This window comes from Chenopodium quinoa, unplaced genomic scaffold (genome assembly GCF_001683475.1).
Source record: "Chenopodium quinoa cultivar QQ74 unplaced genomic scaffold, ASM168347v1, whole genome shotgun sequence".
Taxonomy (NCBI): domain Eukaryota; kingdom Viridiplantae; phylum Streptophyta; class Magnoliopsida; order Caryophyllales; family Amaranthaceae; genus Chenopodium; species Chenopodium quinoa.
Genome location: NW_018743391.1, coordinates 509,738 through 620,000, shown reverse-complemented (window position 1 = coordinate 620,000; position 110,263 = coordinate 509,738). Strand labels below are relative to the sequence as shown.

Sequence of the window (110,263 nt, the reverse complement as noted above, 5' to 3'; positions counted from 1 at the left end):
TTCGACCAAACAAGGATCAGGGAGGTTCGACCGAACCTACCCTGAGTTCGGCCGAACCTACCCTGAGTCCGACCGAACCTACACAGAGTTCGGTCGGACCTTTTCCCGTTTCAGCTGACTTTTTGCGGAGCTTCCTAAGCAATTTTGTAAAGGGTATAAATAGATTTTTTTACTCATTAAAGAAGAGGGATTTTTCAGTTTAGAATAGTTTTTAGGTTAGTTCTAGGTTTTTAGAGAGAGAAACTCTCAAATTTTGGAGAGAGAAAGTGAGGAGCACAATGGTTTTCATGGATTTTGGATAATCAAAGGAGGAATTTGATGATTTGAAGATCTCCATTTTATATCAATGAGCATTTCTTACTCTCTTCTCTCTTTATGCTTTATTAATTGCTTTGTTAATCATGTTTGAGTAGATTTCCTTCTACTAGGTGTTGAGTGAAGCTTTGTTATGGTTAATTGAGTTATTTGAGATAAATTTGATGATAATTGTGTGATTAAATTGATTGAATTGATGTTGGCATGTTGTTTGTTTTAGATTGGATTGATCTCCCATGATAGCACACTTAATTGCATGTTAGTTCTAGTTTGACAAGGGATTGTGAATTAGAATTGATATATTTGATTGCATTTTGGGTAATTTTCTTCTATGCACCTAGTCAATGAGGGATCTAGGCTAGGAATTTGAGAGATTGCTCTTGATGGTGATTAATTCCCATTTTTAATTCTTTCTTTGCATGATTGATTATCAAATGGATTCTCATAGCTTATTAATTGTTCTAAGTGGATCTTTTCCCCTAGTAGACTTTATCATACCTTGTTCTTTATATGTGTTTTAGTGTAGTTGTAGTGTCCACTATCCATAAACCGATTTCGGCGTAGCTTAAGCATTAGATCGAGAACAATCCAACATTACCGTTCCTTGTGGTTCGACTCCGAACTTACCACTAGACTTGTTTAGGGGTTAGTTTTAGGATTTATAAATTTATTTGATTGAGTGTGGAATGTGCGACCGTTCTAACGCCCGTCAAAATGGCGCCGTTGCCGGGGAACGGTGTCAATGCTTGATTGTTTTTTATTGCTTGAGTCTAGGTCTTTGTGTATACTTTTCTTTTTATTTTATTTTTTTTTTTTAATTTTTGCTTGTTTTTGTAAAAAAAAAATGGCAAGTAACTCGTTTCCTCAATATGACGATGAGCCTTTTTGTGAATATTTCAATAGACTTGAGGGATATTTGGATTTTTATTGTTGTAGTCTTTGGGAGGCTTGTGAGATTTGTTATTTTGGTTTGAATGAGCAAACTAGGGATGAAGTTGAATGCATGCATAATGGTGAATTTAGAGCATTATCAATTGATGATGCTTGGGATTTTTATGTTTGGTTTGCTTGGGATGTCTATAATAAGGGTAATCATGATTCTATTATTGATATGCAATGTGTTGATACTTATAATATTAGCATGAATTCCCATGATTTGTTACATGATCCATTAAGTGAACCTAAAACACATGATTTCAACTCTATTTCCTCTTTTGTTCATGATGATGAGGTACATGCTCAAGTTGATGCTAATGGTGTGTTTCAATATTCTTCATTATTTACCATGCCTTCTTGTGATGTGCTTCGTTCCCTTAATGATGAATCTCATGTGTTTGATTGTGCCCCCACTCCCCAATGTGATGTATATGCTCATGATCTTAATGTTGATTTTTCCAATCTTGGTTGTACTTCTTCTTCTCTTGTTGAGCCTCAACCTTCAATACCTTTTGAATCCCTTATTGCTACTTTTGAATCTCAAATTAGGTGCATTGAGCTTGATAATGAGCTTGGGCCTAGTAAGGAAATGATTCTTAATTCTATGAGAGGTCAATTAGAGATAATGAAAAAGAATGAGGAGCGTCTTGAGGAGGGAAGGAGAAGAAAAGAAGAGTTAGAAAGCCAATTGTCACCCTTGATGCTTGTTTGTGAAAAATCCCAATTTAATGTGTGTGTTGAGGATGATGATGATGATTTTGAGCAACCAAGAGAGTGTGAGGATCCCATTGGTGAGCATATGAGTGATGGTGAAGGAGTTGAGAATGAAGAGAGTGTTGATTTTGAAAATCCTAACCCTTTTTCCCATCTTGATGAGTCTCAAGTGCATGATTGTGATCCTTTTATCCATGAGTATTTGGATTCATTTAAGGTTATGTCTAATGTGTTTATTGAGTGTCAAATGAAAACCCATAGCCTTTTGAGTGAGTTCATTAAGAATGCTTCATGGGAGAGAGACGATTTTGAAATGAATTTGCATCCATTCATGCATGGCTTTGAGATTTTAGGCTTTAAGGAAGTTAAGGGAGTTGTTGTTCATGATTGTAGTGAAGGGGATTATGTAGTTCCTCTTGGAAGTTGGATGTTTGAGGGAGATCATGATCATGAGTGTTCTTCTTTTGAGGATTCTATGATTGATTTTCATGCTCAAATTGGTGATTTGAGGAATGGTGGTGAAGAAGAGACCATTTGTAAGACCATTGCTCCTATCCCCTTCTCTCATGTCCCTTTTTCAAGGAATTTCAACCATATCCCCTACACTCCTATATCCCTTCCTTCCTTTGTTAATGAGCCTATTGGGGACCCCCTTGCCTATGAAGATTTTTATGTCCCTCATTCGTCTTCAATTGAGGAAAAGGGTGATTTTGCCACCCAAAAAGATTTTTGTGAAGAGAGTTTGCCTTTCTATTCTTCTTCTTATTTTCTTGAATTTTCTTTTGATTCTTCTTCTTCTTGGAAACTCCCTCTTCACCTTCTTTTGCGTGCACTAATCTTGGTGCATGCCCTTCTTATATCATTTGCTTACTTGTTATCTTATGAGATGTGTAGTAGTGCATTTGACAAGCTCTTGCGATCGTTGCAATATTATTTACTAGAGCGGTCAAGCTTGGACCTTAAGCAAGCCTTTCTCGGGAAGTAACCCGTGTTTTATTGCTTTCATTTTCTTTTCTTTTTAGAATAGATTTTCTCTCATGGAAATGTTTGTGTGCCTTTTTCTAGGTACATAACTTGATATACTTTGGTGCATTGATTTGGATCAAGAATCAAGGAAGTTTGGCACCACAATTGCTATCATATGGAAAACAAGATTCAATTCTTGAGAAGAGTGGCTTTGAAAATTTTAATTGGGTCATTTGCGGGTATATACACCCACCTAAAATCCGGTATTATCCTTCCTTGCTCTTCCTCTAATGATTTGTGACTTGTTGGACATATGTTGGTTGGTTGGATGACTTTCTTTCTTTTCTCCTCCCATGGATTATTTGGTTTAAAGTTTGAGCATGTTGCCTCATTCAAGCTTGGGGGAGGGTATTCTATCATGTTTGGTGGAATTTTGATTCATATATGCCATGCACATTTGTATATGCATTTCCATTTTCTTTATTTTGAAAATTCCAAAAAGATTTTGTTTCTATCAAGGCAAATTTGCAATGTGTTTTCTTTTGTTCTTGCTTTGGACATAATACTTTTGGACTTGTATTCTTGAATGTCTTTCTTCCTAAATTTTAGAGGTGTGCACGGTTTGAGAATGTGTTAGGTTGACCCTAGGATATGGTATGCTAAGGTAGTTGGCTAAGAACTTTGGGACCATGAAGCTCTAGTTCACTTGCTTGTGGTAAGATGGAGTTGCTCTCTATAGTGGATATGAAATCAAGAGTTAGTTATTGCTATCCCTAGTGATGTATAATTGTTCTAGCCTTCATCATACTTTGTTGAGCGGCATATTTGGATCCTTGGCTATTGCATTCTCATATCTAGAACTTGACTTTTAGCTCCCAAGATCGCGACCGTGCCACTTTAGGGGATGACAAAGGAATTTCTCTTTTTATAGGATAGATTTTCTATTTTTGAGTTTAGTTTATATTTGCCCCTCTTGCTAGCCCTTTTGAGCCATATACCTTCTTTTCTCTAGCCACAATACAAGCCTTGAAGCCTTGGTTTCACTTTAAATCCTACCTTTAGTTTGTGAAGCAATTTTGTTTTAGAGCTTGTTTTATTGTTTATGGTGCAAGTTTAGAATTATAAGTTCATTTGCAAAGCAAGTATGTGTTGTATATAATTTTTTGCATAAAACCAAATACATTTTGAGAAAAAAGCCGTCCAAAGTTAAAAGAGGCAAGGACATTTACAAAAAAAAAAAAAAAAAAAAAAAAAAAAAAAAAAAAAAAAAGGGGGTTTTGTTATTGTTGTTCTCCCTAATTTTGTTATTTTGTGTTAAATAAGCTTGGGGGAAAGTTATTTAATAAGCATACTTGGCACTTTTGTTTTGGAATCGTTTGGATCTTGTGGAAGAAGTTCCACCCGTGCTTCACATAGGTTTACCACCAATTTCAAGAGTTCTCCGCACCTTTACTCTCCTAGCTTATATGTTAATACCTTGAAAGTCCTTTTGATCCTAGAGGGTTAAGTCATTCAATGATGGCGGGAAATAGGAATCAAGCCTATAGAGCGAGTTTGCATAGCCAAGATGTCGGGTAACCTTCTCAATGTTTTTAATTTCTTATTTATTTTCCGGTTTCTTCGTGGAATCATGAGAAGCTAACTTGAAAGTGGATTTGAAACTAGTAGAGAGAACGTGGTTCGATTGGTTGAAACAAAAGGTGGAATGTGTTTCCTTTAGTTCTCTATGCTTAGCATATGTTATGTTTCAATCAACCTTGGACATCTTAGAACATGCATACCTTTATTATTTTAGAAAGATTGACATTCATTAATGTTTGTTCCATCATAAAAGTCCACTCTAGAACGCTTGTAACTTTTCTCTTACTTCGATTTATTTTATTTTATTTATTTATTGCCTTGCCTTGATTTTTGTCAAGAGTTATGGGTTAAACTCTTAGGACACCCTTACGAGAGCTTACTCGTCCTCTAGAGCGATCTATGGGGTTTAAAGTGCTTGATGCATGCGCTAAATGCATTCGTGATTCCTACGAAAGTGAGTTAGTGTATATTCTTTCTCTTCTAGTTTTATTTTAAAAAAAATAAAAAAAAATATACATCGTTTTCCGTTGTGTTTGTTTTGTTTTGCTCGAGGATGAGCAAAAGTTAAGCTTGGGGGTGTTTGATGAGTGACATTTATGTTACCCTTAGGGGTAGTGTATTGGTCTCTTTTCTCCTGTTTTTCTTAGGTTTTCTACCTCTTTTCTCCTCTTATGGCTTCCTTTTCTTTTATGGATGAAAAGTATGCTTATTTGCGCTTGTTTTGATAATCTTTATGCATAATTTTATCATCCCCATGCTCTCGTGATCTTTGCTATCTTTTGCAGGTTCCATGACGGTCCTAAGCACGGTAGGAGGCCCCTTGGACAAGTATGGAGGCATGGACAAAGACAAGAGGAGCAAAAGGGAAGAAGAGGAAGCAAGAAGAGGAAGTTCAAGAGGAGGTGTGACCACACCTCTAAGAGGTTCGGTCGAACCTAGGTGTGGTCAAACTTTTGAAAAGTTCGACCGAACCTCCAAGGCAGTTTCAACCAAGTTTTCAGCATGTTTACAGGAGGGGTCAAACCAGGAAAGTTCGACCAAACAAGGATCAGGGAGGTTCGACCGAACCTACCCTGAGTTCGGCCGAACCTACCCTGAGTCCGACCGAACCTACACAGAGTTCGGTCGGACCTTTTCCCGTTTCAGCTGACTTTTTGCGGAGCTTCCTAAGCAATTTTGTAAAGGGTATAAATAGATTTTTTTACTCATTAAAGAAGAGGGATTTTTCAGTTTAGAATAGTTTTTAGGTTAGTTCTAGGTTTTTAGAGAGAGAAACTCTCAAATTTTGGAGAGAGAAAGTGAGAAGCACAATGGTTTTCATGGATTTTGGATAATCAAAGGAGGAATTTGATGATTTGAAGATCTCCATTTTATATCAATGAGCATTTCTTACTCTCTTCTCTCTTTATGCTTTATTAATTGCTTTGTTAATCATGTTTGAGTAGATTTCCTTCTACTAGGTGTTGAGTGAAGCTTTGTTATGGTTAATTGAGTTATTTGAGATAAATTTGATGATAATTGTGTGATTAAATTGATTGAATTGATGTTGGCATGTTGTTTGTTTTAGATTGGATTGATCTCCCATGATAGCACACTTAATTGCATGTTAGTTCTAGTTTGACAAGGGATTGTGAATTAGAATTGATATATTTGATTGCATTTTGGGTAATTTTCTTCTATGCACCTAGTCAATGAGGGATCTAGGCTAGGAATTTGAGAGATTGCTCTTGATGGTGATTAATTCCCATTTTTAATTCTTTCTTTGCATGATTGATTATCAAATGGATTCTCATAGCTTATTAATTGTTCTAAGTGGATCTTTTCCCCTAGTAGACTTTATCATACCTTGTTCTTTATATGTGTTTTAGTGTAGTTGTAGTGTTCACTATCCATAAACCGATTTCGGCGTAGCTTAAGCATTAGATCGAGAACAATCCAACATTACCGTTCCTTGTGGTTCGACTCCAAACTTACCACTAGACTTGTTTAGGGGTTAGTTTTAGGATTTATAAATTTATTTGATTGAGTGTGGAATGTGCGACCGTTCTAACGCCCGTCAGCTTTTGGCTTGTTGACCCACAAATTATCTAATAAACAGCTAACTACCAACAATTAATTTACCACACTTTTATAAACAGCCAACTTAAACATCCAATTTCAAAAGTCATTATAAACAGTCAAACTTTCTAACTAGGCAAACAAGTCAGGTGAACCAGCCAACCGTCAACCGCCAACAGTCATTTGCCAAACAAGGCCTATATCATCATTTAGTATTTTTTTTTAGAATAAAATTTAAATAGCAATGCAAAAACTAATATTAGAACACTTGGATAATACTACGTAAAATTTTCTCATGATGCAAACTCCTAGTCTAAATTATATTCGACTTTAATCCATAAGTACAACATTTTTTTTTCTAACAACTCTTTAATTGTTTTTTTGTTCATCTTGTACAAGGAAAATGAGCTAGAGTTTTATTTGAAAACGAAGGAAATAATTTTTTTTATTCATTTTTTTTTTGGAGGGGGCACGGTGGTGGTTTGACAAATCTTTTGTTTATTCATTTGATTTATTGATAAAAGTTCACATTTAATTTTCCTCAAATAAAAACTAAATATTCACGGAAATTTGCGTGGGGATGTCCGGGCACGCAATAGCTTCTCTAGTATTAGGTGTATGTGGAATTGTGGATAGATGTTAACCACTTGAAAGTAGAGGTTAGACATAGTTTTTTAAATACGAGTGAATGACATGAAAATGAGTAGTAAGACTATTAGTAACACTTTAATGCGATTTAGTAGACATAATATTTGATCTTTCTACTCCATATTAAGTAATGTGTATTACGTAGACATTATATTGAAAACTAAGTACCATATTATATGTAGAATGAAGTAAAGCATGATATCAAAAGTTGTGGTGTACGAATTCTCCACATAGATTGCTTGTCACATTGTATATATGGATCAAAGAATATAAACTTGCAAAAAATTAAAATATCATTACAATAAATATTTTTTGTGGTTTCTCTTACTTTTTGAAAGGGGCCTTTGCATAATTTCTTGTCAAAAAAGGGCCATTTGTACAGTATTTTTGGTGATTGGTAACACCAAAGCAAGTATTGTTAGAATTTGTTATATACTCCGTGTTAGATTTCGGGAAAACTCCTCGTATTGGAGTGTGTACCACTGATCAATATATATAGAGTTTATAATACTAGGCCTAATTACATTAGGAATCCTAGTACGATAAGGATACAAAATATACAAAGAATTTATCCTAATTTGCGACAAATATTATCATAAATATAATATCTATCACTCCGGATGTACCATACACCCGGGTAATTTACTCATTAATTAATTTTTGCTCATTTAATAAATGAACATAAAAAAAAATTATTCATTTATGAAATGAGCAAAATTTAATAAGTAGATAACCCGGGTGTACAAAATTAACTTCAATTAATTCAATTCTGGATTATGTTAATGTGTTACCCTAAACGGTACTCGGTAACAACCAATACAATGAAGGGTTATAATCAAGTTTTTTTTATTTATTTTGTTTAATTTTAATGGATGAGTTATATCGAGTTATATTACTTTAATAAGTGGTCATTATTATATACTCCATAATTTATCTAACAACATTTCAGTTGTAGGATAATATGCCAACAAATTTCATAGAAAAGGAGTATTTTACACGGTTTTTTTTTTTTTTTTTTGAATAGTATTTTACACAATTTAGGTCCTTTTTAGTTTACTTATTTTTACTTATTTCAAAAAAAATAAGTTCGGATTAAATCATCATTTTATGTGTAATTTTTATCATTAATTTCGTAATAAAAAACTTATTTTTGAGTTGGGTTGAACTATTGAACAATGAATACAATTTACAAACTTGTCTAGTTTTTTTTTTAGAAACCTAATTATCTAGTTTTATTTTGTTAATTACTATTTTTTTAATTAAGTACGTAGTTATTGAGTACTTTTTTTTTTTTTTTTTTGAAATAAGTTATTGAGTACTTTGTTAAAGCATGTCCACCCATTTTAAATGCATCATGCATCCTTCTATTATTCATACTTTATAAATTTCTGTTAATAAAAGAATAAACAATAATTTATGCATGTCTCTTTCTTTTATTTTCTCCCTAAGACAGCCCTGCCTTAAATTGTATCTATATGTAGGTCATGTACATAATTTTTTTCTCTTTTGTATTTTATTGTCAAATATTTTTTTTTCCTCAAATTTTGGCAAAATAAATTATAAATAGAGTATCATCCTACCACTTGTCACCTCTTTTCACAAACTCCCAACAAATTAAAAGGTCAATTAGAGAAGTCATTATCACTTTCCTCGACCCTTTATGTCACAACAATTTTATTGGACAAAAAATATTGGGTTGAGACCCAGACGTTTTTTTCACGTACATGTTAGTATCTTACCACTACAATACAACCAAATTTTTAATTTTTTTTTTAAATAATTATAAGATAAAAATCATATAAAGTATAAACAATACAAAGTATGTTACAATTTTATTTTTTTTTAAATCAGTCACAAACTTACTAGTACTTTGGGTTGAAGACCCTTACCTTTCATTATATTTCAAGAGGAAAACAAATAGTTGGATAAAAGTTGCTCTTTCTGGTCATTATAAAAGTTGCTCTTTAAATGGATATTAGAATGATATTTGTTTTATTTCTAAAACTTATTCATGTTTTGAATTTTTTAAGTGAAACAAATCAAATAATTAATGAAAGGAATTTTTTTTTAAGAAATGAATCAAGTAATTCTCAATGTGTGTTCAAAGTTTATAAGTTTTACGGTGTAATTCCCACTATTGCATATACTACGTATTAGAATTTAATCACGTCACGTGAATGCATTGAAGTACGTACTCAAGTACACATAAATAACAATCATAAAAGACTTTCATGGATGAATGTAGTGCATCAATTTTGTCTTACTTATTTTATTGTATTTATGGACCATTATTCTAACCAAAATCTACAAAAACTAGACTCTTTTTTATTCACCTTATTTTCACTTAACTCATGTTCAAACACTTTTAGAAAAAATATAAATTTGGATAATAAGGGTTACTCACATCCAATTTACATGTGAGATAAGTTCTTACAAACTACGCACGTTCAATACTCTACATATTCATTAATCTCCAGATAATTAAGTTAAAACAAGTTTATTCACCAAACATTCATTACATTCCATTTTATTGAACAAATGATCCCTTAAACTTATTATTCCTTATGATCTTAAATGTTTTTCTCATTTTGACTTTATCAATGCACGCATTACTTTGACTATAAAAATCTTTACTTTCATAATCCTTAAAACTATGTAACAATTGAATATTAATAAATTACTAATCGAGCCAACTAAATAAGACCCAACATGACTATTGTTATTGAAAAAGATATGAGGTTTCCAATCCATTACATTCCATTTTATTGAACAAATGATCCCTTAAAAGATTTGTCGGATTTTTTTATTTGTATTCCTCTATACGGGAGTATTAATAAAACCCCCTTTCTTTATAGCATGCCAAAGTAGTCTTTGCAAGTTTTTAGCGGTCACATTTGGTTCATACATTTGTTGTAACACTTTTTTTTTGTTTTACCTGATTCACCCTTTAGGTTAATCCGGTTTTGGGGATCAGCTTTGAGTGATTAGGTTCCAATCCCCTCCCAATTATTGTTGCGAGGCTTGAGTGCTTGACTATATATTACTAAGTTTGTACTAACTACAAAGTAGATAAGTCGCCAAGTCGGAGATAATAATTTATGAGAAAAATGTTTGTTGTTACGTCCTTTTGACTTGATTCTTAATGAAGTAAATTTTTACTTTAAACTCCCATTAGCAAAAAATATTCGATCTGTAAGTATATATACCAAAAGTTTGATTAAATTATTCGTCTAATGAGGCAACTCAGGGCCTGTTCTGATTGACTGAACTGAACTGTGTTGAGCTGAACTGAACTGAATTGAATTGAATTGAACTAAATGTAGGAGTTTATTGGTACTACGCAGCGGAAATAACATGAATCATATTCATAAAGCACCTAAACCAAGAATCGCATGCTTAACACACAAGACACATAATCATACCTTTGAAGCGTGAATTCCATGTAGCTATTCGGCAGACAAATCAGGGAGAGAATAGAGCCCCAAATGTTGCTCCTCTACTTAGTCCACGAGATTCGAACGAGCCGTCCACCAATACTAGATTGGTCGAGTGATTGAGGAAAACCGCGATCACCACCTTTATGGACAACCGACCACTGCACGAACCACCACCACCACGAGACACCACCGGTGTCGAGGAGGAGGAGAGAGTCGTGTGAGAGAGAGGACTTTAAGAGGGGTTGGGTTTCGTGTTTGCTAATTAGGGTTTTGATTAATAGATCAGTAAACTGCTTACTTACAAACCTAGGCACCTAGTCTATTTATAATCTCATTATAATTAGACTAGGGCACGAAGCCCAAAACTCTCTTATCCACTCCATATGGCCGACCACCTAGAGTGATGAGGCCCATAATGGGCCTCGTCCTCTAATGCTCGATCTAGCCCCTTTGTGTGACCTTATAGAATCCCTCCAATTGGGCTTTAGGCTATTTTACTAGTCCAAAGATCGTTAGTACTATACCTCTATTTATGGCAAAACGACGACCCAAATATACGAACTTAATTATCTCCATAATTTGATCCATTTATATATCTAGTAATTGCACACGACAAAGACATAACTCCTTCACTAAACTGAACTGAACTGAATATTTTATAAGAGAAGGAAATTAGTAGCTGAACTGAACTGAACTTATTAGTGCTGAACTGAACTGAAAATAATCGTATCAGAACAGGCCCTCACTATCTCTTTTTACTCGGCTCAGTTCTTTTATTTGGTTGTCTACTTGTCTTATAGTATTATCTTCATTCATTATTTGGTAAGTTTATACCCTCCACTTGTTTTAATTAATTGTTACCATAGCTCATTTACATTTTTTTTCTTCACTTTACCTGTTTTTTTTTTTTTAAAATATAAATGGCGTCAACAGTATGCAATCCCATAAACGTTATTAATTAGGTCACTATTTTAGTGCTCGTCTGCTACATGGTAGACCTTAGGGTATCAGAGTGAAGCCCGATCCTTCTAGATTTTTTGTAAAATAAGATGTTTGAGAGTAGTACTCAAAAGAGCCCACAGAGGTGCATAACTCAAGATTGCACGCGCGTTATTGTATATATCGAGTTGTGTGAAGCCTTTAGGTTAAAGAAACATGACCATGCACAAAGCAAAGAAACAAAATATGATTAAGTTAACGAAATTTGACTCAGGCATGTAAGCACAACACATGTCAATATAATGACACACGGGTTTGGGCCGTGCATGGACAAATTTTAGCATGATATGGTCATGCTAACCCCAAAACATATGGATCAGGCACTGGCCGGACATGCTCACAATTGTCTTTATGCATAGGAAGCATAGCATTAGCATACTATATCTCAGCTCACAAGCAATACAACTAAAAGATGAGAAGCCACTCAAACTAGCAAGGGAATTACAATGGTTGCCTGGTTGGTGAGGATGTGTGGACCCCGTCTCACCAACTTAGATTTTCAGTCTTGAGTTTCATATGACTTTGGTTAATTTTTAAATATATCCTTCTTTCATTTTCTGTTTGGGTATATGTCATTTTGTAGGCTTATTTAGTTAGGAATTTGGATTTTGGAATACGGGAGTACTTGGTATTTTGGCAGTTGGTGCCCTTGGTAGTTGTTGAGTTATCGATCTAGTCAAGCACGAATAATAGATTTATTAAGCTCATTGGTTTGGAAAAAATATTATGCTATGTTTGGATATAGTGAAATTGAGGGAAAGGAAGAGAAGAGAAATAGAGGGATACATCCTCCCTTGTTTGGATATTTAATGCAATGAGGGAAGGGGAGGGAATTGAAAGGATCCGTTTTTCTTCCACTTTTAATAAATCAAATTTCTCCATTGTTGGAGAGATTTGGAAGGAAAATGAAAGGTCTCCTTCTCCTTCCCCTCCCCTCCCTTTCCCTTCTCTATTTATCCTTCCCCTCCCTTTCCCTCCACTATTGTTATCCAAATATAGCGTTAATTCAAATAGTTAGGTGCCCCAAGTCATGTATCATGAAATTATTACTGTAATAGTGCCGACACCGTCAGTAATTAGCCACATATAAACATTTTTATCGATAATCAAGTCTTGGTTAGCATACCGACTTAACATCCATGTCGGCCTTTTCCTGGCCACGTGGAGAGCTGCTTCAGGCCACATAACTAGGCACCTGCTGCCTATAAGGCCGGTCTGCCACCTATGTTGATAGGTGGCACCAACTTGGTTACCTTCCTATAAATACCCAAGCATATTTTCATCATAAGGTACAATCTCTCTCTCTCTCTCTCTCTCTCTCTCTCTCTCTCTCTCTCTCTCTCTCTCTCTCTCTCTCTCTCTCTCTCTCTCTCTCTCTCTCTCTCTCTCTCTCTCTCTCTCTCTCTCTCTCTCTCTCTCTCTCTCTCTCTCTATATATATATATATATATATATATATATATATATATATATATATATATCTTTCTCTCGCTAGAAATACTTCCTTACCTTCTCATTTATTCTTCTCGTCAAATTATTGCTAACCTACTTTCTTACCTTCTCATTTCTTCTTCTCATTAAATTGCTAACTTTAGCATTAGAGTGATTATTCCCGGATAACCCCCGGATTAGCTAATTTGTGTTAACTATGCAGGAGCTGAATTGGACGGTAAACCTTTACCAACCCCCAAAAATTCACGGAACCGGAGCTCATCCGCACAATTACTCCTTTTTTTTCCTTAAATCAATTGATGTTGAATATAATATGAGGCAAATTATGTTACAATTTTAGCTCTCTAATAAATATGTTAATCACAAACAAAAATAGTATGCCAATAAAAGCAGGAAAATAAAATACTTGACTTATGTCAATGTAGTTGTACACATAGAGGTTACAAGTATGCCAATTCACAATTGTACGTCTATACAACGTTACCCATTGACTTATATCCTCATCTAGATACATTTTACGTAGTATTATTATAACTAGGTGTAAGATGATAAAAAGATGATACATTGTATAATTTGTATGGAGTATATAGTACCCAATAGCTGGTTCCTATAGGCGCTTGTACGGTGTAACGTACAGTCGTTTTGTAGGAAAGAACATAATATATAAAAGTAATGAACATATAGTTATAGTGAAAAGAACAAACTATTAAAATGTAATGAACATATACCTAAAGTAAAAATAACATACTATTAAAATGTAATGAACATATACCTAAAGTAAAAATAACATACTATTAAAATGTAATGAACATATACCTAGAGTGAAAAGAACATATTTGCACCAAAAAATAAATAAAAAGAACATATGTTTATGTTCATTGATCAGTCGGTGTAATGTACTTTATTTGCAACATAATGATCATTGCTTAATGTGAAATGTTTATTAAATTTTGTCTTCAAATTAGGGTGGTTATATATAGATAAAGTTTATTACATAATATTATCATGTTCTTTATTAATATTGCAGATGTTCTTTAGATATGAAAAAAAAATATATATAAAATTAGATGTTCGTTACAAAATAACTATATGTTCTTTACAAAATAATTGTATGCTCTTTACAAAATAATTACATGTTCTTTTTGCATTTTTTGGCTGTACCAAGCAAGGTACAGCTGCCTGCATCTTAAAATTTTCATATAGTAGCTGGTAAGACTTTTAATTTTCAACTAAAAGTCTTGAGTTGAAATCTTAATTAACTCACTTTTTATGTGAGGATGAACATTTGAACTAAAGATTAGTTATGAAGAAGGCACTGACACATGGTTAGATAGCATCCATTGAGATAATTGTCAAACTAATCACTAGCTACACTATCAAGAGCCTTTGTTTGGTTCGATTTTAAATTTTGAATATCATCTCCGAATATATTTACCAATTAAGTTAAATATCATGTATGAAAGGAGATAGGATTAGAAGTAGAATTGATATCCACTCTCAAATAAATCAATTTACAAGTATTATACTACCTCCGGTCCATTTTAGTTGTAACTTTGGGGGTGATTGCGGAGGCCGAGGCAAAAGATCATAAGCATGATTATTAAAAGATAAGGGTATTGATGTGTCTATTTTATATAGTATTTTATCCCCGTCCCTTGGTCATAATTAGTAGTGCTTTTGGCTCTTTAGAGCCACTTTTATTACTAATTGGTGTTTTCTAGTGTTTTCGTAGATTTGGTTGACTTTTGCAGGGATTTATACTTTTGGAGTATTTTCTCGAGATATTTTGGAGCAATCACGAACATGAGAGAAGCACGACCAGATTTTATAGCTCAGGGCCGGTTAGAACCATCGAACCGGTGATTAAGGGCTCGGTATAGGTGATATCGGGGCATTTGGACCGAGTATTCAAGACCGGAAGAGGAAACCCAGATTGACCCGAAGAATTGGAGTCCAATCGTAGTCCAAATAGTGGCCCAAGAGAGCCGCCCGACCAAAAAGGCTGGCGCCCAGAGGCGCGCCCGGCCGGGCGGGAGAAGCTAAGGCTGGCGCCCGGCCGGGCGGGAGAAGCTAAGGCTGGCGCCCGGTGACGCGCCCGGCCGGGCGCGAGATTAGTGCTGACGAGCAAAAAGGCGCGCCCGATCGGGCGGTGCCTCGCCCGATCGAGCGCGTGTATTTATTAGGAGACGATTAGCGTCGTTTTAGTTTGTTTTAATTTAAGATTTGTACGGAGTATAAATACTCCCCCGTAATACGATTTTAGCTCTCCCCTCTCTCTCTCTTCTTATTTCCTTTTACTCTTTCTTTACTCTCTTAATTGTTTTCTTAGATTCTCTCCCTCTTAAACCTTTGTTCTTAATCCATTCTTAATTCTAGATTTGTTTGGTAACTATTTCTCTTCTCTTAATCTTAGTTGTTTATTCTATTTTTTTAATTATGTCTTAGTTTATTGCTTTTATTAATTTAGTTTCTACCATGTGTGAGTAGTTTTATTTCTAGGGTTTATGGGGATCCTTAAATAATATGAAGGGGTAATTTATTGTTGTTAATTATCAATGCTAGATTAATTTCCTATTGATTGATATAATGCTCTGTGACTATATTAGGCCTGATCTTTTATGCATGAGTTTGACAATATTGATTCGAGATTCGACAGATGAGAGTTGATGTTTAGGTCTAGTTTCAATAGGCGGATTAATTTATAAATGGTTAAATCGAGATTCAAGAGATGAGATTTAATACCGGTGGATATTCTATGGTTGTAATACGTAGCGAAATCCCTTTACGATCTGGTTAATTGATGCATTGATGATTGACTATTATTGATTTTTGATATTGCATGATAATTTCTTATTGAATTGTTTTAACGCTTTACAATTATGGCTTGTAAAAGAATAGCAATATTGAATTAATGAATCGAGCAGATGTTAATTTGATATTAAAGGCTATTTTCAATAGGAACTTAGATCTAGTAAATTACGAGAGCCTGTTAGATCTATGTTGATTAATAAATTGCGAGAGCCTGTTAATCATGTTATTTATGCAATGTCAATGATTGATTATTATGTTTTACCCTAGAGTATTATTTATTGGTGAACCTATGCCCTAGATCCTTTTATATATTATTTTCTCCTTATTATTGATCTCCGTAGTTTAGTTTATTAGTCAAATATAAATATTGGTTACTTCATAATCTAGATTATATTAGTTAATTAGGAATAAAAAGACTTGTTTCCCTGTGGAGTTCGACCCTACTTCCCTATCTACTTTAGTTAGAGGACTTAGGTATTTACTTTTGATTTGGGAATACGACTTTACCCTGTCAGGTATATGCTTAAGTTTTAATCCAACCTAATAAAAAACAACTAAATTTAATTAAATTTACCCACCACCCCGGCACCACCTAAACTATATTTACCCAGCACCCACCGGCCACCACCACCTACCCCCGAACCCAGCGCCAACGACCCCCGTATCCACCACACCCAGCACCAACGACCCCCGAATCCACCACACCCAGCACCAATGATTCCCGAATCCACCACACCTACACAGCCAACCCAGCAAACCGAAACCACCAACCCAGCACACCGAATCAACCAACACCAAAACTACCAACCCCAACCCACCGATTTAAAACCCACGAGGCCACCGATCTTAAACCACGACGCCGCGATCCCCGCCTATCTTAAACCGTCAAACTCTGCAAATCGCTGGAAATTGCCACTGAAATGAAGGAAATCGTGTCAACCGTTGACACAATCAGGCTAAAAATTGAAGGAGGAAAGAGAAAAAAAAATGGGGACGCGAGGAAAAAGTGGAAATTTGATGAACAATAGTGATGAGGAGGAAGATGAAAGGGGGAGAAGGTGGCTGGAAATGCCCTAAAGGTGGCTGATTAGATGGAAAGGGGTTGATTTTGGTAAAAATAGTTGACTTAATTAATGTTAGGGTTTAAGCTAATTAGATAAAATTAGTTTTTTAATTGGGGTGTTTTAATAAAAAGAAGGGTAAAATGGTAATTTTACCACTAAAAGTTACTAAAAAAGGAAAGAAATGGAAAAGTTGCAAGTAATGTGGACCGGCCAAAAAAAGAAATAGTTGCAAGTAAATTGGACTGGAGGTAGTATATACTTCCTCTAATCGTTTTTTTTTTAATTGCATTCCTTTGTAAATTGCAAACTCCTAGGTGATTTGATGCAAAAAGAAATGGAAGAGAAATCCCTAAACCTAACTTTACAAATTTACTTTTAGTATTTTATTATTATTTTTTTAAAGGAAAGGTACACATAAGTTAGGAAAGTCTTATCTCAAGACTAAACCTTAACTTATCAGAAGTAATAAAAAATGAAAATTTACTATCTAAAAAGGAATCTATATCTTGATGGGTTTATTATTATTTTTTTAAAGGAAAGGTACACAAATTTACTATCCAACCACAATTTTTATTATTTTTTTTTAAAAAAAATACCACAACTCTTCTCTCTCCTCTTTTCTTAGCTTTTTCTTCAAGCCAAATCACACATTACCAACAACCATATCTCTAGTACACCCATTTTCTCTCTCCTCGTTTCTTAGTTTCTTCTTCAAGCCAAACCACACATCACCAACAACCATATCTCTACTTCACTCATTTTCTCTCTCCTCTTTTGCCAAATTGCTGCAATTAAAGCCCGAAATTGTAGAAATTGGGTGTTAAATTGCTGTGAAAAATTGTGATTAATTATCCTTAAGATCATCAACAACATTTGAAGTAGTGAATCGATGAGAACCAAAGAAATTTGAGCTCGTTTTTTTTTCGTGGAGTCTTAGATCGAACATTCTATGTCAAAAATTGTAGGGTGTTACTGGTTTGGTCAAGGGTTACTTGTAGGGTGTTACTGGTTTGGTCAGGGGTTACTTGTAGAGTGTTACTGATTTGGTCAGGGGTTACATGTAGGGTGATACTAGTTTGGTCAGGGGTTACTTGTAGGGTGTTACTGTTTTTTATCAAGGATTACTTGTAGGGTGTTACTGGTTTTGGTCAAGGGTTACTTGTAGGGTGTTACTGGTTTGGTCAGGGGTTACTTATAGGGTATTACTGGTAGGGGTGAGCAAAAATTTTGGGTACCCGGCATTGGAATTGAAACCGGTAAGGAACCGGCGGGTCCGGAATTGAAATTGGACCCGATGGTTCCAATACCGGGTAATAAATTAAGGAACCGTTCCAATTCCAATTCCAATTCTCAATATTTTGGACCCGGAACCGGTTGGGTACCCAGTTACCCAATAATTATTAAACTAAATGTATTTAAAGAACAAACATATGTTAGAATGTATTCAATTATTAACATTAAAAAATATTATAATGATACTAAACATAAAGAAAATAGCTTTATGTATATATTAAAATAATTATTAAATGCTAAAAATGAAAATGGATCAAAATATTGTATTAAAATTTAACATTTGTGTACACTAGTGGGTACCCGGAACCGGAACCGGTACCCGGTGGTTCCAATACCAATTTCTAAATTTTAGGACCCGGTTGAAGTGGTTCCAATTCCAATTCTGAATTTTAGGACCCGATATCAACCAATTCCAAGTCCGGTTCCTAAAATTTTGACTGGGTACCCAATTTGCTCACCGCTAGTTGCTGGTTTTGGTCAGGGGTTACTTGTAGGGTGTTACTGGTTTTAGTCAGGGGTTACTTGTATGTAGGGTGTTACCGGTTTGGTCAGGGGTTACTTGTAGCCTTGTAGGGTATTACTGGTTTTGGTCAGAGGTTACTTGTAGGATGTTACTGGTTTGGTCAGGGGTTACTTGTAGGGTATCGCTGGTTTTGGTCAAGGGTTACTTGTAGAGTGTTACTGGTTAGGGTGCTACTGGTTTTGGTCAGGGATTACTTGTAAGATGTTACTAGTTTTGGTCAAGGGTTACTTGTAGGGTGTTATTAGTTTGGTATGAGGCCTACAAGAAACCCTTGAATAAGTAACAAGTAACCATTGAATAATAATTCGTACAAATAACCTTTGAAGTAACTCATATAAGTAACCCATGAATAAGTAACTCATATAAATAACCCTTGAATAAGTAACTAGTGCAAGTAACCCTTGAATTAACCCATACAAGTAAACCCCCTGAAAAAAAAATACAAGTAGCCCCTGAAAAAAAAATCAAGTAATTCCTGGAAAAAAATACAAGTAACCCCTGAGAATACAAGTAACCCCTGAATAAGTAATCCATACAAGTAACCCCTGGAAAAAAAATTACACCCCTGGAAAAAAAAATTACAAGTAACCCCTGAAAAAAAATTACAAGTAACCCCTGAAAAAAAATATACAAGTAACCCTGACAAAACCAGTAACCCCATTATGCGTGTAAACATTAACCCCGTTATGTGCGCGTCTGAATCCGTTATTTTTACTGACTTGGCAGCAGGCCACACAGCTCTATAAAAGTAATGACCCATGAAAGCAACATAATTTGGTGCTCAATTGCATCTCTTTAAATGTGCTTGGAGTCCACACAGCAAAAATGACGAAAAAGCTTGTCGACGGTATCCATCATTCTAGGGACATTGAGCTTTACCATGCAAAAATGTGAATTAAGGGGTCGTTTGGTTCGCACAGTGGAATCGGAATGGAATAGAGAAAGGGTATCAAAGAGAATGGAATGAATCCCTTTCCATTCATGTTGTTTGTTTTATAAAAAAATACAGGGGAATCACCTCCACCATAGCACCACCACATCCACCATAGCAACACTCTTTTTCTTCAATTCCCAGCCACCCTACAGTTCAACCATCACCTCGCCGCCCCTCAACCTCCTTCCTTAGACCTCTCCGCCCCTCACCCTCCTTCCTCCGACCTCGTTGCCCCTCACCCTCCGTTCTCTGACCGACCTTCATTTACTGGAAAACTTACCCCCCCACCCACATATAACCCTTAAAAACCTTCCCCCTCCCCTTAAAACTGTCGGCCGCCCCTCCCCCCACCCTCGAAACCCTAGCGGCTAGGGTTTCGAGGGTGGGGGGAGGGCGGCCGACAGTTTTAAGGGGAGGGGGAGGGTTTTTTAGGGTTATTCGAGGGTGGGGGGACGTTTTTTTCGAGGAGGGGAGATGTTTCCGGGGGGAAAGGGTGGGTGGGGGAGGTGCACCGTGTTCCGGCGAAGGGTGTGGGAGGGAAGACGTGGTGGCTGGGTGGTGATTTTGCTGTAGAAGGTTGCTAGCTAGGGTGGATATGGTGGTGGGTATGGTGGCTAGGGAAAGAGAATGGATAAGTCTAGGGGGGTTGGGGAATCACTTTAGAGGAAAAATGGGTAAAGTCAATAATGAAAGAGGGTAAAGGGAATGATTGATAGTAACAAACAAACAACAACAAAGGGAATGGGGCATGTTCATTCCCTTTCCCTTTGATTATTACCCCCAACCAAATGGCCCCTAAGATTAATCAATTATACAAGGAACTTCCTCTGACTTTGAATTAACTGGTCACTTGTACATGAATTAAGCTAGTAAACTCACTGACTTTCTATATTAGACGCCAACTTTACATGAAATGGTAAGAGTCGGTCCAATGCCCACATAATGTCATGATGTCATCATATGTGGAGTCTAATGCCATGTCACCTGTGCGCACTCCTTTATTTACTACTGATACCAACTTTTAGTTCTTTTCCATTATTAGATAGGATAATTCTATATTCCTTTTTAAATATTTGATTCATTTTTCCATGCGCAGAGTTTTAGGCGAAATTGGAAAAAGTAATAAAATAGGGAGGTAGTGGGTAGGTAAAAGAATAAAAAATAAGTATAAAGTATATAATAATTTTAATACCGAATAAAATATAGAATGAAATGAATCTAATTATGATTATATTATAAGTTGTACGAAATATATTAATGGACATTTATGGTTATATTTCTTAAAAAAATTTAACCTAAATATTTACATGAGACAAACAATTAGGGATGGAGGGGAGTAATATGGTGAGATGACATACATACACCCAAATAACTTACATAGGCAATTAATACACGTTAAATATGATTGATTCGGGTCGAGGGAGAGATTCAAAGAGAGTCAACAATGCAAAGAAGAGGAGAATGACACAGTAGTGAAGACAGTGAGATAAATAGAGAAGCTTTAGATAAGAAAGATTGAGCAAATAAAAAAAAAACTAGTCTCTTTCTCTTCTCTCTAAAACCCTAGCCCCCTTGTTGAATTTTGGAGGGGTTTCCATCGATTTTTATCGGTGGAAAGCCCTAATTGTGTACCTTTTATCTTATTTTAGGTTTATAATAACTCCAAGGAATATTTCTCCTTCGAAAAACAGAGTTTTTCTTCTTCTTTAGGAGGATTTGGCTCATTCGAAAGATCGGTTTTTCTCCTCTCTTTTGAGGGAGGATTTGCCTTTTTATTTCATGGATTGCTATAGTGTTTTTTTATGGGTAAAATTTTGTGCGGGATCGAAAAAGAGGTTAATATTTCGATTACAATCTAACGAATCAGTCAAAAATTTTCTACACGGCTATAAATCATATCGATATGAAAGAGGGTATGAAGAATGTACGATTTGCAACAACGATCATTGCTTTGTTGACGAATGTTTTTATTTAATTCAATTGTGATGTATTTTTTATTAGATCTAATTCTCTTTGTAAATGTCGTATGACTTTTATTTTTGAATCAATATTTTTTTTAAAAAAAAAAAGATAAGAAAGATTGAACATCATTGTCATTGTAAAAGAGTAGAAATCTCTCAATATTGTTGTTATAAATAAAACTATCCTTTATAAACACTTATAATTGAATATGAATTTAAAGAGCTTTTTCAATGGAGAACCACTTAAGGTTTGACTCTTAGGCCAGTATCCCCTTAAGCCTGTTTAGAGAGTCAGTTTTATCTTTAATCATGTGACATGTATTTTGAGAGACCATGATTCTTCAGAGAGAGGGAATGATCATTTGGAAAGTCATATACGTAGTCCAAAGTCTAAAGAGGACTTTTTTTTTTCTTTTCTAATAAGAAGTCCCTTGTAACTAATGTAAGGGTTTGTTCTTTTCAACTTAATTTCAGTTCGGTTCACTTTAGTTCAGCTCCAATCAGTTCAGTTCCTAATTTCCTTCTCTCGTAAATTATTCAATTTATTTTAGTTCAGTTCAACTCCAATCACTTTAATTAGTTCAGTTTAGTAAATCAGCCTAGGCCCTAAGTAAGGAGGAAAGTGAGAATTCTACTTGTAAGAGATGAAAATCTTAACCTCTTTCACAAAAATGAAAAGAAGATCTCCAATTACTAAGCCAATCTTGAATATCTAATCTAAATCGAACATGGCTTATAAACTACAAGTTTTATTCAAAGCATTGTATAAAAATCATTAAGGCCCCATTCATTTTATAAACTAAGGGCCTGCTCTCATTAACTGAACTCAGCTGAACTGAACTGAACTGAATTGAACTGAATTGAGCTGAACTGAACTGAACTGAACTGAACTGAAAATTTTATAAGAGAAGAAATTAGGAGCTGAACTGAACTGAACTGAAATGAATATATTATAAGAGAAGGAAATTAGGAGTTGAACTGAACTGAACTGAGCTGAACTGAACTGAACTGAGCTGAAATGAACTGAATTGAACTGAATTGAATTTCAACGTAAGAGAACATGCCCTAAACCAGCCTAATAACTTTTCTTCTCTTTACAAAAAGAGTTGGTCCACCAAAACTGGAGAAGCACAACAAACTAAAATGGTCTAAAGAGAACATTATTTTTTCTTTTCTAATAAGAAGTTCCTTGTAACCAATGTAAGGACCTGTTCTCTTCAACTTAATTTCAGTTCGATTCAGTTCAGTTCCTAAATTTCCTTCTCTCATAAAATATCCAATTCACTTCATCCATTTCAGTTCCAATTAGTCCAGTTCAGTAAATCAGCTTAGGCCCTAGGTAAGGAGGAAAGTGAGAATTCTACTTGTAAGAGATGAAAATCTGAACCTCTTTCACAAAAATGAAAAGAAGATCTCCAATTACTAAGCCAATCTTGAATATCTAATTTAAATCAAACATGACCTATAGAAAACAGGTTTTATCCAAAGTATTGTATAAAAATCATTACGGCCCCGTTCACTTTATCTTAAAAAAAAAGTAAAACTCCGTAATAAGTAAAAATAATTTAAGTTTAGTAAAAATCAGTTGCGTTCAATAAAAATAATTATAGTAACCTAAAAAAATAATAATAATAAATATATAAAATTAATTTCAACAAAAATAATGGTAAGTAAATTAGCCTAATAACTTTTCTTCTCTTTGCAAAAAGAGTCGGTCCACCAAAATTGGAGAAGCACAACAAACTAAAATGGTCTAATGGTAGGAGATTTGTAGTAGGTGAAAATATTTAAAAAATAATTAAAAAAAATCCATTTTTTTAATTTAAAAATACCCAAAAAAAGAAAAAAAAATATAAAATAAAAATATCTAATTAGCTTTCAACCTCAAGCTCACACACTCACCCACTCTCTCTCTCCTCTTCCTATATTAACCCCTCAATCCCCTCTCCTCTTTCTTTGCCATTCTCCCTCCTTTCCCAGATTCAATCTCTTGATCTTCCCACCAACCTCAAACATGAAGGTTATTGACAAGATCAAAGCTTCAGAATCATCCAATCAAACCCTTTTCTCTTTTGAATTCTTTCCCCCTAAAACCGAAGATGGTGTTGAAAATCTCTTCGAAAGAATGGAGAGAATGGTCTCACATTCCCCTTCTTTCTGCGACATTACTTGGGGTGCTGGTGGATCTACTGCTGATCTCACCTTAGAAATCGCTAATCGTATGCAAAACATAGTTTGTGTTGAGACTATGATGCATCTTACTTGCACTAACATGCCTGTTGAGAAGATTGATCATGCTCTTGATACTATTAAGTCTAATGGGTTGCAAAATGTTCTTGCTCTTCGTGGTGATCCGCCTCATGGACAGGATAAGTTTGTTCAGGTCGAAGGCGGGTTCGCCTGCGCCCTTGATCTTGTAAGTTGTATACTGTTATTTGTGCATTTCATTTGAATTTAAGGGTTTTTGTTTTCGGGTTAGATCTGATTGTTTGATTGTGTTGTTGGTTTCAGGTTAATCATATGAGGAAGAAATATGGGGATTACTTTGGGATTACTGTTGCTGGGTACCCTGGTGAGCTGAGATTATTCCATTGTTTAGCTTTATTTTGTATTAATTTGATACAATTTTGGATTGTGAGAATGTGTTTTTCATTATTTTATTTTGTGCTAGTGTTTGGTAAACCATTATTGTTATTATTATTATTATGAATTAGCACATTTGTTTGGATTTTTGCTTTAAATAGCTGATCAAAAGTGATAATTGTGTGTTTTGTTTATATATTCTTTTATAGCATATTCAAGATCTTACTATAGTTCAATGATGTGCTATTATCATAATACCCCTCAAAAAAAATAAAAAATAAAATAAAATGCTATTATCATAAGACAAATATTATAATGTGTTACACCTATTAAATTATAGATTGTGTAGTTAATTTTTATATTAAGGTTTTAATCTGTATTTTATCAAGCAGTCTTATATTCCCTGTTGTAAATATGTGAAAAATATTGAACTATTGTTTAGTAGTGAAATATGATAATATTTCTTGTAGTGTTTAGTAGGATAGTTTAAGATTATAGTAAGAAATTTCACAATTGTCATTGTCCCATTAATTAAAACTGTGGATTGCATAAAATTTAAAGGGTAAAAGTGATTTCATGGTTTTTGTTGTTCTGTTTTGATGTAGCAAATTCTTTGTGATTATATATTTTTTTTTTGGTTTAGAATTTCAATAGTGGTAGTGTTGGTTTTTCTCTTAGTTTAATTTTTTAACTTTGATGTCATTTTTTGAATAATTTAGAGGCACACCCTGATGCTATTAGTGAGAATGGTTTGGCAACTCCAGAAGCATATGCTAGTGATCTGGCTTACTTGAAGAAAAAGGTAATTCTCTCTTTTTTATCCTCAATGATAAGCACTTAAGATTGGCTTACGTTGATAAATGCAATGCATTAATTTCATTGTTAGTGATCTTGTTCTGCAACTATGCTTGTGCTTACACTGGTATTCTGCAAATGGTTTAGGTTGATGCTGGTGCTGATCTTATCGTCACACAGTTGTTTTATGACACTGATATCTTTCTGAAGTTTGTTAATGACTGCCGTCAAATTGGAATCAATTGCCCAATTGTTCCTGGCATTATGCCCATTAATAACTACAGAGGATTTATAAGAATGACCGGTTTCTGTAAAACCAAGGTATAGGATTTTTTTTACTCTCTGTTAGATACATATAATGTAATTTCTATTTGACGTTTTTGATATGATTCAATTTCTATTACTTTTTATTTTGACTGCTACTTCATGCTCTGAACTAATTTGCATGATTTTTGGCTGGAATAACATTGTAGATTCCTCAAGAGATCACTGATGCATTGGAGCCCATCAAGGACAACGACGAAGCAGTGAAAGCCTATGGTATTCATCTTGGAACTGAAATGTGCAAGAAGATTTTGGCTAGTGGAATCAAACAGCTGCATCTGTATACCTTGAATATGGACAAGTCTGCTCTAGGAATATTGCTGGTAGCTTCTCACATCCTACTCCTTGTAAATATGTAATGGATTGTTAACTTGTGATATGTTGATTTATATTTTATATAATACAACTGCTGCAGAACCTTGGATTGATTGAGGAGTCCAAAATTCAAAGGCCATTACCTTGGAAAAGGCCAGCTAATGTTAATCGCACTAAGGAAGATGTCCGGCCCATTTTTTGGTATGTGCAATGCTTAATATTGTGAAATTATCTAGAAAGGGTACCTATTTTTAATGAGAATTAGATTTTCCATCTTTAAATCTATATCTGATGATATTATGATATTGATTTGTTTGGTATTCTTGCTGATTGGATACAGGGCTAACCGTCCAAAAAGCTACATTACCCGTACTAAGGGATGGGATCAATACCCACAAGGGCGATGGGGTGATGCTCGTAATGCTTCTTATGGAGCATTAAGTGATCATCAGGTAGCTTGATAAGCCTTCCTCTGCATTTTGAAATTAGAATACACGAGTATATTTGAATATGTCTCTATTGAGTAAGCTTACATGAGTGGTATAAAATAATCTCATGTTCTAAGCTGGGGGAATACTCCCTCCGCTGACAACTATATCATTTCCTGGTTACTAAAGTACAAAGGAGGACTGTAACTGTAATTTACTTTTCGTAACTATTATAGAAGTCATGTACTATTATTTGTTGAGGATATAGTGTGGAAAAAATTGTAATACGGGCCTTAACCTATCACTAGCCATATAAAATATCCATTCTGCGGGACACGGAATATGTGTAGCCAGACTAGCCACTATTTTCTTTGAAACACCCTTCCATTATATGAAAGTGTCAGGAATGAATACGTATCCTCTTACATTAAGGTCTTCCACCAAGAAGCCTTCACTTCGATTTGCCAGATGGCCAAGCTCATCTGTTGAGATGTAATATTAACATATTTTCTGTTCTATGTTCAGATTGCCTTCTGTTTGTCTATGCTTACTTGAATTGTTTACTAGATCATGTTGAATGTAAGCACTTTTGCCAATCAAATTCATGATCTTGCTGTGTAAGTTCTAGATAATATTCGCAATGTAACTGAATAGAGTTACACTCATAAGAAAAGTTAATTATTGACTGTTGGTTGAATGCTTGATGCTTGCTGTTTTATCACTGCCTGCATAATTCGTCCTTGGAAGTTGTAGTTATTTTCTGATTCCTTAATTATGTGGTGACCAGATTATATCTGCAGTTAATTCTTCATGTTAGTTTTATATTCTTGTATGTGCTTTAGTAACATGTAATAGTTTCTTTGTGATTGCTTCCTCTTGAACTTGTCTTATCATGAAATTGAATATCGGCACCTCCACTTAACTATCATAAAATTTTTGCTGCAGTTGAGACTATGAGATGTCTCTCCAAACATGTCTTTTATGTTTGCTACTTAAATCATTGGCCACATTATGCTTCTCTGATTTCATTGACAGTTTATGAGGCCACGTTCACGTGATAAGAAGCTGCAAGAAGAATGGGCTGTTCCACTCCAAAGCGTTGAAGATATAAATGAGGTTAGACTTCTATGACTGCCGACTTACTGAAAAAATAGGTGGAATGTCGATTAACATTTTTATGGGGCCTGATGTTTTCTTTGTTATTTCAGATATTCAAGAACTTTTGCCTTGGTAAGCTGAAAAGCAATCCTTGGTCTGAAATAGATGGTCTTCAGCCAGAAACTAAGATCATAGATGAACAACTGAGCAACATTAATAAGAAGGGCTTCCTCACTATCAACAGCCAACCTGCAGTTAATGGAGAAAGATCAGACTCCCCCTCTGTTGGTAAGTTTCTAAATACCTGCAGATGTGCCCTTTTAGTGGGAACCCTTCTGTGATTTTATGCTTAGCTCTGTTAAACTCCCCGAAGTAATTTGTCGACTGATGATTTTTTTTACTACCTAGCTGTTTGATCAGTATGAATTTCATCTACAATATTGTTTTGATGGATAGTAAATATTTAAAGAAAATATACTTGCAGCAGTCTATCCGTGTATAGTTTGCTGGTTCATGTCTATTGGTGTTTCATTGTTTCTTAATCTAATTTTGTTTTCTTTGATCTGATCTGGACTTGAGGTCAATATTAGCCTAGTAGTATTGTAGATTTGTAGCCTTGTCATCTGCTTTTCATGTGCTGCCTTCTCCTGGCATGTTGTTGCTGTTATTGAGGAATGTACCAATAGTCTATAATGTCTGTTTCTCGGCTATATAAAGATATTTCCTTGTATTATTTAGACTACTTTCTTGACCGGAACTAAGATTGAGGATCATAGTGCTTGATTGATATGGCAATATTTTTTATAATTTCCAATTGACTGCCATTTACTACCTATTTTTCCATCATACATGAATCTTTGCTTTGTTTGATTTCTTGCATTTAATTTGCTACATTGCTAAGATAAAATGCCTAAAATAAACGATCATTTTCTGTAGGATGGGGTGGACCTGGTGGATATGTATACCAGAAGGCTTACGTGGAATTCTTTTGCTCAAGGGAGAAGTTAAATGCGCTTGTTGAAAAATGCAAAGGCCTCACACATATAACCTACATGTCGGTGAACAAAGGAGGAGATTGGATCTCAAATGTCGGTCAAACTGATGTGAATGCAGTGACATGGGGTGCATTCCCTGCTAAGGAGATTATACAACCAACCGTTGTGGATCCTGCTAGCTTTATGATCTGGAAAGACGAGGCATTTGAAATCTGGTCAAGATCATGGGCTCAATTGTATCCTGAGGGCGACTCATCCAAGAAATTGCTTGAAGAGGTTTGTGCCTTGGGACGTTTCTTCCCCTTGTTAAGTTAGCTTCTATTTCTAAATGACTACACTTTGCTGTAGATATTGCATCACTTTGGTCTAACTATTTGTTACTTATACAGGTGCAAAACAGCTACTACTTGGTCAGCTTGGTCGACAATGATTACGTCACTGGTGATCTGTTTTCTGTTTTCGCTACTCTTTGAGATAAGAGTGTTACTTCTACATTATTTCTCTATTTGCTTAATATTGTATCCAATTGGGCATGAACTTTGTCCATCCCCAGTGTTGCCATTAGATTTAGTTGAGCTTGTAATACCATAATCTTGTGGGATTTTGCGGATCTCCCAAGCCTCCCAATGCAAATTGCATGGTGAGTTTCATCTACTTATTGCGCCTTTTGTACCATTTGATTTGAAATATGTAAGCATTTGCCTCTGGTTCTGCAATATTAATCGTTTACCTGGGTAATCTCGCAAGAAATTGAATAGGCTGATGTCGTGAGCAATATCGATGAAATGTACTGTACAACCTATTGTACTATAAGTTTAAGCATCAACCATTTAATAGCTTTTCAAGGAAGGTTGCATTTAAGAATTCAAGTCAAGATAGCAAATGAGTTTTTTCCAGTTTCCAGTCTTCAATTCTGATTTCATGTTTATGCTTGAATTCCAGTATCGAACTCATAAATATAAAATGTGACCAAACTAATTGATGTATAAGCAGGTATATCTATTAACTGAATCTATCGTCGATTATAAGATTGGTTGAAGGTGCTCATTCAGTCGTTCTCATCAATCGTACAGTGTATTAAGAATGCTGATGAGTAATGTCTTAAACAGATTCCTTCAATGGACTCCTAACCAAATGTGATCTACTTAAGTGAAATGGATGGAGTATTGATAATTATAACCTATTAAATGGATAAAATTGTCCATAAAATAAGCAAAGATCGATATAGGAGTAACATGTAAGCAATATAATCTTACTCGTAAAGCAACTCAAGAATACTTTTTCATTGGGGATTTCTGTGACCACTTGAAAGTTGTCAGATACTTCAGAGCGTTTTTTTTTTTTCTGTACAAAATCATGCTTACGAAGCAAACATGGGCAGCGGCAATATCATGCACCACCTTTTGGCTTATAAATACACAGAATAATCTTGTAGTAAATCTTCATCAAAGAAATGCAAGGATTAAATTTCGCAAACGTATATAAATCTGTACAGTGCACATTACATAAAGAATTAGTGTCCTAAAATGGCACAACTCATTTTGATTTGGAAAGTAATCGCCCAACAGTTACAAGTACTGAATTATGCAAAATTTTGTCATGGTTAATGAACAAAATTGAAAGAATAGGATAAAAACATCAGCCGGGTGTAGCTTTCATTAAGATATATTTGCATCTTTTAGGGATTTGGAAACCACAGGACCTGCAGAAGTCCTCATGTAATGCCCATCAAGCATTGCAATACAAGCAGCATCAGTCTTGAGATGGGGCTGAACTAATTCCCAGATCTTTTTCTTCTGAATCTGAATTTGACCCAAAAAAAAAAAAAAAAAAAAAAAAAAAAAAAAAAAAAAAAAAAGCAAAAAACAAAAACTACTTACTCAAGGAATACAGCAGCATAGTTTAATATTCACCCAAATGGGTTTAATTTACTTCATTACTCTCTACACCTAAAACATTACATAGCCACCTAAGAAAGCCTACTTCAGGTTCCTCACTTCCTCTCTCTTTCAGATCTTAAAAGGGTGTACATGAGTAACAAAATAAAGTTCACTCCCAGGCCACAAATACAAGGTTACCACACAGACAGACTGAAAGCAGCAAAACAACCAACAAGCATACATTTCTTTATGCACATAATATTTTGCACAAACTATCAGCAAGCATACATTTCTTTTCTTTATGCACATAATATTTTGCACATAGTACCAACAAGCATCATTTCTTTACCATACAAACAAAAACACAAATTGAGAGAAGAGACTACGCTTCCCTATATTAAAGATCTACAATGACCCAGTTTGCTGTGTCCGCATTGTCCGGTAAAGATGTCTTTTGGTTAAATTATTATTCATAAGTTCCTCTGCCAGTAGGCCAGTATTCATCAAATTGTAGGATCAACTAAACCGATGGTGGCTGTAGTCCTGTAGCCATCAAGACTTTATTTGACCAAGGATTTCTTATGACAGAGAATGCCTTTCAATGCACTATTTTTTCAGGTAGGAAAAATAAATATTATTAAAATGACATGAAAGGAGTTGTAATCAGAGGACAGGGTGCCCCCTAGGATGAACAAGGTACTATAAGAAAAACAGTTAAGCCATACAAAAAGCCAGCAGAATTAAGGCAAGGACAATATAAAAAATTGCATTTGACACCAATATGGTAATTGTAAGATGGACCACAGCCCTTCTGAATATCTTCTTTGTAATATGAAGATGGCAAGTCATGCAATGCAGTGAAGGGGGTAGAGCCAAGGTAGGATGGAGATAGAACCACTCTAGAGGATTTTTATAGCTATTAAGATTAATACTTTCAATTATAAGCAGGTCCAAAACTTTTTGTACAGCTACATTCACTGCTTACTTGAAACTGAAATATTAGGTAAAACATGAACCGCGGTAGAGTCCCAAATGTAGTCACTACTCACTTCATCTTCAATCCCAGAATTGAAGCACACATACACACACTAGTATTGTATTTCCTTTCTAATTTCTATTTCAAAAGCAACGACTTCAAAAGATACTATTAGTACCAAATTGTCCAGCAATGCTAGGATGTATATAACATACTTCGTATTCCTCTAAAATCTAAATCTCTAACTCAAGCACCTGGCCTAGCTTTTAATATTGCTAGGATAGGTATTAAACTTTTATAAAGGGAGATGATTAGCCGAAAGTTAAGCAGAAACTTCATACCTGATTAGCGGTGGCAGCAGCAGTTTGATTTTCCTTTTCCTCTTCTGAGCCAAACCAGATTCTTTCACCAGGAACTGAATCCTCGGGAGGTACAAGGAGCTCTACATTCTCATGTGACGCATCAGAAGCAGCCATAAGCATACCATTTGACTTGATGCCACGCATGTTTCTTGGTTTTAGATTGGCAAGTACAAGCACCTTTTTGTCCTGCATTTTTGCAAATATCCAACCTTTGATACCAAGGAAGGTTACAAATGCTCAATATACAGTAAAGACCTTAAAACAAGCAGGAAAAGCATGAGAGGCATATCACACTATTCAGAAAACTATAATAGAAAAAAATTAATTAGTCAAGCAGAAAACTTTCCACAACAGTTGAATAATTTCTTTCTTGGTATGCACTAAACAGCATTCAAAAGAAGTAAGCTCCTAATGCTGAATCAAACAAATGCATAGCATAATTAGAAGCCATATAAGCAACGCTGCAAGATCATCCACATCATTCTCAAAATAATGACATCTCTCTCAACATTGAGGCTATCCGCCTTGGATGCGATAAGGGTCTTTGGGGGGGGGGGTTCATATGTATGTAGCCTTGTCCTATGATAACAAAGGCTGAACTCTTCCCCTCTTGATTTGATATACAATGTTAGTCAACTAATGTACAATAGATAACTAAGGCTGAACTCTTCACCTCCTCACCGCTTGGTAACAATGTTAGCCTCCACCAATGAAGAAGGCAATAATTCAACCCAAACCTCTCTCGATTTGTCAGAACTCAGAGGCCTAATAAACTACTCACAGCCGCCCTCCATGAATCAAAAAAATGTAAAGCAAATTTAATTTGGAGGTCATATACAATTATACAATAGCCAATCAACTCTTTTGTTTCCAAAATCTTTTGTTTTTCCTAGTTTGTTAACTGTAATGAATTCCTAGTACGGTGTTTGTCTCGGACAAATCTTTTTAAAAAATTTCCATTCAGATTATGCCCCATGGACCATGAAGTCTTCAAAGTTATGCATCATATAGGGCTACTTAAGAAAGTAAACCTATCACGGTATAACCCTCATAAAGCCAAATAAACAAGAAGATGCAATCTTCAACCCTAAAAACAGATCATAAATCTCATCTCTAATCAACAAAATCATGGAATCAAAGTAGCATTATATACTTTTACTTCCTTAGCCAAGCTTAGGCATAATAGTAGAAGCAAGTGCACCTATCAGTAGCATAGCAGAAAGGTGTTCCATGCCAATTCATTAATATGTCTCATGTTTTCTTGCAATTACTGTAACTTCTCAGGAATGTCAACAACTGAATCTTCAATGCATTGCTAGTACATCCAAGAAATCTAAATTGGCTAGTTGTAAATAGCACCAAGTTTTTCGAAAGAAATGATTATCTTAAACGTATACCCAAGGTATTGGGAAATTGGCTAAGATTTTCAAATAGCAAGAACATGATGGCTTACTCTTAAGGTCTGTTCAACAAATTTTTGTCTAAACTTATACTTGTACATATTTATTTTCTCTGGAATAAGTCAAAACCTGTCGAGCAGAGAATAACACCTTAAGAACAAAGGCGCAAAGTGAGCCCCTTCATTTCCAATTAAACAATCAACAATGCATCAATAACAGCCATAGCTCTACCTTATCTTCTATTTCATCTCTACTAGAACAATCAAAAACACATAATACTACATTACAACTCACTACGTATAATTCCAACAATAATCTTAGATACCGGATTAAATCCCGTCACATCATTAAATCTATATACCACTCTCTAGTCTTTACACCCAAAAACAATCCAACGTAATTACAATTTACAACCAACTAAAAGCAATCAACAAAAACAAAACACAAATAATCCACACTACACCACAAATCAATCCATAACCCCAAAACTACACCACAAATCAATCCTTAACCCCAAAGCACAAGTAAAAAAAGCTCAATTTCATCAATGGCGAAACAAGAAATTATATACCTGAATTTGATCAATGGGAACATACTTAACAAGCCCACTACAAATAGTCCTAGGCTCATCTTCCCCAACATCAACTTCCTCAACATACAATGAATCAGCATCAGGATGCTGCCACGCCTTCACCACCTTCCCAACCCTTATATCCAACAAATTCGCCGCCTCTTTCACGGCCCCCATGTCCGGAACAGGGGGCTCCGATTGAGGGGCAGAACCCGAATCGACAACGGTCGAAGTGAAAGTTGAAGCAAAAGTTGAAGCATCTGATGAAGTACAAAGAAAGCGGAAATGGTGGGGTGGAGTAGAAGGGGATGGAGTGAAGGGGAGGTGAGAGATTGAGGAGAGAGAAGGGAATGTGGAGGTGGGTTTGGTGTTGAGAGAAGGGAGGAGAGAGAATGGGAGGAAGCGAGGAGGGATGAAGGTATGGTGGTTATGGCGGTAGAAGAGAATTGTTCCTCTTGCTTTCAATAGATGGTTTGCATTTGCTGCTGCCATTTTTTTTGTTTGTTTGATTTGGTTGTGTTTTGGTATTCTGGTAGAGTGTGTAATCTTTTCTTTTGTATGTCTATATTTTTATTTTTATCCGATAAAGAAAGGAGTATTAGTAGTTTCAGGGCTTGGTTAACATAAAGCATCCTTGCGGGCGATATAGAAAAAGAAAAGGATTAAAGGAGAAATTTTTTGATGAAAATCTCAAGATCTGTTGTGTTTGGTTCGGAAATGTGTGGAGAATGGCTCAAGGATGAATTGTGCGGGAAAAGATGAAGTTTGCCCAAGCTTAGAGGAGGATGAGGGATCAATGTGCTTGTCCCAAAAGTTTGCCCAAATCTAGGTGGAGTTTGCCCGGAAAATACAAGTTAATATCCTATATTAACAAAACTTGATTATACCAAAGGTAGTTATGTAAATTTAGCAATCACACCCCCTTTCTCTCTCCTCTATTGCGACCGCACAACCAACAATACCACCCGTCGCACCATCGCACAACCATTAGCACCACTAGCCAACCACCGCACGACCACTAGCACCCCCAGTCGACCAACTCTGATATAACTGATCATTAGAACTACAATTCGACCGCCGCAAGCCCCACCCGCACAAGAAAATCCCTTTTCTCTAAGGGGTTAGTATGGGGCCACTTTTCATAATTTGCCATTAGGATGTCTTTTGGCTAGCCGACTGGTTTAGAGACGCAAAGGTGGTTGACCATGGGCATGGCCAATTGGCCATAGGAGGGAAAGAGAGAGAAGGAAATACTGGCCATGGGAGCGGAGGATAGAGAAGGAAATAATGTCCATGGGAGAGGAGGGGAGGGGAGAGGAATTTTGCTGATATAAATAACTTTTGTTAATATAGGATATTAACCGAGTTTTGCTCGTTTGCCCGAATTCGGGAGAGGTCTCCATAAACTTCTGACCTTTGTTTTGTGCGTTCAAATTTGTTAAGTGTTATGGAAGCTTCTTTCTTGTTTGTTTGATTAGCTATATGGTTTGCATTGTATATACTCATGTTAGTAATTGTATTATAGTAAGAAAAAGGAAGATATACATATTATTTTAGGGGAGAGTGTCTATAGCCCAAACAGCTACGGTGTAATTGTGTAATTGTGAGAGAGGGTTTATGAAGTCGGGAGCTTTAATGATGTAATTTAAACTTGTAATTTCCATTAGGAAAATTTGAATTTTAGTACCTCGAATATGGGGGTAATTGAATTTTAGTACCCATCTAAAATTTTATTTTAAATTAGTACCTCCAAAATGACAAAACTATAGGTTTCAATACCTCCGTCTAATTCCGTTAAGTTTTCCATTAGTGGGGCCCATTAACTAATTATTTAATAATTTAATTTATTAAAAAAAGGAAAAAATTTTGTAAAAAAAAAACTAAAAAAATAATAATAATAAAAACAGCCACTGCCACCAGCGCCGGCGCCGGCTTCCGGCTGTTGGGGGGCGAATTCCCCTGGCACCGGCGCCGGCCACCCCTTCCCTTTCCCTCCCTGTTTTCCCCTTCCCTGACACCGGCGCAACCATCACCATCTTCCCTCCCTTCCTCGTTCCTGGTCGCGACACCCCACCCCTCCCTTTCCCTCCCTGTTTTCCCCTTCCCCGAAACCCTAGCGCAACGGTGGCCGTCACCCTAACCCAGCCCCATCGTTGTCTCCCCGACCCGAAGCCGTCGCCGAACTACCCAGATCAGACCCCAACCCAAACCAGCCCAACGAGAAACCCCCATCGTCATCTCCCGACTCCAAACCAGCGTCGAACCACCTAAACTAGCCCAGCAAGAAGCCGACTGCAACAAATCAACCCACCACCGCCCCAGTTTTCCTCTCCCTTACCCAAAACCGTCGTCAAACCAGGGTACAGTTGGGCTCGTTTCGAAGGTCGATCGAGTTGAGGGTGGTAGGACGGCTGGTTTCGTGGTTCGAGGAAGGTCGGCCGGCTGACTTCGTGGGTCGAGGGTGGTCAATTGGGATGGGTGACGGCGGTGGGGGTTGGCGGCGCCGGTGGTGGCTGGTTAAGATTTTAGGGATTTTTCATTTTTTTAATTTTTTTAATTTTTTTTTAAGTTTTTTTTTATAAAATGTTTTTTCTTTTTTTTTAATAAATTAAATTATTAAATAATTAGAAATGGGCCCCACTAACGAAAAACTTAACGGAACATGGACGGAGGTACTGAAATCTACAGTTTTGTGTTTTTGGAGGTACTAATTTAAAATAAAATTTTAGATGGGTACTAAAATTCAATTACCCCCATATTCGAGGTACTAAAATTCAAATTTTCCTTTCCATTATTTACCAATTGTTACTATGTAGCGAATTGGTGGGTTTTTCTCTCGATTCTCGAGTTTTCCACGGTAAATCTATCCTCGTTTTCTTAAAGCTTGGTTGATATTTAATTGTCTTCATAAATTTATTCCTTATCACACGGCTTGATTTGCTTTACAAAGACAGTGACGAAGCAAAAGGCAGTCAAACTTGTTCAAATCCACTATAGTATAAGTTTTGAGATTGATCTCCCAAGGCAAAACTAGTTAACAACTTTTAGCACCATGAGGTTAATTCCCTCAACAATCAAATCTCTTGCAATCCCTTATCGAAATGTCATTGTTTCATCTCTTTTCCTTTTGTATTTCTATAAGAACTAGATTGCACTCGTACTGATGTTCATGAAATTAGAGCGATTAAACTCCCTCAGCTCACATTTAATGAAACACTACCAGGAATGGCAGGAACAGGGTAGGCATTGAACTTGAACCGAGCATGCTCCCACGTGAGCAACTTCGCTGCATACTAATGTATCTGAAAAGCTAGTGTCATATTCTGAACTAGAGAAAGATCAGGCCAGGTTCATGATTTATCCTTACTTATCAAACAAGGCAAGAGATCACAGCAATTATCTGGAAGATTAAGATACTAAAGATATCACATAATAATAATAGTCTGCAGATTTCCTTCAGTGTAAAAGTTAAAGGGGGCAAAGCAAAGAGTGAAGCCCGAGGAAAACGAATGCAACTCTGGAGGAAAAGGAGAGGATTTTATGCACGTACTAGAAGAGCCAAGTACTCCTTAAAATGAGCTCCTTTTGCCATTTCCTATCAAATAAATATCAACTCTCAAAGTCCAAAGTCATCCAATTTGCAATACAAGCTGATGGAAAGGTACTCAAAGGTACCCAAAAAACCAGAGGTGGTATACATTTCCACCAGTAAACTATAACATTAAAACGCTTCTTTGGAAACATGTATCAACAAGGAACAAAACAGCTGGGGAGTATGAAAGTCACTAAAAAAAAAAGTAAATTCTGAAAGATTAGTATACAGCCAGCATCCAGCTCCAATTAGTTTTGTGATGTTAATAATCATCACCTCTTGATACAACTTCTTTGCAAGTAGGACGAAGTAAGATTGTATGTTCGAATTGAGACACATAACTTCCCTTCACGTCACACAGAGGGGGGTACGGCTGCAAAAATGTAGGTTCTCATATAAGGTTTTCAACAAGATAGAACAGTACACAAGTATAATGCAATTAAACGAGGAAAATAATATTTGATTAAAAATAACCACAAAAGATACAAGGAGATTTACGCTTTGTTTGGATAGCAAAGAAGGAAAAAAAGAAGGGGAGGGAAAATGGAGGAAGGGAAGGGAAAAGAAAGGAAGGGGGAGGTGAGCTCCATTTCCCCTCCAAATCTCTCCAATTTTGGAGAGATTATGCTTATTAAAGAGAGAGTAAAAATGGACCCCTCCCTCTCCTTCCCCTTCCTTCCCCCAATCCTTTACCCAAACAAGAGAATTTGTCCCCCTCCATTTCTCTTCTTTTCTTTTCCTTCCATTTCTTCTTATCCAAACAAAGTGTTAGAGTAGGAAACAGCTAAAGTAGTTCTCTTCAATGAAGGAAAATCAACATGGTTGTGGAAGATAAGACCAAAGTGATGGATGGAATTGATATAAACTCATTTCTGTTTGTTTTATTCAATATATTGGTTTAGGTTCATAAATTTACTCAACCAAACCCACAATTGAAATTAGATTGGCTAGGTAAGCTTCTATCAAAACCAATATATATGCATGATAAGGCCATACGATTTAAGGGAAAGAAGTTGAAACTTATTCTAATTCTCAAATTTGAATTACTGGGTCTTGTATGAATTACTCAACAAAACAAAGTTAAATTAAAGCAAACATGAACAGATTTGATCAAAATTATTTCTCGTGCTAGTTTTACATGTAACTTGAGGCTTCCAAAAACTCCAAAGTAAACAGTATAAGTGTACAACACATACAGACTGCCAAACATGATGAGCAATATTTTTCAAAAACAAATTGATGGTGTAAGCAATTTGTTACCTGAACAATGCCAACATCGCACAAATTCTTTAGTCCCATCAAGTATTTAGTCTCCCCAAGGCGGTCCAAATATCGCCTGCAGAAAGCTAGTGTAGAGAAGTTTTTATCAATTGTCGCCAATAGCTGCTTTGCTCTAGGTAGCCGCAATGGGACATGCCCAATATCAAAGTTCTTCATGTAGTGGCTGCACTCCAGATCTTCTCGGACATACCCTTTACCTGTATGCAGCAGATTAGAAGCCATTATGCAACTACCACTAATTATCTAGAATGTAGCCCAATTCCACCTCACAAGCTTATACCAAGTTCTCAAAAGCAAATGAATTCTGTAGGTATGAGAATGCTACCTGTCGATCCAAATGTTTCAATAGCATAAAATTCACCCTCCTCCATCTTTGTCTGCTCACCACCCTTCACAATAGGGACAGACTTTCCAGCATGGATCTGATACTGGCCAATGCTATGTCCATTTAGGTTTCGAATACTTTTAACTGCAAGTTAAGACATAACTTTCAAAACTAATGAAAAAAACACAATGTGGAAGGCCCCACAAGGCCACAACTATATATACTTCTCAGATTATTTCATAGAACATCAGAAAATCAAATGGTCACACATTACAAATGACACAAAAATACAATGCAAAGTACTGTCACAATGTGTGAGCTAATCTAAGACCAGTTGAACTGACAATGGCTGAGCCATGAGACTCTGGAGTCAACAACTACAGCAAAGAGTTTATCAACTTCTTAAGAAACAAAGCAGCTAGGGAGAAGTAGAAACTAATCCCTCAGATTTTTAATAAATGACACACTAGCTTCCGGTCGGAGTGTTAGGAGATTTATATAGGGTGTATAGTTAGAGTGAATTGTTGGAGAATTAAATATTAGAATGTGAGAGGAGAGAAATAATAAAGTATGTAATACTGGGGAATCGGAAACCAAGAGAGAGATATAATTAGAAGTAGCAGAATGTTCCCAATGGGAAGTATGTCCCTTGAAAAACAGAGATTTAATAAAAGTGTTTTCACTTAAACAAAATGAAGGGAGCATCTTTTAAGATCCATTGTTGGTCACAGGCTCAAAGCTGTGAGCTGTGAGCTGGCCCATTTAATATAAAATAAAAAATAATTCAAACCCTATATTGGCCTAAACAGAATGACAACTTAAAGAAAAACCCACCTACAATGGGAGGTAGCCAACTAGCCATTAATAAAAGCATAAGGAAAAAATACGCAGCAAGAGCAATAAAAGCCAAAGATTCACTTCAAACATGTACACCTCAATACTTCATCTCACCTTGATAAACTTTGCCATTAATTTCGACCTCATATGACTCCATTACTTCTTGGATAGCAGCCCCAATATCACAAAGACGTACATCAATTCCAGCTTCCTAGTATATAGCACAAAAAATAGTTTGAAATTCCTTTTCATTCTCAAAATGCGCACAAATATTAACTTTCTGTAAATATCTAATACATACTTCCTTCGTTTTATTAGTTGTTCCGTTTTAACTGTTGACAATATTCATCCACTTCACTTTGACCATCATTTGCTAATTATACATAATGAAAAACAAAGTTATATTTGATTTCTTTAGGTTCTTCTTGATATATATATTCAAATATATACTCCCTTCGTCCCTTTTTAGTTGACATGGTTTGACTGACACAAAGTTTCAGGCATATAAGGTGACTTAAGTCCCTCTATCTCTCACACATTAGTTTTAGGCATAATTAGTTTTTACACTTTTATTTTTCAAGAGACCCTAGTATTACTTTAATACCCGTCTTTCCACTACCAAAAAGGCAAAATTAATTATGAATTGTTTTTAAACTTTAATGTTAGATTCCATATGTATTTATTTATTTATTTTATGTGATTGATTCCATATGGGACTATCAAATGGAAACGGAGGGAGTAATGCAGTAAGTGGGTTAGGGGGATCATTACTTTTGCTGGTGGGAGGCAGGGAGGGGAAGTTAATTTAAATTGTTTTCATGGAAGTTGGGAAAAAAGTGGGACCCTTAAAGTGTGAGAGAAATTATATAGAATTGATGGACCATTCTTTTTTAGGAAAAGAAAAATAAACTAAATAGGGATGGCTATACAAGGAAATGTACCAACCATTTGGGACATAGGGAGTAAATTTTACAAATTTTACGATTAAACAAATAAAGATACTAAGGATCAAATTTGTTCAGTGTCAAATGTGCAAAGACAAAATGAAATAACTAAATAAAAATAGAAGTACATAATATAAGATGTAGCATGTACCTTAATCCCTGTATTGGTTGCTTCACGTGTAGCCTCTAATAGTGGATCATACATGGGATTAAATGCTACGGTGAAAGCACAATCAACAATGTATCCTGTGTTACAAAAGTGAAAGGAGACGTCTTTATCATCCAACAAATATAACAGTCACCTGTGTTTCCACATTGACAATATCATATAACTAATATATAAAGCTAAACTTTTAGCCAGCGAGACAGTGACACTTGACGTTCTAACTTTTCGCCAAGTGTCGCGCCATGTTGGATAGATTTAGATAGACTTTATAGGATAAAAAAAATTAGTTAGAATATTATTTTCAATTAAATTTGGATAGAGTTTTAGGATAAAATTGTTAATTTAGATTTTATTTTCGATAAAAGACCAATATTTCAGATGTACAAATTGAATTATAACCTTATTCAAAAAATATTTAAGATTATAATTCTCAAAAATAATTATATAATTTTATTTTTAATATCATAATATTTTTTGGAGCGAAAGAAATAGTTCAAAACATAAAACATCCAATTCTAATCAATTGCATTATACTAAAGGCGAAACTTAGAGAACACTTGGCAAAATATTATAAAAAGTTTTCCCTCCAAAACCACTTACTAAAAAAATAAATTACTGTAATTAAATTATGACTTTTAGTTTGTATAAAATTTAAAATAAATGTCCTAACAAAACAAATTGCCCATCATAACTATTATATGTTTAATTAATTTCTAAAACAATATTTCATACTTTTTACTACTAAGTCTATTTATAATATTTATATCCATTATTTTAGGTAAAATTTATTGTCATTAGAATTATTTAACAACCGTGCATTGCACGGGGTTTAATCTAGTATATGTACTAATCGGTTAAAATAATATACTTCACAATCTAATAAAATTTTATTAATATAGACCTATATCGGACCGGGTCACAAAGGTTACGGCCAAAAAATGTTCAACCCTTACCCAAAGTTTTGGGTTCGGGTCAACCCAAATTCCTAAAAGGCTTTGAACAATGTTTTTATGCTAATTTTTATTTTTTTTATGTCATTTCATGCCTATTAGATAACAAATCGTCACAAAAGCATATCAATCGCTAACTTATTTTGTATCAATATATTTTAAAATTTGACAAATAGATTTAAAATGTATCTTAAATATTACAGAGTAATAAACAACCCGGGCATCGTACGGAGCACAAAACTAGTATGAAATTAAAGATATCCAAGTAGAAATAGGATATTGAATAAGTATTACCATCGATATGAGTTCCAAAATCTAATTTCATCACATCATTCTCCCCTAGCACAGTTTTGTCTCCAGAATTTGGTGTCCAATGGGCAGCAACCCTAATGAGCAACATAATATATCATTATTTCTATAAATAACAATAAATGCTGACAACTGAAACTATGTTGCCTAAAATATTACCAATTCAAGGAGCAACCAGTAGGAAAGGCAATGCCAGCATGCAGTCCATTTTCAGATATTAATCTACGAACTGTATCTTCCAAAGTTTCACAAATGTCTGTCATCAACATCCCTGGCTTCACAATGCTTCTGATATATTTTCGAACCTAAACATATAAGAATCCATTATAATTCTATAGAATACTCAGCACTTAAAGCCAAAATAATAAACCATATATTTTAGTCCTTGATGTAGGCTGAGAAACCTGGCGATGAACTTCAGCCGCTTGGCGAACTGAATTATAAATGGGCTTTTGAAGACGCTCCAACTCTCTCTTCTCTTCTGATGTTACCCTCCATAAGTTGCTACAACATAAATAAGTTACTTATTTGATATCAACCATGAGGCTGAAAGCAAGTACAATGGAAATTACAGCATAATAGAGAAACACACTTGTATAATAGAATTCGTAGCAATAACATAGATAAATAAACAAATTACAGAACAAGGGTAAAAATTTACAGGCAACTCCAAAAGACGGCTAAACCATACCACCATCCTATTTCATTAAAGAAACTAATATCATCCTCGTGCTTCCCACGAAATTTCTACCCAGAGTGTCACAATGACGGCTTAGACATAGATAACCTTAGGCTGCAATAATATAGAAACCTTTCCATTACACTCTTAATTGGAAAATTATAGATTGACACTTGGACTGAACATGGCATGGCCCCCTCCCTTCCAAGCAAACAAAGAAAAAAGCAAAATGGAAGTTCTTTTCACACTGTGTTAAACAATAAGTATCCTAGTCAAATCTTTGAAACTAGCACCTAATGAAAGCCTAAACAAGTGTTTGATACACTACAACAAGCAAGCTGTGCCAATAAAAAAAACTACCAAGAAGATGAAGTTCAAAGATTTCTTCTAACACTAGGCTTGCCTTTTTTTTTTTTTTTTTTTGGGTGTTTAGAGAGCCACAAGGACGGGTGATGAGAAACGATCCCAGTATCACCTGGAATCGGGAGGGGAGCTCTAACCACTTGAGTTCCCCTCACTCTCACACTAGGCTTGCTATGATAGTTCACTTTACTTGGTTACTTTCACTTCTAGTAAGTGGGTTCCAACAAGCCTATTTAGACTATAATGTCATTTTTTCCATAATCCTTCCTTTCCATCCCATAAATTTAACTCCTCATCGAGTTACAAAAGAAGAAATAAAGACTTTTCCTTATGTTGGAATGGTAGAATTTATCTAGACTGCTAGTCATATTAAAGCTGAACAAAACATTATCTTATTGCTTCTCCAAGCTTTCTCAAAAGTCCAACCATCCACAATACTCCAAATAGCATCTCAACAACAGTGCATTTGGATTTCTCTAAGCCAATCTAAAGCACTGAAAGTCTAAAAGCAAAATTTGGTTCAAATTCTCAGTGAAAATTCTGCCTTTAATATGTCTGTGTCACTAATAGTATCTCTTAGCCATACAAAACCATTTCCAGAATATAACTTGCACCATCAAGGCATCAAAAACTTAATATCATCCTTAAGACTTGGCTGATATCAATATCATGCTTAGGTCTTAGCACCCTTTAAACTATGAGGAGCCAAACTATTACAAGTTAATTATGATAAAAATTACAAAATTTAAGCTAAACATATGAAGAATGTAGAATACCACAACACACAAAACACTGGAACACCAATCCAGCCACAATATATCATAGTATAATGAGGAGAAACTTAGTTTGAAGAAAACAAAATCCAAATGTACACATTTAAAAGTTCAAGGAATTTATATCATCAAGTTGGTATATCCACATATTGCATATTGAATAGTGTACAAGCACTTCCTGGTAAAGTCCTTACTCATCTTTGTACTGCTGAATTTCACCCTCTGGAAACTCCCCGGATGAGAAAAGCTGAAGTACAGGAATGGATGGGGGATCTGTTTGCTGGAGTGCCTGGGCGGCTTCTTTCTTTTTCCTGAACATAATTGATAACAAGTCAGTCCTACAGTTGACATGCAGAAATTAGTAAAAAGTTGCTGACCACTCACTTGCTTTTATTTTTCTTCTTCTTCTTCTTCGCAACTTCTGGCCAATGGGTAAATAAATACAGTTAATTTCATTCAAAATTATTTCAGCGAGCAAGTATTTAAACATAATACAACAGATAAAAAATCAGGACTGTTCAATGCCATGCATTCTTTGTTTAGCAAAAAGTTAAGAAAGTATGGATTGTAAGCAGGGCAGGACTTAAGTACATTATCCTCCCAAACAAAAACGGAGTATGGAAGCAATGTAACAATACAACACACCGATTACAAGGGGTACAAGTAGGACAGTAGATGAGACCTTTTGAGAACTGCTTTAAATTTAAACATATTTAAAGAGTTTACTCCCAATCATTGCACCTCGAATGAAACTTAAAACCTTGCGCAATGGCCCAAATCATCCTTCTGACTAATCTCATGATGGTGCAGTGGTGCCCCATTGATCCAAACAACCCCCAGCTTAACAAAGGCCCTAAGGTAATTCATCCCACCTCCTTTTTCCTATACCACTCTTCAAAACCAAAATAATCAAAAGTCAATAGTTAACAACACTTCAAGAAAACCAAATTACCAACACTGGAAATGATCAAATTTGCACAACATTCTTAACAACTTTCACCACCAAAAATTCAAATTTGCCAGTCCCCTTGGAACATGAATTAAGAGTATAATTGCTTATAAAGTTCTTTACTTTACCCCTAGAAAACAGGTGTGGGCAAATCACTAATGGAACCCAGACAGGTGTATTATACACAGCCTATATAGAACAGGTGATTGTCAACCACTCCACAACTTCGGAGGTAGCTCAGCTAAACGGCCTAGTCCAACTATTCTGTCATTCCCCTAAACTCTCCAAAACCAACATCCTTAAAAGACCCACTTAGACAATGATATAGCAATGCTGCTTTACCCACCCACTCAACCTGTCTTTCATTTGACATTACTGTTTAGTTTGATAATAACAAGACCACCCTTTTGATTATAGTAACCAAAAAAGACCCCAGATTGGGAAACAAAAACCCATTAACGCGTACCACATCCCAAGTTTCGATTCCAATGAGTAGGTTCTCAAAGGTCACAAATACAACCAAAGAAAAGCTGATGATGAAGGAATAACAACTTATCACTAGCACACTTCATAATATATATCCTAATCCTCCCAAACTTGAGTCACCCAACTACAAAACAACATATGGGTAGACGTAAGACAACCGTTTTGATACTCTTACTCCCTTACAATGTGGTTTCAATTCTTCAAAGCACATCCTCCAATCGTGTCAAAAAAAAAAAAAAAAAAAAAAAAAAAAAAAAAAAAAAAACCCCTCCAATACCACCACTAAAACCCCAATATTTCTTAAAAAGCTGAGAACTTTAATGTGCATCATTCCAAACTAATAAAACAAGCGACACATTGATATTAATACACAATTAAGGAACCCTAACAAAAGAACATTATAATTACAACATTACAATATCATAATTAACATTGCAATAAATTCCCATTACCTCCTTTTTGTTCACCAGATGGTTCAGCACCATCATCATTATCATCATCTACAGCTTCAGAATTTTCCCCATTAACAATCTTAGGGTTTGAATTAACTTCATTACAATCATCAATAGTGGGTTTTTCTTTTTCTTCCACTGAAATATCCATGCCGGAATTCTCCTTCTCCATTATACAAATACCTAAATTGGGGTTACAAAAACCCATTAAAATCAACATTCAAGCAATCATTCAAATCATCAAATCATATACTTCAATAATATGACATGGTCCAATTTTGTTATTAAAGTTTACATCTTTTTGGGTTTGTAAAGGTATTGAGCTCAATCCAAAATACAGAAGAAATAGTAGAGAAAGAGAGAGAGAGAGAGAAACCTGATGAAAGAGAAAAAGGAAGAGTCTTGTTGTTGATGGTGAAGAGTGCAGCAGCGGCGTAGCCCAGAAAAGGGAGAAGATATAGGAGATGGAGTCGACGGGAAGAGAGAGAAATGCTTTTTTTTTTTTGTCAAGTTTTTAACTTTCAAGGGTTTATGGTAGCCAAAGACAAACTAGACTAGTGAAACTAATGTGGGCCGAAGTTGACATGTGTAAGAGGTTCCGACCTGTTAGGACAACTGTACTTGGAGTTACGGTTTGGTTTCTCATCAATTTGACAAAATAAGTATGTCATCATATCACTCACATAGTCATATACGAAGTACAATTTATGATAAAATTAAAAATAAGTTTAGATACGCTAAGATGAGATGATACTCAAATAAATTCATTTAGTGTATAAAGTAAGTTAACAAGATTTCATGCAAATCAAATTGAATCTAAGGCTAAATTTCATACAAAACCAAATTCAACCAAACAAAGCCTTAATTCATTGGTTAATTAATTGCCTTATTGTTTTTGTTGTTCGTGAACAATTTCAAGAATCAACACTTTTATCACATTATCATTATGTAAGGATGTGTTTTGTTCATTTGAAAAGTTGATCAAGTATAATCAAATACAGATATAAGGTGAATTTGGGTTAATTAATAAGTATTAAGTAACATATAGCCTTTGTTCACTTCACCTTAAAAATAATTATATTTAGTAAAAACAATTTCATTTCAATAAAAATAATTTTTTATCGGTAAAAATCGATCAATTTTTAAAGCAACTATAATAAAGAATTAGGCCATGTTCACTTCACCTTTAAAAAAATAATATTTAGTAAAAATAATTTCAGTTCAATAATAATAATTTCAGTTCTGTAAAAATAGTTGCAGTTCAGTAAAAATAATTTCAATTCAATAAAAATCAGTAACTATAAAGAAGAAATATAACAGAGAATCAGTAAAAATCATTTCTATTCAACAAAAATAAATTCACCAGTAAAAATTATTATAGTTTGGCAAAACTAATTTTAGTTCAGCAAAAATAATTTTAGTTTAGCAAAAATAATTTCTATTATATTTATTTTTAACATTTACTGAGTTTTACTAACTGAAATCATTTTTACTAAACTGAAATTATTTTTGCTTAACTAAACTTAATTTTACTAAACTGAACTTATTTTTGCTGAACTTAATTTATTTTTACTGAATTAAAATTAATTTTATTTTAGAAGTGAACAAAGCCTTGATCCCTTAAGACCATGTTCTTTTGAGCTTCTGGACAGAGCAGATTTCAACAGAGCGGAGCAGATTGAAGCAGAGTGGGGCAGAGCAGATTTCATTATTATTATTATTATTATTATTATTATTATTATTATTATTATTATTATTATTGATAATGATACTACTACTACTTCATCTATTATTAATAATATTATCGCAGTATTATTATAATCATTAAATATTATTATTAAATATTATTATAATTATTATTATTATTAAATTATTATTTTTATTATTATTATTAAAAATTAATAATTAATAATTATTATTATCTTTAAATGTTAATTTTTATTATTACTATTATTATCATTACTAGTTTTATACCCGTGCGATGCCCGGGTTGTTTATTGAGTTTTAAGATATATGTCAAATTTTAAAATATATCATTGATACAAAATTATTTAAGAATTGAAGTGTTGTTGTGACGATTTGCTATCTGGTAGGAATTAGTGGAAATGTTCGATTTAATACATCAAAAAAATAAAAATAAAAATAGCAAAAAATAAATAAAATAAAATAAATATTCAAAGCCTGTTGGGTTGACCCGGCCTGAACCCAAACTTTGGGCAATGGGTTAAACATTTCGTGACTCGTAACCTGAAATAACTCAATTTGAGATGACTCATGACCCGATTCTAATTGACAGAGCTACATGGTAATAAAATTCTATTAGATTGTGAAGTATATTATTTTAACCGGTATTGATGTTTTACACTTTGAACTACTTCCTTCGCTGCAAAAAATATTATAATATAAAAATTAAGTTTATATGATAATTTTTGTGAATTATAATCTAATAATTTTTTTGAATAAAATTATAATTTAATTTGTACATCTGAAATATTGGTATTTTAACGAAAATAAAACTTTAAACTAAAAATTATATCCTAAAATTCTATCCAAATAGAAATCTAAACTAACTTTTTTATCTTAGGAAATCTATTTAAATCTATCCAACGTGGCGCAACACTTGGCGAAAAGTTGAAATGTCAAGTGTCGCTGTCTCATGACCTGGCTAAAAGTTTAGCTTTATTGTAACACCCTCGATTTACTAACCAATAATAAACAATAAATAAAGGAAAAATAGACAACCTTCAAATAAAATTTGCGGAAGCATACACCTAAATCGGAGGTATTACCGCCACACTCAACAACCTGTTGAGTGTTAAGGCTTACAAAAATCTCAATAATTACAACCCAATAAATCTAAGTGATCGATCTATTTATGCAACTTTACAAACTGGTTATAGCATACTAATCGAAACACTTGAGCTCCTTTAGCTACAATCACTTGATCAACTTGCTTAAACAATCTTGACTGTTCACCATTAAGGACAAATTCCAAAATAGATCGTCGCAGGGCCACCATAAGAAAAAGACATGGCCGCAAACACAAGTAGCACAACAAAATAACACACACGTCAGCAAAAGCTGAGTAATCACCACATATCATAATATAGAGTATAATTGAATAATTGACAATACTAGCTCAATTAAACAATGTAGTTGAAACTACATTACACATTGTACTCTGAAAAATAACCTTTATCAACTAAACCTTGAATAATAATACGAACCTTTACTCAATCAACTAATATAACCCATAAGTGTGTCATGCTCTTTGTTTTATACCTAGCCTTGGACATGAGTAATTCGAATAACAAACCAACAAATATAAAAATTTGAATACTCTCAATAACCAGAAAACACCTTAAACCAGACCACGTACGGGCCAATTCCCACTGTAGGGGACCATATAAAAATATAAATAAATATTGTACCTCATTCTTAACTCATGATTATCATCTGCTTACCAACATGCCAAGGGCTAAGATAAAACGCTGAGCCTCAAACCAAAAACAAACACAATAATTCTCAACCTTTTAATCTCATACATCGATCAAATAATTATTCATAAACAATCTCAACAATGGCACATGTTCCCAAATAACATAACAATTCAATTAAAAAACATCTCAACTCTTAGGAAAATAATACTAGCACCCAAAAATAATTAACTCGCAACCCAAAAATAATACTCTGCATTAATAACCCCAAAACCTCGATAAAACAATACTCCCTATGGAAACAACAATAGAACCCTAGAATAAAACATAATCAATCATAAACAATAAAAGTAATACAATACTCATATCCAATCAAATCATATAATACCAATAATCAATCATATATATATATATATATATATATATATATGTACACACACACAAACTTGATCACACGAATTACAAATTATAAATTTTACACATAATAATAATAAATCATATCACACATAATAATACAAAATAAATTACAAACATCTCCAAAGTTTCGTGTGATTACCTTCGACATATTACAATCGAACTACATACATGTAGTCAAGGCAAGAAATAGATGGAGTTATAATGAACTTGACTCCTTTCTACTGATCACACCATGCAAATCATCATCTAAGGGCCTGTTCTCATTTACTGAATTCAGCTGAATTGAATTGAACTGAGCTGAACTGAACTGAGCTTAACTGGACTGAACTGAATATTTTATAAGGCCCTGTTTGATTCACCTTAATTTTGCTGAACTGAAATTATTTTTACTGAATTGAACTTATTTTTACTAAACTGAACTTAATTTTACTAAACTAAATTTTTTTTTACTGAACTGAAATTATTTTTACTGAACTGAAATTAATTTTACTGAACTAAACTTATTTTTACTGAACTGAACTTATTTTTACTTAATATTTTTTTTTAAGGTGAAGAGAACAAGGCCTAAGAGAAGGAAATTAGGAGCTGAACTGAACTGAACCGAGCTGAGCTGAACTGAACTGAACTGAACATAACTGAACTGAACTGAACTGAACTGAATTTCAACGTAAGAGAACAGACCCTAAAGCAATTATTAAGGTGATGGATAATAGAGAATGAATAAAAGCTAATAAGAAAGAAACAAATTTGGCTTTGATAGATAACCACATACTTCCTCCGTTCTATTAATATTGCAACAATGGACTTTTTGCACTATTCATCACTCTTGTTTGACCATATAATATGAGTTATACGTTAAGTAAAATATAGTCAAGTGGGATCTTGTTAGATTCGTCTCATATAATACTTTCACAATATCAACTTTTTATAATTTTTACTCTTACACAATTATAGATATTTAGCATATAAAATGTGTTTTGGAATGCGTAATTTCCTCCTTGTTGCAATATTAACAGAACGGAGGAAGTATAATTTATGGGAAATTGGAAAACAACTGTGAGTCTTTTTTTTTTTTTTAAGTCTCAAAGCAACAACTTCATATTAAATAGGGTTTAAAACTTTCTGAACTCTAATTTTTTTTTTAAAAAGGTGAGATTAGGAAAGTTATTTAATAAATAAAAATATATTTTTTTCTATAAAATATATTATATGAAATCATAAAATATTCGGGTATTACATTTATATATTAGTTATATGATTATTATTAAATATTAATTATATATTATTATTAAATATTAATTATTGTTATAATAATTCAATATTAAGTACTTTTTCCCTTTTTTTTTATTGCACCATGAGTGATTTGAAGAACAAGTGAATAGTGTAAAAGTTCTAATGGTGCAATAAAATAAAAACGGAGGAAGTATTATTTTGAAGCGAGGAGATTGAATATAGCTAAGCAGCGGGGCGTAAGTGGCTAGAAACGTTAATCGTGTAAGTTTGGACCGCGAGTGTTCCTCTGAAATTGTAGGCAATTTCTGTGACTTGCTCGGCAAACTGGGCATTCCAACTTCTTCATTCGCATTCCATAGCTTAGGTATTGTATTTTTGTAATCTTATTATCAGAATTTCATCTCTTTGTTTCTTGTTTCTTGTTTCATTTTTTTTTTTTTTTTTTTTTGTACTTTTGAATACAACATTAGTTTATCAATGAAGAACAACTGCATCACAAATGGCAATAAAAATAAATTAATTTTGGACTTTGAATTTTCAACTCAGATTTTTCATATTTTGGGTATTACTATTAACCCAAATCATCAAATGGTTTGACGGAAAAAGTAACAAGACTGTAATAGACCACATTTGATTTGATTATTGGTCAATTTTATAGAATTTGCTCGAGATCTTGTAATTGTATTTGATAATTTATACAACGGTTAAGAACAAGCATTTTATTCTGATATTAGGGTTCTAAGCCTTTAAATGTATGCCAATGTGGAAAATTTCATTATTAAACTTGTGATATTCAAAGATTGGCATATTATTTTGTAACATCCTAAAATAGAAATTCAGCCTAAAATTGAGAATTTGGGATGGAGGGCATATCTATAAACAATTAAACATTGTGATTTATAGATTATCAAAGTTCTCTAATTTGTTGGTAATGCATGTATTAGAAGCTGTTCTTCAATTTTCACCTTTCTTTTTGGTGTTGTGGGAGTGAAAGTTTGAAACTTTGGCGTGTGAAAGATAATACCTTGGATTATACAATAATCAATGCTTTACAGAATGGATTGTTCTCCATCAGATGCACATGTAAACAATTACAAAACAGTGAGTGGTGTGGATTGGTTAATGAAAGCACCATTATCTCTAGTTGATGATTAAACTGGCTATTGTTTCATGCGGCACAGGTTGCTTTGTTGCCGAATTTTCAATTTGAGAGGCCTGCTATATGAACACAAATGGATAAACATACTAGATATTGAGACATCAGTATGGTCCTGCTGCTGCTAGTTTAGACTAGCTTAGATATGGCACATAATTTAAAACTTAATGAGATGATGCAGTTTCTTTGGAAGAGAAGTGTGGCTCCTGCTTTTGTTTCAAGATGTAGGAGCTTTAGTAGCGGAGTTACTGGAAATGGTAGCTCATTGTTTTCTGTCATGAGTTTTGGGGATGGCAGTCAGGGAGCTCTGGGCTTGCCGTCTTCCTTGATTGGTGTTGGGGCTGATGCTTATGAACCAACTGTGGTACCTGGGCTCCCAGCTGATGTTGTGAGTGTGAGCGCTGGGCATTATCACTCTCTTGCTGTGACAGCTAAAGGAGAGTTGTGGGCTTGGGGTAGAAATGATGAAGGTCAGCTCGGTAGAGGTCTTCTTGAACCCAGGTTAATCACTCCTCTTCCTTTATACATATAATACTTTTTAAATGTATGTATTCATTTATATAAATGTTGAGCAAAATTTAACATTGCTATTGTGAATGAATTTTGTGAAGCAATTACCCCTTGTTGGACAGCTCTGTCATACACTCATACTCGTCTCATTATGCCTTTTCTACTCAAGTTCATTTAGATGTAAAGTTTATTCTGTGTTTTTTTGTGGTTAGTGATTAACAAATATTTGTGAAAGTAGGGTGGTGGAAGAGAGAAATAATAAGAAAATATTGCAAATATAATGCAACAGATGTATAAGGAAAGTGTTGCGATTATTACGAAACGAAGGGAGTATTAGTTGTTTTTAGTTTATAAAACTACCAAAAAGCTCTTTAACAAAGCTCCTAACCAAACACCCCACTAGAGCTTTTTGAAATGGTCAAATAGCTCTTTTTGCTCCAAAAAGCTATTTATACTCCAAAAAGCTCCTAACCAAACACCCCTTAAGTCTTCCATTCTTTGAAGTCTTCTTACAACTTGGACTTAAAGTCCGCAACCCCAACCATTCACTTCACTTCTTTCTTTTGCTTTTTTCATAATATTAATATTATTACTAACAATAATATTATTACTTAGCCAATTCTGTGATATTTTTCCTTCTTTCCTTTTCATTTCTTATAACATTAGTATTAACTAACAATAATAATATTACTTAGTTAATTTTGTGATTTTATCCCAACCAGAAGAAAGAAGTGAACTAGTGAAGCATGGGGTTGTGGACTTTAAGTCCAAGTTGTAAGAAGTCTTTAAAAAATGGCAGACTTAAAGTTATTATATCGGTGTCATACCTAGTCTACTTGAGGTAGAAAATAAGTTCTTGATTTTGGGGTAGTAGCCTTTAGGGGTGATTACGATGCGAGTCGAGCTTGAGTATCACTAAGCTCAACTCGAACTCGATTGCTAAAACCTAAGCTCGACTCGAGCTAGAAAATTCGCAAGCTCAAAAAAAAAAAGCTTGAACGCAACTCAATTGGATATTGCTTAAGCTTGACACGAGCTCGAACTGGCTTGTTTAAAGCTCGAAATCGACTCAATTAGCTATTAGTTAAGCTTGACGTTGGATTTTGGAGATTTATGCTAGCCTGAGCTTTGAGGGGAGAGAGAAAGAGAAAAAGATAGAGATAGTACAGAGAGTGGCGGCTAAGAGGTATGAGGGTTTTGCGTTTATGGTTTTATTTTTTATTGTTCTGTTTTTACAACTTTTGAATCTTGATTGTCGAAGTGTTAGGATAAAAAGAGATCACTGGTTAAATCTTATGGTGATTACAAAAAATTATATTGTTATTATTTTTATCTTAATGCATTATACTTTGAAGCTAAGACATAAGAAATTAAGAGAATAATGTTAAAAACTTGTTTGAAGTGTATAAATATTTTTAGAAAAAAAAGTTAATCTTATCGAGCTTCTCACGAGCTTTCGTTTCGGGCTCGAGCTCGAGTCGATTGTTGACCGGACCGAGTAGCTTGCGAGCTGTCCCGTCTCATAAGCAGCCCTAGTAGCATTTAATATGCTAGTTGTTGTGCATCTTAAGGATTGAAGAAAAGTGGGAGGATAGGCATTATAAAAGTGTCGTGAATGTTGAAGGGAAAAGATGTAGAAGAAGTGAGTAAGCAAGAAAAAAATCAGCGAGTGCATCTCAGAGTTGGAGTGAGCACAAATCTGTTGTAGTAAGGGAGGACATGACGGAGTGACAAATACAATATTAGTGTGAGGGTATTTTTAGGGTTAGGATAAGTACCACTGTTGAGGGTACTAGTGTAGACTTTGTGAGGAGGGGGTTTTCACGTAAAATTCTTGTGTGTGTTTTTGTCATTCCATATTTTATTATTCTACCTGATATTTTGTTTATATGTTGCTCTATGTTAACATTCTTAGCACTTAATTCTCTAGACTATCAACATTGGGTTTCCTTTAGTTATGGTGTGACCTGAAGTTTGCTTGATTTGGTCGTTTCTGAAGTTTATGAGTATGTCCTGTATGTCCCCTTAGCCAAAATTATCAGATGAATTGGTTGATAGACTGGACCTATGGTGATATAGAACGATTTGCTTCTCTTGATCTAGACAATGCTCAAAAGGTCAAATCACATTAAGCTGTAGCTCATAGTTTGGAAGGCTGGCATGATTAGTTGAAGAGGTTTTGAAGATTGAAACAGTGTGATTTCAATCTCTATGGGCATATTTGATGATTAGGAATATGTGAGAATCTGTATGTTGCCAATGGTTTTCCGCCATCAATGAAAAGAGCATGCTATCTAATGCTGCAGAAAGAAAGGGAAGTCATTGGTGGTTTGAGCACCTATGTATTTCCTCTAATTACAATTATTTTATGGCTACTCTAGTGCTTGTAAGTGTGTGTTTTTTTTCTTATCTGGCACTAGAATTTTAACATATTATGGACACTGCTTTTAGATTTAAAAAAGACCTAGGTCCTCATATTAGTCATATATGTCCTGGATAATCACTAGGTTGAATGCTGGGACTTTTTGAGTCAAATCAAGGGTAATAAGTATAAAAAGGCTGAGGCTGGCTACATCTTTGAATGAGAAAATAATGCTGATAGCATGTAAGTTAAGTTTTCATCGCTTATAGGTGTTAAGTGTCTATTGGTAGAGAGCTACTTTCTAACCCTATGCCTTGTATCTCGATTCATAGAGAGCTACACGAAAGGGTGTTCATGAAAATTGGATATTGATCCCAAAAGATCTTGTTTGGAACTAATAGAGGACATGTGATTAGCTGTTTAAGTATCAATGTTTAGTGTATTATGATCCAAAAATTATTATCATTGATAAACCCCAAAGGTATTGGAATTCTCCTACCTAGCGCATAGTGCTTTATTTCCGTGATTGGAAGTGTAATATGTACTTATTAGATAACCTCGGTCACAAGTCACAACTTTAAGAGTCTTCATTGACTATGCCTGGGTGAGCCGTGAGCCTAGCTACTGCAGATGTAAAACATAGATAAAGAAGGATGTAAAAGATACCAATGTAACTTGATGTCCTGAACCAAAGCCAGATGTGGAAAATATTCATTGCTCCACGGCCCTCCACCAGTTAGTCCAGACCAACCTGTGTGCTCTGTAAGTATATGCTAAACATCAAACCTGGTGTCGGTTCACAAATTTTGAGAAATAGATAGGCTGTGCATTGCCTAGTTGCCTGTATCAGTTTGTTTGGACTAATGTGACATCTGACATAGCATCCCTGTGTGAGATTGATGCTAACAAACTACTTAATTTTAAAAGACCTGCCCATAACTTGTGCATTAATTTCATTAATCTCTGAATCTTGCCTTTTTCATAGTTTCTAACATTCTATCATAGTAATAATGTTACTTATTTACGTAGCAGATGTTCATGGAACGAACCAAAGCTGGTGAAAGAATTAGACAATGTGAAAGTTCAATCCGCATTTGCATCTGGGGTAATATCTGCTGCCATTGGTGATGATGGCTCTATATGGACATGGGGAAGATCCAAGCGTGGGCAGCTTGGGCATGGGAAAGGAATAACAGAGTCTCTTGTGCCATCCAAAGTCAAAGCACTCACTGGAGAACATATAACCAAGGTGGTCACTATCTAATGCCTCTAAGGTAGAATTGTAGTCTATTATATACTGCTAGTTCTGTTAGTTTTTTTCCTTTTCAAAATAATTTCACTCAACCTTTCCATTCCACTTGGTGATTCCTGTATCTGCTGCATTTTTTTAAAAAAATTTGGGTCAGTTTGTACCACATTCCAAAACTCCAGGGGACTTGACCTGATTTCGGCACACCCTTTTAGGTATCACTTGGTTGGGGACATGTGCTTGCTCAAACAATTGATGGAAAGTTGTTTGGCTGGGGTTATTCAGCAGATGGAAGACTTGGAAGATTGGGAGAGACTGTCAAAGCCTCGCCCTTAGATTCAAGTGCAGAATTACCTGGAAGGCATGAGATGACCTCCTCTGAAGCCCTAGATGTTGCTGAGAAACTTGTCTTGGAAAGTATGGAGAAGGAAAAGGACATGCCAATTGTGTGGGAACCACATTTAATAGAAGAACTACATTCCATTTCAGTGACTGATATATCCTGTGGCCTTGATCACTCCTTACTCATCTGCCGTAAGCCATTTATACAAATTTCATTTCTATTTTAATGGTTACTTCTTCAGAATTGCCTAAATTAATATAAAATCTTAACAGGTGATAACACCATACTAAGCGGGGGCAGTAACATCTATGGTCAGTTAGGCAGAGAAAATCAAGGCCTAAGGTTTTTTCCAGTTGACATCAGCTTCCGTCCACTGTCAGTCGCATGTGGGCTAGGACATTCCCTTGCAATCTGTGAAATTCCTGCATCAGAGGATGGCAATGATTTCAGGAAAGCTGTATATTCTTGGGGATGGAATGGGAGTTCTCAGCTTGGAAGGCCAGGCCATGAGAGCAAACCATTAGCAGTGGAAAGTTTAGCCGAGGAGATTCCTACAGCTGTTTCTTGTGGCCGTGTGCATTCGCTTGCTGTCACTGGCAACGGGCAGTTGTGGGTTTGGGGTTGTGGTAAAAATGGGAGGCTTGGCTTAGGCAGCTCATTTGATGAATCAGAGCCAGCCTTAGTTGATATTGAGCAGTACAAAGTTGTTCAAGCTGTAGCAGGTTTTGATCACACTCTGCTCTTGGTTGCTGAATCATGAGCTAATTTGCAGGTTTTGGCATTTTGTTTTTGATTTCAGGAACTATTCAGAGGCTTGAATCGATTTGCTGCTTGGAGAAATCAATTGGTTATCGATAGCAAGATCAACCTTCCCTTCTCCTGACAGTCTTCCTAAACTGAGCCACACTTTTTTTAACTGTTACTGTCCCCTTGTCCTGCTTATACGATAGATGCATCATCATCTGTGCTAAGCATAAATCTTGAAGGTTTTAGTCTTGAACACATATTTTCCAGAAGAAGAATTTGCATTTAAATAGTGACTAGAAGGATGAAAATAGGCTAGAAAATTCTTCTACAAAGGTTTCTGATGCAAGGTTAAAGTTGATGCTTGATTTTTTTTTTTTTCCTTTCTCATTTAAGGTATTTCTTTTCATTGTCAATGAGAACAAACACTTCCAAAAATTCCTTTTGATTTCCTGACATAATGTTAACTAGAATCATTTGAGCAGGGTATAAAACACAATTTGAAGTGACGATTTATACAGGTAGGGATGGCAAAGGGGATGGGTATGATATCATATCTCCCATACCCACCTAAAATTTCTATACTCCGCCATGATAGGTACATACCAAATATCCCCACCCGCCTAAATGAGTATAAACCTCAATCCGCACCCCCTCTATTCTCCATTTGGATAGTATTGCCTATCGATTACATATTTACATCCCTATAGCCAGCTATTATTTGCCTATTGGAATCATTATTCCTTCATTTCTTATGTTGTATAAGTAAGATCAATGGAAATGCAGGGTGTAAACAAATAAATGTTAGTTTTAATAAACACTAGTATTCATCATTATTTTGACAAAGGAGTATTCATAATTATTACTTCCCATAGATTCAATTAATAGAACACTTTTTATTTTTGTCCATTCTACTACTATATTGATTGCAATATTCTAATTTGACATTGAATCTCTATATGTGCCGTTTATGTTTTTCCTATTGACCTATCAAAAATTAGTTATTGTTCTGTCTTTCTATCTATCTACACCCAACAACTAAATGACCCTGCTCCACATTATATCAAATATATTATTATAAGATTAACAACAACCAATTTAACAATTTTGTTTGTCATCGTTTTTTGTCTTTTTTTTTTTTTTCAAAATCAGGAAACAAGAAAAAGATGTGTTCACTTTTCTATTCATTTTAAGTGGGCCCACGTGCTGGACATTCTCGTCGGAAAATGCAAATGGGTAGTGCTACTCTAACTTTTTAAATTTAGGGGTAGTTTTTTTGATAAAATTTTTTAGTGGGTAGTTGTTTCCAAATACCCCTATTAAGCGTGTAGTTCCCGACAATTTTTCATTTTTTTGTCCTTTATTATTTTATGCCTATATAAGGAAAGATTAGGTACTATGTGCAAATACTGTTAAATCTTTTATTGTGTGCCATAAGATTGTGTTGCAACTCTTGTAAGTAAATAAACTAAAAAAATTATAAAATTTACTCCCTCCATTTTTGAATATTTGACACGCTTTGATTTTTGCAAACTTTTACCATGCATATTTTTATGGTTTTTTTTTTTTTTTTTTTTTTTTTTTTTTTTTTTTTTTTTTTGGAAAAATACATATTTTTTTGTTAATAAGTAAGATTAAAGATATTGGCAGTCAAATTTACAGAGTATGTATGATAAAAGTCAAAACAAGTTAAATATATGGGAGTGGAGGGTTTAAAAGAATACACATCAAAACGAATCAATCCACGTGAATAAGTTTTCCACTAATAATTTTTTAAAGATTTTCATATGAAGTAATTAAAGTTATCATCCCAAAATTTAATTTTAAATAGGACAAGCTAGCTAAAGAAGGTATAGTACAGATCAGAGTACTCTTTTTGTTTCGTAATAATCGCAACAATTTCTTTTTTCATATGTTTCGTAATAATTGCAACACTTACTTATTTGGTTAGGATTCTCACATTTTGTTATTTCTCTCTGGGTGATCCCCGGTTTTTCTTCTCAAGAAACATTCAATGTTTCTCTAATGGCAAGGATTGTAATTAAAAGCAAGTTTATCAGATCAATACATTATTTTTTTAGTTGCTAAGTCACCCCTCTTCCTCATCCTTCCTTATACACTAACCCCAACCCACTATTTCGGTAGCCATTATTGGTAGCTTTGCCGTTGAATTCTACGAAAACCCTAAGGAAAAAGTTGAGGAATAAAGGGCAGTCAACTCTAAAGGGTGTTTTTCGTTTTCTTGTGAGTTTCCTCTCCTCCGTTGGAATTGCTACATACTACATTAAAAAATTGAAAATTGATGAATCTCGATTAACATACGGAAATTGTGAAATTGAATTTCGATAAACATTGAAATTGATTACTATAATCATATTATAATCAGAAGTTGCTCCAATGGTGGAGGGACAGGGGAGAGAAAACACAATACTTGATTCAAACCTTCAATGGAATACTGAATTCTAAATTGTGAAAAATGATGAAAAAAAAAAATTAAAAATTACATAATTATCCTTATTTTATTAGTTGAAAAGACAATTTTAACTCCATGAGATACATTTCATGTTTATCAAGAATAGAAACATGGAATTACCTTTTCTATCTCCTATCAACCCTAATTAGTATACATTACTATGCTTTTTAAAATTTATCTCTCATACTAACTATGGAGTATTAAATAGACTCTTACTAACTATACTTCATAAGTTAAGTTTCGGCGCATAGCACCTATTGATTTCATCGTATATAGGATGACAATTTTGCAATTAATAAAACTATTCAGATAACTTATATTTTAGTGGTACATTATATATGCATAATGGTACATTTTAATGTATCACTAGATAGTTAGCTTTTTCCAAAAGTTGAAACTTTAGGATGTTAAAAAGTACCACAACACTCGTAATAGTCCACAAAAAGTACTATTCAGACAACTTATACTTTGCGGTACATTAAACATGCATAATGATACATTATAATGTATCACTAGAGAGTCAACTTTTTCTAAAAGCAAAAATTGAATCAGTAAAAATTACTTCCTTAGAGCAACTACAATGGTTGCCTGATTTATTTAATAGCTTGGCATGCCACATCATCTTCTTTAGCTACAACAATTCAAGCTATTTGTTGCTTCAATGGTTAAGCTAGTTGTAAATTAATTTATTTTTAATTAATAATATTTTTTATCTAATAAATATTTGTCAAGCTAATTAGCTCTACAAAGCTAATTTGCTTGCCAAAGCAAATTAACAAGATGTGCAACAATGGTGTAGCTACTAGCTTAAGATTTTTAATATTTGCAAGCTAGTCCCTTTTCCCAACCATTGGAGTTGCTCTTACCCTCTTATTTACATAGCTCTTCCATAGGTGCTATGCGCCTAAACTCACTCTAATTTATATAATAAAATTGCTTTTTTAGTCCCCACCTTATCATTTTCCTAAAACTTTATGTCCTCCCTACTATTGTGATTATTTCAAAAACGAAGGGAATACTAGAGCAACTAGATTACTCTCGTGTGATGCATGGTTGGAACAAATAAAATTTTCTAAATTTGTTTATTTTTTAATACCATTTTTTTTAAAGAAATAAAAAATTCCCAAACTAAATAATGTATCAAATATTAAAAATAAAATTTAGAGTTCATATAAAAATTGAATGACGAAAGGGCTTCATGAGGAAGAAAAATTAAATCAATCAATACTATATACTAAATTTATCACCATAAGTATTTCTAAAATACACGTGTTGCTTCCTCATTAAAATATTTCCCGCTAAAATTTTTTTTTTTTCTTTTTTTGTTCCTTAAGTTATTTTTCTTTAATATACAATCAAAACTACCACAACAACTTTGAATAAATAAATTTTCTTTTCTTTGCTTTAAAAATAAAAAAGAAAAGTGAGATAGATGATTGGTTATAATTGTACATTAGGATTAGAAAATCATCTATATATAATCCCTTAAATCTTCATGCTTTAATTTAATGTATAAAATGAATCGTTCATTTCCAACTAAATAAAGGATTCTATCTCAATTTTATATTTATAATTTGTCAGCGAAATATAAAAATAGAGATATTATGTATTAACGTGTATCATATATAATAATTTGATTACGTAAGCAATGTATACAAAAGCTATAAAAAAAATACCGAGTGCAAACTTAGAGTAATTTTTTTTAAAATATTTTTTTAAGTGAATATCTGAGTGTTGTTTAAGCAAAGAACTAGTTATTATTATTTGAGAGAATTGACTGTTATTCGAAAATTGATACTAATAATAAAACACAAAAATTTATTAAAATCTGATGTACAGTATCATTATTGTAAATCGGCTTGCTCGCACTAAAAACTTTCTTCATTTTCCGTTCGTTCCGCTTTATTCCCCTCTCTTTCTCTCTCTATAATGCTATAATATCTGCAATGGCAACCAACAAACGAACGAACGTCTTGATTTATCTTTCTACATCTTCTTCTTCCGATGATAATGGCGACGATTCCACATCTGCTCCATCGTCTAGGTATAGATTTTTTTTTTTTTTTTTGAAAATGATAAATTATTTGCTGAATTTGAAGATCTTTGTGAAATTTATTGAATTTGATTGATTTTTGTTGAAAATTTGGAAGAATGAAAAGTTTGAATTTGATTTAGTGGAGATGAATTCGAGTTGATTGATGATGACGATGACGATGCATGGAACTGAAGATGTTGATCTTTCTCTCGCTAATTGATTTGTTTGAGTGGGATTGTAGTGTTTTTTCATGACTATTGCTAATTTTGTGTTTATTTTTGTTGATTTTGATACGGATTACTCTGTTTTGCATATGTAACTTAATTACTTTCGTGAAAAAAAAAGGGTGACTTTTGTGGAAAAAAAGGTCACTTTTGTGAAAAAAGGGGTCACTTTTTATGAAAAAATGGTCACTTTTGGGAAATATGGGTCACTTTTGTAAAAGAAAAAGGGTCACTTTTATACAAAAAAAAGGGTCACTTTTCGCAAAATGTTCGATGTACAATAAAAATTATTGTAAACCGGGGGCATACAAAAGTTTTTGATGATAAAATAGCTGACTAAATTTTAGTAAAGTAAAATAAAAAATTGTAAAATGATGACATCATTTATAGTTTTGGATGAAATTTTTTTAATGACAACCTAACAAAGTTTTAGGCTATGACGATGTGATTCTTTATGTAATTTTTTGAATACAAAATATTAATATCGTGACAATATGAATAACAAATTTAATTACAAGAAAATTAAATCATAAATTAGTAAATTACAATGTATATTAATGATCAGTTAGTTTCATGTAATAACCCAGAGCATCGCCCGGCCCAAAAACTAGTTAATATTTAGAAAGAGAATAAGATATAGTTTTAGGAATTTAGTATTGTATTTTTTTTAAAATAAAAAAAAAAACTAATAAATTTAATTAGGTCCTCTTCTCTCCACCTTATTTTTACAAAGCTGAAATTAATTTTATTGAACTGAAATTATTTTTGTTAAATTATAATTATTTTTACTGATTAAAGTTATCTTTACTGATTCTAGAATTTATTTCTACTAAACTTAGGGGTTGTTTGGTTAGCACGGGGTAATCGGAATGGAATGAACAAAGGGAATGACAAGGAATGAAATGAAAATACCTAAAATTTAGGGTGGTGTTTGCTTTAAAAAAAACAAAGGGAATGAGACCCACTAGTCCCACCACCACACTGCCACCACACAGCCACCTGAAACATTCACTCTCCTATGTTTCCACCACCAAACCACCGCCAAACCACTCGTCGCACCTCCCTCACCCTTCGCCTCCCTTCTCGGCCATCCCCGCCCCTCGCAAAACCTCCCTCAACCCCTAAAAAACCCTAAATTGATATTGAACTTCATCGCTCAATCGAAACAGGGGCGGTGATGAAGGCTTTCGGGATGGGGGAAGTGCGACAACCTCCGACGAGGCTTCTTTCTGTTAAACGGACGAACCTCGGTGTTATTTACGACGATAACAGTGATAAATTGATTTCCACCACTGATGTTACTAAGCTTGATCGGAATCGTCGTGGAAGGTGCGACGAGGGTCAGGAGAGGGGCAGCGAGGGTCGGGGAGGGGCTCCGATGGTGTGGGTAGGTAGGAAGGTGGTGAGGTGGCGATGTGGTGGTGGTAGGGAATGGGAATGGAAATACCAAGGGGGGTGGGGAATGAATTTAGAAGGATTTAGGGGAATGGAGGGGTAAAGGGAATGGGAAAAACGATTAACAAACGACAACAAAGTGAATCAGGGTGGTTGATTCCCTTTCCCTTTGATTACCTCAAATCAAACGATCCCTTAAATTAATTTTGTTGAATTGAATTTGTTTTTACTAAATAGAATTAATTTTAATGAACTGAAATCATTTTTGCGAATTAAAGTTATTTTTATTGATTAGATTTATTTCTATTGAAATTAATTTATTTCTACAAAACCAAATTTGCTTATCTGAAATTATTTTTACTGTCTAAACGGTCACAGGCTATTCAAATAAGCAATTTCCTACTGTATTCCGCAACAGGATTTTGTGAAATATTATGGAGTATTTAATATTTATTTATTTATTTGGAAAGAATATATTTAAGTATTCTTATTTCCTAATTGGAATATTTTTTTTTATTTTTTTTTTGAAGACTCCTAATTGGAATATTCATGGTACTGATATAATAATTTAAAGGAAAAACTCAATCAACAAATACAATTCGTTATATTATCAACTCTTAAATTAGCGTGTAAAATCTGTTGCTGCCTTAACTACGAAGGAAACAAAATAATTGGGAACTTCGAATTTAAATTCTTCTTTTTTATAGATTTGCAGTTTATCCCCACTTCTCAGAGAAAGAAGAAAACCAGAAAAAAAGGGGATAAATAAAAATGGGAATTTTCTCGAATAAGATTTCAAAGGAAGTCCTGAAACCCGGAGATCACATCTATTCTTGGAGAAACGCCTATCTTTACTCTCATCATGGTATTTTTCTTCTCTCCTTTTTTTTGGATTTATTTTCATTAATTTGTATTTTACTTTTGTAATTTTGTGGGTTTTTTCTTCCTTATTTTGTACCCTTTTCTGATTAAAGCAAAATGTAGCCGAAATTATTGAAAACCCTTTTCAATCAATTTTAGTAATTTAATGGGTAGAAGTTAAAGTGTTGTTTGGGATTTTTACATGTTTATGGGAATTGGGTTTTAATTGTTTGTTTCTAATTTTGGCGTTTTCTGGAACTTTCTAATTTTAGACTTTGTTATCTTTAGTTTTATGATAATGAAATCTAATACTTTTGAAACATTATTGAGGTTTTTTTTTTTTTTTTTTTTTTGAATAGACATTTTTGAGGTTTTGACAAAGGGTATTTATTACTTTTATCTTATTATGAAATTGTGTTTTATTAGCTTTTGATCTTGTAATTAAACAAGTATTTTATTGGGAGCATTTTGATGATGGTAAAGTAATCACAAATTATTGCTGATTAGTTTCAGCTTATATGTTGGATTGATATGAATCATATGTTTCACGATTTCACGAAGTATGTGATTTAGCGGGTTTCATTCATTGAGCTATGGATTATTTTGTAGAATATAGTTGACCAGTTATGTTGGACTTCTATATGGCCTGACTGCCTTAGAATAAGAACCCTGCGATACTCTTCCCACTATACTTGAAATAGCGTGATTGAGATTATGTTCTGTAATGATCTTCAGTTTGAAGGTAGCTGTAGATTTTGGCTGCCATTTGCTCTGAGATTATGTTCTGTAATGATCTTCAGTTTGAAGGTAGCTGTAGATTTTGGCTGTTATTTGCTCTTATCAGAAGTAGTGTTTGGGTTTGGTAATCAAACAAAATCAATTAGAACAGTTATGGTACGATTTTCACTTTGTTTCTAGATGTATACATGGTTCTGTTGTGCTCTTCACCTTGAATTCTTGCGTGTTGTTTAAATTTTAGGTATCACTGCTTGTCATACATTATCTCTCCATGATTTGGTTTATGTTTGTTCAAAACATGATGTTCATTCTGGTTTGGAGTTACGTTATATCCATTTATCAGGATATAGCCATGTAGTGCTGGTTCAGGGTTGACACGATGGAAAGTCAGGGATGTAAGTTAAAAAAAATAAATAAATAAGAAAAAACTATGGAGAAAATGGTCGTGGTATGAAAGTATCAATTTTCAACTTATTTCTTCTTATACCTAAGGTAGAGGGAAATGTTGTTACATCATTCTTTTATTGCTATTGTTTCCTTTATTTGAAGTCCTGTTCTATGAGAAGTATTGACATTGAAGGGTGGCACAAGGAGTAGTGACGAGTGAATATACAATTTTGTTTCAGAATAGATCAGTACTTTTGTCACTTTCAGTCATGATAGCTTGTAGTAGGTTCATAGTGGCTTCCCTATTTTTTTCTTTTTTATGACTTGCGGTAAACCACTAAATCCAATTCTGTGTTCAATTATACTGCTTTTTAATGCAAACAAAAGTTTTGCTCAAAATATTTTTAGATGTGTAATGCTATCTTGGTGGTTAACATGCTGTTTTCAAGATATAGTATTTCTTGATGGAAATGTTATTTATTTGGGAGCAATCTATATATTAATCGTTATGAAACTAGTCCTCATTCTAGTAGCTGTGGGTTAAGTTTGTTAGATTAAAAGTTGTAATATGGTTTTTCATTGAAGAGTTTATTGGTATCTTTCAATTCATGGGATGAGTTTGATTGGGATAGATTGGATGTGTAAGTTTGCTTATGCGATGCTTTTAGACCCAGGGCATAATATCATTGGTCCCCTTAATACTTTTTGTTGATTGAAAAATTGTCCAACTTTCTTCAACTTAGAAATAAAAGCTGTGTTTCCATCACTAATTCACTATTTAGAAGTTATATCTTGAAGAAAACTTTGAACGCTTATGTGTATCCTTATTCCTTTTAAGAAATAAGGCATAGTGCTTTTGTCATGGTTGATATAGATAGTCTGACCGCTCACAACTCTAACAAGTCTTAAAGTTTGGAGTAAACATTGTACATCAAGACTTGGTAGGATTTTTGACAAAACTTGCAGTTCTGATAATTAGCCTCATCTTTTGGCTATTGTGATTTAGGCCCATTGATGGTGTGATTGGATGAGACTTTCACAAGTGTATTTTTAAATTCATCAATAATGTGTTTGGAGAACTTACAAGTGCTTACCTGGCTTTGGTGTAATCCGTGACAGGCATATATGCTGGCGAGGGAAAAGTCATCCACTTTACAAGAGGACCAGGCCAGGAAATAGGCACAGGAACTTTTCTAGACAATATCGTCTTCAGCTCATCAGCTCCCTCTGATCGCACAAAAAGTCCATGCCCTGTATGTGGTGACCAATCAAACCTCAGCGGTGTCATTTCATCCTGCCTTGACTGTTTCCTCTGGGATGGCGAGCTTTATCTCTTTGAATACAAGGTAACACCTGCTTTCTTCCTTGCTAAGGCACGTGGTGGAACCTGCACGTTGGCCCCCTCAGACCCACCAGAAGATGTTCTATCCCGTGCTTCTTTTCTCCTAGAAAATGGTTTTGGTGGTTACAACATCTTCAGGAACAACTGTGAGGACTTTGCCATATATTGTAAGACAGGTTTGCTTGTGGTAACAGACATTAGTGTGGGTCGAAGTGGACAAGCCACTGCTTTTGTAGCTGCCGTGAGTGCAATTGTCTCTTCCCCACTAAGATTCTTAACCACTAGCTGTAGTGGGTTGGCAGCCGTGGGATGTGGTATGTACTGTGTTAGCAGGCTGGTGGCTGACATTGGAGTGAGGCGTGATGTGATGAAGGTTGCTGTTGAGACGCTCGTTAGCCGCCGTGACTTAGTCCAGTCAGCTGAGACTGGAACTGCTAAACTAGATCTTGTTAACAGCTGTGATGTAGATCTGCCAGCTGAGACTGAAACTGCTACACTAACGCTTGTTAGCAGCTGTGGTTTAGACCTGCCTGGTGAATCTGCTACTACTAAACAAGACTAGTATTTGGCTGTCTTGGTCAAGGCCAGCTTATTGATGGCTGTCTCGATGTAGACCAACTCAGGTTATTGTTTGTGTTCTGGTGTGAAATTATCTTATTTATCGAGAAAATTCTCTGATTTGTTGGAAATGTAATATCTGATGTCACCTATCCTTGTTGGAAGTTGGCTATTCAAACTTTTGGGCAATCAAATTGGTGTAAATACTGAACCTGTACAACAAAGACAATCTCTGCGCAAGTTGTTTTTGGATGTCATTTGTTTTCAATCTAGACCTTAAATTGATGGCACAGTATTTTAGTCTGGTAACATAAATCGATTGAACATAACAGTATGCCTTGTATGGAATGCTTGTTAGCTGATTAAATGAATTTACTGTCTGTCCATCTACTTCCATTTTAAGTCGAAATTGTATTGATGCCGTATTTGGCAACTGGCATTAATTGTTTAACGTAATAATTAGACAAAACAATTAGTTAAACAGTTAAGGCAAGTAGACTTTTGGCAGTCGTAATAGCCTTGAGGTAGTGTTTAATTTTGCTGAACAAGCCCTAAGAAGTAAGAACAGAATATATTAGAAGTCATGACTAGAAAATTACGCAACGTGCTTCAACCTCTGCAAATGTAAATTTTACATGCATTGACATCAATGATACTTCTTCAAATGCCATTTTTAGTGTACCAAAATAAATAAATAAAAAAAATTTAACATTACAACTACAACTCTTTGCTAAAGCAGCTGCAAAACTAAGCAGACTGGGGAAAAAATTCTCACAGGAAGGGGAATTTAGTTACAATTAACTTCAGAATACAAGGCCATGTTCTCGCGCTGCATCAGCAAGGGCTTTAACACGTCCATGGTAAGGGTAACCACCTCGGTCAAAGGCCACCTTAGTTATTCCTTTCTCCAAACAGTTTTTGGCAATAATTTCACCTACCTTCTGTGCCACTTCCTGTTATCAAATTACACAATAATCAGCATGACATTCCAGAAAAGTTGTACTCAAACAAATTTGTTTAAACAAAAAATGATCAGATAAGAATTCCATGTACTCATGCTGGATTGTTAACAGTCTCAAAGAAGATACTGCTTTTACAAAGTTACCCTTTATTCTATGATGAACTACAGTTACAAATGTGGCCTGTTATTATTTACAAATGTAGATATTAAAGTTCACCACTCTGAAAACATATTGTTACAGTGGAAAGTCCAGATTCCTGCCAACAGCTAATTCTCACCTTAAACAAGCTCTCATGATTAAATTCTAGATAATTCAACATACTTCATCGTGTTTCAAAAGGATAAGAAATGCAAGCCAAGCCAGGATACCAAAGATGATCATATACAAAATCCTGTGTAAAAAAGATAGAAATCAATGTTTTTAAAGACAATATACTTACAATCGTGGGACCTGATGAATAGTCAATGCTCTCTGAGATAAGTTTCTGCATTGTAGAAGCTGAAGCAAGAGTGTGCATTTTAGTATCATCAATTACTTGCACATAGAGATGCTTGTTGGAGCGGAAAACACAAAGTCTTGGCCTTTCTGGTGTCCCTTCTACCTGAGGAACCTCAAATATTAGTGTTGGAACACTTGGAATACAGTGAGATGTCAACTTCCAAGACTATGGAGTTGGATTCTAAGATACAGAGGAATAAAACCCCCAAAAAGCAACATTTCAAACAAGAACTATAATAGAGGATAGGATTTTTAAAGAGAGCTCAAGAAGGGGTGATAATGGAAAATGAACATTTGCTGACAGTACACGCTTGAGTTTAGTTTCTTTGAAAAACCTTAAAGCTTAAACAATTCAAGAAGGCAAAAGGAACTGCTCCAAGTTCATCCCACATTTACGATGAATTCAAGCTCATCAATTGAACTACTCTCAGCACTTAGAAGGTGATCAGAAAATTGTGTTTTACAAGTTGGCAATTTTATACTATTTGATTCTCTTTTTACCCTCTTGTTATCTTCAAAATAAATATAAAGCATGTTGAACTGATATAAAAATCCCACCTTTTTATAACAAATAAATCAAATGACTTCTTATATATAGCAGTTTCCTAATGTTGAATGACCCATCCCCTCCATTTTCCATACCACTTGACTTTCCTGATCGTGGAGCCATGGGAAGTAACCATTTGCTCTATTATAACATTTTAACAGCTACATAGAATGACACTTTCACGATGCAATAAAACAGTGACAGTTTTGACAGATGCATTAAGTGTCCGACTGTCCCCCACCATGAAAATATGAGTCTAACCAAATAAGGTGTAAATAAATCATAACAAGTACATCAACATTGTTCTTATGAAGTACTTTTAGTGACATAAAAATAGATTCTCTTGCATACAACCTGTTTTATGAACCCTTCATTTGCTCTATTATAAAAATAGATTCTCTTGCACCAAATAAACAGTCCATATACAATAAAACTTAGGCCTCTGAAATTACCAATAATGAGGGATACAAGATGCATATAGAACTCTAGAATCACAAGATGAACCAAATTATTATGTCCATATTCGTTATTCGTTTAAATTCTCGGCAAAATGACACAGCAACACAGTTGAATGGACTTCAAACCACATTCCAACTGAAATAATTTTACACCAAAAACACCAATGCTCTTAGATTGCATAATGAGCAACCAAGCTCACAATTCACAACATGTATCCAAACAAACTCTCCCTTACATAATCTTATAAGTCCAACATTGTTTTTACACTCCAAAGATCAAGAGCAACAATTTTTAGGGTCATACTCATCAAGACTCTAAATTCCTAAATTCAACTTCCAATTGATAAAGTTTCATCTTTTGCTCCATTCTCTCAATAAATCTAACCATACATCAATCATACACCCACATTCTTCCTAACAATGTAGACACCCAATTCGTAGCATGAGAAATGGTATGGTAACGCAATTCACTACCTACATTTATCAACACACTACCAATCACCTCTTTTGGATACCAATTCATGGGATTTAATCAAATTACCAGGACCCTAAAATTCAACTTCCAACACAATAATTTTCACAATTCACTTCGATTTTCCAACCAATTTCCACCACATACCAAAACAATAACTTCCAAAATTACAATTCAAAACAAAACAATTCTTAAAATAACAAAATACCCAACAAAATTTAAAGCAAAATGGTCAAACCCCATAAATCAAACAAACTTAGAAACCAAAAAATTGCTACAATTTCAACAAGAGAAAGGAGGTAAAACCAATAATACCTTCTTCCTAATACGAACATGGCGGGCAGTGCGGTCTTCGCGGCGAGTGTGAGCCTTAGCTTGAATGATTGGAAGAGTTTGTGGGCGGAAATTGACGAAGTTAGGCGGCTGAAAGAGTTGTTGTGAAGAAGAAGAAGCTAAAGTGGAATGGAAGAATGAGAGTGATGCTGAGGCAGAGGCAGCCATGCCTGAATATTTTGTGAGCTTCTGTTTTTCTCACTCTTGTTTATCTTCTCCATTGCCGTTCCCCCCCTTTTTATCGTTGAGCACCTTATCTTTTTTTTTTTTTTTTTTTTTTTTTTTTTTTTTTTTTTTTTTCGGGTTTTACCGTTTTACTTGAATTTGTTATATGTACCGTACACGTAACTCACCTAAGGTTAATTTTTGCTCTTCATTTGATAATATAATGAAAAATAATCGTTAAAATGAGAACAAAAACTCATATAAGAGTATGGTACAACTGGGTATATATAACAATCTCTCCTATTTTACGGAGTAATAGGTTAGCGGCCCTAATTATTTTATGCAACTGAGAGGTTAAATTGTTTGTAAAATTGAATTAAGGAGTTCATTGATATGTTGGTAAATAGTAACTTTGTATCGTGATTTGATAAACAAAGAACTATTGATTTATTTATTTTTAGAAGATTTGCCAATTAGTACCGCGTATTAATATCATTTTGAAAATTACTATAGTACTGCGAATTAAAAATCTTGTGAAAATTACTTTTATAAAATATTTAAAAAATTTTATTTTACTACCAGCCTCCCCTTTAGACCATTTATAACGTCATATTTCCTCTTAACCCACGTTTAACCATTAATTAACCATTTAAACGACTCAAAAATAAAAAGAAAAATAAAATCTCTCCTAACCTGATTATCCTAGCTAACTAATCTTCCACCGTCACCATTGCTAAATATTCTCCAAGCTTCTTGCTCCAAATTTACACTTACTAGAGTGTACCCGTGCAAAATGCACGGAATATATATAAAAATCCTAATAACAAAATTATATTTCAAATACGTAAGGTTGATTTTTATATAGTATATAATAAAATTGGTAGTTTTTTGGGTAGTTGTGTATTATTAGGAAAAATAATTGTGGAAGTTATTTGGAGATTTATTTTTTTAGAGAGGTAGAAGTTGTTTGGATGCCAAATAAAATAAAAATAAAAATAAAAAACAGGAGAGTGAATGAGATTTAAGAGTTGGGGTTTTGAAGGATTGTGGTGAAGTGTTGCAAAATTAACTCTACAATTATATATTAGATTTTTCCCATTGATTCTCCAATTGGTCCCGATGAACATGTAATTCACCTCTATTAAATTCGGTTTTTAGGGTTTCAAATCAAGGATATTAAAGTTATTCAGGAGCAATTTAGAAGCGATGCCATTAGTTAATTGGTGTTTAATTCTTGTATTGAGAATTTAAATCTCTTAAGGGATTATTGTAAGTGCCGAATGACTATTATTATTGAATGAAATCACCCCTCCTTATTCCATTTTTTTTTAAAAAAAGCGCTATCAACTAAGCATAATTTGTGATTTTGCTTTGAATTAAGCTTTCAACGAATTCTAGCTTTGAATTGTAAATAATTTTTTTTTCGGGCTCCCTCCTTTACTGCTTCCTCCCTTTTAATTCATTGCTTGAAATTCTGATCAATCTTGCAAAGTAAAGTATTCAGTTGTAGAGCAGAAGATTGTGACTCCAATTTATAGGGTGGTCTTCAATAGAGGTTGAAGGTAAGAGGTCAAAGTGGAGTTATGAGAGAGAAAGATAGGAAATGGGGGTATAGTTTAGCTAGGGTAAGTGGTAACCATGTGTTAGGAGGAATTTTATTTTCCCTTTTTTTTTGGGGGTCGTTTAATTGGTTAATCAAGAATTAAACGTGAGTTAAGGGAAAAGATGACGTCATAAATGGTCTAAAGGGGACGCTGGTAGTAAAATCAATTTTTCTAAAAAAAATAAATTACGGTAGTAATTCACAAGATTTTTAATTCCCGGTAGTAATTTTTAAAAATGACATTAATACGTGGTAGTAATTGACAATTTTTTGGGTTTTCCTGTTTTAGTAGGTTGGTGACACTGATTATTTTATGCGATTGAGAGTTTAATCATATGGTTTATAAAATTGATTTAATGGGTTAGTTGACATATTGGTAAATAGTAACTTGGTATCGCGATTTGATCAATAAATTGTTGGTTATACTTTAAATGACAATTTTATTTAGTGCTCAATTTTCAAAAGGTTCATATAGAGTTAATTGTTACAAATACAATGTTTTAATGAGAAACTCCCGGTTTTTATAAGCAAACTATATTAGGTCCCGTGTCATGCATGATTATTTCAATAAATTTAAACAATAAAAGGAAAAAATATTGTATTAAAAAATAGCATAGATAAAATACATTTATAACATATTTATTATCTTTTAATTTTGTGTATATAATGAAATGAAGCCTGAAATATAACGAAAGAGTCAATTAGACAATTGAGCATATTAAAACTACATCTATGTAAATGTTAGACCACATGAGTGTTTTAGAAATTCAATGATAAATTAGTATAAATTTTCTTTATGAGAATATGTCTACATGTGAAAATTCATATTTATATGAGAACTGATCTAAAATTTAGAACATGTGAGTATAAATTTAGAACATGCGAGTTAAAATTTAGAACATGTGACTCAAATTATAATTTTGAACATATAAGTAATAATTTAGAACATTTGTGTGAGTACTATGTTTAGAATATCTGATTTAAGAATTAGAACAAGTGTTTAAAAATATATAAAATTTGCTTTATGAAATTTTAAACATATGAGTAAAATTTAGAACATCTGATTTAAAATTATGAACATGTGAATAAAAATTTAGAGCAAACTGATATAGAATATAGAAAGTGTGAGTAAAGAATTTAGAACATACGAGTAAAAAAAAAAAAAAAGAACATGCGCCTTAAAATCTGGAACATATAATTAAAAATCTTAGAACACTCGTTTTAAAATTTAGAACATATAAGTTAAAATCTTGGAACAAGTTATTTAAAATTTATGACATCAAACTTAACTAATTTATGTTTCAGACATGTGAGTACTAAATTAGAACATTTGATTTGATTTAGAACACCTAAGGAGAAGTTTAGAACATCAGATTTAAAATTAAGAACATACAAGTAAAAATTTAGAACATAAAAAGTGTTCTCACATAAGAAAAATTCTCACGAGAGTCTTCCCCTATATATATATATATATATATATATATATATATATATATATTAAAATTTGCAAATTGCAGCCATTTAAAGTTCGTATTTTGCAAATTGCAGCCATTTAAAAAAAGTTGCAGATTGCAGCCCAAAAGTTCATATAAATTGTAAATTGCAGTTCGATTCAACTTTTTCATCGGTTTACAAGCTGAAAAATCTTCGATTAAGGTTTTAGGGGCCATTTTAGGGCTTAAAGAACCGAATTGAGCTCAGAATTAGCAAAAAAATAACGCAAGTATCTCGTTTTGCGTAACAAAAATGTATCGATTTGTGGAAAACTGTAAATATGAGATACGTTATTTTTTTTGCTAATTCCGAGCTCAATTCGGGCCCTTAAGGGCTAAAATGACCCCTAAAACCTTAATCGAAGATTATTTCAACATGTAAACCGATGAAAAAATTGAATTGGGCTGCAATTTACAATTTATACGAACTTTTGGGCTGCAATTTGCAAAAAAAAATTTAAATGGCTGCAATTTGCCAATTTTCCATATATATATATATATATAAAGGGGAGGGATCCGGTGAGAATAGGTCCATATGTGAGAATTCATACTTATATGAGAACTGATTTAAAATTTAGAACATGTGGGTAAAAATTTAGAACATACGAGTTAAAATTTAGAACATGTGACTCAAATTAAAATTTTGAACATATGAGTAATAATTTAGAACATTTGTGTGAGTAATATGTTAGAACATCTGATTTAAGAATTAGAACAAGTGATTAAAAATTTATAAAATTTGCTTTATGAAATTTTAAACATATGAGTAACATTTAGAACACTTGATTTAAGATTATGAACATGTGAATAAAAATTTAGAACAAACTGATATTGAATATAGAAAGTGTGAGTAAAGAATTTAGAACATACGAGTAAAAAAAATAGAACATACGCTTTAAAATCTGGAACATATAATTAAAAAATCTTAGAAAATCTGGAACATATAATTAAAAATCTTAGAACACACGTTTTAAAATTTAGAACATAAAAGTTAAAAGTTTGGAACAAGTTATTTAAAATTGACGACATCAAGCTTAACTAATTTATGGTTTAGAACATGTGAGTAATAAATTAGAACATTTGATTTAATTTAGAACATACGAGTAAAAATTTAGAACATAAAGAGTGTTCTCACATAAGAAAAATTCTCATATAAGAAAAATTCTCACGAGAGCCTTCCCCTATATATATATATATATATATATATATATATATATATATATATATATATATATATATAAAGTGTAAGATCATGATCAAATCTTCAAGCTAATAATTAAATAATGTAAGATCTTCAGGTTAACCTGCGGGCGGGCTGTCTCGGTGAACTGTCATAATAGGCCACGGGACAGACCCGCGGGGTTTCCTGTGGGCGCGGGATTTGACGAGTGGTGTGAGGTGATTTTGTGTGTTTTATTTCCTTTGATAATTACCTCCTATCACGTGCATATATATATATATATATATATATATAAGAACTAAGAACCAATCTCAGCCATTGATCGCACTCAATCTGATGGCTCACGTTTCACCCGCATTCATTAATGGCATTTTTGTAATTATGCGTTTTTTGCAACTTTTTTTTCCAGTTTTTAAACTTTTAAGACAATTTCATTTACTTTATGACTGATTTCATTTACTTTTACTAACTTTTTATTTACTTTTTAGAAATGACCTTTTGTGAAAAACTACCTTTTAAAGCATTTTTTTTGCCAGAAACTACCTTATAAAAAAAATGTTGTAAAAAACTACCTTATAAAAGCTAAATGTTGTAAGATACTACCCTTGGTCGGAAAGTGAGAGTTGACTTAATTTTTCCGGCGTTGACCTAGTCATGTGCCGGTCACGTGACGTTTAATTCATCTTTCCCCATTTCCCCCTAATTTTCCCCGAGCCTATTTATATAATACCCAAGATGAATTAAATGTTATGTGACTGGCACATGACTTGGTCAACGTCGGAAAAATTTAGTCAACGTTCACTTTCCGACCAAGGGGTAGTATCTTACAACATTTAGCTTTTATAAGGTAGTTTATTACAACATTTTTTTTATAAGGTAGTTTCTCGCAAAAAAATTGCTTTAGTTAGTTTCTCACAAAATGTCCTTTTAGAAATGAAACTGTGAATCAGTTTGTAACATTCAAATATTACAAAAATGCCATTAATGACACGGGAAGCATGTGAGTTTTCGGATTAACATGATCTAAGGGCCTAGATTAGTTCCTAGTTCTTATTTTAGCCTTGGTTCTCAATATATATATATGTACTTGCTACCAACAATTGTCATGGATTTATTCACTCCTTAAAACCCTAAACACAAAATATGAACAGAAGGCACACGAATTGTGGAGATTGTTGTGTAAAACTTGGGGGGCGTGCGTCACCGTAAAACCTGTATCGGACTACCGGTGGTGGCGTATTTCGCTTTTAAGGCAGTGGGTACCAAACCACGACACAACAGAAGAACATGTCTTTAATTCAAGTATGTTGATCGAATTTGTTTTAGGGAAGTTCTTAATTTGTCTGTTATCATTATTCATGAAATCAATAGATATTTTTTTCCAACACTTTTTACCTTCAATATGTTACAAATAACAATAACAATAACAATAACAATAACAATACTTGGTAAAACAAAAAAACCAAAGTCATCAAACAAAACCCCTCCTAACAAAATTCACCGACATAAAAAACCCTATTTAGTAATGTGGTGCTAGGCTGCTAGACAAATAACAACTCATAATTACGTTACACCCAAGTGTATAAGGGTAATATTTCTACTTACAAGTTACAAGCGCGCCCATAAAATATTATTTTACCGTTATAAAACATTCAACTTGTTTGCCTCAGTTTCATTCATCATCTTCATCATCTCCGTCAAACAACCGACTGTCGACGCTTGAATTTACTGAAATCTCTCTGAATTTCTCTCTCTTCTCTGCAAGCGCCAACCTTTCGTTGTCGTAATTCAGTAACATTCTTTTTTTTTCAATTTCTCTTCTTCTTTAATACTAACCCTGTTTTATTTGCTCTGTATATTTCTTCTTTTGTATTATTTTTGTTGTTGTTGTTGCTGTTGTTTTTGTTGTTGTTTGAATTTTAGGGTTTTTTTGCATTCGTCGGAACTTGGTAATTCTTGCAATTCAATCAATTTTACACCATGTCAATTCACATTCGCTACAATTTGACCCATAATCGAATCAAAGAAAACGTAAGAATTTAATCCCTCTTTCTTTCTTGATTTTGAATCATTATCGGAAATTAGGTTAACGGCTACTGATAATTTGTGTTTTTTTGAGGTTTTTTGGGAATGATTTGAAAAAATCAGTTGGAGTTGGATCGATTCATTCCAAACAGATCAGCTATGGATTTCGATTATGCTCACTACATGCTGACAGAAGGGTGGAAGGAGAAGAACAAGGAGAAGGACCAATCTCCCTCTTCGCCGTCGAAGGAAGCGTACCGGCAGCGTTTGAAGGAGGTGTTTGGGATGAACAGGCCAAGGATTCTTGCTTTCAGTAACAAACCACCTGCCCCACATCCCATTGCCACCCCCAGCTTGGAGGCTGTGTCTCTTCGAAAGCGAATACGTCGTGTTCCTCAGGTTTATACACTTTTCTGTGTTTTTGAATTCAGTTTTGTGTTATAATTTGGTGTTGTGGAAATGAGTCTGAATATTATGTAGATGAGTATGTCATAAAAAATCATGTTTGTTTTGTATGTTGTTGTTTTGGTGATGTTGATTATTAAGACATTGTTTTAAAGAAGAAATTAATCATGAACCCTTGTGTTATTTACTTGTTTCTCTCTTTTTTAATTACTTGGATGAGATTGATATTATGATGTGTTTAATACAATTTATATACTGGTATATGATTGTGAACTTTTGTAACTTTCTTTGGGAGTTGTTGTTAATCAATTATGAATTAGTCTAATTTCTACAATTCTACCGTCAAATTATCTGTTTAGGGCTTAGTGTATGATAAACATGTATGACTGGTCGTATTGGCAACAATTTTCCAAAGCTCTTAAGCAAAAGAGAATAAAAGGTTACATAGTTTGATATAATAATATATTATGTTTATTTATTTATTTATGGACTTCTGAGGCATAATTTTGAAAATTTGAATGTATACTATAACTTATTTTCGGAGTTCTGAATGTGTTTGTATGTAAATGTTAGGTATGAGTTACCAATCATCTTGAACTGAAGTGCCTAATCTTGCTTAGCCTACACATGTGAACTTGCCTGTTGCTTAGTGCCTAGGTCCAACACCATATTCTTACTGTGTTCTGCTCTTTTTTGATATTTTCTTGGTTCTATTCTTAAAATGTACACTCTGATTGTGTTGCAGACTGCAGAGCGCATACTGGATTGCCCTGGCCTGGTAAATGACTACTACTTGAACTTACTCGATTGGGGTAAGGGCAATGTTCTTGCCATTGCTCTTGAAAACACGGTATACCTGTGGGATGCATCCACACATTCTACATCGGAGCTTGTGACTGTTTCTGATGATGAAGGCTCAGTAACTAGTGTGAGCTGGGCGCCTGATTGTCGTCATATAGCCATTGGCTTGGACAATTCTGTAATTCAGGTCTGGGATTCCACGGCCAGTAGAAAGGTGAATAAATCTAACTTGCATATATTCCTTTATTTCTAGTTTTTGTTAGTAGTCCTTGTTTCTCATCTGCTTTATAGGGTTTTATGTTTGACTTGATTTTTTACTGTTATTGTTTTGTTCTTGCAGTTGAGAACATTAAGGGAAGGTCACCAAGCTCGTATTGGTTCACTGGCTTGGAACAGAAACATCCTCACCACTGGATCAGCAGACAGCAGAATCATAAACAATGACTTGAGAATCGGGAGTCATATAGTTGAAACTTACAGAGGACACCGGCATGAAGTTTGTGGGTTGAAATGGTCACCTTCAGGTCGATATCTAGCCAGTGGAGGCAACGACAACCTTGTGCACATCTGGGATCGATCAATGGCCAGTTTAAATTCTGCTACTCAGTGGCTGCACAGGATTCAAAACCACACTGCTGCAGTTAAAGCCCTTGCTTGGTGTCCCTTTCAGAGTAACATGATGGCTTCTGGAGGAGGCATGAACGATCAATGCATAAAATTCTGGAACATTAATACTGGTGCATGCTTGAACTGGATCCCAGGTTTCGGCTTTGCTATGGAGCAATAATGAGCGCGAGCTGCTGAGCTCACATGGGCTTCCTGATAACAATTTAATATTGTGGAAATGCAGCTGCTGAGCAATAATGAGCGCGAGCTGCTGAGCTCACATGGGCTCACATGGGCTGCTGAGCTCACATGGGCTTCCTGAGCTCACATACGTCCAGAGTACTTTTCATGTCTCAGGTAAAATTTCTTGATTTATTGAGAAATGCAGCTTCCATTTCCTAAGTTACCTCATTATTTGTATTTTACTGATTTTCTGAAATTTATGTTACAGAGCCCTGATGGCTTGGCAGTAGCTTCTGCAGGGGATGAAACCTTGCGCATCTGGAATGTATTTGGCAATCCAGACCAAGCGACGCCTAAGAAAGAAGCGACTCGTGAGCCATTTGCTCATGTGAGTCGCATCCGTTGATACAGGGGATTATCATTGATCTAAAATGTTTCTGTCTATATCTTTTGTAATTACTGGATATACATTCTTAGTTTGTTATTATAGTTAGTCCATGTATATACCTAATTTCTAGGATTAAGCTTAGGTTAGTTGTTACCATTGTATTTTTATATAACTGATACATTGCTATATACTTCAGCTTTCCAACTATTCTATTCTCAACATGTTATCAAAATTTTGGTTTAATTTTTACTCAACCTTGAAATGCGTTATTGCGTAAAGCACAAAATCAACCACAAACATGAAATAAATAGATTTGAATCTATTTAAAAATTTCTTAATTAGGGGCAATAAACTTAGGGGAAAATCACACCTTGATTAACTCGTTTAGCTAATTGAATGAATCCTTTTACCTCCTATTTCCCTCTGTTTCGCATCTCCTAAATCACTGCCAAGCACCACCGTTATCAACTTACCCAGCATCTTTTACAAGGAAATTAGGCAAGCATTAGCACCTTCAGTGGTGAACTGGTGACCCGACTCGATTTACATTAGCACAGAGTATACCTTCCATAAATCAGTAAAATATCATACTGACAGACTATATTTTAGCATATCTTACATTTATCAACATGCACAACTAAAAAAAACTTCAATACATTTTACCAGATCATACTTTAATTTGACTCCTACTAATAGCAACTATAACTCGTTAACAATTAAATGATTAGCCATGATAACTACTCGTATAATTTATTTTACAACTCAAAAATGTTGGAGTCAGGTTAAAAATTACACAAGTAACCTGACCCCTTACAACTAATCACGACTGCAGGTCTGTCCAGGCCTTATCACCGTACTAATTCATAAGCAGAAGGCACTTCATGTAAAGGATGACCCTTTAAATTTCTTTCGATGATCCTCCTCGCCAGAGAAACTTGCTTACCAACAACAAACACAAACGCCTTGCCTATACCTCCTGCACCTCTTGCTGTTCTGCCAACACGACGTACATATTCACTAGGATCGCGAGGGAAGTCAAACAGTACAACGTGATCCACGCTAGGAAAATCAATTCCCCGTGAAGCCCTATAACAATGTTTCAGCACTCAAAATTAGGAACTCTAAACACAGGATGTGAGTAGCTGAGTAGTGAGTACTATACTACTTTTAGCAAGCAAGATGGCCAAATTAAAACAAATCTAACAATTGATTATGTAAAATGCAATTTTCATTTCGTCCCTAAGTAGTGATGTCAGTGACAAAAGGACTGAAGTCTTCACAGATAGAAAAAAAATAATCTGAATAGGTCATATAATTAATCAAAATTGCCAATACTTTTTAGCTGTTGACAAGTTCGATCAACATGACTATAACGTAAATAGAGAAGAGCCAAGCTTATTTTTGGTTAAAACTCAAAAGCATCAGTGACAAACCTGTCAGTGCAAATTAGAAACAGAGAGCGGTTTTCTGTATTCGAATTAAGGAACTCCTTCATATTCGTGAGCCTTGTTTCTTGTTCCAAAGCAGCATGAAATGGTAAAACTCGTATCTGATTTTCGTTTCTATCAAGACGTCTCAGGGCATTCTCAACCTTTCGACATGTCTCAATCTACATATATCAAAGACTGAAAGTAAGAAGCAATCTAATCATTCACAAGTATGCACAGAATGGAAAGTAGTCCAAATTACCTTATTACAGAATATAATAGTCCTAGAAACTCGAATCTCCTCTGCAAGCTTCAAGAGGGCAGACTTCTTATTGGCAAACGCTGTTTCTGGGGTCTTTTCTGACCCTTCATTCCCACTACAATCTACAAGAACCTGCTCAACAACAGTAACTGGTTGAGTCATCCACATTGTCATTTGTTTAAGATTTTTTCAGTTAATAGATGTCAAATCTATAGGAAGAGCCATGGGCTTCAACATGTCAATAGAGTTACGGCCTACAGAATATTTCAGTTTACAGTAAAGCTAATATCTCTGCTTTTGAGAACCAAAAGATGACTCAACGGTTTTTATTAAGCCTTTGTGCCACTCTTCAAGCATAGATAAAAACCAAAAATCTCCTCTTTATGTTTTGAATATTGAAGCTCCATATAGCAGACTAGTAATTTAGAAACTAGACAGGCACGGCACACGGAAAGAATTTCTTGTGCATAATTTAAGTAATGTCAGATAACAGATTCAAAGAGGTTTCAAAATGAATGTAGTATAATACGCACCTCTTCAAGACCGGAGCTCGTCCGATGCATTCCAGGACCCATGATCACCTCACTATCTGGGAAGGTCTCAACTAATTTGTTGTAAATTTCCACAGGTAATGTGGCAGTCACGAAGAGGTACTGCGTAGTAACTGGTGCTGTGTTTATTAGACTATGCAAAGCTTGTTCAAAATCTTCATCACTATAGAGTATATCCACTTCATCCAACACAGCACTGTGACAAATTTAAGAGTAAGATGAAAGTGAAACTACTGAGCTGTCATTACAGTAAGCCTACAAGATCTGAAAGCAAATTAAAGAAAAAAAAAGGCAAGCCCGTAACCAATGTCATATTAAGCATCGTACAACCAACTTGCAATGTCACCCAATATGGAACAAGCAAATATCTCATTACACAAAGACATTTATTGTAGAACAATACTGGTAGGATGGAAGGCCTTGACTATGAATTTCCATTCACAAGACCATGGTCTCAATACTTCTAATTGACCTAGTTTGACTTCCAGGTTTGACTAAACTTGGACCTTATTTGTACACTAATTCTTAAGATAAAATTTAATCATATGAAATGTCATTAAATTCATATTAATGTATACTTTCCAAATATGAAATTTTTGTAATTTATTATTATTATTACGGAATAAAAGAAATTTTGTGATAAATAAATACAAATAAAAAAGATATGATCTGGTCTGGTATGATCTATTGATCTGATATTTCTGAAATATATGCAAATATCTGCTTAAAAAAACTGACTGACCATAATCTTAAGGCCTTGACAGTAAATACAATTGATATGTAAGTGATTCATAATCCAGTAATCCCAATTAATAGTCACCTTATGATGGCACTATTCTCATAATCTCTATGAAATCTTCAAACCTTAACGTCCCATCTACGACAAGGAATTATGAACACCAATGTTGAAGGACTGGCTTTTTGTCAATTGACAGGTTACACTACCATCTTTTATTTATTCTTGCAATGAATTCATCTACTTGTATTCATTTTGCCAAAGACTTTTCTCAGTTCTCACAGATGTATACGTGTAGTAATGAGAGTTTGACACTCAATCATACAGGTTAAACCAGCTTAACAGTTGCATACTTGCATTAGAAGACAATATAAAAATTGTCTTTAAATTTTCAAACACAGTGCATCATCATCAGAAGTTCAGAACAAATTTAGTAAGATGCTTTATCCTGGTACTACTGACAAGAGATCAAATTTTATGACCGTCTTATTGGTACCTATCATCTGCTCTTATCTCTTACTCTTTCATCCCACGAAGTTATCCTGAATTGGATGTCCCATTGTGTTTGCCCCATTCCCTTACTAGTATATGTTCCTCCCTTAACAATCCATGTGCAACCTTAAAAGACAAATAAGAACACTACATGCTTTCAAATGAACTCTTTAAAAGGTGAATTAAAGGGTATAAAAGGCAATCTTAGTGGGATGGAGGGAGTTATATCCTGTTGATCTTGTGAGAGAATGTGCTTAATATCTAGTTCAATCATGTATATTCATGTCTAGGGGTGGAAATTGATCGTTCCCATTGGGTTTGATTTAAGTTATTTCAGTTTGGGTAGTATTAGGCTAATGAGTCATTTGATTCAGTTCAGATCAATTCACTCAGGATCACATTGGGTCTATTGAAATTTAACGGTTATGAAAAATCAATCATATTATTCATATTTATTTTTGAGTTGACTCAAGCTCCAATTGGGTCCAGATAATTTTGATTTGACTCAAAATCATAGTATATAGTTTTGGGTGACTTGAATTACCCAGGTATAATCATATCTATAATCTACAGCACAACGCCTATTTCCAGACCAGTAAATTCAGTATCTAAAATGTATTTTTTTTCCACAAGTTGAGATGACCTCACAGTTGACAACAAACTAGAAGAGAAGAAAGAGAAAACCTTCAATGTTTCTAACTAATTTTCTACTCATGCAACTACAATTAATTTCTTCACTGGTATCAAAAGTGTTTCCTTATTGACAGCATGGTAAACAAGGTAACAGATTCTCTCACATGTAAGCAGTAATCATTTGGCAGAAAAGATATTAAAAAGAATGCTTCCTTTACCGTCACATACATGAATTATATAAAGGAGTAATAAATAAGTAATATGAATCCCTTAAAAAAAAAAAAGTAATAATGTAATATAAATAAGGGAGCATAATTACTACTGTGGAAGAAACTACTAAGAGATAAGGGAGCATAATTACTACTGTGGAAGAGAGAGAGAGGATATATACCATCTAAGGTTTGTCAAATGTAAAAACCCTTCTTTGATTAAGTACATGAAACGTCCCGGTGTGGCAATAAGCACGTCCAAATCCTGTTCAAGAGTCTGCAACTGAGTTCGCTGTCGAAAGCCTCCTGTTGCAACCATAGACCGGAAGGGAACACCATGTTTTGAGATGGATCGACAATTCAGCAGAACCTGCATTTAAACATGAGCGAAATAGAGTGCAGATTCAGTGTAACAAAATTTTAAAATCAAGACAGTCTAGAGCCACTGTCACAGGGTGGACCCCACTAAGAACAGGATTTCAGAACACTTCTGACTAGTTATTCTAATTTCAGGCACATAGGCTCCATGCTCCTCGCATATATTACCATTCACAATCGACAATAATGTTCAAATATTTAGTTATAACTTGCATATCATGTTGTAACATATTAATCAATAAAGGAAAACCATTAAACAAAGAAAATGATGTGTTTCTCAAGTATATTCCCAGTAAAACAAGGATATTCAAGAGAAAAGGGCATGTCAATTTGTGAAGTTTAAGAAGAAACATAAGAAATGCCTTTGGAGAAAATTTATGTTATGAATGAGCATATTGAGCAATAACAAAACAGGTATAATATTAAAAATAGAAGCATATTAAACACTAGATGATGCACAAGCAAGAAGATGGCAATCATGGCATATTATCAGCTCACCTGGGAAGCTAGCTCGGCAGTTGGGACTAATATTACAGCTCGAGGACTTTTTGCTGCCGATTTACTAATTCCTTCAATCTCTTCTTGTCTAAGACGCTGAATAACTGGAGCCAGGTATGCCAATGTTTTCCCTGATCCACTTTGATCAGCTATAATGCAGCTCTTCCCCTCTACCACAGGAGAATATGCCATTGCCTGCATTCAACAATCTCAAGTGATAGTAAGTCTCATGAAGTGTATATAGCACTCATAGTATACAAAACATAATGGAAACCAATCAGAAGTACTGTAATTTTTTCTTTATGTTTAATATTGGCATTAACTTTTAGCCTTGGAGGAAAATAGCTTCTGAATTACTCTGCACAATATGATGCAGTTAATTGGGCAAATAGGGGGTTTGGTAGGAATACCATGACAGTATGGTGCAAAATGGATGTCAGATTTTGGATGGAATTAAAAATCAGCCATTCTGTTACAGAATGGTTGTTCAGTAATATATATGTTGGATTTTTCCATTCTGCAGAATCCACAACAAAAATCACGTCCTTTTACCACATATTCCATTATGTAACGATGGCTCACCACGTTAGAACAATTTTTTACCTTTACATCCTGTCTTTTATTTATGGAAAATTGTAATCTAATAATCCTACCTTTAGTCGGTCTTCCATAAACAATCCCACCTTTTGAAATTCCAGATGCAATCCCACCTTTAGCCCCTATCTTCCATTAACAATCCCTGACTGCTTGGATTGTTTTGGTAACCGATTTTCTTAAGTTATAAGACATGTGTTAGATTTTAATAGGTTTAGTCTAATTTTTAATAGTTAAAAAGAATCTAATTTAAAAAAAAAAAACAAACAAACAAAACCCTCAGCCCCGCCACTAGCCCAGCCACTGCACTCATCTCCCCATCCCCGCCCTTGCATTCCCCGGCAACCCTGCAACCATCATCCTCAAGCCCGAAAACACCACCAGAAGCACACCCCTTCCACAACCATCAATTTCGCACAATCCGGAGTTCAACGATGATATAATTCGAACACCCAACTAGGCACCCTCGCGACCAGAAATCGACAACTGGGGAGTAGGAGTGGCGGAGTGAGGGGTGTGGGATTCCGTCGAGGGCTGGCGGTTGAGTTTTGAGGGCTAAGCTAGGTGGGTCTTTTGGGGTTGGGGCTTGAATTTTGAGATTTTCGTGGGGGTGGGATTTCGTCGGGGTGGTGCTTGGGTTGTGTGGGGCTGTAGGCGTGGGTTTTGTAGGGGTGGTGGGTTTTGTATAGGTGGGTATCATGGGGTGGTTTTGTGGAGTTTTTCAGGCTGAGGGTTGAGTTTTTTGGGGCTGTGGGTGGTGTTTTCGGGCTGAGTTGGTTGAGTTTTCAAGGTTGGTGGGGATTTTCGGGGTTGTGGATGGAGTTTTTTGGGCGGGGTTTGGGTTTTGGGGGTTGTTATAGTTTTCCGGCGAGTGAGGGTTGGGGTGGCCATGGTGGTGACTGGTGGTCGGAGAAGAGAAGTTTAAAAAAAAGGGAATATTTTTTTAACCTGTTTAACAAGTTGTAGATCAAAGGGATTGTTAGTAGAAGATCCCTATTAAAGGTGTGATTGTTTCTGGAATTTCAAAAGGTCGGATTGTTTCTGGAAGACCGACTAAAGGTGGGATTATTAGATTACAATTTTCCTATTTAAATTGGCCAAAAATATATAGTATGGAGTAATTAGTTATGTAGTTTATAAAACATGATGTTTTAAGTAATATTTTGCTCAACAATTATGGTACCCACTCATATTATGATAGATAGGGTTATAATATGTTGAAAAATTACTTTTTAAACTAAAAGAAAAGTAAAATAGGCTTAAACTCATTAATGTTTGAAAAGGAATCACTTTGAAACAATATATTAAATGGCACAACTGACCAGATTCTACTGTTCGCAAGAGCGAGAAAAGACAAACACAAGACTAGATGATACACAATAGGTGCATGAACGAAGTAAATAGGACAAAAGAGTAGCTTAAAAACTCCAAATGAACTTTACAAGCAATAAATTGATGTACCTGAATGTTTGAAGGGCGAACAAAATCCTGTACCCTCAGAGCCTCAATCATTTCATCACCACAACCCGATTCTCTAAATGATTTTCGACTGAAAAAGTCACTCCCAGCATTATATTTACGTGTAGGTGTCAAGTCTCTTGATTCACCCCTATAAGCACGTCTTGGTTCTCTATCATTCCATCCTCTTGAATGAGTAGCAGAAACATATGAGCCAGCATCAGTCAAGTTATCCTTTCGCTCAACAGGTTTCCTTGACAATTTATTTTCCATGAGCTGCTCAATGCCACTCTTAGCAGAAATATTTTTCTTTCTGATCCAGACACCTTGAGGATCCGACGATACAATTGGATCATCATCATTATCTAGTTCATCCAAATCTGGCTCTTCATATCTATAATCGTTAGTTTTCTCCTTTTCTCTTGAAGTCCTTCTTACAATGCTTTTGATTTTGACAGCTTTCAACCTTCCAATACCCTTAGACAATCTTAGAGTAGTTGGAGATGACATAACATTTTTCTGAACAGCAGACGAAGGTTCACTGCCTATGAAGGATACATAGAAAAGTAAAAAAAAAAGAAAAATAAAATTGTTAAAATAAAAAAAGTAAAATCAAGGATACAGAATTTTCTTTACAAAATAAGAAATTTAAAAAAAAAAAAAAAAAAAAAAAAAAAGAAAAGAACTTTCATCTATTAGAACTCATATCAAACCCTTTTTCAACGATCAAATTAATGGATAAAAAGGATGATCTTTGCATAACCCACTTATAAAAGCAAGTGGAACATAATAGAAAGGAAGGAGCTCTAAAGTTAATTGTTCATTATATTTCTTTTTTGTTCCAAATCAATCAATCAATCAAAGCCTTAATCTCATAAGTGGGGTCGACTACATGAACCAAAAAGTAATTATTCCGTATAGTCATCCATAAAAATCCTCCTCCACCATCCCTTACAATCAAATGCCTCATTCTCATGCAAATCCATATACTTCTATCCTTTCTAACCAAGAAAATTGTTCATTATATCCTTCCTAACTCCCTCCAACCAAGAAAATAAATCCTTTAGTTCATTCGTCATCAACAACCATACAAATCAAACCTCCACCACCTCTTTCCTTTTCCTCTAAGTTCATCTGTTAACAAAAACCATAAAAGTCACACCTTCACCACCCCTTTCCTTTTTTTCCTAAGTTCATCCGTTAACAACAACCATTTAAGTCACACCTCCACCTCCACCAAGAAGATTGTTTTCTTCTATAAATACCAAAAAGGCAACAACAAAAGTTGTAAACATTATAACAAGCATCAACTTCAGAAAAATTGCACATAATATGGATTAAACCGAGAAATGGCAAGCTGGCAACATAAGTAAGTTACATAATTCATAATCAAAGAGGTTATCAAAGTCCATTACACAAAACCTATAAGCTGAAAAGGATGTACCTTCAACAATTTCCCGAGCATTCGAAGATTTCTTCTTATCCTTACTAGGAGTCCAGGAAAGTACTTTCTTACTAGGAATTGAAGGTTCAACATCATCAACTCCACCCCAAAGAATCACTTTCTGACCACTCTCCTCATCAATCAACTCGTACGCCCCCGGTGCATCCATCGGCCTCTTCTTGTAACCAGCATTAACCCTAACCGTCATACTTCTACAAAATCCAACAATTCCTTAGCCAGATACTCCAGGATTATCTCTTCACTAAACATACAAAAATACTGCACACATTCGAAATTATTGAAAATATAGTCTACATAATTGCGTTTCAACTTCATATTACAATTTCAATTGAAAGAAGCATACAGTAATTTACAGTATTATCAGAAATTCAAATTCAATTGCAAACTCATAATTACAAACAATGGATGAAATTGAGTATGATTAATCGATAGTCAACAATATGATTAAGAATGAATTGAGTTAAGGAAGTAATTGAAGTTCAGACCTCGATTTAGGCGTAAAAATGGCGGGAAGTTTGGGGTTAGCTGCGAGGTGAGGACGCCATGGATGAAATGAACTGAAGCGTTGTTTGAGTAGAGACATGAATTCGGATTGAGGAGAAGCAAAGGCGGTGTTCATGGAAGATGAAGAAACCGCCATTGTTGAAGTTCTGAGCTTGTTTAGCTATGAAATTCTCTCTTCTCTGCTAGTGTTGGAGAGGATGAATTGTTGTGTGTCTCTGTACTGACACTCTTGTCCCGCCTGTTGGTTAGGAGGAATGTGATAACATTGTTATTAAATGGATAATTAGTTAGATATGGAGGTGAAAATACAAATTTAGTTCGTTTATCATGTGATAAATTTGTAATGCACTAGTTAAAAAGAAATGGTGTAATTTTCACTTGGGCTCCGTTTGGTAGGGTGTAAAATATTTTCATTGAAAAGTGTTTTCCCATTTTATATTGTTTGGATTGGTGTAAAACATTAAAATGTAAAATTTGGGTGTAAAATCATTTTCCACCTTATTGAAAACATTTTTCTCCAAAAGGAAAGCATTTTCCATCACAAGTGGAGGGAAAACATTTTCCCTCACAATTGAAGTTATTAATTTTCAGTTCAACTAAACAATGAAAAATGCTTAAAATGAAAAATCATGTTACATGCAACCAAAAAAAAACTTTCATAAAAATGACTTTTCTAATGTAATAGGTTTTCCATGAAAAATTATTTTCATCCAAAAATGTTTTACACCCTACCAAGTGCTTCATATTATTAGTGTTAGCGGCTTTAATCAAACTATAGCAAAAGCATTGCTTTTATTTATTTATTTATTTATTTTTTGCTTGTGTTTCATATTAGTTGACACATTTTATTTAACGCATTTGTTTGGTATTCTACTCGGTTCACCCTTTGTAAATGGATAAATAATAATAATAATAATAATAATAATAATAATAATAATAACATTTTAAATTATGTATTTACCAAAACTAATAAAAATTTATATTTGGAAAATATATGTTGAGACGAATCAAACAAAACTCATTCGATTTGATTATTTTTTCTTAGGGATAAAGTAGTTTAAGTCCCGTGCAATGCACGTTTGTTATTAAATTTTATAAAGAGTTATTGTATTGAATTATATAAAAGTTATACTCGTAACACTAATTCAAAAATAATTATAACTTTAATTTTATACCTAGCTATACGAGTCAGACCCAGTTAATAACTAATATCAACAAATTTATGTTAATATCACCAATTTTTCTCTCTCCTCCCCTCACATGACCATTTTTTCTCTCTCTCTCCTCCATTCCCATGGCCACTACTTCCTTCTCTCCTCCATTCCCATACCCAAGGTCGACGACATTTGCGGATCTAAAGCGGCCAAGTGACACCGTAGTAGCAATTTATGAAAATTGGGGCCACACAAACCCTTTAGAGAAAGGGATTTGCTCGTACTGGTGGTGTTGCGGCGGTCCAATGTTGGTGCTCGATCGACTGGTGGTGCTGGAGAGTGTGTGGTGGTCGATTGGGGTCGATTGGTGAAGGTCGTGTGGTGGTTGACTGGGGTCGATTGGTGAGGTAAAAGACGTGCGGTAGTTGGCTAGTGAAGGTAAAGGTGGTGCTGTAGGTGGTAGTAGAGGTTGCACGGTGGTGATAGAGGGGAGAGAAAGGGGGTGTAGTTGCTAAAATTACAAAATTACCATTGGTGTGGTAGCTAAATTTACAAAATTAGCCTTGATATTAACAAGTTTTGTTAATATCTGATATCAACTTGTATTTCCTCTAGCTATACCAATCTATTAGTGACACTTAGACTTGATTCTTAAAAAATAAAAAGTAAAGAGAGAAATAACCAAAATGATAATGTATTACACTTAAATTTATATTAAGCATCGTCTTAAATTGTACTTATACAGACATTTAAATGAATGGAAACAACATATATTATGATATAAGCCGCTGTGCATTGCTCTGGAAACTCTGCTGCTATTCTTTCTCCTTGCACAGCCGCGCATACTAGTATACAACATTATACTCTATTCCAATATACTATTTCACTGCTTTTCGTCTTTCTCCGAGGACTAATGCTTAGCCTCCACCTTTACACTTTTGAGCTCCAAGCCTATGTTTGTATGAGTATGCTGCAGTGTGATTCATAAGCCATGTTTAACACTGAAACTTCCCACACGAAACTTGGGCTTAACTCAAGCACAAATGTTATAAGCTTCAATCTCAGCTATAAATTCTTTGATTACATCTCGAGCAAATCAATAGTGATTTTTGATAGTCGAAGAAAGGTTTTATTGATAGATACTATGAAGTATAATCTATCTATGCTTGCTATAAAACTATGAAATGATGTGCAGCTGTATTGTATTCTTTTTTTGTTTGGGTCGTGTTGGGTTGGGTGTGTGAATTCAAAAATTGAATAGGCTTTCAAAGATGTGCAAAAACCAAATTGTGACAAGTTCTGTCACAAGGGTAGGGACAATCAATGATTTTCGTCTCTGCTCGATCAAAATACCAGTTGCCAACCGACTGTGCGATCCCCTGCATATTATACATAACTTATGTTAACAAGATGATAATTGGATTGACTGGAGTAAATATTGGATGACAAAATCGCTAATCAACTGATGCAATGAATGGGGCAAGAACAAAGGTTAAATAAAGCACAAATGCCTATTACTATGGTTACAAAGGGCAGTGTTGGGTCAACAATAGTAATTCGTGACTGAGCTATGTTTTACATAGAAACAAGAAACAGAAACATGAAGGTGCAATATTACACAACAAATGCATAAACTAATAATAAATGAAAAAAAAATCGTACAAAGTTACATAGGTTGGTCTTTTATTGACAAAACGATGCCAAAAAAAAAGAGGGTACAAGAGTCGGATTGGCTTTCCTCGAAAAACAGAAACAGTTGGATTGGCTTATTTAAAAAATGAAGACATTAATGGTCATAACTATAAAAATTAAAAATTAAAATTAAAAAAAAAAAGTGGGTGGAAAAAGGAAAGGGCTGATCATTCAATGATGAGAAAGTCTCTACCTCTAGTCACAAAGGTCCTTGAAGACTCAAATGGGATCCTATTGGTACTAATTTGTGCATTGTAGGCACCAATTGAGTTCGGTAAAAGAAGTCTATAGGTATTTACAAAGCCTGAATTCTTATTGTTGCTAACAAAGTAATTTTTTGGTACAGAAATTGGTCAGCATGATTTAGTACCAATAGGATCCACTAGAGTTATCAGGGACTAGCAATACTTGAAGATGACTAGATGAGCAAAGCTCGTCTATTGCCCAATTGACCAAGGCTATAGGTATATGATTGATGCTTTGGTTATGAAATGGTATCCATTCTTTAGTTAGTATTTTGTAATAGCGATTCTATGAGCTGGAATATTTTGTTCCTGGAAGTTTTAGTTGCCCTAATATTTGAATATTTTTACTATAGCTTTTAATGTAAACATGCACTATCGACATGGCACAAAGCACACATAGGCCTTATATACCCACAATATAATAATTCAATTTTCTAAACTATAACTTGAGAAACTAAAATGACCATTGATTGGCAAAGCAATGCTTTTTCGAGGACTATAAAACAATGGGAACTAAACAGGATCAAGAACATACTTTATTTCCAATGTGAGGTGAGCCAGGGGCAAACCACGTATCCTGTCTCTCAGTCTGGCCATGAGAAAAGCATGAATTGATGAAATACCCATTCTTTCTGAACTTACCAAAGCGCCTAATTGCACCAAGCATCTGTCCTCTAAAACCTGTTTCAAAATGGTTCAGTTTCAGTAATTTGTTTCAATGCAAGCCTATCAATAAAGAAAGGAACCAAAACATAACAGGATATGAGAAGACCGGATATGAAAATAAGATAGCTATAACGAACCTTGGAGAAATCGGATTTGAGGAGCACTACAGTGTGCATTATTCAACTTGCATCCATACCAGTTTCCATGAGGATCAGCAGATGCAGGAGCTAAACTTGCTTGAATCTGGTTGAAGCAAAATTTGGGATCATAGGTAAGTCATTTGGGTTAATTTCTCTCTTCTATTATGAAAGAGAGTAAGGATTGTTTGAACAATAGTGGATACGCAAAAATTGAAAAAAGGTGGCAGATTAATGCAGTGTAGAGATAGTTGAACAGTCCAATCAACCAATCAATTTGGGTCCTGCCATGTATTTACTACTCGGCAAAGACAAGACAGAAACAGTAACATTTTAATTTGGTCTAGTTATGGTCCCCCAACTCCAGAGCAATGGCGATACCTGATAGAGTATTAAACATATTGCTGGGCCTCAACCATCAGCTTAAGCTAAAAAAGCTTAAGCTGATGGTTGAGGCCCAGCAATATGTTTTATACTCTATCAATACCCAACCAAAAAGTTGTAGGGTGTTGTGAATTGCGCCAGTGAAGCCTTTAACTGAAAATTAAATTTGAGGCCATGGACACCATGGGTTCTAGGTCTAAACACTATAATAACTCACTTATCAAGCAAGAACATTAGCCTCTCATCAAGAGCTACTTTAAAATGCTCTACATCTGATTAAGGTAAGTTAATACATACTAAAAATGGATGACACTTATTAACTAGTGATAATAAGATGAGGAGGGCAGTCAAAAGCCATGCAACTGTTGCTAATAAATCCACAAATTAAGTTCTATTAGATGATGCTGATTGCCTGATTCATCCCAAATTCATAGTTAAATAGATGATGTCATAGCTGCATACTTTCCTTTCTCAAAGACGCTAGTACAACGACAAATTCAAAATAATTCACAATGCACACATTGACAGACACACAATTCATCTGAAAAAAAATCAAGTCAAAAAAGATAAACCTGCCATGAGTCGTATGCTGCATTGACGAGAAATAATGGTGTCTTGACATCTGCTATTAAACGGTGAGGGAAGAAACACTGTGGAAGAGAAAGTTGACAGAAGATTAGGCTAGGGGCACAAAAAATTGTTTGTAATTCTATTTTTAACTCATATAACATGCTTGCTTGCATAATATGTTACCATGATAGGATTAAGGCGGCTAGTACAGCTGCGAGGAAGGTGTGGACCCACAGCCTGCAAATTTCACAAGAACGAATACTTTAGTATCTAAAAATAAAGAACTGAAAAGGAGGAAAAAGAAGAGAAAATAGTCGGCTTATTAAGCGGTTTACAAACTTCACATTTATTCTGTTCAAATGGGAAAGGAAGTCTAACTGAACAAAACATACAAAATTGAGAGAACTTTCAATGAATATGATCATGAAGCTGACTCCTAAAGTAAGGATAACAAGGATGACGTATGGCTGTTTAAGGCCTTGTCATATGTATCCCTCAAATTTCTACAAAATTAAGTAATTAACACTTAACATAGGCTGCACATGCTTGCATATGAGCTATGTCTGCTAGAACAAGAGTCATTTCAGAATAATACCTGCAAGCGAACAACATTCCCAAATAATTTTCTCATAGTGCGTTGACCGGCCACATCAACTCTGTAATACCAAATACAACTGTAAGAAATCATGAATGTCATTGATGCTTTCTTTTTTCTTTTGTTAGCGAGTTCTCTCTACCACTCCACATTTCCAGCTCTGATTTCCCTTTTTATTATTTCAACTGATAATTTATTTTTGTTCGACAGACATCATATAACTAATAGATCACCATATATAAAAATGATTCATTACCAATTCCCCACTACATTTATCAGGATAAGATTGCGTTAGTCATGCTTTCATCTGTTTGTTTTTTTCACACACTTTTATCTCTACAATAATAGGATTAACTTTGTGCATATGATATATTACGGAGTTTTTGCATTTGAAATAATTAGGGATGCTTCCATCTCTTTTGACAGATAAACTTGCAAGATAATAAAATACTCATCCAACATGAAAAAAAAAAAAGAAATATTATTGCATCCATGGGAAAAAGGTTGATCACTTCAATTGTCATCAAAATAGTTTACAGGAATATTTTGGTATGATTAAATATGAGGGAGGGGATGACTATAAGTCAATAAGGTAATAGGAGCTCACGCATCAAGGAATAACCCTGCATCACTCAGACACTTTACTCTTGTATGTCCTGGGAACAATGCTCGGAACTCATCACAATGCAGTATCGATGCCACACCCCCAGCTGAACATCCAGAGAGAAGAGCCTATAGAATCAACTGTCAACATATGCAGATGCCCAGATATACATATATAGGTTCCATCCAGAACAAAAGAAGCATTACCTGATTTGCGTGCCTCATTCCTAGAGACTTTAACTCCTCCATAGCCGCTGAATATATACGCTGTCCTCTAAAGTACAATTGTGCTCCCTACAGAAAAAATAAAAGCATTGAACAGAAGTATAAGGAAACAAGAATCACAGTAACTTTGACAATGCAAATATTGCTAACAGAAAAATGAAATTAGTATTAATTTTTAATAGGCTAGAATTATATTGTGTTTTAATGATATCCTCAATTTCTTTCAGTAAAATAAACCATGGTTTTACAAACCTTATGCTGGCTATCCCCACTGAACGAGCCACCATCACAATAGCGAACTTTTACTCGGTTCCAATTGTAAAAATCTGCAGAAACCATTAACCCATTATTGAAGTGAAATTAGTCCATTGATAGAGAAGAAATCCAATAGAAAGCAATAAGCAAAGAATAAAGAAGAAATAACAAGTAAATGAACAAACATATACCAGGATTCTCGGAACGCTTATTGCTGAGTAATCCTGAAAACGGTATGAACTTCTCCATATACCTTGAGGAACCATGACGTGTTTTCTTTCTATACACACAATTTCTTATTGTATCACACCATCCTCCACCCTGTTATCATCTCAAGTGACAAAATCAGTACTGCAGCCAACAAGGGGGAAATTGATTCCAACTTGTGGAGCATGCCAGCTGAAGAGCAGCAATGCCAGCAACATGTCGCTAAATATTCAAGTTTTTTCACGCACCTCAAGTTGAACAAGCCAACTGTTTGCCCCTGATCCAAATCCACGGTGAAGATGGTATCCCGGCAATGATCCATCCAAGCAGACTGCACATTGAGATCAATGAGGTGCTTTATATGGAGCTATTATGGCTGTCTAATGAGAGCAATGACAGTGTCTAATATATGAAGTGTGATGCTTGGACCATAGATAAAAGTGTCAGACTCGGGTATGGATCTGAGAGTGACATGAAAAGATCTCAACTTGAAGTCTTTAAGATATGTGGACACCAATACTAGTGCCCAAAGCTATGATATGGAGATCTACATTTTTCTGTTATACATGCATTAAAACAGTGTTTATTGACTGAAATTGAAGTGTCCATAGTTCATACACATTCTTATATGCGAGTGTCAAGTAGCCAGCATGAGCACTTGAGCTAAAATGTAGATTTACAAACTAAAATGCAATTGCAATCCGAATCAAGTACATAGGAGAAAATCATATTTATAAAGGCACTTATAATGACTAGATCTTCATGACTTCATGTACAAGTGATCACAATGATTTTAATGACTACATACTCATGTACAAGTGATCACAATGATTTTAATGACTACATACTCATGTACAAGTGATCACAGAGCAATAATGACTACATGTTCATGTGAAAGTGATCGCGGTGCAATCCAATTAAGAATGAACACTTCAGGAATTAGACAACACACTGAACTCTAACAAATATATAGTCCCTTCACAAACATGGAGATAGTCATAAATTCAAATTACACAGCAAATTTAACATCTTTATAAAGCTACTTTCCAAAAAATACATCCGGTTCATCTTGCAAAGGCAATAATGTACAAATGCGTGTAATTAGGACCAAATCTAAGCAGCTTAACTATAACTAGCATAACAAATCCTTAGACTTATACATTGAAGCTCTAGGAAGCTAAACAACTTTTTTGGCGTATAGAAAGTCACAAAAGACAATGATATAAACGAAATTCAATCTCGAAAAGTCAACATCCAATCTAAGATATTACACATCAATGAATTGAGCAAACGAGCATGCATGCAAACTACTTGAACTAAAACAATGACAAATCAGTCACGCAATAGAAAATCAAATGCTCACAATTTCTCAAATAAATACTAACAAAAGCATATTAACTGACAAATAGAAACAAAGCTATAATTCAAAAGACAAAAATCATCAAAAAAAAAGGGGGGGTAATAATTATGAAAATAATAGAGAAATGAAGAGTAGTATACCAGCTCCTTTAGCAGCAGCAGAAGAAATTAGAGTGAGACCCACCAACAGAGGTCTATTAGACCACCCATTTTTCTGCTCACCATAAACAATCTCTGTCACATTTAATCCTTCAAAACAATCAACTCTTTTCCTTGAAATTAATACAAAAACAACCCCCAAAACCCAGAAAATTTTCATGGGTTTATTTAACAATAACCTCAAATTTCCCATTTGGGTATCTAAATTCCTGCTTAAATCTCACTCAAAAGAATATAAATTGTTTAATAAAAATAAAATTAAAAAAAAAATACCCTTTTTAAGAGCAAGATTTATCATAGAAATGGAAAGTAATTTGTTATTTAAAATGAAAAAAATGGATGTGAAATGGGCCACCAAGAAAGTGACAGAAACAGAAAGAGGTGAGAAATGTGAATGCAGCTGAACTTTACAGTTGTAGTTCACGGAAATGTTGGTCTTCTTACTCATTACTCATAATTATTAATTACATAAAAACTATAGGTTAAAAATCTTATATAATTAATGTTGCACCGATGTGTTACAGTGATATTGTTAGCATGAATTAATTTTATAATTGGGCGATATTCCCGGGTAAAATCTTTGTCATTCTTCTTGGTAAAAGGAGTGTTTGATCTTGTTAGAACCAAAATACAATATTTTTTGGTAAAATTCTAAATCTTGTCGGTGGTAGCATGAGAAGAAAATAGGGGGTGTTAAGTTTTATGGTAGGGTAATGGAACTTTTTCATTTAAATTAATTGGTAGGGTTTTGGATCATATGGGTTTCATCACCAATGTGGGATTATTTGTCTAACAAATTTTGGGGGCCTAAAAATATTCATTGATTGGAAGAAGCCAAATTATTTTGACATGTGTTTGATGGAAGTTAAGGCGTTAGGCGTAAGTGGTAGATCAGTGGTTAGAGTATGAGGAAACCATAATGCATAACGATTAATGGGTTATGACGACTCTACAAGTCTTCTAGATGATTAGATGATATTTTGTCATCTTATCATGGTATAAAATTTATGTTAATGATGCTAATACTTGTTCTTTGTTCACGAATGTGCTTTTTTTATTTTATTATTATTATTTTTTAATTTCGAGTTTAAGCTCGGCTTGATTGAATAATAACTGAACCTTGATAAAAGCAATACCGCAACCCAGCCACCACCACCTCCACCACCTCCACCACTCAACCACCACCATTAATCCAAGTTTTTTTACACCCACTTGGGAAAAGAATAATAAAAACAAATAAAATCCAACCCCCTACCCCCACCCAAACTCAAATCCAAATAAAATCACCCAATCCTATCTTGAAACCACTTAATTCACCCTTAAAACCGCCCCATGCACCAACTTAAAATACCCAATCCCACCTTCAACTTACCTCGAAACTCAACCCAACCAATTCAAAATCACCCAACCTAATAACCTTGAACTAACACCACCCCCCCTCCCAACACACACACACATCAAATCACGATCATCCCACCCAATCCTCAGTTCCTCACCCTATCCAGAATCATCAATTTGATCACATCCAACCTACATTCCTTCAAAAAGAAATAAAAATTATGAGTGAAGGAAGAGAGAAAAAGGTAGGTGGGAAGGTGGATGGGTAAAGGCAGCTAACGATGGATAGGGAAGTGGGTGGCAACCAAAAAGGGGGGTGTCGTCGCATTGAGTTGAAGATATATTTTGCTATTAGATTGAAAAGGAGAGATAAGTCAAATATGATGGTGGAGGCGTATGCACAATACATATATCAAGTATAAAACAAACATGAAGACATACTATTAATGAACATAAACCTCAATGAACATGACTTATATAAAGACTCAATTAAAAGAAATATATCACCAATAACGAGTTCTAGGAGACTAGCTTAGGCAACCCTTAAAGACACATTTTTTCCCTTTTGATTTAATCAAGTTATGTGTAGTTAAACTTGTTTCATGCGAGAAACTATTTAAGCAATCTTTTTAAAATTAGATCATATATTTCGTATCTTCTAATTGATCGGCATTTGCTTAATGCCATATATATGGATTTTTTTTACTCGTACTTAAGTCGTGAAATTAAATTATCAACATACATATTAGCATACAATTAATACATATTGTTTCGGGGTTTTCTGATGTCCTGCGGGAGAGTTACAATTCCGAGACTGGAACCGGGCGCCTGTACCTGCAAAACAAACGGATGCTCCGGATGATTGGAGATCCGCCTCCGACGGTCAAGTTAGTACTTGATTAAGGAGTAATTAATGTGGAAATTAAAGTGATTGGGTCTCTCTAGGTGAGAGAGTTTAATATGTGTAATCAGCGTTTTTTTCGTAATCCCCCTTAATGAGGATTAAGGGAGGTATTTATAACCTCGAGAAACGTGCCAATCTAGGTTTAGGTTAACCTTGGGCTGATTGGGCTTCCCTCGGAAGTTGGGCCTAGGTGACCGGTTATCCCAGGTGTCATGGGAAGGACACGTGTCGTGTCGTAATTGGTCCATAGTGGACGGATCATTGCTTGACACGTGGCAGGCTCCTATTGGCCCATGTGACGGACACATGGCGGAACCTGATTGGTCCACTTGTCAGATGGTGATTGGTGGGGAAAAATCCCCTAATCACATATGATCAAAGTTCAGTTAAATGACAAGGTCAGATATATAATAATAAGATCAAACCAAACACATAAGAACATTTTAGATTGACAAGATCCAATAAATCTCTAAATTTCGAACCAATGCAAAAACACCCTATTAATTCATTTGAATAGAACACTTCTCATGTTGCTTGGGCCAAAAATCATGTCACTTTGGAATATGACAATGAACCTAACACTTGGTTTTTTAACATCCAAAATTCCAATTGTAATAAGTTTTCCCAAAAAAATTAGTGATCATTTTAAGTATACAAAGTTGTGAAGGAAAAAGATCATAACACATATTATGATACTAACTAATTGTACTTCTTCATTTTACTAAAATTAAAACGCTTCTCATTTTGCGTTTGTTAATACTGTTGGAAATAAGATGTTGTAATCATGAAAATAATAAAGAAATTAGGGCAAAAATACAATACTCCCACAACAATAAAATGACCTATTTCCGACCGAAAAGATCCATTGCTGAAGTTCGGAAATCCATCGCAAAACACGTTTACGACGGAATTCCATCGGAAAACAGTTGGTAGGAAAAACATGTTTTTTCGAAGAAATTCCGTCGAAAAGGAGTGTTCTGATGGATTTTCCGACCGAAAATGGTTTGTCGGAAATTATTTTGACTTTTGTTAATATTTCGTCGCAATTTTATGACGGAAAAATCCGTCGTTGGAATGACCACAGCAACGGAAAATTCCGTCACAAATCAAAGTTTACGACCGAAAAACATCCATCACTGAATTTGAAACTTGCGACGAAAATAAATCCGTCGCTAGCTTACGACAGAAAATTGTGTTTAGGGTTGTAGATCTCGTATACTAAAGTTGTGATGCGTTTACATACTACTGTCCTAGAAGCGTATTTCGCCACCACCGGTACGAGGCTCTCCATGACGAATGTTCCCCAAGGGTAACACAGCTAACTTCCAACTCCGTACCCCGATTGGAAGGTTGGAATTACTTCAAGAACTGCTCAGATCTCTATGGGAATGGCTTTTGTTTATTGTTATAAGGGTTTCACAATACTTTGTGTTTTTCTGTCTATGTAAAAAATAATTAATAGCATAGGGTTTTTCTTAGATTATGAAAAGGAATCAAGAATAAGGAAACAAAACCCGGCTAAAACGCATTTCCCAAAGCCTTGAAAGGTCCACCCGGTCTGCCAGGGTGAGTCCGCCCGGTCGAGTGCGACAAGCACAACGAGCTCAAAAACCTCTGTTTTGGGTTCCGCCCGATCTGCCAGGGCAAGTCCGCCCTGTCGGGCACGTGGGGTAAAAGTTAATACAAAGTACTATTAGAAGCTTCGCCCTGTCTATACCAAGTACTTGGAAGTTTCTCCCTAAAAAATACATTGTTAAATCATTTCAATTATTAATCTAATAATGATCTCACATACTATATTGTCAAACGCGGGTCTGGGCCACACCCGTAAACCAAGAGAGAGAGTCCACTTCACAAGTCCAAGGAGGTTCCATCCCGAAACCATATGGAAATAGGAGGAGTAGTGTAGAGAATATTTCAAGCATTATCCCTAGCTTTAACCCCACTGTGATCGTACACTAAAGTACGATGGCGTCCAAAGGGAAAGAAGATAGAGCAAAAGAGTCGCCAACAAGTTTTTTAGGAACTTGTAAACCGTTCACGAGGTGAAGGTTACACCCCTTAACGATCCATGAGATCGTCAACTCCAATAGGTCTTGAACCAAATAGGGTTCGGGGATGAAGGTACAAATCCAACCTAAAAGAGATTGAACCTGCCCTAATAATAGGCCTCTACTTTATTCTGATCGTATTCATGTGCGCTTTCTGACTAACATGCAATCAATAGGATTAACCCTAAACTTGTTTATCTATGTTGGTTGAATATTAATGCACAAATAAAACTATTATTGGCGATCACTTGAATTATAATCATATTAACCCTAAGCAAGATTATTAATTATCTCATTAAGCGTGATTACAAGTACCAATTCCCTTTAAACATGCATAAAAAGGTGTGATCAAGCAATAACAATAAAAATCAAGCAACAAAATAATAAAAATCAAAATAATAATTATAACCATAATAATAATAATTAAAATAATCATGATCATAAATTATAACAATTATAATCATAATTAACATAATCATGTTAAGGCATAACAATAATAGCAAGATCCTAGGAATGATACTAACAAGATTAATAACAAACCCTATCATGTCACTAAGCAATAAAAATCAAAGCTTTAACCCTAACATGATACTATTATGAATATTAGGAAGAGAATAAAAGGCACCGCATGAATCATGATTGATATAAGAAAATCACCCTAAATTTCATACTAAAGAAAGCATCCTAACATGATACTAGGAACATCCTAAACATGATACTAGGATTCAATAAAACATCCTAACATGATACTAGGAATCAAAATAACAATCTAAGCATGATTTCTATATCATAAAATCAATAAATAAATTAAAAGCACTTATTTGGATGCCTCATATATCTTTCTAATAACACAATACACACGTTAGTAACTTCAAGGAAAATAATAAAACAAACAATTAAATTAAATAATTGTTAGAGAGATTTGGGACCAAACCCTCATAAATTAAAACCTTTCATGTCTAGGGCAAAGGCAACTTCGAATATGGATAGGTGTTTCTAAATCTAATGAATGCGAAATTTTTTGTATTTGTGAGAAAGCTAGTTTAGAAAAGAGAGAGAGAGAGTAATCAAGAGAATCTTGATGAGAGTTGGTGAATGAATAGAGAGAATTGGTGAATGAAAACGGAGTTTTTAGAAGGCTATTTATAGAGAAAATCAACCAAAAAGATAAAAAAATAAAAACAGAGTTTTGACGCGTAAAACGGATGTTAGCGCCAGCAATGACATTAGCGTCAGGCGCTAACGCTAGCGCCAGGCGCCAAGCTTAGCGTCAGGCGCTAATGCTGGCGTTTGGCACTAACTTAATTACTGACGCGTTTTCTTAAAATCAGATAGAAATTGCCATACAGGAGTGTAGACACCCATTTGTGTCTCCCCAAAACCAAACCCAGTGATGTGTACCTTTCACGTCGAATCATAATCGAATGAAGTGAAAGTGTGGAAAGTTTAGTGTTGCGGATAGTTTTAATTTCTTTTCTCTTATCTCTGTTTTTGAAAACTTATTTTATGAAAACAGTCAATTCAGTTTGGTTGGTCCATGATATGGGTCCAATAGTAGTGTAGTTGGATAGAGCTTGACAAGAGCTTTCCAACGATATATTATAAGCCCAATTCCGATTAATATTGAGGAAGTTATGGCCAATTTACTAAACTAGGCCCAGTTTGAGTCTTATATGCGGCCCAATGATCTAGAGGAGGGCCTAATATAGATTTATCATTCCTAATCAATTACGAATGGTTTTAGTCTTTTAGATTCTTCTAGAAGGTCCTTTTCATTCCTAAATCAATTAGCATTGATAAATTGACTTTTGTTGACTTTTTAGAGTTTTAATTAAAATCAAAGAGCATTTTTGAGGGAAATATGATTTTATCCTCCTGTACGACAATTTTTATCTGATTTTAGAAAACGCGTGAATTTCTGAAATCAGCGCCAAACACCAGCTGTAGCGCCTGGCGCCAGCAGCCTGTGTTGGCACTGGTTTGGTTTTGGGATTTGTTAAACATCTCCCACAAATTACTACATAAAGCCCACAAAATTCACTTGGTTTGACAATATTGCCCTTGACCTAAAAAAAACACTCACACTCTATCGCTCATCTTCTTTCAACCTCTCTAAAAAAAAAAAAAATTCAAAAAACGGCAATGTCGAGGCGGCAAGGCAAGGAATTGGCGGCGGCGGCGGAGGGAAGGAGGTCCCAAGGAGGCAAGGTACAATTTGTTAAAAAAAAAAAAAAAAAAAGGGAAAACCGCCGTGACGGAGGTGGGGCGCACTGGCTGGACGCCCAGCCAGCGGTGGTGGCGCCAGCTGCAGACGCCGCCACCAATAGGCTGGCGCCTGGGCTGGACGCCATAGCCACGGTTGTGGCGTTTATTCAAGGCGCCGCAGCCGTGGCGTCCAGCCCAGGCGCCAGCCCACTGGTGGCGGCGTCTGCAGCTGGCGCCACCACCGCTGGCTGGGCGTCCAGCCAAGGCGCCCCCCCCCCTTTTTTTTTTCTTTTTTTTTTATATTTGTTTTAAAATATTGTTTTTATATTTTTTTTTTTTGGTGTAATATCTTTTTGAATTGTTTTTATATTTTGTTGTTTATTTTTATAAATTTTTTCAATTTTGTTGTATTTTTCCTATGTTTATATTTTGTTTACAATTATTTGTTTGTTTTTTTGTACATTTTTATTTTTATTCTCTATTTTGATTTGTTTTTATATTTTTTTTGAAACTTTGATATTGTTTTTGGTTAGTTAATTTATTTTAAATTTTATTATTGATATTGTTTTTGGTTAGTTAATTTATTTTAATTGGGAATGAATTATTTATGTTTATATATATTCTTCTGTGTTGGTTTTATTTCCTTTCTAAGTGTATTTTTTATTCTATTATTTTTATTTAAGTGTTTTGTTAATTTCTTTATTATGTTAATTTGTTAGTATGTTTTTAGTTTATTTGATTTGGGTAGTGGTAGCTATTTTTTGTATAAATTTTTGTATGTTTATATATTTTAAAATTTTGTGTAGAATTCACTGGGTCGTCATGGTGCGGGGAAGAATGTAGAGCTTCTTAGTAGAAGCTATTCAGTGGAGAGGTCGGGGCATAGACATGTCAGATCCCGTGGTATTTCGGCCTCAGCTCGTAGAGAACGGATCCACCGTCGGGATGAGGATGACGATGACGATGATGATGCTGAGGAGGGTGACCAGGAGGAGGAGCAGGAGGAGGGCGCAAATGAGGATGAGGATGTGGACGATGGCAGTGGACCGTATGATGATTACGGTCCATTCAGTCAGAGGGTTGATGACATGTACGAGACACATATGGTGGAGGTGCGTAAGGGTAGGGGTGGTAGGTTTGTTAGTAGATCTGGCACATCATCTGCGTCCACTGTATCTGGGGCAAGCAGGAAACGGTTGAGGGCCGGTAATGATTCTTGGGTTGTTATGAGTGAGGTGCCCGGTGGGCCTGTTGACGGGAGTGTGATTCCTAGCTTTCTAGGACACATAGCTGCCCGTATTTGGGAGGACCAGGAGAGGCCTTCAGTTACGGGGTTGTTGAAATGTCATACCCGGGAAAAGACTTGTAGCTTTTTGCGTACATGGGCTGAGGCTTGGCCGGCGGAGAGCGAGATGTTCGAGCGACTGGAGGGCACTGGGGTGAATCACGTTCTTGCCACCATGCACGATAAAATTGACAGTACGCTGATCACGGCTTTCATTGAGCGATGGCAGCCGGATACAAACTCTTTCCACCTTCCGTTCGGTGAGATGACGATCATGTTACATGACGTCGAGGCCATTCTGGGGATTCGTGTTGAGGGTAAACGACTTTGTGCTGTGGTTGATGCGGATCAGGCAGATTTGCTGGCGGAGTTGTTGGCGGTGGACAGGGCTGCACTGTACACCGAGGCGCTAGGTGTTTGGGAACACGGAGGTGTGAAGATCGCATCCGTGTTGCAGCGGTGTTTGTACCCCAGTGCACGTAGGACGCACGACGCACAGCTGAGTGCTTATGTTTTTCTACTCCTCGGATGTACCTTGTTTCCGGATAAGAGCGGCGGAAACAAGCTCAGGCCACGCGACATAGTAGAGGCGTGTGACCCCGACAGTGTAGGCCAGTTTTCCTGGGGATCGGCTACGTTGGCGTATTTGTATTGCCAACTAGGATTTGCGAGTCGGGCTGACGCGACAGGTATCACTGGGTGTCTGACTCTATTACAGACCTGGATATACGAGTACTTTCCTGCATTGCGACCACATCGTGACCCGGTTCCTATTGATAAGGGGATGTCGCGTGCTTGTGCGTGGAGTCCGCGCTCGGAGAAGAAGTCCGTTGACCGCCTCCGATCGATACGGTTATTGCTGGACAGGCTGTCCCCCTTAGAGGTAACGTTTATAAATTGTTTCTACATTTTATTATTTGCACATATTATATTCATGTTATTAAATTTTAAAACTATGTGCAGGTGAACTGGATGCCTTTCGGCCCGAACCCTAGTGTTAGGGTACCCAGGACCCTGTACACGGGACTCATTCAGTATCGTGAGATCGTCGAGGCGTACATGCCCCAGCGTTGTCTTCGCCAGCTTGGTTTTGTCCAAGTTGTCCCTCCTCCCCCGGCATGCCCGATGAAGGCGGTCCGACCTGCATCGTCGAGGGACTACGTCGTGCAATGGCCGGATATCATGACCGGAACGTGGGACCAGTTTCCGATGGTGGCCCGCTTATGGACTGCGGAGTTGCAGCGGCCGCCCTCTGGGGTTCCTCCCATGTGTGACCATTACTACATGGAATGGTTCAACCGGTATTCGCACCCGAGGTTGATCGCAGATCTCGACCACAGCGATGATGATTATGTGCCACCGCCTACTGCCATGGAAGCGGTATGTCTCATATTATATTTATCGTTGTCTTTTAATTAAGTTTTATATGTTGTTATTGTATTTCATCTTTTGTTTTTTGTTGTATGCAGTGGATGGGAAAGATAATGCAGGACGTACAAAAACTCTCTCTTGAGAAGGACAACATGAGTGCAACAGGGAGAGCTGTTGTTGATAGTCTGGAACAGACCCTTGCGCAGTGGGAGTCGTCGTCGAGGAGGGATTACTGGTGGTTTTGTCATTTTATTTATAGAGCACTTTAAATATTATCGTTTTAATTTATTAAATTGGACATTATGTTGTAAGTTTGTAACATTTTAGATTGTTCTTTTAGCTTCCAATTTAAACATATTATCATTGCTATTTTTAAATTTTGATATAACCGTTCGTGGATCCGCGCAACTTACCCATGCAACATATAGAATGCAGTAAGCAATACAATATAAAAGATTAATGTTCTCATTACAAGAGCAACGTACAAATAAGATTACATAGGAAGAATGTAAACATGAAAAACTAAAATGCAGCTAGGGTGTTCCATTCGTGGATCCGGTCATGATATAGCGCATCCCAACCCTCTACGCTCGCTGTGCGAATGTTGTACCACCGAGGTATAATCGGTGGCACTGGAAAATCGGATGACATGTCTAGTCGGATGAAATGTCTGTATGACGACCCAAGAAACGCAATAGCTAGCTCTCTGACCGGTGTGGTGACAGTCTCACGCGACCGCCAAGGGAGAACCGTGGTACAAGGATAATAAGCTTGACTATGCACTCCCAGGCCGAAATGCATGACTGCGCATTTGTAAATGTTTGCAACGGCAAACAGATCTAGGGGCGCGTCAAAATAATGATTTTGGCCGCAAGGTCCACCTCCCCACCGGATACGCCGCAGAGCGCCATCCAAGTCATCCTGGTACACATGACGATAAACATTTCGGTTAGAGGCAATTTCGCTGTACATCAACTGACGCACCAAACCGTAGTTGTCTTCGCCCATTTGAAAAACATCAGCCACGACCCGGAATCCGCAGTTACCATCTCCGACTACATCATTCCACCCTTCCAAGTACGGCATGATGATCGCAGGTATCCTTTCCTTGTACGGAAACTGATCAACATCGTTTCTTCCTATTCACCATATAATTATAGACAGTTAAGAAGGCAGGAGTAACACTTTAAAACTATGTGCAATGTAAACAACCAAAACGTACCAGTTCTCAGGGGCATATTCACAGACGATGAAGATTGACTACGACTAGATGACGATGTCCGACCACGACCACGACCACGACCAAGACCACGGATATACTCAAACGCACTCCTGTTCCGTCGTTGTCGACCTCGAGGACGGTCAACTCCTTCAGGTTCCTCATAATCTAAGGTAGACGTGTGGAACATGTCATGAAGTACATGAGTAGCGTCATGAATAATAGAAGGATGGCTGGAGGACACTCGGTCGTACATCGAACGAAACTGCTCAACTCCTCCTGTTCACGGTCGGCCGTTTGAGTGTCTGCATGCTCACCAATAACAAGCGTCCTCCAGAATGAATGGACCTGATCAACATGTAACGACGCCCTTTCTTCTGTAATAACGCGGTGAATGGTGCATGCGTAAGGTAATCCATGAGTTACTGAAATAGCACACCCACACCGAGCATACACTTCGTCAGCCAAGTCCCTCATCCTGTTCAGCTCAGTGAGAATCAACCCCAAGCAGTAGTGCGACACACGACCATGGAGAATCTTAAATATAAAATGGCTATACATCGTACCATGTCGTCGTCTGGAGTCCTCTAAAGAGTTCCTGATGCCGTTCTTCTGAGTTTCAATTGACTTGTTAAGTCTATCGAACAGTGTATCCAAAGCAGCGGTCGATGAATCAATCCAGTCCTTGGTAGCTCTATGAGCGCTCTCAACTCTACATGTTGTAGTGTTCCCGAAATGAAGTACCTGGTTTGTCCAATATTTGACAAACTTTTCCCTGTGAGGGACCCATTGCTGCATCACATAGTCCACCAGTGCCGGACACCACTGGTACGAATCCCTGAAGTTAGCCAATGCTCGCTCATACGCTTCCTCTGTGGTAGCCTGTAGGATTTTCCGCCACTTACCATTCACCAATCTCTCTGCCATTTCCAAATTCTTGTTGAAAAGGTTGTAGGCTTTCACTTTCACGCAGTTGTTGATGTGCCATGTGCACAATAAGTGGTTCGATTCTGGAAACAGCTCTGCTATGGGGGCAAAGAGACCTCCCTCACAGTCGCTGACGATGGCTGCTGGATGAACATTAGGCCCGATGTAGTTTCTCAGCTTCTCCAACACCCAATAATAACTTGGAGCCGTCTCATCCTTAATGATTGCATGACCAATCAGAAAGTTCTGGTTCGTTGGAGTCATCCCCATGATCTCAACCAGTGGGAACTTGTACTTGTTTGTCTTGTACGTTGAGTCGATCAAAATCACAAATGGCCAAGACTTGATCATATCAGCACAATCAGGATGCACAAGGAAAAGATGAGTCACCTCCGCTGTATCTTCATCAGAATCAAACCAGAACAGGTAACCACGTGATTGTGCCTGGTGTAGCAGCTGCTGTATAGGGTTCCTTCCCTCTGACCGTTCAAACCTGAGTTGCTCTCTGACGTTGTAGATGTGTCTTCGGTTTGGATGGTCTTCAGGAAATTTCTCTAACACATATGCTAATATTTTAGCAGGCTTGACTTGAGCATCACTCATTTCTTTCACAACTAGTTTCGCAGCAGGACTTAAGCCGCTCAGCTGTCGATGACCCTCTTCATATACTATCATCTCATGGTTGTGATACCCCCATTTAGAGTAACCAATCACTTCCCAACCGTCACGACTCCGTAGTTGTCGAACCTTTACTCTGAACTCACACCCACAACCTTTCCGCTTTGTATCAAACCGAGTGGTTGTACGAAAATCTCTTTCTTCTCTTTTGCGATAACAGTCACATCTCAAAATGCGATCCATTCTACCATCCCGTTGAGATTTATGAGTTACTACTACCAAGCAAAATCCAGCTGCAATTGCAACCTGTTTTGCCCAATCAATCGCCTGTTGAGCTTCTTCGAATGGACCATCATGTCCAAATATCCCATTGTAATCATTTCCGTCTCCACCATAATCCTGCATCAATTATATATTACAATAAATACATTTAACGGATAATACATTTAATTTCTATATTTACACAGAATTAACACAAAAAAAAGCATAATTATGTATAATCAAACTTAATTTTTATAAAAACCCAATTCGAATTTTCAAACTAAATTTAAAAATATACCATTTCGAATTTTCAAACTTAATTTTAAAGAAACCTATTTCGAATTTTCAAAATTAATTTAAAAAAAACCCATTTCGAATTTTTTAAAAAAATCATTTTCGATTTTTTTTTTTTTAAAAAAAAATTAAATAAAAAACAACCAAATCAAAAAAAAAAAAAAAAAAATTAATTTATAAGGGTGGCGTCTGCCAGGGCTGCCACAGCCACTGGACTGGCGCCTGGCAGGGCCGCCTCAGCCAGTAGAGTGGCGCCTGGCCAGGACGCCAGTCTGGTGGTCTGGGCGTCAGGGCTGGACGCCACTCTGGTGGTTCTGGCGTCTGGCTTGGACGTCCAGGCTACGGTTTGGGCGTCCATCCTAGGCGCCGGAGCCACTCCGACGGTAAACCGTGAATTTTAACGATGACTTACCTCATTTTCCGTCGACGACGACGTACCTCCGGCGTCCCCCGTATCTCCGGCCTGCCCTCTGGTCTCCCCCGGCGAGCCAGTACGGCTCCACATTTTTTAAACCGAGATTATTTCAATTTTAGAAAATGGGCATAATGGTCACACCAAGTCATATTTGTGGGCTTTATATGGTAATTTGCGGGCGATGTTTAGCGATTCACTTGGTTTTTTGTGCGCCAATGCTCTGTTTTGTTAATTTTATCTTTTTGGCTGATTTTCTCTATAAATAACGTATTAAAAACTCCGTTTTCATGGATCTACAATTAGTTTTCATTCGCAATCATAAATTCTCGCATTCTCTTCTAATCCATCTCTCTTTCTCTCTCTCTCTTTTTCTAATCTTGCTTTTTACATACAAAATTCCGCGTTCATTAGATCTAGAAACACCTAGCCATATTCGAAGTTGCGTTCGCCCTAGACGTGAAAGGTTTAATTTATGAGGGTTTGGTCCCAAATCTCTCTTTCAATTATTTAATTTAATTGTTTGTTTATTATTTTCCTTGAAGTTACTAACGTGTGTATTTTGTTATTAGAAAGAGGTACGAGGCATCAAAGTAAGTACTTTAATGGTTTTTATTGATATTATGATGTAGAAATCATGTTTAAATTGTTATTATGATTCCTAGTATCATGTCTAGGGTAATTTTAATATCAAGTATGATTAAAAGTATGATGCTTCCTATGTTCTTCCTAATCACTACTACAAAAAGCGTGTTTTTTAACGCTTTTTAGGCCTTTTTTCGACGCTAAAAAGTGTCGAAAAAATATTTCTCG

The 110,263-nt window shown here is 35.2% G+C and overlaps 8 protein-coding genes and 1 pseudogene across 9 annotated transcripts; 4 read left to right on the top strand and 5 right to left on the bottom strand.

The window, feature by feature from the left end:
* The first annotated feature begins 23,503 nt into the window (after positions 1 to 23,503).
* LOC110738631 (methylenetetrahydrofolate reductase 2-like) lies at positions 23,504 to 29,098 on the top strand. Its single transcript, XM_021919024.1, has 11 exons — positions 23,504 to 24,107; positions 24,203 to 24,263; positions 24,994 to 25,076; positions 25,217 to 25,390; positions 25,543 to 25,716; positions 25,809 to 25,909; positions 26,049 to 26,160; positions 27,172 to 27,252; positions 27,345 to 27,522; positions 28,171 to 28,505; positions 28,619 to 29,098. The coding sequence occupies exons 1-11, from the start codon at positions 23,706 to 23,708 to the stop codon at positions 28,700 to 28,702; spliced, it is 1,785 nt and encodes a 594-aa protein (XP_021774716.1). The 5' UTR covers positions 23,504 to 23,705; the 3' UTR covers positions 28,703 to 29,098.
* A 570-nt stretch (positions 29,099 to 29,668) lies between these two features.
* Positions 29,669 to 34,883, bottom strand: LOC110738632 (aminoacyl tRNA synthase complex-interacting multifunctional protein 1-like). The gene is made up of 3 exons (XM_021919025.1): positions 33,419 to 34,883; positions 31,427 to 31,633; positions 29,669 to 30,031 (listed from the first exon to the last, which is right to left on the bottom strand). Exons 1-3 carry the CDS (start codon positions 33,908 to 33,910, stop codon positions 29,888 to 29,890), a joined length of 843 nt encoding a protein of 280 aa, XP_021774717.1. The 5' UTR covers positions 33,911 to 34,883; the 3' UTR covers positions 29,669 to 29,887.
* A 2,098-nt stretch (positions 34,884 to 36,981) lies between these two features.
* LOC110738630 (methionine aminopeptidase 2B-like) lies at positions 36,982 to 46,175 on the bottom strand. Of its 2 annotated transcripts, none has more exons than XM_021919023.1 (12): positions 45,901 to 46,175; positions 45,525 to 45,707; positions 44,022 to 44,055; positions 43,832 to 43,948; positions 42,227 to 42,326; positions 41,982 to 42,127; positions 41,808 to 41,899; positions 40,549 to 40,643; positions 39,568 to 39,664; positions 38,617 to 38,760; positions 38,271 to 38,488; positions 36,982 to 37,383 (listed from the first exon to the last, which is right to left on the bottom strand). In XM_021919023.1, exons 2-12 carry the CDS (start codon positions 45,694 to 45,696, stop codon positions 37,273 to 37,275), a joined length of 1,326 nt encoding a protein of 441 aa, XP_021774715.1. In that variant the 5' UTR covers positions 45,697 to 45,707; positions 45,901 to 46,175; the 3' UTR covers positions 36,982 to 37,272. The 2 variants fall into 2 exon arrangements, with proteins under 2 accessions (XP_021774715.1, XP_021774714.1); XM_021919022.1 differs by having other exon boundaries at positions 44,022 to 44,058; positions 45,901 to 46,174.
* A 4,573-nt stretch (positions 46,176 to 50,748) lies between these two features.
* Positions 50,749 to 58,503, top strand: LOC110738629 (ultraviolet-B receptor UVR8-like). Its single transcript, XM_021919020.1, has 5 exons — positions 50,749 to 50,975; positions 51,793 to 52,268; positions 55,672 to 55,888; positions 56,104 to 56,422; positions 56,504 to 58,503. Exons 2-5 carry the CDS (start codon positions 51,913 to 51,915, stop codon positions 56,989 to 56,991), a joined length of 1,380 nt encoding a protein of 459 aa, XP_021774712.1. The 5' UTR covers positions 50,749 to 50,975; positions 51,793 to 51,912; the 3' UTR covers positions 56,992 to 58,503.
* Positions 58,504 to 63,621: 5,118 nt separating this feature from the next.
* Positions 63,622 to 67,378, top strand: LOC110738627. The gene is made up of 2 exons (XM_021919018.1): positions 63,622 to 63,967; positions 66,208 to 67,378. Exons 1-2 carry the CDS (start codon positions 63,874 to 63,876, stop codon positions 66,990 to 66,992), a joined length of 879 nt encoding a protein of 292 aa, XP_021774710.1. The 5' UTR covers positions 63,622 to 63,873; the 3' UTR covers positions 66,993 to 67,378.
* Positions 67,379 to 67,569: 191 nt separating this feature from the next.
* Positions 67,570 to 70,494, bottom strand: LOC110738628 (50S ribosomal protein L18, chloroplastic). Its single transcript, XM_021919019.1, has 3 exons — positions 70,241 to 70,494; positions 68,390 to 68,551; positions 67,570 to 67,941 (listed from the first exon to the last, which is right to left on the bottom strand). Exons 1-3 carry the CDS (start codon positions 70,424 to 70,426, stop codon positions 67,792 to 67,794), a joined length of 498 nt encoding a protein of 165 aa, XP_021774711.1. The 5' UTR covers positions 70,427 to 70,494; the 3' UTR covers positions 67,570 to 67,791.
* A 5,506-nt stretch (positions 70,495 to 76,000) lies between these two features.
* LOC110738626 lies at positions 76,001 to 79,312 on the top strand (annotated as a pseudogene).
* Positions 79,313 to 79,668: 356 nt separating this feature from the next.
* On the bottom strand, positions 79,669 to 88,603 carry LOC110738625 (DEAD-box ATP-dependent RNA helicase 50-like). Its single transcript, XM_021919017.1, has 9 exons — positions 88,296 to 88,603; positions 87,790 to 88,001; positions 86,349 to 86,890; positions 84,294 to 84,488; positions 83,600 to 83,787; positions 81,330 to 81,543; positions 80,797 to 80,928; positions 80,541 to 80,716; positions 79,669 to 80,193 (listed from the first exon to the last, which is right to left on the bottom strand). Exons 1-9 carry the CDS (start codon positions 88,448 to 88,450, stop codon positions 79,956 to 79,958), a joined length of 2,052 nt encoding a protein of 683 aa, XP_021774709.1. The 5' UTR covers positions 88,451 to 88,603; the 3' UTR covers positions 79,669 to 79,955.
* A 1,524-nt stretch (positions 88,604 to 90,127) lies between these two features.
* On the bottom strand, positions 90,128 to 96,983 carry LOC110738624 (pectin acetylesterase 10-like). Its single transcript, XM_021919016.1, has 12 exons — positions 96,548 to 96,983; positions 95,296 to 95,378; positions 95,032 to 95,161; positions 94,838 to 94,911; positions 94,568 to 94,654; positions 94,365 to 94,489; positions 93,758 to 93,818; positions 93,346 to 93,399; positions 93,165 to 93,242; positions 92,209 to 92,314; positions 91,941 to 92,086; positions 90,128 to 90,847 (listed from the first exon to the last, which is right to left on the bottom strand). Exons 1-12 carry the CDS (start codon positions 96,756 to 96,758, stop codon positions 90,734 to 90,736), a joined length of 1,269 nt encoding a protein of 422 aa, XP_021774708.1. The 5' UTR covers positions 96,759 to 96,983; the 3' UTR covers positions 90,128 to 90,733.
* Positions 96,984 to 110,263: the final 13,280 nt, after the last annotated feature.

Excerpts from the sequence above, each read along its gene's own strand:
- LOC110738631 (XM_021919024.1), top strand. The coding sequence starts at position 23,706 with ATGAAGGTTATTGACAAGATCAAAGCTTCAGAATCATCCAATCAAACC. Across the intron at positions 27,523-28,170 it reads ATCAGACTCCCCCTCTGTTG|GATGGGGTGGACCTGGTGGA; the intron begins GTAAGTTTCTAA and ends CATTTTCTGTAG. Across the intron at positions 28,506-28,618 it reads CCAAGAAATTGCTTGAAGAG|GTGCAAAACAGCTACTACTT; the intron begins GTTTGTGCCTTG and ends TTACTTATACAG.
- LOC110738632 (XM_021919025.1), bottom strand. The coding sequence starts at position 33,910 with ATGGCAGCAGCAAATGCAAACCATCTATTGAAAGCAAGAGGAACAATT. Across the intron at positions 31,634-33,418 it reads TTCCCATTGATCAAATTCAG|GACAAAAAGGTGCTTGTACT; the intron begins GTATATAATTTC and ends GCAAAAATGCAG. Across the intron at positions 30,032-31,426 it reads CTGCTGCCACCGCTAATCAG|ATTCAGAAGAAAAAGATCTG; the intron begins GTATGAAGTTTC and ends GGTCAAATTCAG.
- LOC110738630 (XM_021919022.1), bottom strand. The coding sequence starts at position 45,696 with ATGGAGAAGGAGAATTCCGGCATGGATATTTCAGTGGAAGAAAAAGAA. Across the intron at positions 44,059-45,524 it reads ATCTGGTGAACAAAAAGGAG|AAGTTGCGAAGAAGAAGAAG; the intron begins GTAATGGGAATT and ends CCCATTGGCCAG. Across the intron at positions 38,489-38,616 it reads TGAAACATTTGGATCGACAG|GTAAAGGGTATGTCCGAGAA; the intron begins GTAGCATTCTCA and ends TGCTGCATACAG.
- LOC110738629 (XM_021919020.1), top strand. The coding sequence starts at position 51,913 with ATGGCACATAATTTAAAACTTAATGAGATGATGCAGTTTCTTTGGAAG. Across the intron at positions 52,269-55,671 it reads AGAGGTCTTCTTGAACCCAG|ATGTTCATGGAACGAACCAA; the intron begins GTTAATCACTCC and ends TTTACGTAGCAG. Across the intron at positions 55,889-56,103 it reads CTGGAGAACATATAACCAAG|GTATCACTTGGTTGGGGACA; the intron begins GTGGTCACTATC and ends ACACCCTTTTAG.
- LOC110738627 (XM_021919018.1), top strand. The coding sequence starts at position 63,874 with ATGGGAATTTTCTCGAATAAGATTTCAAAGGAAGTCCTGAAACCCGGA. Across the intron at positions 63,968-66,207 it reads CTATCTTTACTCTCATCATG|GCATATATGCTGGCGAGGGA; the intron begins GTATTTTTCTTC and ends AATCCGTGACAG.
- LOC110738628 (XM_021919019.1), bottom strand. The coding sequence starts at position 70,426 with ATGGCTGCCTCTGCCTCAGCATCACTCTCATTCTTCCATTCCACTTTA. Across the intron at positions 68,552-70,240 it reads ATGTTCGTATTAGGAAGAAG|GTAGAAGGGACACCAGAAAG; the intron begins GTATTATTGGTT and ends GAGGTTCCTCAG. Across the intron at positions 67,942-68,389 it reads ATTCATCAGGTCCCACGATT|GAAGTGGCACAGAAGGTAGG; the intron begins GTAAGTATATTG and ends ATTTGATAACAG.
- LOC110738625 (XM_021919017.1), bottom strand. The coding sequence starts at position 88,450 with ATGGCGGTTTCTTCATCTTCCATGAACACCGCCTTTGCTTCTCCTCAA. Across the intron at positions 88,002-88,295 it reads ATTTTTACGCCTAAATCGAG|AAGTATGACGGTTAGGGTTA; the intron begins GTCTGAACTTCA and ends TGGATTTTGTAG. Across the intron at positions 81,544-83,599 it reads CATTTGACAAACCTTAGATG|TGCTGTGTTGGATGAAGTGG; the intron begins GTATATATCCTC and ends AATTTGTCACAG.
- LOC110738624 (XM_021919016.1), bottom strand. The coding sequence starts at position 96,758 with ATGGGAAATTTGAGGTTATTGTTAAATAAACCCATGAAAATTTTCTGG. Across the intron at positions 93,400-93,757 it reads GGAATGTTGTTCGCTTGCAG|GCTGTGGGTCCACACCTTCC; the intron begins GTATTATTCTGA and ends TGAAATTTGCAG. Across the intron at positions 92,315-93,164 it reads CAGCATACGACTCATGGCAG|ATTCAAGCAAGTTTAGCTCC; the intron begins GTTTATCTTTTT and ends TGCTTCAACCAG.